This window comes from Netta rufina, assembly GCF_964035555.1.
Source record: "Netta rufina genome assembly, chromosome: 5".
Classification (NCBI taxonomy): domain Eukaryota; kingdom Metazoa; phylum Chordata; class Aves; order Anseriformes; family Anatidae; genus Netta; species Netta rufina.
The window spans coordinates 56,942,637-57,077,841 of NC_140128.1; the positions used below are offsets into that span (position 1 = coordinate 56,942,637).

The 135,205-nt window shown below is 43.2% G+C and overlaps 1 protein-coding gene across 1 annotated transcript; it reads right to left on the bottom strand.

The window, feature by feature from the left end:
- Positions 1-51,359: 51,359 nt before the first annotated feature.
- Positions 51,360-119,492, bottom strand: JAG2 (jagged canonical Notch ligand 2; the record flags this gene model as incomplete). The annotated part of the gene is made up of 26 exons (XM_084288406.1): positions 51,360-53,638; positions 56,574-56,730; positions 57,716-57,847; positions 58,298-58,543; positions 60,251-60,366; positions 60,540-60,653; positions 63,283-63,368; positions 64,382-64,409; positions 65,351-65,467; positions 65,969-66,082; positions 66,465-66,578; positions 67,897-68,010; positions 68,495-68,659; positions 68,925-69,075; positions 71,358-71,531; positions 71,797-71,843; positions 72,338-72,451; positions 73,026-73,139; positions 73,689-73,802; positions 76,058-76,177; positions 76,565-76,695; positions 86,982-87,042; positions 88,166-88,420; positions 94,932-94,986; positions 118,581-118,904; positions 119,130-119,492. The coding sequence occupies 26 exons, from the start codon at positions 119,490-119,492 to the stop codon at positions 53,166-53,168; spliced, it is 3,999 nt and encodes a 1,332-aa protein (XP_084144532.1). The 3' UTR covers positions 51,360-53,165.
- Positions 119,493-135,205: the final 15,713 nt, after the last annotated feature.

A 135,205-nucleotide genomic window follows, 5' to 3' on the forward strand; every position in this document is an offset into this window, starting at 1 on the left:
ATTTGATGGCAGTGGGGACAATGACAGGAACATTGCCTGTGGGACAGGGCGTGCTGAGCTACAAGGGGCTCCAAGGGGCTACTGCCAGGGAGTGGGGAACGGCACGTTTCTGGACCCCGGACACAGCACCAGACATGTCAGCCTGCTGCTGGATCAGGGCACACAGCTCGTAACAGAGACGTGGTCTGACAGTCCTCTTCTTTAGCAAGAGGCTGCTGTTCCAAGTATTAAATCTCACTTGAAAGTGATTTGAGCGTATTGCTCCTCTTCCCCCGGCTCAGCTGCATCTCCTACCTGCATCCAAGCACTGGTTCATGTCGCTGGCTCTTTTCAGTGCCAGCTGAACAGCTCTTGCAAACAAGAGCTAAACACGTATATATAACATGCTCAAATGATCTCAGATATCATTGTGACAAAACCTACAGCAGATTTGTTTATATTTTTATTTATACTTTTAATTTAATCATATTCTTTCTAGCATCTTAAAACTTAACCAAGAACTGCAGCAAGCCTTAGATGCATATTTAGAGGGATATTTCCTAGTCCAAGGAATTTAGGGAGAAAGTGTAGAAGAAAGGAAACACAAGCTGTAATGATAGAAATTTGAGAAATGGGAGAAATTCAGGCACTTATCGGGGTACCACAGGAAGTTATTCTGCATCGACTGCAAAAATGCATAGGCACCAGCCTGGGCCCCGACCATGCAAATATCCAACTTTCTTAAATATGCACGGAGTAAAGACAGGCTTGTGCAATGGTCAACAGATAAGGCAGAAGAAATGGAAATTCATTGCCCTATGGTAGCATGTCAGACTGCAGAAACTGACTTTGGGGGGTTATTACCTCAGGGCAGAAATGTGTAGATATTGCCAAATACTAATTTTAAAATTGCTTTACAGTGCTTAGAAAAAGTAAGAAATCTTATTCTCAGCCTTAAGCATTGCAGCAAATTCAGTCCAATGGAGTTAAACTGGCAATGTTTGCAATCCAGGATTTATATGTCAGTGCTTTATCAGATTTCCAGAGACGTATAATGTCTCTTTCTGCTGCCAATAAAACCAGATGCAGAAGTATCTCTGTGTGTTTATTTAGCACAAGGCTGTTAATGCCTGGGAGTAGCATACACTGGGGTGTGGCTTCCATGTCTTGCACACAGAAACCAGCGCTCGGAGGCCAGAATTAAAACAGACCCAAGCAGAAGTGCAACAGACTGACCTTGGAGCCAGCAGGGTGGGAAAAAAGCTTGTGAAAACCTAGACGCAGCAGCTAATTTTTACCCCTTGGAATTCAGAGGTGCTTGATATGTAGTATTAATATCAGCACAGAATCAGAGAATCACAGAATGGTTTGGGTTGGCAGGGACCTTAAAGCCAATCCAATTCCAACGCGCTGCCATGGGCAGGGATACCTCCCACTAAACCCAGTTACTCAAAGCCCCATCCAACCTAGGGGCTTGTTCTCTGCTTCCCATTTCCTTAAGGAAATGCATTCTCAGGCTGCAGGCAGTCCTTTTTGATCTCAGCTTTGCAGATGAGAAAGAAAATCCTGGGTTGGGCTTTTAGTGAAGAACTTTTTTTGCATAACTTCATCAAGACAAGATGCCTTTACGCATTAAAGTAAGAACTACATCTAAGGAGGAGATTGAATAAACTTCTACACAGTCCCTGCTTCAGGCATGAGCCCTGATTTTCTGGCAGGTTGGAGACACGGTCTTCTCCACTGGACCTTCATGGCTCAGCTTGCAGTGCAGCACTGGTTGTAAACCTGTCTGGCACCTGCAGCATTAACCTTGGTGCTGAGCCTTTGGTGGGAAATGTTCGTATCAGTTGTGCCACCTCATCTCCCACCCTTGCAAAGGTCTTCATCAACAAAAGGCTATGTACCTTAGCTGTGTCATGCCACACAACCCTGGGAGCATGAAGGACCACAACAGAAGGGTTGTCACATTATCTAGCCCATTTAACCTGCTTGTGTTTTGCTCTGCTCCAGTGTCAGGAAGGCAGCTATGTGCTCAGGTAAGTCTTTGGCTGGGAGAAAAGTGTGATTGTCCCTGACCACAGCTGAAAAGCAGTTCCAGCCTTGATGAAGACTGAAACAGGTTAAAGACAGCATAAATCATTGCAAAGGTGAGAGTGAGAGGGCCTGGTCCAGAGTAGGGTGAAGGCAGAAGAGCAGCTGGCCAAGGGCAGTTCTAGGGAAAAAAAAAAAAAATGTAAAAAACAGAAGTTTCTTTGCACAGAAAATGACTGTGTTCAATGAAGTCATCATAGTTTACTAAACCTGAAGTCATGTTTAAAACAAAAAAAAAAATCACTCTGCCTCTGAAGAAGCAACAGCAACCTCTGATAAGTGGGAAGGGAGGGAGAGTGTGTTACTTTCTCATGGCTCCTTGGCAAGCTCCAGCAGTGTTTGATTAACCGGGAGCAAGATTTATGTGCTATAAAGTGCTCTGGGGAGGTTGCTGATGCCAAAGCTCTGCACCTGGGTTTTGAAAGCATCTCTAAAGTGATGAGAATATCTGTATATTCTCATTTAAGAAAAGAACCCCCCTGAAAACCAGAAATGACTACTGCTTTTTGGCAGGAGAATAGGAGAGTGCGATTTCACCTAGGAGGGAGATTTGTAAAGATACCAATAACCACTAAATGTCCCAGCCCGACAGAAAATGGATGTGAGCTAGCACTTCATGGCCATCTACCCCTGGGGAGGAGTGTCCCGTTACCCCTGATTAGTTTGGATTCTTCCATACAAGGAAGATTAAAGAAATATCCCACTAAATAATTTCAGGATTGTTATTGTTTTTTGTTTGTTTGTTTTAATTTTAAATTACTGTGCTGAGTATAATCCCATGGAAGCTTGCTTCAGAAGACAAAGGAGCTTAATGTCTCTTAATGGTTAGCAGAGTCGCATTCTTGTGCGACATCTGCCTCTAATATGATTACTTGAAAATGAGTACACCAGCGGGACTAGCAATGTAACCAGGAATGTTATCAGCCTCTCAGCAGACTTGGAAATTAATTTTCATCACGTATTGTTTGAAATTGTATTGTGCTGAGCGTCGAAATTGGCCTGTGTTGCAAATAATTATGCTGCACTGATGCTGTTTTCAACCCTTTCTAGAAGCCATCAACAATCTTCAGTATCTGGGCGTTGCGCAGCCTTTGTCTGGAAATCACATCCAGTCTGCACAACTTTTGCAGGCTCTAACCAAGAGGAAGCTTTTCAAGGGGACACATCAGCACCAATTCCTACCAAGAGAGATTTCTTTCAGAAATGTGCTGCTGCCTCCCACTAATTAATGCCACTCTTGGTTGAAGTCCTCATCCAATATGATTCCTGTTTCATGACTGAGTGCAATGGTCTGTGCTCTGCAAGGGCTGTGGTGACTTCAGACCACAGCTGAATGGGATAGCAAAGGAGAAGAGGTATCTGGACTTCAACAAATGGGAGAGAAACTGCAAAATGAAAGTTTTGATGGGGGGAAGCTGAGACAAACTGGATACTCTGGCTCATCTTGTCTTTCCCATCACTAAGGCCAAGACTTGGACAGCTTTTGGAAGCTGGTAGTCTTGCAAAGAAAAAGGAAAGGGGGGTGATGACACTTTTGACAGAAAAAAGGCAGAATGTCTTCTTCTCATGATTGGGTCTGTCTCTTGTGGGTAATGAGAGGGTTCAGATACATCATTGCTCTACTGCTCCTTGCAAAGGAACTGCAACAAACAGTAAAGCCCAGAAAGTGTCAGACAATGCATCTGAAGGTCCATGGGATTTCTTTGCCCTCCCAGTCACCTCTCTGCTCTCATGCCTCCATGCCTAGGGTTCAGTGGTGTGACCGTATGATGGGATGGGGCACAGCCACGTGCTCGCAGGGAAGGCAGGGCTCACGGCACAGTCCTCATGTGCTCTGGGAGTGAGGATGGCACCACGGAGGTGGCAGCTGAATGGCAGTGTACTAGTGGGGCAGGAAGAGGGTTTGGGTGTGAAAAGATACTTAGGAAGGAGTTGAGGGTGTTTGTGCTAGAAAACAAAATTTCTTTTTCAAAATCATTCGGGGTCTCACTTCTGACCTACACTGGGGGCCCTGAAATGCCCAAGGCAACTTCTACACCATGACAACAAGTCCTGAACAGCAACTAGCACAGTGTTTGTCTTCTAGCCATTTTGTGGTAAGGTGCTGCCATTGCTGTTTATCCCCTGGGCAGAGACAGACTTTCCCTCTGAGCAGTGCCTTCTGCACTTGCCACTGCTGTAATCATGCCAAGCCTTTCACCACACAAGGTACGAGCACAAAGTGTGCGTTCAGTCTTTGAAAAAAACCCAGTAGCTCAGGGGCTTTGTATGAACCAGACCATAGACCCCTGCAGTGGGACAGGAGCTCCCTGAAAGAATACAAAAAAAAGCACTGTTTTGTCTGGCTTTGTATGAAGTCAAGAGCTATTTATCTAACTCCCACTTCACCCTTCCAATTACTCATCCTGGTTTGAGTCTAGAGAGGACCTGAGGAAAAGAGAAGCTAAGATTCTGCATGCGAGGTGAAAAGACCCTCAATTCAAACCGACTGGTATCTGACTGACAAAATCAGAGTGGTGATATGGCTGGACTGTGAACCCCCACAGTGCTTGTCCTGTTTCTGGGTGTTCAGGCTCCCTTGGAGCCTGTTCATGTGAACAATGAGTACACAAATTCTTCAAATGCCAGGCACTTCCTGGCACTTAAATGTACTGGATGACTTGTACTCACTGCTCCCTGCACAAAGATCGCTGCTTGGTGATGCTTATGCCTTTGGTAATGTTGGCAGCCATCTCCAGCATCTGATCTGAAGGCCTCATGGTCACCTCGCCTGTCATCTGCAAGGTTCTCCAGAGAGATGTGTCACCAGCATTCACAGGTAGGAGGAGAAAGGCTGTAAGTAGACTCTGGACCATTCTGACAGATAAATAGTCCATCTCATTTTGAATGCAAAATAGTTCAATGTACATATAGAAAGACTTTTCTATGTTTGCATCTTATCAGTTACTAAGTGAGAATGATCCAGTCCAATGCTGTCCCATAACCATAAAGTGTGATGGGTTAAAAGTACTTTAAGAGGAGATGGTTGATCTGGAGAAGAGACATTTCTGGTGGTGAGTTGGTGGAGCCAAAGAGTTTGCCAGTAATGCAGTATGGGCTTATGGTACTCCTCTTCTGTCAACATGCTAGCCATAAAATTGCATCTACATCCATACTTACCGATATATATATTAATTAATCTCCTAATTGGCCTGTAAGTGGGATGTTGCATCTCTCTAAAAATGAGTCATAGTGCTACTGAGGAATGCATGGATTTTATCTGGAAGCTTATTTGTAAAATGCTAACATTTAAGTTAAATTCATTTCTTACTTTTTCATCAGGTGGATCCTCAGCTGGGGGCAGATTGTAGTGGCACTGCTGATACCACTGGAGCTCCAACAGCACAGATCAGCTGAGTACCCAACCCACGAGGAACAATATGAACATCAGTTTCTCTCTGTTTTCTTGTTTCTGTGTGAATATTGGTGTGATTCCTCTGATGAAGTGGCAAAGCCATCTTCCTGGATACCAGCTGGCATGGTATAAGTAAGGCTGTACTGTGTGCTCCGTTGATGGTAATTTATGAAACTTTCACAAGAGTGGGTTTAAGCTGTGCTGGAGATCTTGATTTCTTGAAACTCAAATCAAATCTTTATGCATGCAGAGTAGGGAGGGTATAAATAATTCCCGTAGTGTTTTATAAACTATTCTAAGTAGCAAATATCATCTGTTAACTTTATTGGGATTGGTACATGCAGCTAAGGGAAACAAATGAACTGCTGCTGAATTAATTTGCAGCTCATCCAGAAACTTTTTTGCACTTTGTCTGGAAAGCTTCCAGGCAATGGAGCAGCTGGCATGCAAAAAGTGGGTGGCTTCATAGGAAAGGGGGTTGGTCTTTTTTTCTTTTTCTTTTTTTCTTTCTTTTTTTTTTTTCATTTTTATTTTTCTTTTCCTTTTTTTCTTTTTCCTTCATAATTTGTTTACAAAAATATCCACCTATGGTCAGATTGAGCTCTGCCAACCCACCTGGAGTAACCCATTTTAAAGGGAACATGTTGAGTCAGACTGGTCTTTCTCTACCACTGGTGGAGTAAGCCGGGAGCCTCCAAAAAGAAGCAGAACTTTCTTTTCAATATCCTCCTCAGGATGTGATGCCCTCCTGGAGGAGTCCACCTCTCCTCTTTGCCACAGACAGAATATAAGCGACACCCTTATCTAAGCACTTAATTTTTTCCATGGTCCCTGGGAGAGAAGGAAGATTGCATGGCACTTTGCAGGGGGGGTGTTGGTGGCTGAAGGTCAAGTTGGACTCAGTGCATCCCTCTCCCATGGGCTATTGGGCAGAGCTTTGCCAGGCTTCAAGCAGACTCTGTTTAGAGGAAAGTTTTATAAATAAACTTCCCTCTTTTCTAAGAACCCAGTTAATTCCTTGTGCCACCTGATTCACTGTGTTTGGTCTTATTTCTGAGATAAATGGGCAGAATTTGCCTAGTGAAAGTGAGAAGACAGGCAGAGCACGTGAAGGCAACAGAGAGAAACAAGAAAGGGGTTTTCTAAAACACTCCTCAAAAACACTTCTTCAAAAAATGCAGCTACCAAAATGGTTCCTTTATCTTTTCTATATAAGTTTGTTTACTTTTGCTGGCCCAGGTCAGGCCCCCCACTGTGCATGCTGCAGGATGTGGCCCTGCTTCCTTGGCCCTGAGCTGACGCTTGTTCCAGTGTTAATAACAACACTGCTAATAAGGATAATGACTGTAGCACTGTAAGAATATATCTGATGTTTTCACAAGTGATGTAACTTGTCTTGATATGGAGATACCACTCAAAACCCTTCAGCTATGTTTTTTATTACACTTCATTTTCTTTTATCCTTTTTTTTTTCTTCTTCTTTAAATACACTTCTGATTCTTGTATAAAACAGCTGACAGATATGGACAGGTTTGTACAAGCAATTATAATTTGGGGTGCAGAGACCGGTGTTCTATAAATGACATTTATTTTGAGGAAGGGAGGAAACACAATGGGAAAGAAATTGTTCTAACTTTTCAAACAACAACAGGTTTGAAGTCATTTCCTAGAAGAGAAAACAATTAAAAGCCAAATCATGCCGCTAAGTACAAAATAAATCCTTCATCAGCAATAAAAAATCAAACAAAGTATCTAGAAAACCCTGGGAGGTTAAACAGAGCAGTGCGGGGATGAACATGACACATGAGGGAAGAAGGCACACTTCCCATGCGTCATCTCCTCACGGTGCCAAGGTACACTGCAGCACTGCTGCTGAGAGTGCTCAGAAACGTGCTAGGTAAAACTGCGATCTCAGCTGCCGTGGCACAGAGCTGGAGCAGCTCAACTAACTTCATCCAGAGATGCTTCTCCAAATTTTCTTGTGCATGGGGATGGAGAGAGTTTGGTCTGTTATTTCTGCGTGTCTCTCCCCTTTCTTGCAGGAGCATGTGCTGCACTGCTGTAACAAATCACCTGCTGCCTCTAGGGAAGCAAGGGAAAAAACTGCACATGTGGATAATGCCTGTGCAGTTTTCTACCCGTTCATCACTTTTTGTGACTGCACGAATGCAAAGTTTAGTCAGGCTACTATATCTGAAATGTTTCTTCTGAGATCTTTTGCTTTCAAAAAGTGAAACAAAGCAAAATCCTTCCTCTTTCAGCTACAGAGAGGCATTCTCCTGAGGAGCTGCTGGAAGTGTAACACAGAGCAGGATCCCTTCCCACTTGAACCCTGGGCTGGTGCTGAAGTGCTGACTCTGGCACTAATGGGATGACTTCATGTTGTCTTGGAAGGAAGGAGAGCCTGCCCAAGACACAGCTGGTGCCTGCAGGAGGCACTCCAGAAAGCATGGGCACGCCAAGAGGACAGGCATGGCCCCTATGGAGGGGGCTGGGGAGGCAAACCAGGCCTGGACATGCTGCCTCCATGCCAGGCAGGGCCTCACCAGGACCACGGGGGCTGGAGGGGGAACCCTACGGGCAGCACTACAGCTTCCCACCATGCCAGAGCAAAACAACCCCACGTTCAACCACCACATTCCTATGGAGAGGGGCATGTAACAGCTTTGCACGGCGCTGTGCTGGTTCAAAGTGCCTAATTTTTCACCCATTTCTCCACCAGCAGGAATCAGGCCCAGGGAACATTGGCAGAGCTGGTGGGCACGCGCCGGGGCCCCGCCAGCGCCACAGTGCCCCTCCCCGGCACCCGGAGAGCCCGTCCCTGCCAGAGCCAAGAGCGAATACCAGAAGCATGAATCCTGCCCTAACAGCTCCACATTTGCAGAGCTTAATTAAAATGATAAAACAGCTGCAAGGCCAGGCAGGCCCACTGGCACGCGGCTGGCAGCAGTGAAGGGGTGACGGGCTCAGATGGCTTCTCACCACCCGGGGGGGGTCCTGCGTGAGGCAGAGCGGGGTTCACCTGGTGCACAGGTCCCACACATGACCCAAGATCAGCTGAACAACTGCAGGGTTTTTTCCCCCGTGTCTGTAAATGTGTCTTTGCTGGGACACCCCCACGGCTCTTCCGGAGATCCACAGGGGTCGGCACCAAGGGACACCGCTGACGTTTTGATGTGGAGTGGCAGGGTCCCTCCCTGTCCAGCCCTCAGGGAAAGAGGACATTAATCAGTACAAGCAGAGGGATTTTGAAGACTGAGATTCAAGCCTTTTATTCCCGCATTGTTTTCCCTCTGTCTCACAACAGAGAGCCTTCTCCAACCACCTTGCACCCCTCTGGCTTCTGTTGACTGCTGCCCTTTCAACCTCACCTCTGCAGTCATTGCTTAACTCCATTCCTTGAGAGATTCAACCCACCTTCCCTTGTTTTAGAACATCAAGATCCACTTCCTCCTTTCCACTGAGCCCACCTGCTGACCATTCAGAGGTCCTACCATGACACACTGTGCCTCCCATCCTCAGGAGAGACCTCTTTCCTATCCATGGCCTCCACAGCAAGGAACAGCTCCTCTGGAGTTTGGTGTATCTCCTAAATTCCCATCTGGCTGCATGCATAAATACATGTATCCACATCAAAATAGCCCCAAGGACAAGAAACCTTTCACAGATCTGGTTCCACATCACCACCAGGCCAATGTGCTCCTCTTCCACCTTTCCCACAAGAGCTCCCCTCCCCTTTGTCCATCCACACTTTTGTGGGTTTAGGAGATTAGGAGACAAGGCTGTAGGAAGTACGTTCACTGGGCCAGAATATCTGCATGAGCCATCAGTGCCTCCTCTCCTTGCTTCCTGTCTATAGGAATAAAATTCAGGTGGTTTCCAAAGAGCTTAAATTCTTACCTACTTTGTGTCTGGATCCTTTGGTGTTCCTAGAACTTGGATATCTTAACAATATCTAGACAGTCATTTGAATGTCACAGGGACCACTAAAGCTTAAGACACAAAAATTTTTGTTTCCTGGAGCTGACTGGCTCTTACAGTGCCCTCCAATATTCTCAGTACTCTTCTTCCTCAGGAGCATAGCAGAGCTGTCCAAGGACAAATATTCTAATTATAGACAAAACAGAGAGCTCTTGGAGGCAGGTGTTGAATTCTAGCTTATAGCTCCAGTGTTTCCAGTGCCTCTTTCAAGGTTTCTAGGCAGCAGATGTAATCCCCTCTGCTTCCACCCTCTGTCCGCAGTCTCACGGTGCCCTGAGAGCATGTGGTGTGGTTGTCTCCTGATAAAATGGGAAACATTAGAATAGCACCTCTGCAACATGAGAGTGGGAATGGAGACACAGCAGGCATGCAGAGCACCCCAGGTTCACAGGACGGCATGGGTGCATGCCCCAGAATCAGCCCCTGACTGAACTAAGAATATTATTGCACAGCTGTGGGCTGGGGAGAGCAAACAGGGGGTTGTTCTTTGCCCCTTCTGCTGTTAGAGGACATCCCTGAGGCACTGACCTCACTTTGCCGCAGAAGAGGGGAAAGGCTGTGAATGTGTCCATGTGTATCCACGGACTGAGCATCTCAACATCCTGAAAAACTCCCTCCCATCACGTGAAGGTCAGCAGCATGTATATTAAGTTACACCCAGCACACTAAAACTGATCTTTTTTACTAGGTTGCTTAGCACCCAGCAGAGAAGTTCTCAACTAAACACAGAAAACATGCCTGAAGGAGAGTATGTTGAAATGCAAAGGGTAGGACACTTTCTTGAAAGATCATCCCCAAACCAAGAGCATGCACAGCAATGCTAACGTGTAGTACCTCTAGCAACAGCATCTGTTTAAATTATCTCTGTTTATACTGCATTTAGGCTGACTTTTGATGCTCAGTTGTCATCTAACTTTCAAATCCATCATGCCAACACAACAGGATCTACCTAGAGCACTGCTGCAAACAATCTCCCATCTTGTGCAGGTAAACTACCATTTCTTTGTGGCAGAAGAGAGAAAATAAAAAATGGGATCAAAGACAACCAACCTGTTTTCATGGAGCAGAGGACTATGGGAACTGTTGTCTCTGAAATAACTGTTCCTGTAAATAGGCACCAAATGCAAGTCCCTATCATTTGTTGGTGACACTCTTCTGCCCTGTATTTCACTTAACCTTTTTCCATGGACAGGAATAATAGAACACCAGAACTGAGTGGCCAAAGGATCAGACAGGGAATGGGGCATCAGGACAGTCAGTCCCAGTTTTAATGCAAATCACGTCTCTGCCCCTCTGTTTATCCCTCCACACCCTCTGTCTGCCTTGTCTGTCCAGACTCCAAGTGCTCTGGGACAGACACCTTCTCTCAAAATGTGCTTGCAATAATTCCCCTTGGAGTGCACTGGAGAACATAATAATTGCTTAGTATACCATAAAAATATTTAGTAAATAACAGGCAATTGTGAGTCACTGCCCTGTAACTCCATGTCTGGTTCTTGGTATGTATTTTTATACACAGCTAAGGGATACAAGTACCTACACCCCATCTTCAAAAGAAGGAACCTAAGGGTCTTGACTCATGTGGAGTTAAAAATGCAACGGCTGAGGCAGGCAGACATCTGTTCAGCCTCCTCTGCTGTTGAGGTGGCTTGCCAGGATGGGGAACATGAAGAGAGCAGCTGGGAGCAGTCTCTGACTTTGTCTCATTTTATAGTGGCAGCCACAAGTCCCTTTGCTTGCATTGTCTCAAGGCTTTGTGTGACTTCTGAAGACTGCTTCATTTCTTGGCACTGAAGAATTTAATTGTCTCTTGGCATTAAAATGTTGTGTTTGTTTTGCCTCTGCTCTTCACTGGTCTCTGAGCAGGACTTTGTCTTGCTTCATGATTTAGAAAGGCCTGCTGAAGAACAGCTGTGAATCAGGTTTGGATTGCAATGCACTTGAGAAGGACCCAGGATGAGGGCAGCTTCATTTGTGAAAGCCTTGTAAGGGATGTGCTCCATTGCACTTTTCTTTCTATGCCTGCTGCTCAACTTTTCTTCATTCATTCAACTACCTGCTTTATTTTATTTATTTATTTACAGGATCATCTAGCTCTGCAGTACCAAAGAGCTCACACAGTGACACCAGGTTTGTTGTTTCTGCCCAAACTATTACTGCCAAGGATGTCACTCCACAGCTCCCAGCCCTTCCACCTCTGCACTCCTCTGGCTGCTGATCAACCCTTCTGATAGCCCAGTGAAAATCCTCGTACAACCCTGACAAATGAACATCACAAGAAGTTGGATGAAGTGGGGAGATGTTGGAAAGATTGTGCATGTACAACTCAGCTGTGAGTTTGATGTTCCCAAGTGTTGTTTCCATACCCGATAATGTTGACCAGTCTCTTCCACTGGCTGGTTTGGTGGTGTAAGTAGAGTTGCTGTCAGGTGAGATGGCAGGAGGTGATGTAAAGACATGAGTTTGGTTTCCTTTGGTGAACACAAAGGTCTGATGAGATAACCACAGTGGCCATATCAGCCAGATTTCTAACCACGTTAAGGCAATCAGGGGATCCTTTGAGTAGAAGAGATGAGGCACCAGCATGCTCTTTCTCTCATCAAAAAACTCCTCATGTAGCCTCACAGCTAAGGAGGCAATTTAAATTATTTCCCTGCAATACTTTTGCCTGAGCAATTAAGGCAGCCCTCAGCTTTCGGTGCCCTCCACTAGGGGCTGCGTTGAAAGGAGGATGTCCATGCAGCTGTGCTGGTGGGAGGGGAGAAGTCACTCCCCCTGCTTAGAAATGCACAGAAACATATGATGCAGCTGGTTCCAGAAGAAGGCAAGCACTTCCCAGATCAGACCCATTCCTTGCCCTCTGAATATCCATGCCATGAGGCCTTTGAGCCAGGCCAACCTGAAAAGGCAAATTTGAAAGGGAGGAAAAGGCTCCTATAAGTTAGCACCCACAACCTGGTTGTGACAGGGCTCTGCTTCGCTGTCACCCCCCCTTGCAAAAACCCTTTGCAGACAACACCAGAGCTGCAGGGCCAGCAGGTAGGTTTTATTCTGGCAGAAATGACCGGGCTGTTCATCCTGGCTCCCCGTGCATCCCTGCTCCCACTTCTCCTTTAAAGGCATCACCCACCTGGCCCGGTCACGAACACGAATGAACAGCCCTGTGCTCACCCTCACATAGCAACTGCTGGGTAGTGACAGATTTTAAGGGAATTGGTGGTTATCTGATACATAGCTGAGCAGCCATGTTCAAGGCTATAACTGATCCTTGCTCTTTCTTTTCTTTGCCACAAGCCCACCTGCTGACTGCGGCTCTTTCCATCAGGTTGTCCTCTAAAAAGAAAAAGGAAAAAAAAAAAAAAAAAGAGGATTAATTTGACAGTGAAGTTCAAATTACATAGGAGTTATTTGACAGAGAGTAATATCTGTGGGCTGAGCTAAAGAACCAGCCTGGGAGTAAAAATCACACAGGGCTGCTTTCTTCGTGTTTAAATACTAGAGGCCAGACTCAGTGTAACAGATGATACAGAGGGCAGATTTGTATTTTTTATTTTCATTTTCAAAGGGTTCTGTCCTGCTGTGCCATGAGCTCCATGCTAATACAACCTTACCTTAAACTGCTCCCTTTGGGTGAATTTAGGAGCTAGCAACTTACATGTTTATTCCAGATGCAGGCAGATTTTGTTGCACTGTGCTTTTTATCTGAAAACTAAAATCACATTGCTACAAATAAATGACATTGGCATCACTGATGTTGCAGATTACTTGCAGCTTGAGAGGTACGTAAGGTTGAAAACATACATCATTTATGAGCAGTTCAATGTGGTGGTAAAGACCTGGAAGAGAGTCATCAGACATGTCCTGAAGCTATGCTTGGTAATGTTGCTTAAATTATTCTTTCTACACAGATAAATCATTGCTTTCTTTTCTCCATTTTGTGCTTTCATGACTTTAGCATATGTTCATATTTTGCACTTCTATAATATCCCTCTTGTGTTTACGAAGGCACTTTGAGACAGAAAACAGCTTAGAAGTGAGGAAACCGCCTTGATTTACCCATGCAGAGGTGAGGAAAAAGACCTAGAGTTGGCAGTGGGGAGGGAAAAGGTTGTCAGAGGCAGTGGAGAATACCAAGAAAATCCTCAAGGGTCCAACCCAGCACGCTTTGCTGAATTGCCACATGTATCTGCTGGTCACCTGCAAGCAATCCTCAGCTCCAGCATCAGCACGAAGGGAAATACTTTGCAGGAGAAGGATCACGAAAGCATGTCCTGGGAGTAATAATTACTGTTTTACTGCCAGTTCTGACAATTTCTGATGTCAGGGCAACTCAACCAAGGGAAAATCCCTGCTGGCAGACTTTGGCTTTTGTCACAGTCTTTGGCTTGGTCCTCACACTGCCACTCCATGCCTCGGTTTCCCATCTGCAGAACTTCAATAAAGGAGTTCCTCTTTTTCCAGACTAGGTCTGAGCATCTCAGTTAATGTTCACAGGGGGCAATGAGCCTGGAATAATTGTATCCCTGGTGCATCACAAGGCTAGTGCTTTTAGAAGACAAAAATGCTTCCATTCCATGGCCTTTCTGACAAAATCACTGGCAAAAGATGTGTTTCGTGGGCAGCAGCTTGGAAACAGTAAGCCTGACCTCAGTCATGATTACACTGGTGCAGCTCCTATCACTGGAGCTCACAGCAATCAGGAAGTAAATTAAACCCCTGTGTGCAGAAGGGGCTGCACATTCATGTTGCTAGAAGCTGGGGATATACTGATTTTCCAGCCTGGGTAATTTCCAGCTGAATAAATTACTAGTAAAATGAGAAGAAAGGAGGTTGCTCTTACTTGGTGCAATTACACACTAACACCGGGGCTCAGCTGGCAAACCAGTGTGAGAGAGGTGGTGTTACATAGAACACCACTCTGGGGGACTGGTCTCCAAATTTTGAGGATTATTGCAGGTCAGATCTCCTTGGGAGATGGCAGAAAAGGGCTTGGCCTGAAAAACCCTGAAAAACACCCTGGGACTTCAAACCACCTACAGCCACATCTCACACCCACCGCAGCATCACACGGCAGGATGCGCTGAGCTCAGCCGGGTTGTCACCTCCCTGCAACTGCATTTGCAAATATCTGTGCAAAGCTGTGTTGCCCCTGGAAAGGACAGAGCGACTGGGCAGGGTGTAGGGACTGGAGCATCCCTGTGGCATCAAAATGCACCCAGCATTAATAGTAATCATTCATTAGCCAGCATTTGCAAATTATTATTATTTTTTTCCTAATCTTCCCTTGTTCTTCTTTTTTTTTTTCCCCCCAGTTTTATTAAAAAATGTGTGTATGTGTGGAGAGAGATATTTAACAGGATGCTGGAAAACAGAAGTAGAAATTTCAGGAAGGAAAAACAGCCGGAAGATTACAATTGATCTTTTAACTGAGGCAAAGAGGGAGAAATGAAGAGATGCTAAGTGATATTTTGGGACAGACAGGGAAGTGAAGATAGAAGCACTTGAAAAAATCACATGGTGAATTATACATATCTGATTTTATTTGAAAATAGTGGAACTTTCTTCAAGTTTTGGATAGTTTTATGTTAAATTTAGTACCTGAACTGGCTTGGTTTATCTTTTTTTGTTTGTTTGTTTCTAAATAAAATATGTTTCCGATCCATATGTCATGTTCCTCTGCTGTCACTGCAGCCATCTCAGCCTGCGTCAGAGTTGCCTTGCTATACAGCACACCTGCTCCGTGGCTTATGGCTCTTAATTGAATTTAATTCAGAGGTTTTGCTCTAACTTAGAGGTTGTTCTTGCTACAAATATTTCATAAAATATCCAACCACATCTTGAGGTGTTTTCAATAAATAATGTCTATAATTGTTCTAAATCTGATTTTTATTTTCTGCTTAGAATGCCCTTTTTCTCCTAAACTCTGTATTTCTAGGAAGTTTTGAGTATTTCTAAATATAATATTTCTTCAAAACAAACAAACTAACAAAAACTTCTTTCTCTGGCGGAAATTTGGTTTCACTTTGTTTTTCTTTGAGATCATTTTGTATTATTATATTTTATTCTTCCCTTTCAAGTCCCATAACAAGCTGCTATCCAGAAGTCACAGATGACAGCACTTGTCACCCTCTTTCTTCACTGTCTTAGCATTAAATGTCTAGTGAAAGCTAAGCTCTGTCTTTTGCCTCTTCCTAGAGAGCAGAGGATAAATCGCCAGCTGGATCTCTCACTGCCCACTGTAAATTTAGTGCAGAAGATTGGCTAGAGTAAGTAGATGTAACCCTCAGATGGCTAAAATTGTATCAGATGATTTGTGACCTGAAGAGAAACAAGACAGGCAAACAGAGGATTGTAAGAAAAGTGAAGAGAAAATGCAGCCTCAGCTATCAGAAAATCTATGTGACATTGAGTGACAAGTTAGGAACAAAGGGACATGGAATGACAAGTAAAAGGGGAAAAATATGGAAGAAAACTATAATTCAAGCATTTTGATATTGATATCAATATTTTTAATGACTTTTTTCCAATACAAATTTCAGTCTTTCTCATGCATCTATCTTCTTCATATAGGGACTAATTTGTAATATCTGACATCTGACTATTATTGCCAAATAAATGCAACCCCTGTATCCAGCATAACAGTTCCAGTTAGCATGGATTCCTCTGCTTCTCTGTTCCAGTTTCAGCTGTTGCTGCCTGCCTTCACACATGCTGTATGCTTGCTGCTTTTCCTTGTCTGGATGGCTGCAGAGAAGACAGTCTGCCACCACAGAGTGGGCACGGCAGGGCTTCCCCATCTGTCTATAGAAGGACAACCAGTTTTTGCCTTGCTGCTGTTGCTCAGACTGCTGTGTGATGGGAAACTCGAGGTTGAAGATCCACTGATCCTTGCATGACCTTGGACAGCTGGCAGATCTGGATAGTGGTTGTACCTGGATGTAGGTGCCATGATAGATGGGGATGGAGCAGCCCCGGAAAGGTTTCCCTGCAACACGCAGCACAAACCTTAGCGAGGTGTCCATACCACGGGTACCCCACGGTCCATCTGGGCCTCAGCTGCTTAACTCTGGCTCTTTATTTTAGAGTCATCCCTCAGGACAGCCAAGGCATGCACTATCGTGTCAGTAAGCATGTCTGATGGAGCCCGTCAAGTGAACAAATAGCCTTTCAAGGCAAACCTCTCTTCTCCAAGGCAACTGTTACGGGTTTCCCACTGTTCCATTAATTCCCACTGCTGGGTTTCCCTAAGGTTGCTGTAGATTACCAGGAAGGTACATTGTTTGAAAGGGTCACTGGTCTCAACATATACATCTATACACAAAATGGAAGACTAAGTAGAAACTAGACTTCTAGGTTCATAATGAAAACGTAAGCAAGGCAGATGTGACTTAATATTGTGCCAACAAAAAGGAAAATTCTCCATCAGCATTATGACTTGCCATCCTTCATAATACAATGAATTCGGAAGCTGAAAGAAAAATAGGGAGCTTTGGAAGTCTTTGATAGGTGTTACTGGAAGTGGTATAGCTGCAGTCAAACAAAAGATCCAGCATTATAGTGTATTTTGTCATTTTCCTGAAAGAGCCAAGACAAAGCTGTGATTTATTTTCATTTTTTGATTTTCCTTTGTTGTTTTTTCTTTCTTTTTTTTTTTTTTCTACTAGTTCTAGTGATAGCTGAAGAAGATTGGGCACGTTGGGGTGTAAATGAATAAGCATAAGTTGAAAAGCAATCCTACTGCCAAACAACTGGCAGCCCCACTGCCCCAGGGAGACTAAAGGTGGGCAGGGATTAAGAAGAAAAGCATCCAGACTGGAGTCAGGCAGTATAAAGAGATGAAAATAAAATCCAGATCTAAATGCACAGTCCCTCTGGCATACTTGATCAAATTGCCTGTTCTCTTACATTTGTAAGTGCTATAAGCCTGCCTGCCAGGAGGATCTTTATCTACCTCTTCTTCTCTTTGAAACTGATATAAAACCAAATACTGATGGCTTGGTAGCTTCTTCTGACATACCAACTGATCTGATCTGATTTGGTGCTAGCACTCGGTGTTGCCATGACTCTTCATTTTGCAAACCCTTTTCTTCTTTTCCCAAAGTCAAATATGGAAAAGCTGTGACAGCAGCATGAGCAAAAGGATATTGGAAATAATCCTCTTCATTCAGCCCGCATGCAAGATTTAGTGGTGCAGTAGCATTGCAAGGATGATTTCCATGCATCTGATAACGCTGTGACACCCTATAATAAAACGTATACCTTCTGTTTCATTTTATCCATTTAAGCCCTTTGAGCAACCAGCAGTTGTTGAGTTCCCCGCTCCTACTATTAATAGCCGGGGCAGACCACGTCTGCCTACTTAGATTTATTACATTTTAACTAATCTTGATTGAAGTCTTCGTATGTATAGGCTCCAGAGCAGTCAGTCACCAGGGTTACACACAACACACACACAGACACACACACACACGTACATGCAGAGATTTCCCTGAAATTAGCTCAGTAGATCTGAAGTGAAAGTCATTTACTGTGAGAAAAAAAAAAAAAGAAAAAAAATAAAAGAAAAGAAAAAAAAGAAAAAAAGTTTCTCCTTATGAAACCTGGAGAACTAAATGAAAGTATCACCTCTTTCTCTTTCACCGTGATGGATGAATCCTGTACTTTTACCCATGTGAAAGTCCCACTGAAGTCTGTGGGGAAGTTCCCTTGAATAGGGAAACTTGTGCAAACTCACGTCTTGCCTCTGCCACCCATAATACTGGCGGAGAATTTCTCCCTGATACTGGTGTATTTTAGTTGAATAGTTTCTATAATAGGCTTTGTGTTAAGGGACTTGTCAGCAATGTAAAAATCCGCTCAGGGGAAAATTCATGACACAGTTTCTCAGTGTGGTCTCTCACGAGTCCTGTGTATGCACCACACAGGGACAGATGATGTAAGGGGCACTGCTGTCCCCATGGCTGAGAGAAGTGGGTTTGGGGTCTGCCATGTCCTTGTGTCCTTGCTTCCTCCCACAGGACTGCACCGAAGAAGGGGGCCCAGCTAAAAAAGGCACAGAGCACTTTGCTTTGAATGCAACATTGAAATGCCTGCAAGCCAAAATATTTCATTTAATTTAGGATCGTTGAATTTAGGAAACACTCCTAGTCTGGAGAAGAGGAGGCTCAGGGGAAATCTCAGTGCTCTCTACAATTGCCTGAAAGGAATGGCAGTTGAAAGGAAGGTGTGGGGAGCTGGGGGGTCAGCCTCTTCTCACAGGTAACTAGTGATAGCACTGGAGGGAATGGCCTCAAGTTGTGCCAGGGGAGGTTCAGGTCGGAAATGAGGAGACATTTCTGCTCAGAAAGAGCAGTCAGGCGTTGGGACAGGTTGTTCAGGGAGGTGGTGGAGTCACAATCCCTGGGGGTGTTCAAGGAAAGGTTGGACATGGTGCTTAGGGACATGGGTTAGTGGGTGACATTGGTAGTAGGTGATCTCGGAGGGCTTTTCCAACCTTAATGATTCTATGATTCTACTGCAAGAACAAGATAAATCTCCTGGGGTTTTAAAGGTTCACATCAGAGGTCTTTTGGCTGGGGCTACTCAAAGCCTGCAGCTCCAGCAGGGCAGTGGGTTTGCCCTGGCTGAGGACACACAGCAGTGGGCGTGACACGGTGTGCACCACAGGCAGGGCACAGCCATGGTGTTGGCTGCACCAGGAGCCAGCACCGTGCAGGAGCTCTGAGGCCTCCAGCACACGCTGAGCTTCCTGACGAGGTGTAGATCTCCTGCACCGTGTATGCATGGCAGCTCCCAGGCATCCACAGCACGCTGAACACATTCAGCACGCACTGCACATGCAGCGTGATGGCGGCTGAAGCCAGCCTGTGGGATTTGGGGATGCCGTCAGCATGCTGCACATCCCTCTGTGAGAGTGCACGTGAGCTGCAGAGCCCTCATTTCTGGAGACCTTGGGAAGAAAGCTGGCCATCTCCATAACCCTGCATTCGAGGAGGGGCAGAGAGAGACTGATAAGAAACTGCTTTCTGGATAATCCTGCCAATATCCCAGGGGGAATGACAGCTACGGAGGGGCAGTCTGAGGCTAATGGGATATGGCTCAGCAGGGACATTTCCACCTATTAAAACCCCTCCAACTGTCTGTGCCCAGGACAGCGGTGAGAATTGTTTCCTTCTTTTCTCTTAAGAATGGAATAAAAGGGAGGTGATGAAGTCAGTGCTAGGTGTTGAAAGCTGATGTGGATACTGCTCAGACACTTGCAGGGATGTTTTCGAGAGTGTCTGGGGTGATTCAGCGGTTTTGGTCAGGAATAAGAGTGGTGTGATTGGCTTGTGACAATGGCATACGCCACACATGGCTAAAGGGACATCGCGAACCCAACTGAATCATAAACACATCAGCTGTGGGGGATTTGTATCTAATGTCTTTCTTGGCACAAACAGGACCCCTCGTCCCCAGCAACTCAACCAGCGGTTCCCTGTCTGCTTTTGCCGTAAGATGTAATGCAGGATGATCAACAAACCTCCATCAAGGAAATCTAAAAACTTCTGTAAGCAATTTAATGAGAAGATGCTCTCTGAGCCCACACGTGGCAGAAGCTGAAACGGGAGATAAAACACGGGAGAGTGATGAACCCATCCATCACCAGCAATGTAATTGGGAAATTTCAGGTCTTTTTCCGCCTCACACACCAATTGCAAAACTCTCTATCTTATCAGTTCTTCCAAACAGTGTCCAGATTTTCTCCGTAAATCATTTTTAATTTGCAGCCATCACTCTGTAGCTGTTAACGACGTTATTCACAAGGTACTGTTATAGTTACCGGCAGTTTGATATAAATGTATATACACCAGTGAAAAAATAATTGTGAGGCAGACCAAAACATGGAGATTAAAATGCAGTTTTAAGAATATGGAGGCACAAAGTGGTCAGAAAGGAGAAAGCCTTGCTGGGAGAAAAAGAAAAAACCTCAGTGGTTGCTTCAGAGCATGCCACAGCTGTATTCCTTGCTGGAGATGCCAGGCTGGGAAGAGGCTGTGCTGGTTTTGGCCACCCAGAAAACCTTCCCCATTTCCCCAGGTGTGGATTTTCCTGAAATGAGCTTTCATGCCTACAGTGTGTCCCCAAAGCATCCCCTAGGAGGCTGCAGGGAAGGTGCAAGCCCAGGAGCGGTGGTGGCCAGGTCACAACGGGCTGCCTGGGCTCGGCACCCCCAGTCCCAGCCTGTTGGGACTCGCAGCTCTGAGCCCTCTGGTGAGGGCAAAAAGCCTCCCTGGAGGCACATTCCCGGGCTGACCCCGGTGCGGAGGCTGGGCCAGATTCTGCAAATGCTGTTGCGATCCGGGAGGAAGCCAGTCAACACCTAGCAGCAGGGTTTGCTCGAGCCACGAGCTTCTTTTTCGCTGCAGCGGCCAAAAAAAAAGTCTAATTGAAAATAAATCTAATCCCATTTCAAAGAAAATAAGGGGTTTAGCAGAGCATATCAATTTGGTAATAACAGCGCTCGTAAAGCTCGCCACTCTCTGCTGGCCTCCAAAGCCTCGTGTAGTTACGAGCGATTATTTAGTGCATTTTGCTTTCCCCTGCAGGAAGCCAGCTGGGATCTGCTCCTTGGAAGAAGCTGATCTGAATCAAAGAGAAACCCTCTCGCTAAAATCTCTGCTGTGAGCCATCCCATGAGAAAGGGGAGCGCCTCAATCATCCACCCCACTTCTCCTCCTGGGAACCATTTTGGAGGAAGCCTGCATCACAAAGCCACAGCACACCACCAGCCTGGGCCCTCTCCTTTTAAACGTCACCCTTTTCCCCAGGCTCTGCAGAGGGGCCTGGTGGGCTCAGCTGAGCCTGACACGACAGGAATTTCTTTAAAAAATGATCTGCATGCCTGCCTTGAGCTCCTTGTGCTCGTGCTCCCCCCACCCCAGAGGGGCAGGAGGGCTTTGCGAAGCTGCCGTGGTCCAGGCGGACAAGAAGCAGCTCCACAGGCGTGATTGATGGGTGCTCTGGTGGTGGGAGCGCCGAAAATAATCCCAACAAATGTTTCCCAGTAGCACCTGGCAGCCAACCAGAAGAGAGCACTAGCATTTCCTAAATACTGAAAAAATGACTGTCACCGCAGATGCCTCGCTAAATATAACCCCCGTGAGGTGGCAGCCTGTGAGAGGCTGAAAAGGGGCAGCTAGCCACGACGTATGCACCGTGCTGGTCCCATCTGAGCCCTGGGCTGTCATCCCCGGGCTGCAAGATCCCCAAGACTTTACTGCACAGGCTTCGAAGCCTCAGACGTGATGGAGAAGTCTCTCGAGGAGTAGGTGCCAATGAAATACTGCAAATTGAAAACAGGGAGATATCTGAGCAGAGCAGATTCTTTCTGTCTATACACAGGAAGCATGATTTTGTGTGTTATTCCATCTCTGGGGCTCGCTGGGAGGGGCTTTACCCACACACCTGGGGCTATGGGGTGCATGGTCCTCTGGGGTGCCTTCTTAGTGCCTCTGCAGAGGGAGCCAGGCAAGCATTTTTGAGTGCTACCCAGCAGCCCCAAGAGCTGGGGCAACTTGGAATCGCAGAGTGGTTTGGGCTGGAAGGCACCTTAAAGATCATCTAATCCCACCCCCCTGCCGTGGGCAGGGACACCTCCCACCAGACCAGGTTGCCCAAAGCCCCATCCAACCTGCCCCTGGACACTTCCAGGGATGGGGCACCTACAACTTGCACACCTGAAATGTCACAGCTTTCACGGGTGGTTCACACAGCAAAGTGCAACCCAGCGGCAGGGCAGTGCAACACAGCATTCAATTTTTCATGGAGATGGGGGTTGTTCCTTGTAGCCCTCTCCCCTTTGGCCCCAGGTAATTCCCTCCAGAATTACTTTGCCAGCAGACTCCAGTGGTTCCTCGGGTGATGGCACTGGGAAGCATCAGTCCTAAGAGCATTTGCTTTAGCAGCTTGCTGGGTCACTGTATGCATCCAGACGTGATTTTGATGCTTACACATGAGTATCATTTCCCTGAGGTGGCTTTTATAGGGCAGTAGGGCTGAAGGGAAGTCTTGTGTCACTCTTGAATCTGGCTGGTCTCCATGGTGCAGTCCATGGGCATCTGTCTGCTGGCCAAAGATGTTACACCAGCATTAGATCCCACTGCTGGAGCATTTGCTGGTTCAGCAATCTTTCATTGCCTTTATAAAACCTGCCAAAATTTGAACTTCATAATGGACACCAACTTAATTTCAGCAATGCAGAAGGAGGAGCATCTGAGTGGGAGATTTATTTTCCTGCATTTGGCCTTGCCCTTCGATTCTGAGTTGCAAGAAGCTGCAAGCAACCTTTCCCCAGCTCTTATCCATGAACAGCCAGCAAAATATAAAATAAAAAGCCCAGCCTGTGATATTACTGTAAACTCTGGGCTGTCTCCTGTCTATATGTTTGCATAGTGCCTGCTACAGCAAGCCCAGGGGTCCCAGAGGCTTATCATCAGACAGGTAGCTAACAAAGGAAAGCAGCTGTACGCTTCCATTTCAAATCCATCACACAACGTGCTGGCAGGCAGGGGAATTTCGGAAATCATTATCCAAAGCTGCCATCTTCGTCAGGAAGCCCCCCATATGCTCTCTGGAAGCTCTTGCTTGTGCATTTTTTTTAAAACAATTCAGGCTTTAGCCCATCAAGATGAATGATTAACTTGCGAACCAAGGAGTGCGGGGTTTCAGCCTTGCAGGTCCTCTCTCTAGCAGGAGGTGTCGTAGGAACGGTTCCTACAGCAGAGTAGGTAAACAAACGGATATAGAACAGAGTCCTCCATAGGACAGCTGGTGAGAAAAGCTGTAAGGGCAGTAGTGTCATTTAAACAAAAATATCTAATTTGGGATCTCCTGTACAGGATGCAGGCCCTTATGCATGGCCAGTGTTTGTCCACACCAGAATCTGTGGTTATAGGTGATCCATTTTTGCCTCCAGCCTTATCTGTACCATATATGGAGCATGTGAACATTTTCATGCAAAGCTTCAAAAGAAATGGGCAAAACCAATCCCAGCAAAAGGGATGGGCAGTTCCATCAGCACTGCGTGCATTTCTTGGTTTCCTTTTTTTTCCACGTGCTTCCCTCCAGCCTGGCCGTCTGTGTCCACCTGTTGCCCCTGCTCTTATGTTTCAATTGCAAGTGCCGTGGGATAGGAAGCGTTATCCTCACTTGTGCAGGGCCTGAGCTGCTGGCCTTAATGCTCTGACGTGATACCAATGGTCTCCTACAGCGCTGGTTATCTGGCGGCTGGAGAAGTATTCTGCAAACAGGTCTGCCTCCTTCTACCACCTGTGTTTGACTCTGAGACTTCATTGCAACAAATTTAACAACCCTCAGGTTTACCTGGGAGCCCACTCACACCAGCACACTTGAGGATGCTCTCAGGTGGTTTTGGAAGAGGAACCCAGCAGCAGGATGATGGCTTCTGAGAGGCATTAGAGGGCATGAAGGAAAGTCAGTTTACCAGAGGCTTCCTAATTCCTCCTACTCATCTCCTCCAGGAAGGCCCATTGCATATCTCCCATTCCATTCAGGTATCAGCAGAACTAACAGGCACCTTAGGAGCCATTAGGATTTTAATATTCATACCGCTTCCTAATTGTTCACTTCCCAGAGCCTTCTCTTCTTGCCAGGAGATGATAATGTTCCTTGCCCAGAGCCAGATTCCTCCAGCTCCCTGACTAATTTTCCTACAAATTTTGCAGCAAAAGCAGTTGGCTGGTAAACCTGCTCCACACTTAGATGACACCTAGGGTGAAATTCATCTCCCTAGCTCCAGACACCTCCACCTAGCTGGTTACCATTTTGTCTGCTGTTGTCTCTTTAGAATCAATGGCTTCAAACAGGATTCATCTCATCCTGAAATTAATTACTACAATCAATTAGATGCATCCTTCTCTAAAATGGGTTACATGACTGTGAGGGAGCTTTGGTAAGACAGCAGCCGTGTGAAGGTCTAAAGCATCTACTCTTGTGCCCAGAACATTGTCCTCCAGTATTTAAAACTGGTTTAAAAAAGTGTGGAATTATGACAAATCTGCAGTGAAATAATCATCAAAAACCCTGATTACTTTCTAACTGCTCCAAATGAACAGTTCCTATTACTTCTTAACCCCAACCATCCACTTGAACCACCAAATCCTAATGACAGACTCCAAGAAATTTATATGAAGTTTCGGTATCACCCTTCTGGATGTATGTGCACAGTTTGTTATCTTATATGCAATGAAGTGTACTTTTTTGCGACTGAATGGCAGGTTCAGGCACTGGAAACATAGTCTTTCCCATCCTGTAGCTGTGACATCCCTGTGCATGTCCTCTGCACACCGAGACAAACACAGCCAAAGAGAGCCCTAAAAGTTCTCCTGAGCCTCCGGGTGGGGAGGACAGAAAGGCCTTGGTCTTGAATCTTGCATTTTCAGTGTTCTCCCTGCCTGTAAAACCTTCATTTCTCTGCTTGGCCTTTCATTTAGCTGGACTTTGGCACATGTCAAGAGGCAGCCACCTAGTGAACTTCCTGGCTGAACAAGGGGATGCTAAACACCACCACTGCCTTTTGAAGGGAGCATTGCCACTCATTTTAGGTCTCTGAGCAGAAGTTACACCCCTGCCGTGTGGTTGTTCAATGAACTTGAGGCTGTGAGCCTGCAGATACACACATGGGCATGCAGCTGGTTTGCAAACTATCAATTACTGCAGCAAATAAATAAATAAATAAATAAATTTATATCTCTGAGACACCCAGCTGAAGAGGAAAAAAAGAGTAATAACAGCACAGAACTGGCAAGACAACTGTCCAGAGGTAATAAGTGAAGTTTTTAAGCTCGGTTTGAAGACTAGCTGCAACTTGCCGCACAGGAAAAAACAGAAGACAAAAGCACTATTATGCTTTCTTAAAAATGTAAGAGTACAGCACACACATTCCCTGACAAGGTCATTAAACACCGGTTCAGAGACCCATGGCAGCAGATGCCCGGGCCCTGGTACAATGGGTGTTTACTCTTCGATTCAGCCAGGTGCTGGTATGCACAGGGGTTGCTGTCGCCTGCAGAGCACCGCTTTTGGCCCGGCGTGGATCGCAACCGCTCGGTATTGTTGGTGCACAGAAATGCGGCTAAACCCACCCCTTCAGATATCTAATTTGTTTGGAATGACAGGCATGTCCTGACCTAAAATTAATTCTGCCAGGTGATATAACTTGTTTGAATTTGCAGGAATTTGCCATTTGGAGAAAGGAAAAAAGAGAAACTTTTAATTAGAGAAGGAGCTAAAGCAGCTAATTTGATCTTTCATTGGGGAAAAGAATTACAGGTTAAAAATGAAGATTATACACTCCGAGTGAAGAATGCTCCCTCCTTTCAGGTATGCTTTGATGAGGCTTCTTCCCCTGCAAAGAAATGCAGTGCACGTTTCTCTCAAACCCCCTGTTCGTTGTCCTTTGGGCTCTGCCCACGGTGACCCCGTCATGGTGGGGATGTGTCAGGGGAGCTCTGCTCCTCTGGTCGGCTCTCTGTTGTCCATCAGGTGGGAATACAAAGGTGGCCACTGAGGCCAAGGTGCAGAGAGCAACCTCACCTCTCCAGGGCTTTGTTCCCCATGCCTGTCCCCTCTCCTTGCCAGGAAGGAAAGCAAAGACCCCCTGTCCTCTTCCCTGGGGCTGAGCAATCCCGCTCACCCTTGGTGTGCTATCTCACTAGGACCACATGGCACAACCCCGACAATGGTGCAGGAGGGAACTGTGTGAGCATGGTGCCACCATGCTCCGGGCTGCCCCCAGCATGACCATGAGCACTGCCCCGGGGCATCCCTGGAAGAACATCAAGCTTTGCCATGTCCCCAAAGCCACCATGACCCCCGCAGAAACCCAGGAACAATTCCCACCACCTCCAGCACTGCAGGTCTTCAGCAGCACCGGGGCTGTGTCCTGGCAGTGAAGGCTTCCAGGCTTCCTCCTCCTGGGGGAGGCTGGGGGCTTCATCCTTCCCCAAACCTCCCTGGGGACATGCAGGATGCTGTCTGGGAGAGGTGCAGCCCTGACATCGGCGTATTTCAAACTCAGGCAGGTTCAGACTTCCCCTTCCCAAAGCTGTGAGCAGAAGGTCTCAGTGCTTTCTGGAAGCAGGCTCCTCGGACAGAGCCACTTCCTGACGGAGCTCTTTGTCTTTTATCAGCAGGAGTGTAATCTGAAAAAGGCTAATTATTTACTGAAGGGTTATTATTATTATAAATTTTTTTAAATCTTTTCTCTTTTCTTATTAGTGTCCTTCCAGTTTATTACTCATTTGTGGCTTTTTTTTTTCTCCAAGTTGTCTTTCAGGTGAGGCGCAGTGAAGTGGTGTTACATTCCATGCATGTAGGGGCTTAGCTGCAGTTTCATTGTGTATTCAACCCTATAATTAAGACTCAGATGGAAGACTTTATGCCTTTAAAGCAAAGAAATTCTAGGTTTCTTGGCAAAACATTTGGCTGAGTACATAGAGAGCACCTTAAGTACTTAAATGGTCTCTACGTGAGGAAACCTGATGCCAGAAATGATGTACCTTAAAGGCAGGCTGTTGGGAAAAAGCAAACAAACCAAAGCTAAAACGCTTGATGTCTCAAGGTGCATTCTTCCTGCGCATTATTTTTTTTCTTGGAAGATGCTCTGTGAGAGGGATTGTATTCTCAAAAACGTCTCGTTGCTGGCACTCGATTGCTGTTAATGTGAGCTGCATAAGGAGTGGGAGTCAGCAAAAACCACCCAGCTGGTTTTCAATAAATGATGAGGGGCTCGGCCGTTGCCTTTAAGCAAATCAATACAGCGCTGCTGCAGCCAGGGGAGTGCGATGGGAGGGAGCCAGCGTCTTTCTGAAGGAAAACCTCTGCAGGGAGGAGGAGCAGAGCGACGGCTGTGCCCCTGCCCAGGGAGGGTCAGGGCAGCCCAGGGAGGGTTGGGGCAGGAGGAGATGCTCTGCCCCTGCCAGTAGTGCTTTTCCATCCTCTCCTCTCCTCTCCTCTCCTCTCCTCTCCTCTCCTCTCCTCTCCTCTCCTCTCCTCTCCTCTCCTCTCCTCTCCTCTCCTCTCCTCTCCTCTCCTCTCCTCTCCTCTCCTCTCCTCTCCTCTCCTCTCCTCTCCTCTCCTCTCCTCTCCTCTTCTTTCCTTCTGGAAATGGCAGGGAAGGAGGACAGACACAGTTGTTGGGCTCAGGACAAGCAACACAAGTCACAGCTCCCCACTTTTACAGGAGGACGCATTTGTGTTCAAATACCTGCATGGCACAACGTGGACCAGCAATCTCAATGACCACCACATCAGTCATAGAAGGCAAAATGAGTATTAATGCTCACAATATTGATATATCGTTCAGGCAGCAGTCTTTCCAACAGCCAATCTCAAAATACCCCAAAGAGGGATCAATAACATTTTTTTTGTAGATGAAGAAACCACGTCACAGAGCCGTGACCTTGTCACCATCATACAGCTGGCTGGCAGCGGAGCCAGCAGCAGAATTAAATTCACAACCCGTGTTTTAATCAGCCTAAAACAAACTCAGCTTTGCCATTTTGGCTCTTCATAATGCCATTCTAAAGTCTGGCAGAGAAAGGCGCATGTATCCTGCACTCACCTCCCCTGGGTTTGGGGCCTATCGAGTGTAAATGCAACGGCAGAGCGAGAGTAATAAAGATTTCTATCAATGGGGGACCTCCCACTGCACAAGGAATGTATTTAGTTTGACCTTCAAAAGTAAGCAATTTGCCAAATGTCAGCCCAAGCCTTTTAGGGGTATCTGTGCTTCTTTCAAGGAGATGGTCTGCATATGAGAGCCAGAATCTTTTGGGATGTGAAAATTACAACAGTCTCTTGTTCTTTTTTTTTTTTTTTTTTTTTTTTTTTTGTTATTAGGCATCAGAGTAAATAAGCATAAGCCCTACATGGAGCATCTTGTTGGGGCATACACTGTATATGCTCCAGGGCGCAAATATTTTACACACCCTCCCCTTTGATTTTTTTTTAATGGAATATGCAGATCGTGCATGTTTCAGCTGGGATTGTCTGCCTTTGATCTGACTGCTTTCCATCCTGGAATTTCTCGCAGCGGGGAGACCGAACCCAGGCATGCAGTGAAAGGGAATTTCACCCCGCACTTTCCCTAAACCCGTCAGGGGCCCGGCAACCTCCCTGCGAGGACTTTGGCTGATGGCAGCACTTCTGGAATACAGTCCCTAGGAAGGAAGAGCTGGAGAGCGCCTGCCTGGGGCGTGCGAAGGATAGGCAGAACAGGTTGGGTGCCTCCCTGCGAGGATTTGCCCCTGAAGGGGATGGTTAGGTGAGAGAAAGTCAAAATCTCCTTTGAACCACGGTGCCCATCCTCAGCGTGAGAGGGTGGAGGCACCGATAGCCGTGATAGATGCATTGCATGCAGCAGCATCCCTGGCAGCACCTCCTGCCTCACCCAGCACCCCTTGGCCATGCAAGGACTCAAAAATAACCCTGAATGCAAACTGGGAGCACCTTTTGTGGGCACCTCAGATGTCCCGTTAAGGCCAGGAGATGCTCCATCCCCAAGGAAGTCACAGGAAAATGGCTTTAAATAAATGCAGCAGGGGGGAAGTGGCAACGAGAGCCACCTGCAGCCAGCGAGGCTGGGGCAGGCACGGAGGAAGAGGTCAGCTGAAACAACAAGCGGTGCCTAGGCTACGCTGCCAAAACAGCTCACGCCGGGGCTTGAATTACCTCCGCCTTTGTGCAAACAGCCCGCATGGCTGCCGTGATCCGCTCCCTGTCTGCGATGAAGCAGATAGGGACTGGAGGAAAGCCGGGCGGGGAGAGAAGGCAGCATATGGTGACACGCTTGGGTTCGTGGCATGAAACGGGCTCCTGCTCCCGCTGGAGCCTCTGGCTCCAGGGACAGCAAAAGACAAATTTGGGGGACCTGAGGAGTTGTTTGTTTTTTTTTTTTTTGGCACATGGGGAAATGAGCTGTCTATCAGGCATGTATTGATGGGCAGGAACACAGCCTGTGTGCCAGGCTGTGCTGCAGCAAACCAAGCACAAGGGGAGTTTGCATATTCAGAGAGAACAATTTGAGCTGCCTGGAGAAAATCGTACCAACGCTAGGGAAACGAGGCAGGCAGGGAGGGTGTCCTGGCAGAATCTGGAAAGTATTCCTGTTTGTTTCTGCTCACCTCTGGGGGAGAGGGCAGCACAATGAATCATTCCAGCCGCACAAAGAGCAGAACTCGGAGTTTACCTGAGCGAGAAGAAAGCTTCTCCAAGGCTCATAAATGCCTACTGACTTGTCCTCTTCCATTTGTGCACCTCTACATTTCCAGGAGCACAAGCAGAAAGAAAGCAACCCTGAAAGAAGACCATCAGCAGGGCCTTTGTTTTCTACCTGTTTTCTACTCTGTTTTTTCCTACAGGCCCCTTGCCCAGTGATGGAGCCGCCTGCCTCCAGCCATGGAGTTGGTCCATCCACCACTGATGGAAGCCGGTGTACGTGGAGCCCCGGCAGACCCTGCTGTGCTCCTCGGTGCCTCTCCCCTGCACATTGCCCTTTGGGGCGAGCCCAGGACACTGCCAGGGGTCAGCTGGGGGGGAGCCAAGAGTTTGGCCGGCAGAGTTGTGGGGCTTATCAATGGGCTCTTGTTCGGCTCAGGATTCCTGAGCTCCTGAGTCACGTCTTTGCAGGTAACTATAAATCACCCTGCAGAGCCTTCTGCACAGCCCGGGGTTTTGCAACACTTGGCCCTCTGCAATTTTGCCTCCTCTGCAAATAGCAGGAGTGGCCATTTCTGCTCTGCCCGAGCCAGGCTGTCTGGTTACGGGCTCTGGGTTCACAGGGGGTTTGTTGGTCCCACTGGGCTAGTTCTGCCAAAAATATTGTATTTCATTAAATAGAAATATAGAAATACATTAAATGCTAGAAATGCTAGAAATACATTAAGGTCCTCTGTGCTCCTGTTTCTCCTTATAAGGAATTGTTGCTAGTGGGCTGGAAAGTTGGCCAAAACATCCATAAAAACATCTGCAAACAGGCTCAGGAAAAGCATAGGGGTTGAATGCCTGGTCAGGTTGGCAGCTCCAGCCCAGGATCCCACTGCTGGGTGGCATTTCCCCACAGGTGAGCTCAGGGCCATTTCCCAGTGTTGCTGTGGCAGTCAGCAGCTGGGCAGAGGCAGGAGACATCAGATCATAGAATGGCTTGGGTTGGAAGGGACCCTAAAATAATCTAGTTCCACTCCCCTGCCATCGACACATCTGGTGTCCACCTTCCTTCCCCACCCCAAATCTCATTCACCTCCACGGGTGACAGAGTCCCAGAGGACAGACCCTGCACCCACTTCATCCACTGCTAAAGAATTTCACTCCTTGCAGTTTCACGGTGCAGCAGATTGTCTGGGTGCAGGATGCACCTGCATGGCCAGATGTGGGGCACGGGTTGGCTTGAGCCGATGGCTTAGGCATGCTGTGCCCATGGTGGCTCATTCCACAGGCTCCTTCCCTTTCTAGAAAATAGCTAAAACATTGGTGTGAAAAAAAAAATGCAAAAAAAGCACATTATTGCACCAAGCCGTCAGCATGGCTGTCACGCCGTTGTCTCAAGTCCAGTCAGCTCTGCCCACGAAAGCAGCTGCTGAGGCTGTTCAGGGTTGTATTTTTGACTTTTCCAATTTTCAGGCTCACTCACCCTCTCGCTGGTGCCTTTCCCTCTCTCGGTGCTCACTTAATAATGCATGACCAGGAGCACGGTAGGGCAGCGCGTCTCCCCGGCTGGGCTCGGGTTACTGCCGCCCGGGAATTCGACAGATGGGAGCGCTGGGATTCTTTCCATGGCCCCCGGCCTCCCCAGGCTCTCAGGATAGCAGAAGATTATCAGGGGCACATCCCAGCACAGTCGCCAGCCTGGGAGAGGAGAACCTGCAGTGAGAGCTGGGGGGGTGGTAGGAGTCATTATTTTAATGAAACTATTGATGATGAGATGATAGGAAGGCAGGGCATTCATAATCGTGTGGCTAAGAGGATTGGTTTGGCTTCTTTAAACTGATTTCACTTTCATCATCATGGCCCAACTAATTACAGAGAAATGGAGTGGCTTCTCGTGAAGTGTATTCTATTTTCTGCAGTGCTACTGAGGGAAATGCAGCAAGAACTGCTAGGAACGTGGTCCCCTCGCCCCCATGTGATGCTCGTGTGTTCTCTCTCATATTTTTTCTGCTCCAAGGGAGTCAGAAGAAGATGTCAAAACAGGTGCTTCCTCTGACCCACCTCTGGGTCCAGCCAATGTACAAATACACTGGATCATTTTGCACAGCCTGAATGATGCTCACACAAAGAAGCTGGGGCAGATTATGGTGCTCAGGGTCCTGAGCACCACAAATGACAGCTCATTTGAACAGGTCTGTGTTCAGTGGCTGTTTTCTTCTTCTTAGGGCTCTGTATATTCTCTACACTGAGAAATGTGGATGAGAGCAACAGGGTCAGGAGACTCGGGGATTTCAGGCTCAGGTGTCAGCCCTCCTGGTGTGCATATAGGTGAAGCAGTCCCAAACAGTGGGCTGGGAGCCACGCTCACAGCTTCTTGTTCCAGCAAGGGCTGCCTGTGCTGTAGCAAAAACATTTGTTCATTTTTGGGTATGAAATCTTGCCAAAGTTGAAGCTGGCTATACCTAACAGGTATGGCAGAGCAAGGTGGAGGAGTCTCACAGAAAATGGCATTGTTGTCAGAAATGATTGCCTAGAATATGAAAACATTGGTCTGGCCAAAATTGTGGAGTTTTGGGGACCCCTTTCATGCCTCTACAGCTGCTTTGCATGGAGAATACATCAAATAGGAACCTAATAGCTAATGCCAGCTAACATCATCGTGCACACAGAAACCCACAGCAGTGCCCTGCACATCTGCCCCCAGAGATGGGGCGGCTCAGAAAGGGAGGTGGCTACATCATGGAGCATCAGGCAGGTGTCTTTATCCCTTGGTGAGGCCGCTCTGCAGGCTCTGTCAATCCCGGGTGACAAGATGCCTAGATGGAAGCCAGCATTTGCTGCCTGTCTCAGTTTGCCTGCTCCAGCCTTGCATGGAAGCTTAAAGCACCATGAGACAGCTCCCGCACCAAAGTATGTCCCTCCTTGGCTGACGCAATCCAGGCCAGAGACAAGGGGACTTAAGACAGCTCATGAAAAAAATGCCATTAGGCTCACCTTTAAACCTTGCCTTCAGGCTCTCAGGCTTAAAAATAACACCCACCATTGGCCATGTATGTTTAGCTCACTGGGGGCTTTCTTTCCTGTAGGAATGCAAGGATTAGATGGTCTTCTCCGTTTGTGCGGTGACTCCACCAGCGCCCTGCAAAGCGATCATGTTCTCCTCTCCTAAAGCCTGGGCTGGATTGGCAGCAGCGGTGCAACAGCAGATGCATGAATGAGATTCCAGTGTGTGCGTCCTGTCCGGGCGGGAAGAAGGGGACAGCTCCGCAGGACAGGCTCCCTGTGAGCAGGAGCAGGACCTTTGAGCTGTGGGGACCCCCCAAAAAAACAACCACCAAGTTCCTTGGCTGCTGTTAGCTCCTCCTGGTCTCTCTGGTGTACACCTCTGGGCCTGGAGAGATGTTTTTACCCAGGACTTTGAAAAGAAAGAAAGGATGTTTCCTGATCTCACTGGTACTTTTTTTTTTTTTTTTTTTTTTAAGAGTTAAGCAGCTTTTTGGCCAAGCAAGAATTCAAGGGCAGTGGGTACAATAGGAACAAAAAAGAACTTTACTAAATCAAACCTAGGAACAAAAAAGAACTTTACTAAATCAAACCTAGAATTAGTATCTGCAGTCAATAAACCTGAAATGTAGGCTTTGCATCACTGCAGAAGACAGGCAGAAAGCCTCATGTCTTCACCCCTCAGGGGAAGGATGAGGGATGGAGCAGTCCTCCAGAGCAAGCCTGCTATATCCAGAGACTCTCTTACAGATAAAGGGAGACAAACCTTGTTCAGAAGGAATTTCCTTAGCAGGATCAGTGATGTTGGACTGGGTATTGCTGAGCATTTGCTCTGCATTGCAAGTCCTCTGCCCTGCTGCAGGAGCAGCCTGGCTGGCCCGACAGAGGGATGCGGCAGCAGACAGCACTGGGCTCCGGTCTGTGTGCCTCAGGATATGATTCACAGAGGCGCTGGGCTTCCCCAGAGCTGGGGAAGTGGTTTCAGCCCAGATAATGCAACACCTCCTCATCCGTCACAGCACCTCGGGATGTCTGAGAGCTGTGGTGCCTGCCAGAGGCTGCGGGGATTGCCATGACTTTCCCCTTCAGACAGCCTCCAGCTTTCCTGGTGCCTCCTCCTCAAGTCACTTCACCTGTTTCAGGGTGCATTGAGATAGGGGATCTTCCTCCAAAGCTGCTTCAGCTTTTTATGATCTTTACAGAGAAATTTGTTAAGTGTAGGACGTAGTACAGGACATCGGGGCAGTGGCCCTTAAAATATTCCTGTTAGAGAAGGAGCATTTGCAAAGGTGAACTTAAAGTAAGATGAACGTTTAGCTCAGATGCTAAATGTTATACTGAAAAAGTGTTTGGTGATGAAATAAAAGTGGGCAAACGCTCTTGTGATGGCTGGTTTAAGAAAGGGAATATTGCCTTTGGTCTACCTGTAAAAATGTGGAGCAGCCAAAGACACATTGTGCTGCTGGGAGAGAAAAGTGGTGGGTGATCATTCACACCAATCTAGTAATCCTGGAAATAATTTGAACCAAAGTAGCAGAGGAAAACAGAGTCCAAAAAATAAAGGTAGCAATGAGCCTGTAGATATCTCTGATATTTATTGTCCCATATGAGCAGAAATACTGCAGTGATGGGGATCAGGAGATGAGAGAACAGATTCCTTAGGGAACCAGAAATCAGTACCAATGTCTGAGTGTATCGTTAATGGGTTTTATTTCCATGCACCTCTCATCTCCTGGGTCTGATCTGGCCAAATGACACATCATTTTCTTGCCTGCTGCTCTGCAGCACTGATGTCCAACCACCGCAGCTCAGGTGCAAATGCCCGAGATGCTCACCAGAGCAGTTTCTCTCCGGGTGAGGCACGCTCTCTGCCTTGTGGGTTAGAAACTAGCCTGAAGAAATTATAGTAAAGCCTCCTGGTGATCCCATTTGATTTAAGCAAATGAACTCTTAACTGGAGAAAAAAAAATATGTGTTTTTTTTTTTTTTTTTTCTGATGAACTCTGATTTGCACTAGAGTTCTAGCCAGTGGTACGTATTGAAATGTCTCTAGGGAGATGCTGGGGTGGCACTGAGAAGCTGTTGGAGAACAAACTGGCTCTCTCAATGCAAATGAACCCTCAGAGATAGCTGGGAAGTCCTTTCTTGTGGCCTTTGCTAAACACCGTGGTGGAACAGGCCTTTATTTGCCCCTTTGTGCTGACTGTACACACTGCATGCATGCCCCAGGGTGATGTTATGCCCTTTGTCCAGGCTGCAGGTTAGGCACTACAATTAAATGAGCACAGAAGCAGTGAGCTTGCAAAAACAAGAGGTTCGGCTGCTGGCCAGGGATATCAGGCAAGGGGGCTGCAGGAACCCCTCCTGCTGTGGTGTCCCTGGGCATCCATGGTGGAGCTGGGACAAGCTGGTGGAGCAGAGGACATCCCCCTTGCTGGGAGCCTCCACTCCCCTGTAGCATCCAACTGCAAATTGCAGCTGGGCAAAGAGACGCTGTTCCTCTATACCCTTTTTGTCATATTTCCAGCACTGGTTCACATCCCGTTCCCTTTTCACTGCACCTTTGCACTCCCCCCTGCCCACCCCTCCAAGCCTGATGCAGTCAGGGTTCTCTGCCCCACCAGGGCAGATTTCCTGAGGAAATCTCTCAGCTCGAGCCCCTGAGCCAGCCCCTGGCAGGGAACAAGGTTGCACAGGGATGTTTATTTCCCCAGGGCAGCAGCGCTTGCGGCGCTGTTTTGCTCCTGCTTGTCCGTGCATTCCCGCCAGGGATAACAGTATTGTCTCAAGGAGCGGCAGGCGTAGGTACGGGATCAGGAAACTTGTTTGGTCATGCCAGGATCGCAGCAGGAGCTCTCTTATCTGCCCTTATCGCACAGTGCTGCAGCACAACTCCCCTACCACGGCCCTACACAAGACCCCAAAAGCATGGGGCCAGAGGCTCAGGTGCAGCTGCGCTACCCTGGCCACTCTCCCTGCAGTGCCGCCAGCCATACAAGGCTTCCTCAGGGACCCCAAAAAAGTGTGGAGGGAGGGGAGAGAGTGCGAAGGGAAACCTGCCCATCGGTGCATTTGTTCTGACTTTCTCCCTGGTTGACCTTGGCTGGGGCCAGCTTCTCTCTCTCAAGCAGCATTAGTGCAGCCAGCCACGTCGCAAACCCCAATAAAAAGGATTTTGGCTACCCATAAGCCTGTAAAGAGAGCATAGATGGCAGTCTGTTTTAGTCAATGGCATCTAGGAGAAAATAATTAGCCTAGACTTATTAGCCTAGACTTATTTGAATGAATTGCTGTGCAAGACAGAAGCACGCTGGGCTGGTTAATGCACACGCTGCTTAGCAGTTGCTCATCTCCTGGTGCTCCTGAATGGCCGGAGCTCGGATGCATCCCCTGCTCCAGAGGGGTTTCTTCAATACCAAGGAGATGTGAAAATGTATGCACTGCGACGTGCCCTGAGCCAGCCTGCTGCCCAAGTCTGTTAAATGTTAAAAAAATCTGGAGAGCCCAAAAATACAGACCTTGGAAAGCTTTGGGACAGGTCCCATTCTGGGCATACGGACCCTGGGCTGTTGCTGCCATAGCACCAGTGCTCTCTTCCTCACTTCGGTGCCCTGGGGGCTGCTCTGGCCAAGAGTATTTTTACCAATTCCCCCAAATCCAAGAACAAACAGAGCTTTTCCCTCAAACACTGCTGTGATTTATTGCAGAATAACGTACTGACAGGGGTGGAGGAATGGGACAGTGTGGGGGTCACTGTGTGCTGGGACCAGAGGCATCAGTGCAGAGCCAGGGCATTGACATGGCACAGATGCAAGGTGTAAGCTTCAGCACTGCAGGCTGCTGACTTTAGGGAATTATTTGGGCTGTAGGATTTAACCCAGTGCAATCAAAATATTGCAGAGAAAGGGGCAAAGACAATCATGGAAAAGCAAGCACTGCTTGCTTGGTTTTCCTTAGTGCAGGGTGAGGAGCTTGATTAGCCAAGCAGCATCTCACAGGCGTCACCCGCATGCAGGGCAGCACCGGCACCTACAGAGACTTCTTGTATATGATTTCATAATAAATCACAACAGATCTCACCCCGATGGAAACACTCTGTTTGTTTTTGGATTTAGGGGGAGGCACGCCGGGGGCTGGAGGGGCCGGGACTGAATGTGTTTGCACATTCCCTGCCCGTGTGGGATTGAACCCCTGTCAGCCCGGTGATGGATGCACTGCTGAGCCAGTGTATCTGATCACCACAATCATTAACCAAATTGTTCGAGGGTCAGGGGTCGGGGGGCCAAACACCGCTTCTGCTCCCGGTTTTACAACGTCCCTTTGTCGCATTGTACATGAGCGTAAGCCCAGTGCCCACAGAGCCTGGCCAGCATGACCACGCCACTGGGGGACGCGGTGAGCAAATGACAAGAACGAGGATGGGGAAAGAAAAGGAAAAAAAAGCACAGACATGGACTTTTTTTCCCATGCAGATGTCTAAAAGTGTTAAAAAAAAATAATCAGTTGCATGTTGGGATGCTCCTGTTCATCTTGAAAGGCAAACCACAGCAGAAAGGAAAGGATGTGTCCAACCCCTGGCTCTCACCGAGGGTCTTCTGCTTGCCGTGCTGTTGAACCATGTTTGATGCATCACTGATGCATCTAAGAGGGGATTTAGGGACTTAAAAATTTGCCTGGGGGCATCAACACATGTTTTGTGGACTGCGATCCCTGAGGAGGTATCAGGCTGTCAAAAAGAAGGAAGGAGGAATCAGCTCATGTTGGGGCAGAGGGGAGGGAACAGGCTGCAACTGCAGCAGGAGGTTTGGATGGGGAGCAAAAGCTCTGGGATGAAATTCCCAAGCAGAGACGTGTACTGCCCAGCAGCTTTGGGAAAGGCACCGAAGGAAGCACAGGGAGAAAACGTGTGATACGAAGTACGTTCGCTTCAGTGACCGAAAATACTTCTGCTCATTCTTCAGTGTCACAAGAAGACATTTTTGACATAGCTTATTTAGACAGCTGCTTGCGAATATTCAGGTTGAGTCCTTTCCTGTCAGAAGAAGAACGTGAAAAAGAAAAAGAAAGTGCTGTTGTTTCAAAAAATCGAAACTTTCTGTGGGAACATATAGCTTTCAGCCAAAAGTCACTTTGCAAGAGGCTACACTGGCACTCTCCTGCCAAGGGCAAGATATTCTCTTGGCCTTTTCTAAGAGCCTGTATGACTTCTTTTTTTTTTTTTTCTTTCCCAAAACAACTTGTCATTAATTTTTAATGCATATTCTATTACAAAGAGCACTGTGGTTTCAAAGGCACTGAGACTAGAATGGGGAACATTGATTTTACTGATGAAGAATGCTCTTCTGACTTCCAATATCCCCCTTGATCCTTTGGAAGGAGATTTCAAACTTTTTTTTTTTTTCTTCTTATTTATTTATTTACTTATTTATTTTCTATTTGGAACCAATATCTCAAACTCAGAGAAGTTTTGAAATCACATAAATCCCCCCTCAAAGGAAATCCTCATCCCATGCAGCTTTACTCATTTCCCCTGCAGACCTGAGTAATAAACGAAGGAGGAGGCTCTCTGCAGAGGGGACAGCAGCCCAGGAGCTGTGCAGGCCCTGCACGCAGTGCAGTTCAGATTAGAGGGGACCCAAATTCCTGGGCTGTTGAGCACTTCCTGAACACGTTCTTTCAACCTGCACAACCAAAATTTGAGGGCTGTGGACACAGTGGTCTCTCCCCATGGCTGGCTACAGCCCCAAATGTGAGCCCAGACCTTAGGAGCAAGCCTGGGGGCACCCAAGCAGGTGCTCTCAGAAGGTCTCATTGACTCTCCAGCAGGTATCTCAGCTGGACACAGACAGAAGGAAGAAGATGCACTAAAGAATGGCCTCATGCAGTAGATGCAGTAGATTTTTTTTGTAAATTTTCCTTCTTCTTGGATGAGATCCTGCACGAAGAACCTTTTGGGTTGGTTTACTCGATGGAAGATTTACAGCTGGATGGTGTCCCAGTCCCATTGCAGATGTGTGGGCTCCAGACACTCTGCACCTGACTCCCCATTTGGGAAAACACCTTGAGGTCACTTGGGAAATTTGGCTTCTCAAGGTTTCCAAATGGTGGCTGACTCAGGGGTGCACAGAAGCTGCTGCCATAAACTTGGTTTGCAAGACGACTGCACACATCAACTCCAACACAAGAGCTGATTAATGCCTTCTAGGCCATTGCTGGAGTGTTTGCTGAATCACTGCGCTCCTCTGCCTCAAATGGTTCTCTTTTATTATTAATCAGTCATAAGGAAGACAAGTGTCTTGTGTTTGCAAGCCATGGGCTGCACTGAGGTATTCAATTAGCATTGCAAGAGGAGGCTGCATCACTTGGTCTCCTGCCCAGATCAAAAGCAACAAGTACCAAATATTCCTTCTCCTGAGGACTGAATGATTTACAGCAGGGTAGCAGGAAGGTGGGAGTAGTCCTGGGGTATGTGAGGACTTCACGTTTTGAAGGGGAATTTTGTTGATAACCAAACAGACCCCATGTTGGGGCTCCTTTTAGTGATATTATTGTGTAGATAGGTGGATGAAATGGCAAATTGCTCATCTCTGGAGTCAGCCAGCTGTAGGCAAATGATTCTTAAATTGTCATCTGAGATGCAACACTGCACAGAGGGCAAGAAAATGCTTACTTCCAGCCGAGCTAATAATTCCCAGCAAGGAATTTTTGTCTGGTGAACTTGAGCGAGGTCTTTGTGAGTGGTTTGTGAATTCCTTGGAATTATTGATGGCTTGGGGGTTTCTCTGCAGGCTGTGGGTGGGGTGTTTTTTGGGGGGTGGATTTTGCTCATGGTAGGAATTTCAGGTGATTTTTGATGGGAAATGCAAAGAAGTGGCATTTGTTTCTGCCAATGTGAGATTCTGTTCCTGCTTTGCCCTGGGAGGGAAGGAGAATGGTGACCATCTGTGTTGCAGGCTTCATGGAGAGGGAAGGTTGCACAGGAGGCTTTATTTGGATGCTGAGCTAAAGAAAGTGCTGTGAAAAGGAAATCGCTTTCTCCAGTGAGCTGCTCTGGCGAAGTCCTACCTCCTGAGCTTCTTTACTCCAGACTTAGCCCTTGGAGACAGCTCCAGAGCAGTCGTTTTGCTGTGGTTTAAGCCCTACTAGTCAGCAAAGCACTGCAAAAGGCTCCTTTTCAGCCATAGCTCTCCCCTGTGCTCACAGCTGGGCATGGACTCAAGGTCACTGCTGAGTGAGGGTGGGCTGAGCACTTCCCCACATACTTTGGAGCCTAAAAAATAAGCCTGTCATGAATTGTCCAAATTTCAGATGTTGCCCCATTTTTTCCATGTGGGCTTTGTGGGTGTTTTTCTCCTTTTCCTTTTTAAGGGTGTCTAAAAAGCCACTGTGCTAAAGACGGGAGCCTGCATTTGAGTCAGTGTGCTCCTCCAGCACATGGCACACCTCGTGTCCCTGACTGCTCCTGGTAGTGCTACCACCAGAAGTGTCCCAGCTGGCCAGGGATGCAGGTCAGGAGGAATGCCAGCCCCCATCCCCATGGTGGACCAGGCCCTGAGCTCTTTCTCTGCCCCCATGCTGTGTTTTCATCACCTTTATCAAGACGTGCCATCTCTGAACACCATTTGGATATTTTTTCAGGCTTCACGTCAATAGGAGGTTGTTTTTTCCATCTTCCTAATGTTTTCTGATGTTGAGTACCAGGGATATACTCTACCCAGCATGGATGTAAGAAGCACAGCAGTAATACAAGGAGGAGGAGGAAGGGTCACCTCAGAGGCAGTTTGTTAAGAAGCTGAGCCTCTCTTTAATTTCAATAAGGACTGAGAGATAACTTGATTATGCCATACACATTAGTGCTAATAGGATCTTTAACATTAGCAAAGGCATATGTGGTCCGAGACCACTTAAGGGTCAAGCCTCTTTGAACCAGAAGGAAAGAACAAACCTGAACAATGATGGCAACCAGTTATCATCGCAAAGAGGAGTAGGTACTCCATCTCCTCGTCTGCCAAACAATTTGATCCCTAGTGAAACAACCTCTGGAACTCAAGTTATTGAGCTGAGTGATCAAATATCTGGGCTAATCCAGATTTAGCAATTCCTTCTGGCCATTAAAGTTATGACCCTCCTGGTTCTCACAGTCTGCCGGTGGGAAAGGGTTGAATTTGGTAAACTCAGACAAGAATGCGGTGTGCTATATTTATACAAATCAGCACAGCATTTGCCTTGTACGGAGCAGCCCTGTCCTGTGGGGCAGCAGTCACTCATCGAAGGGCAGCAGCAGGTCTGGGTTGGGCTGGAAGCCATCCACAGCCATCCCAGGGCAGCACCCACATTGCTGTGAGCAGCTCTGATGATGGTCTGCTTCATCCTACATTAATGTAGAAGTGGCTTTCTGAACATCCAGGGACCTGTGAGCTTTATCAGCCAACCGCCATAACAACAACAACAACAAAATAATAAAATAATAAAAACAAACAAGCAAACAAATAAAAGAGGTTAAAATGCTACGAGAAATGTAAGCTTTGTAACTCCCCAGACTTTCCTTCCAGGGTTTGGATAGTGCAAGCCAGAGCACAATTTCCAGCTTTTGCCTTGGAGACAGTTTCACAGAACCCCCGGCCACCACCACTCTGTTCCCTCCTGCAGCGCTGTCAGGGAAGCAGAACCCCAAAGCTGACTTGGGCACTTGTTTCTTGCAGGGCTTGTGGTCTTAACCAGGGCTGCTATGAAAGGATTTTGAGCACGGACCCTTAGGTGGGGAGCAGCATGAAGCCCATCAGGAACAGCCAGAGCAGCAGCATCACTATGGCAATGGAGATAAGGAGCAGCCCTCACACCACAGCTGATGAGTGAAATGTTTTCTGGCCCTTTCAATACCTTGAAGTGTTTTCCTTCTTGACTCAAATTAGAAGTAGCACAACTTAAAAACAATTAATGTCCCCTTGGAAAAAAAAATAAAAAGTGATTTTTCCTTCTATTTTTAAGCCTCGCTTCACCACAATGGCTCCAATATTTCACTCCTGACTCAAAGGCGAAGGCAGAGTGAGCAGGATATGCTGTAGGGTATCTCTCTTGCCACACCATTCGTGTTATTCCTCAGTTCCTCTCCGCCGGGTTGATCTTGGCAGCAGATCACACGCCGGTGCAGCACAATGTAAACTGCAGCCATTGTTGCTCCATCCCGCGCTCCTCATCGCTGCGACAACATTTCCCCAAACGCCTCCCGGTGAATTGTTGCCGTGCCCCGTCCCATTTCCCACCCCCCCAAGCCCATTAGGCTGTCACAGCTCAGCTATTCATCGAGCCCCCCTCGGAGGCACCGCAATACGGCAGTTTCCCTTTGTGGGCCGACATTAGCAGGGCTTTGACAAATGGCCTCAGTGCCAGCAGTTGCTGCAGGGCCACCCGAATGCTTCATGTCTTGTGTGGGCAGAAAAGGCTTGTGGGGAAGCGACCAAAGTGGCTTCAAGCTGCCTTGTGCCCTCCTGTCACACGGTGAGGGCCCGGCGGCAGGCCCGGCCGAGGCCCCTGGGGAGGTGATCTCTATACATATAATGTACTGAACGTGTGTGTGGGCTCACTCCTTCGACAACACAGAGCCAAAGGATGTGCCAGCCGTGCTGAACCTGAGCTAAGCCACCTGGCTTCCTGTGGGTGGCTGCCACCATGGATAAGCAGAAGGATGCCCCAGCACATGCCAGCCTGGGCCAGACCACGGGCAGAGCCAGCCCTGTCCCCACAGAAGTCCCCTGGCCATGCTCAGCCAGGCCGGGTCCTGGTGGTGGCGAAGGACGCTGCCCAAGATGGGCTGGGAGCGGTGATAAAAGTGACATCCGTGGGAGTTCGCCGCTGGCTTCAGTGAAAGGGGATCAAGCCTTCTGTCACTTGGCAACCCACTTTATCGACGTGAACTTGTATCTCTCTCTGGTGCTGTTTTTCCAAGGGCTATTCATGGTTCAAAGCCGTAGACAATGCCGCTCCTTTCTTCACTCACCGCCACCTAGTTATCTCTGGCAGAGTGTGACTCTGGAGAGAGGCAATTTGAGAGAGGAAATACACTGGTGATGGAAATAGTACGGAAGATACAACAAGGACTTGGCTTTCTTGTTTATATCTTACTCGAGATTATGTTTCCTGACTGCACCCCCAAATTCATTTAAATTGTTCTAAAATTCTTCTGAAAGGCACAACAACAAAAAATTACACACATTGCATAAAATCATGAATGATTCTGGTGATTTCCAAGGTGTGAAAGCAGGAAAGGGGGTCAGCGCTTGGCCCTTGGCTAAAGTATGAAATGCAGGGAAAGTCCAGGAGTATGGGAGAAAGAGACACCTACGTGGGAAAACTTTTATCAGCATTCCAGCTCATAGCCATTGGAAAAAACATTTTGATCTCTGCAAACTCTGAATGTCATAAAAATGCAGTGTATGGACAGACAAATATTACTATGGGAAATACTACAGATAAGATTGTGGTAGGATGCACTTAGTAAGGAGAAGTGCAGGTGTGGGTGTGCTCCTCCTCCCTGGAAGTCTGCTGGGTCAGTTCACCTTTATGGCAAGGAAGTTTGGTCATCCTGGGCTTACCTGGTGTTTTCTAAGTAAATCTGATTGTCCAATTGACCCAATTTTCTGAAAAGTGTGCACATAGAGATCAAGTACTATACTTGTAATGAAAAAGAAAAAAAAGAGTATCAAAGAACAACAACAACAACAACAAAAAGAATAGAAATAAAACAACCGGAAAGTTATAAAAACAATAAACTTAGGAAACAAACAAATGAAACAAATAAGATTTTTCCCCAGTTGGCTGACCTGCAACTGTTCAGGACACTGACCACAAAGTGGCACTGGGATGCCAGCTTCTCCCCTCTGCAGGTCTGGGGCTGCACGGTAGAGATAGCACCTCTGAAGAGTGCTATCTCAGTTTGGGTATTCCACTACTGAAATACCCAAACTGAAACTTTCTATCAACTTCGATACACCCCAGCTTGATCACAAAACATTTTCCTGTGTGATTTATGAGAAATAAACAGCTGCAGCTTAAATAAACGCTTGCAGGCCTCTGGCTATACTAACAGGAAAAAACAAAAACAAACAAAAAAAAAGCCTGACAGCAAATATTAGCAACAGATTTTTAACAGGTGGGGGGAATTATCATATGTATCTCAGAAAAAACAAAGCAGGCACTCCTAAATCACCAGCGCTGACTTAAACACAAAATTTTAAATACATACAGTATGTGAGCAGCAAATGGTTTCTAATTGATGAAAGCTTGTAAACAAGCAGCAGCTTTCATCTGCAGCATCATGCACAGTACGCGCTCTGTGCTGGGGGCTGGATCCTGCTGCTAAAGCCCAGGCCTGGGAATGGAGACATCTCCTTAACAAATCTCAAGGCAGAAGCATCCTGGAGCAAGGAAGAAAAGCAAACACGGACCCACACTTTGGAGGGTCTGAATGAGATATGAGAGCAGTGCCAAGCCAAGGAGCCAGGCACATGGGGATCCTGGGGTTTCCCACCAAGAGAACTAGAGCCATGTGGTCCAGAGGCAGCTTTGGAGCAGTTAACCTGCAGGGAGAGAGTGGCTTTGTAAAACCATCTTCAAGAGATGTCATTTGCCCTGAAGCAAGAAAGTTGATGGCCCTTTCCAGCTCCTGCGTGTGGGCATCTCATCATCCTTGTCTCTCTTCATCTCCTGCTTTGGGAGAAGACTTGCCTCAACATCCAGCCTCTATCAAGCACCGTGAAGAAGTATCTGAGGAGCAATCTGGGCAAGTGGGAGTAGCAGAAAGGAGGGAATGTGGCTGGAAACAAGCCTCTGAAAGATAGGCAGGGGCATGGTCAGGACAGAAAGGTCTGTTGCAGCAAAGCATGCAAAGTTACTGCTCAACTTGTGATGCAAGAGCAGAGGAGATAGAGCATGTCCGGAAATGTCTCAGTAGTGCAGATACAATCAGGGCTGAAACACACAGACCATGCCAAGGAAGTAACCTTGAATGTCTGCTGGTATTTTTCTCTGGAAAGCAACAACAGGATATTACAAAGGGACCAAATTTTGGACATGCTTCTCAGTGCTTACCTAGGTTCACAAATTACTTGACCTGGAATGGAGCACAAGAGGCAGAAATATGCCCTGTTCCAGATAAGGGATCCTTAAGAGGTGGTGTCCTGTGGGGCTGTCACAGCTGCCTGGGCACCTGGACAATGGGATGGTGGCTCTCAGAGCACATTCTCAGCGTTTGCACTGCTCCCCTTGCACCCAGGTCTGTGGTGGCTGAGCATGAAGAGCATCTCCCTGCTTGAGAGAGTGGCTGCAGTGGCAGAGCTGTGCACACATCGAGCACCTGCCACTTGCGAAAAGTAGCCTGTCCTCATTCAGTTTTTATTTCCAGAAGTTTTCATTGCTCTCTGCTCCAATACATAATTAATCACTCAGATAAGCTGAACCAAAAGCCAGGAAATCAAAGCAGCCCAAGTTTTGAAAACACTTTGCCCACAAACCCCAGTTTAGCACCATACCCTACAGCAGGAGAAACACAAACCCCAGCAGAATATAGCACCCCGCAGCTCCCAACCCAAGTACCCAAATTTAGGCATGTAGATGGAGCAGCTTAGCTCTGAGGATTGCTGGGACCCATATAGACCACCAGAGAGTCAATGGGAGCAGCAGGTGCTTGGAAACACTGCAAATCAAAGCGCTCATTTAGGGGACTAAATATAGAGGAAAATTTAAACACCCGGGCTGGAAAATGTTGGCCATGTCATCCCTCTGCTGCATTTCACCGCGGGACCCGCGCACGCAGGCTGCTCCCACGCGATGCCCCTAGAAGGTGCTGGGTCTCCATTCCCACTGCGGGGCTGCTCATTAGCAGGTTTTTATCCACGGTGACACAGTGCAAAGGAGGTTCTCCTCCCGGCTTTTCTAGAGGATATGGCTGCACTTGAGATAACCTCGCGGGTTTATCGGTACTGAAAGTGATGTCAGCGGGCTGTCAGAGCACCTCCCAGCCAAGCGTCCCTGGCGCCTCGGGGCTGCATGCAAACACTGTCCCTGTGCCACCACGTTTGCAGCCAGGAACCCTGCAGCTGCCCTCCGGGGTGCAGGAAGACCAGGCCCTCACCGTTCAATTCACCCAAACATTTCCAGCAAGGTCTTATTCCGCCTCCCATCAAAATGCTACTGCACCTCTCCGTTTGCCTTTTGGGGAGTGGGGGTTTGATGGTGCTGCAGTGGTTGAGCTCTTGGTGTCGTACAAAGAGGTCAGCCCTGCCCAGGGGTCTTTCAGCCAGGACATCACCTTGGCCAGAGCAAAGGCTGGCCGGCACATCTCCTGTGTAGTCTGGCTTGGTGTTTCTGCACGAAATGGCCCTTTCTCATGCCCCCTTATACCGCTTCATAAGTAATGCATGGAGGATTTGGGACTGTAGCCCAGCCACGTAGACATACATCAGCAAAGGGACCACCAAAGAGAGAAGAGCTAGATAAATCACATGGCAAAAGGAGAAATGGATGCAAACTGTCCCACAATTTTCTAATCCATGGCGAGGTCAGTTCTGGGACTGCTTCTAACATGGGTACAAAAGGATGGATGATCCCCCCTCTCTCCAACAGCTATCACATACTACTTAAAAAGATTTATAGCATCGTGTTTCTGCCCAGGGTGGGGCATGTGGCAACAGCCACCCACCCCTTCTTCCTTCTCACTGAGATCATGCATTTCGCCCCTCCTAGAACAGCAAACCACAAAGGCAGTTGGTGCAGCACGGTGCCATGTGAATGGGGACACTTTGGGCATGTGGTGGTGAATGTGGGGCTGTAGACACCCCACTTTTCAGGAATGCTTTATTGGCTGTTTAAATGTTGAATGAATAAACCAATGCCATGCTCTGCCTTTCCAGCATGGAGATTTTCCTCTACTTCCACTGTCTCATTTCTGTGCTAATTCTGCCAGTGCAAAGGACTGTAGTGACTGGCCTCACGCAAGTACTGCATCTTTGTTCAGCTGCTGGGAGCCTTTTTTGCTTTCCCACTCCATCACATGCGAGGAAGCTGGGGAAAGCTGTGCAGATGCAAGAAGCAGAGTGGAGACAAGGAAATGCAGATTGCTAGTAAGGGAAATCAACAAATTGCTGAGCTCTGAAAACATCATCTGCGTTGTCAGGGGAGGCCAAAAAGTAAATACCTGTGATTTTTAAGAAAAGTTTTGAATAACGTGTGGAACAGCACTGATCTGCTATGGCTGTTGCTGTTCAGTTTGGTCATCCCAACTCAAGTGGCAGAGCACAACTAAGAACAGAGCTTTCAGAGGACAGGAGGTTGGAGATGTGGAACAGCATCTCTGCATGTGGAGACCGAAAAGGCTGGGACTCTGAATCCCAAGACGTAGGAAGATAAGGGTGTCTGCATTGTAAACCCCAAATGTTGTGGAGACTGCGGGGAAGGGATCAACTGCTTGCTAGATTCACAGCACCTTACAGGGGAACAAGTCCACAATAAGCAGAATTTGCTCTGAGTTCACACTGCCACTGTGGAACACATTGCTGCCACAGGATGTTGTGGAGGCCTAGAGCATAGAAGGGATGAGATGATGCCATGGAGAAGAAATGACTATTAAACACCTCTGCCCCAGGAAGCCTCTAAATCACCGATTGCCAGAAACTGGTTGGGTATGAGAAAGACTCACATTGTATTTGCTGATTTTTCGTGCTTTCCCTAAGCATCTTCCGCTGGCCACTGCAGGAAACGGGACACTAGACTAGATGGACCTTTGATCTGAGCCTGTACAGCTGTTCATTGACTCTACTTCCACCCACAGATAGCGTTCTGTTAATTAGTAGGTGGGGTTACACCCATCGTTATGCTTCCAGCCAGGTGGCCTAGCCTTCAAAGGGTCTTACACATGCCGCTGCCACAGCAGTTTCCAAACCTGCTCCACAGCTCCCTGCTCAGCCTTCTTTAATACACAGCCTATCAGCACAGCAAATCTGCCGCAGGGAGAAGTCCCCTCCAACCCGAGACTCCTTCAGATGGGTGGGAGAACAGATAGGGTAGCAGCTGAGACAGATCTACAAGTTAACGAGTCTCTCCCCACCCAACAGAGCAAATGGATTTGCATTGGGTTGGGTTTGTGGGTTTAGTTTTTTGGACAGAACGTTTGAAAGCAATATTCTCTCCAGAAAGCAGAGCACGACTCCCTGGCTCTGGTCTTGCATCCTTACAGGATTGTCACATTTACACCAGTCACCCTCCTGCCTTGTCCAGCACAGAGGGAAAGCTTAGTTTGGATTTCAGAAACACCGATATTCTTTGTATCTATTTGTGGTCATAAAGAACAATATAAATGGAATATCATTAATATGAACAAAAATATAAAGCCTCCTAGACACTATTTAAGGTTTCCATGACTTTTTTTTCCCCCACACAGAAACTTTTACAACAGTTTTTGTTTTGTTGTTCAGATCACACTAGGGAAGAAACAAGTTCCTCACTTGAATTTCTAGAGACCTGATAATTTTTCCTTCTGACTAGCTGACACGCATACTCCTTTCATGAAGATATTGCAAAGTATCTGTTGAGAAGGATGTGATACACTCCCCATAGTTATAGGACCAGGTTGTTCGTATGAACCATGGGTCGTTTGTTACTAGCTACAGGAGACATCAAACAGCATTGTTCAGTCTTTGGGAAATTACACACTCTGTGCAAACCGTGCTGATTCTCTGCAAACAACTGAGTCCTTCCCTCTTACCCCCAGATTTTACTGAGCACTGCAAGTGAAAAACTTACCCATTAGATCATGAAGTTAGCAATGCTTGTAGAAACAGATACCCTAGATAAGGATATTACTTACGTTATTTATGAGCATTTGATTGTAGGCAGATGTTTACAATCAAGTGTTTGAAGAGATTTTTTGCACTTAGTTTAAGTCCCTGTCGTGATGAAAACAATCACTTGTAAACAGACATCTGCATAGAGATGCTGTGTGTAAGCATGGGCGCTAGAAAAGGCATGAGCATTGAAAGTGTTTAGTCTTAACTCATTCTGAAGAGGACCTTTCGTTCCTTTACTGTTTTACATGTCTGTTCTTTATTCAAAGGCACGATAAATTAAATAACAAGAGGCTATATAGGAAGAGAGTGCTGTAAAGCACCAAACAGAATGAGTGCAAGATTCACAGAATTTTTCCAAACCCATATTCCTACTAGGAGTGATCCCAATGTCAACTTTACCACTGGCTTTGCTATTTTTCCTTTCTCAACCACCATCCTCCTCCCACACAGTAAATCCCACGAAGGTCACAGCTAGCATCCCCACATCAGGCAGTCCAGCTACCCAGGAGGGTTCACATGTTGCTGCCATGCTACTGCACGTCTGAGAACTCTTCTACAGGCTCATCCTATCTCTGTTGCATCCCAAGGACAATAGTCCATTAGCACCCAAAACCAATGAGACAGACTGCACCTGTAACCTCATTGAATCAAACTCAATGCCCACAGAAGTTAAGTCCACGCTGCCCCTAGCCCCTTATCCAGCACTACAACTAACACTCTCTGCAGCTTTCAAGGAAGCAACTAAAATGCCTTTCAGCTTCTAGGTTTTTCCTGAAAAGCATATGGGGGAAGCGCTGAGTTATTTTGCTATACAAGTTAACTTTCCATCCAAGCACAGTTTGATCCCAAGAGGACTAATTACATGGTCCAGCGAAGAAGAAAAAAACAGCCAAAAGGATCAAACTCACCAAGTGTTTCAGATTAGCATCAGAGAGCATTGAAAAAGCAAAGTTAGCCTGGAACTACTCATAAGTTTAGAAAAAAAATCTCAAATGTGCCTGTTTCTAAGTTGTTCTCATTACTTAGTTCTTGCAACACCCCTTTCAGGAGTAATGCAATGCTTAGCACACCTGAGAAGACCTGCACCAGCAAGAAGTTGAGATGCACAAGTTTAACACTTTATGTAAAAAGTCAAAAAGAAACAAAGTTACAGAGTAAGCGTGTATAAGGCATGGGGAGAAGGCATGCAATTAATGTAAGAGCAGCATAGAAATAAAATCTGTAAAAAATCTTGGTAAACTCTACAAATCGGTTTACTTTTTGTTCATCCTCTTCATCATCTTATTTTATTCACCCCATGCTACATAGCTTGTGCTGGTCACCATATGAGGGTAGCATGAAATAACTCTTGGTTTTGGCAGGTAAACAAGTAATACTGATATTCATGCTAGTTTCACAAAGCCATGTGAGAGCAAGGGTCAGGATCTGGAACCTTCGTGAGGGCTGATACCAACCATCAGGGACACTCGGAGCCTTTGGTTAGAATGGTTGATGAGCCAACTGCAGGTCTGACATCAAACTGTCACCCAGTTACTTTATTTACCAATTCAATAATATATTAAAAAACAGAGCTAACATCTTCAGGATCAGTGAGCCAGCTCGCTCCTGCACAACAGCCTTACTATACATATTTTGATCCGTTATTTCTCCATTTCCATACGGCAGTAACACCCACCACATTTATCCACATTCATGTAAAAACCTCCTGACAAGAAGCATTCTCTCTATCTTCAGTACATGGCATCAAAGACTCCTCTCTGCAGGAGGTACTCACAAATACTGCAGCCTCAGCTAATCTTATAGAACAATGAATTTCATCGCTCCCACTATTGCTAGGGAGCTAATGACAATCACTAGTTTTTTTCCCCAAATCGATTTTAGAAAGTAATAGCTGAGAAAATGTTGGTTCCTTGCCTCATCTTTGGATTTCCACAGCCCCATGAGCCCTTCTTCAACAACAGGAGACATGTTTGAATATTTGAAGCTTGGAAATCAAAAGGTAATTCAAAAAGTAATGAAAGAATTTGATTTTGAGAACTGACTTTGTAGCCAGGAACTTAAAAACAGCTCTCAGAGCTTAGAGACAGTTCTCACTCATCAAGATAAAGACAAGCCAATGCCCTAAGGAAAAACCCTAGGGAAAATAATGAAATAGCTATGGTGACTGGAATTCTAGTCTCTAGGATGCTGTTTCTGAGGTTGGTAGCTGATAGAAAGAAAAAAAAATAAATCAGTATTTATATTCCATATCTCCTTGTACAAAAGTTCAGCTTTCATGTAGGTTTTTGTCATAAAAGTCATTTAAATCACCATAAGAAACAGACACAGACCTACTTAATTAAAATTGGAGCATGAGAAGACTAGAGCTTGAACAGTTACAGAACATAGAAAGGAGTTAGTTAAAAAAATCCAAATCACTTTGGCAAGAGTGTTCCAAGCTGTTTCGTGCTTGACAGCCCTCTTATCACCCAAGGAAGCTAAACTGATACCACTAGACAAGCCTCTGCTCAGCAGCTGGGAGGAGAGCCATTTCTAGAAAGGCACATGGGCAATAGCTGCCAGCAAAACCAGCCGCTGTACTCTGCAAGGGGCAGCACAGAGAATCCCAGTTTAAGTAGTAGAAGGTATCTGTGCCTCTAGACCACCTCCTGCACAAAGGGCTACTTGTGTAGTAGTGGGCAAAGGACAACGCTGCCAAGTTGACTCAGGAAATACCAACACGAACAAAGGCCATAAGCGAAGGTTAGAGGAAGTACCAGGTATTAAATCAGGACTTTCACTCCTCATTCATTTTGCCTCATCAGATCAGAGCTTCAAGTAACCAAAGCAAACACAATGTGAAGTATCTTACACACAATGAGGGAATCATTTTATTAGATTATGGAAGACAGCAGCATTACAGTACAAAAAGTTACAAGAGTAGCAGAAAAAAAGTGTTTTTGGTTTAAATACTCAGGATTATACTGGGGAACATGAGAAGGATAGTACCCTTTTCTAAACTAACTCCTAAACCAGGTTATCAAAATAAGTTTTGAATATTCAGCACAAGTAAAAAAGTTACAACAAACATCATTATAAAATGCTTTAATAAATAGTTTCTTTTCTGAAAGTTTTTTTTTTTTTTTAAGAACATGTCAAACAAAAATGTACTAAAACAGAAGATCCTGCAAAGCAAATCGTGTGTTCCTGTATAAAATAACTGATTTCAAAACATTCATGTTTACATTGTTCATGGGCCAGAGTTTACACTCAAACATCCGCTCCTCTCACTGGTAGGGTAACTAGGTGTATGTAGTGTTATGCTTCTTCAGTAATTAAAATAAATGTACAGTTTGCCCAGTAATAGCAGTAATAAAGCCTAAAAAAAAAATGCACAAGTCTTCCATTACAAATAACCATTTCTAACGAGGTATTCCCATCTTCTGAGCTTGCCAGCCTTTTTTTTTTTTTTTTTTCTTTAGAGCAAAAGATGAATAAAGCACAACAGAAACAAGATTGAGGAAAATATTGTTCCCTTCATTAGGCCTGTATTTAAACGCAAAAAAGTAATACCACATGTAATTAACATATTCACAAAAGAAAAAACAATGCCTCACTATGTTGGTACTGTACAGTAGATGCACCCGTTAGTGTTCTTGAGATGGGCTGAACATGGGGATAAACAAACATTTCTGGATCTATTTACATGTAAGTGGTTATGTTCCTATGTAAATACAAATGACCAACAGATTCCTAACATTGATTGTATTAACATCATTTTCTAATCTGGACATAATACCAAAAAAAGTCTTATAAACTGCCATAAAACCTCCTTTTCTGTAACATAAATTAAAAGGAATGACATGTAAAAAAAGACCAAAATATTTAAGTTATTAAATCAAATATACAGAGTGATTCATTTAATATGTACATATTTACAAAAAAAGCACTTTCACTATTAGAAAATAAACTGTGTCAGTTGGGGAACCTAGAGTTCTCACAATTTTACTATATTGATATGGCAGTCTTTGACAGTTGCTATAGAAAAAGTTTAATCTCAAGGCACTTGTCACATGCTTCAATACTGCAATTCTAAAGGAATTCAACAGAAATAAAAAGGCCACTTTTAAACCACAGTTGAAAGATCTCTATAATTTTTTTGTTCCTATTACAAAGTGTGTAAGGCAAATTTGGAAAAAATCTTACAGAAGCTACTAACGTAACAAGTGCAGTGAGCTGCCATTAATAGAGATTCAAAGTCAAGAAAGCAGTTTAAAGTTCACAATTTCCTCAACCAGGAGGTTTTAAAGCCACCATTAAATTAGAGCAAGTAATAAAAAGAAATACATTCTGTAAACAGTGTACAGTCTTTTGTAATAAACTTTACACATATTGAAAATACAACCTCTCCTCTGCCACACAGCGAGTGTATTATAAGTAAACTTTACAAAAATAGCAACTATCAAAGATTACTCATTTTTTCATCTGACAGTCATTGAATAATTTATACAAGGCTAAAGAAACAAAATAAATTTTATTTATTATTATTTTTATTTATTTTTTTTACGCAAAATAAAGAAACTATGAACATTTGACTCCAGATATTTTTAGTCCTTGATGCAAAGTGGAGATGTCAATTTTTCCCCTCCCCAGTAAGCGTAGGCGCAGTCTGCCTACATTCCAAATACAGATTAGTCTCTACTGCCTTCAAAGTTTGATGCATTCACATTTTTTACAGATCTGTTGTCCATTTTGCCTATTTGATGGGATTTCTTTACTGGACTGCTCTCTGATGTATCAGATGCCTTTGTTGGCAAAGGCTTTGCAAGTTTGTGAGAGAGGAATTTGTCCATTTCCTCATCTCTTTCCTCCTCTTCATCCTCCTCTTCCTCATACTCTACATACTCCTCTACTGCATCACAAGTTCTTTTTTGAGGAGATATGAAGTTTTTGCATTCATAACGAATGTCTTTGTTACTGTAAGATCTGTCTATAGGATTTCTTATGGGATTCAAAGGCGCCCACTGGTTATTGGCACCCTCTTCTCGGGGAGGACGACTTCTTTCTCTCTCTTTTCTTCTCTTCCGAGTCCACCACACACAGATGATTATACAGGTCAGCCATACAATGCTAAATACCGCACAAAGAATTGGAACCAAATAATCTAGAGGGCAAATAAAAAAAAGCAAAGTCTTGAGTTAATGGAACTAGTTATACAGCACTGAGCAACTGCAAGAGAAATATCCATACAAAGCTCTAGATTAGTCCTAGAAAGATTTTTTAGTAACTCTGTTAGGTCCTAGAAAGATTTTGAAGAAAGGAGGATGTCATTGCTGCACAACAGCATATATCTGAATACACTAGATTGTCAAGAAAGACTCTTTACAAAAATAGTGAAGTTAGACTTTGCCCTGCTTAATGATGGGGGAACACCTGAGATGTTTTTCCCCTCGAAAGGACAAGCTTCCTATATAAACACTATCTTCATTCAAGTACCCAAGCCAAGTTGGCCCAGAAAACCTCAGTAATGACTCTGAAAAGAAACAAACTGTTTTTGTAGGAAGGAAGCAGAATGAAGAATATCATCCCTCTAATTTGCCCCTGAAATAGCATATTTCTGATGCAAATGCCAGTGCTAGGTATCCTATCAGTAGATTTCCTTATCATCAAGTCCTCCTGTATTCATGTGCTACCTAGCTCTTACCTGAATGTTTTTGTTTGTTTTTGTGTTTTTTTTTTTGTTGTTTTGTTTTGTTTTGTTTTTTGTTTTTTAAATATTTAACCAAATCAGTCAGGCAGTCTTTAGGATGGTCCACCAGTTTTACTTCCCTGTAAAATTCTTACTTCAATTTCTCCTACAAATATGGTATATACCATAATGTTGTCACTAGATACGAGAACATTCACTGCTCAATGAGTAAGCAAAAGGAGTTGATGCAACTGCTTTTCCCCCAGTTCCCCTATCACAAATCCCATTAGTGTTGTCCAAGCCACACAGATGGATTATTCTTCTGGGAAACAATTTCTGAAGATCTGACAGTTATTTGTCTTTTTCAAGGGCTTTATTACTAGAACAGAATATCTTTTCTGCTAAGCAAGAATTCATGCATTGTAAGTAGTAAGACATCAGGTGCTTTGCTTTTATAAAGACAGGATGGCTCAACAGCTCTGCAGACACACACAGTCCGAACTACAATTTCGGCCTCTAGTCTAAATACAAGTTTTCTGCAGTTTTGAGACAGTTACTTACAGAATAACCTGCAAGTTGCTGTACAGGCAGCTGCTGCAATGCCATGGTCATTCATTCCAACTTTAAAATGTCTTCTGAACATATTCTAGTGTGAAAGATGATGGTATGCATGATCTGACATGCTCAAACATTTCCTTCTTGTACAGGAAGATGAATAACCAGGAAAGGGGTTTGCCTCATGAGATTTAAAGTCATAGTTTAGCATGCTAGTGAAAGACTGTACTCTTAATAATAACTGTTATTCTCTCTCCATTTTCCATAAGCAGTCTAAACCATGAATGTGGTGGTGGGAATAACTTAAGAAAAGGAGCTCTTCATACCAGCTTCAAGTAAAAAAAGATTCTTATGCAAAGAATAGTCTCCGTAAGATCCAAATGAAGATTTTTTTTTATTTACTTTTTTTTTTTTTTTAAAACCAGAGGAAATTAATGAAGTATTTAAATAATCATCTCCATCTGGACACTCGAGCATCCCACAGAAATCAGTCTTAAAGATATAGGGCTTTGCACCAATGTTTTGTGGTAGGTTTATACCTGCCACACCTAATTAAAGGTGTCTAATTAGAGGGTAAAAATAAAACAAACCAAAGACCACGAGAGACCAGGCTATAGTTTACTTCTTCATGAGTCCAGTTAAAGAACTGGGGTCCACTGGTCAATATAGAGCATCCACAGTGAAATGAGTCTAGAAACATCTTACAGCTAGTGCTTGAGAATAAAGTCAAAGACTTCACACTTTCTCAGAGAATCTTTGGATTTCATTGATGCAGAAGTAAAACAATCCCAACTCTTTCCCCAGAATTTAATGCACAATCAGAACAGAGAAGCTGAAGTATTTCAGAATTACAGCTCAGTTATCATCTATGACATGACATTCATGACAAAAACAAAGCTAGTAGCCTCCCAGCCTCCCTCAGAAGAGCTAAGGAAATACTACATTTGCCAAGGCTTTAACAGATGAAAGGCATTCCCCTAAAGGGAAAACATAAAGGAAATGGAACCAGGCAATTTACTCATTGTTTTGACTATGGTTGGAAGATCTTCCAGAAGATTATCTGGGGAGGTCTAAGAAAGTTGGGAGGGTCTCCAACATTTGTAAGATTTCCACTCTGAAGCTCTTTAATCAAACTGCAGCCCACCAGGGGTCCTTCAGAAAACCTTCTCCTGCCTCCCCCAGACAGGAAAAGGACAAGGAACACAGGCACGCAAAACTTCAACTGTTCATTTTGGCACATCTCGTGGACAGACAATACTGAGAGATGAAGGTATCTCCAATCACACCATACCCTTGTTAAGGGGAATGTATGTTACAGTTTAAACCAGCTGTGCACTACTGATAAACATGAAGGAGAACAAAGTTTTGTATTACCATTGTCAAGTACTGAAAGATCCTAGACATCTAACTCCTGCTAAGGTAATACATAAGCACTTCAGAAGAGACTTGGTATCACACTATATCCACCCCTGTTCCCATGTTTTCAGTACCTCACATCTTCAGTTTCTATAGTGCAGCAGCACCAAGGTCTGAGGTTTGGTTAAGGTTAATGTAGGAAAATCAGAAAAGATATGAAAACAAGAACTCCTGATCTGGTGGAAGGTATGCTTAGGATAGAAAATGGGGTTAGAAATAGCGGCAATAGCAGGTAGGGACATAATCCATAACATGGTATCAAGTTTAACCTAGCACACAAGCACAGACTCTTGATCTTAAAGCCACTTTCCTCTTCAGTTAGCAATAGCAATTGAAGAAACAACCTGGTCTACCATTTTCCCACACAGAGACAAGACACTGACAGCAAGGAATAGAAAACACTTGAACACACACAGGATGAGTGCATTGGGAACCTTACCTGATGATGAATTCCCAACAACTATGGTCTCTACTTTAACTTCAGTTACTGCCAACATAACAGTGCTGTTCTGCCGCTTGGTGATGGCATTTACTATTGTATTAGCAGCATTCTGTATGAGACTATTATCTTGTTCATCTCGATGTGGGACAAAAGACTAAAAGGCAGGGAAGGTGAAAAAACAATTACTGCAGTCACCTAGACAAAACATTGCAATTTTTAAATTTAACTCTATCTTATTTGAGTTCTGTGGCTTGAGTTTACCTGACAGAAGTTAGAAACGTTTAAATATTCTGTATCAATATCATGGATGTCTTTATTTGAACTGCAGATGCAGTGTCAGGCTTGGTTGGTAACATGCCTACTTGCTAATCCAGCATATCTCAAAATGCAGCTGACTTCCATGTCACTTACACCACTGAGCTAAACTTAGTTATACTTTGAAGCACTTCAAGACGTGTGGATTATCTAGATAGAAGCCTGGACTAATAACAGTCTGCTCTATTTATACCGTACCGTTTACTTCTTGCATCATGGCTCAGCATGTTCTTTACAATACTGGCAGAGACAGTCCAGCTTCTGCCTTAACAAACACTTTAATATGAAAATTAATTCTTTATTTGGAAACTACTCAATAGAGAAGCATTGAGTGACTGAGCTATAAATGCCTCTAAAGCACATCTTTAGCTCAGTATGGCAACAATCACTCGCACCTACTTAACTTGCATCTTCTTCAACTTAACACTTATGCTTAGTGAACATCCTGAAGCAGTCATACTAGATGGCAAGTACCAACTTCTTTACACTGCAAAGATCAAATCCAACCACCTGCAACTATCTTCCCACTGAGAAGGTCAAAAGCCCAAGATTTGATAGAGCAGGTAGGCACCTGTTCACTAATTTAGGCTGAATTAGTCCTCAGAATGACTTTATCAGCAGATTGTGATCACCTTCTGTCATTAATGAAGCTTGTAATCCAGATATCTAGCAGTATAGGAAATTCCATGAGATCACAAAATCACAGTACAGTCAGCCTAGGCCACAGATTGCAACATCTATATTGAAGTGAAACAAGCTTAAACAACCTCTTCCCCTGCTCAAACTAATGACAACACATATACACACACACATCTCATACTTACAATAGCAACTTCCACCGCATTTTCTGTGGAGTATGACAGATCACATAGTATTATCAAAGTTCTGTCCCTAGAAACAGTCCTAGTAGCTGGTAAATATCGAATTTCAGAACAGATATTTTCAGTTGTAGTGCCCTGTTAGAAGCAATGGAGATCACATGACTTTAGTTCAAGTCAGAATTAGCACAAAATAAACACCTCCACAGTTTCTGCAGTTACTGAGACCTGATGAAGGGGACAAATAAGGCAGGCAAGAAACGGCAGAAAAGTGAGGAACAGTTTTTGAATGAAGGGAAGAAGCTGAGCTTATATGACTATCCTAGTACAGTCTAAACCCAGCTTGTACTGTAAGAAGTAATTTATTTCTTTGAAATTAAAATATATATATATATTCAGTAAAAACCCTAACTTTACCTTGCCCTTTAGGCAAAGCAAAATTTATAACTGAAGTCTAAGAATAAAATTTGCAAGTTGATGACAGCAAGTTGTGCTATAAATATTAATCTTCTATTCCCCAACACGGAAGATATATTAAATATAGAAATGTATAAAACATTCCCATACTTGATTAATAATTATTCTCACCTGGGGGACTTTGTTTCCATTAAAAATTAAAGTAATCCTAGCACAGTCATTGTCCAAGTATCCTGAATTAGGTAGACACTTGATATTGGCAGGCAGAGGTTCAGAGGCACTGCATTCTCCCCAGTCAGTACATGGTGGCTGAAAACATTTCATATACTTCTCCTGGCATTCTTGACCCATGGGACACTGGGTATTTGAATTATCCCAGTGTTTGTGTAACAGACAAGGTTTTTTCCCACACCACACCTAGAAATTCAGAACAAAAAAAGTACTGTTACAGTTAATTGGTCTTATGCATCAAAATCAAATAAGCTATTCACTAAGATTGTCACGATCTACTACTAATTGCAAAGTACTTATTTTGATATTACTATAGTCTTAGTAGAAGATGGAGTTGCTCTTCCAGAAAGAGTGGATGTTTTGTATTGACTAAAGAGTAAACTGAGCAAAGATTACCCAAGATACTGGTGACACCGAGGGGCTTCCAGATTAATCCCACATAATTTCAAACCATATGGAAGTTCAGACTTTTTTTTTAAGCTAGTCATCTAGGCTTTTTATTTCTAGAATATAAAAACCTCCCTAAGGTTTCATTTCCCTTCAATTTTTATACTAAGATCCTTGCTACAGAATGCTGAAGACATTAAGGAATGACAGATCAGTAATAACCACTGACATTTCGACCACTCTTCCAAGAAAATAGTATGCCAGCACCCCCAACTTACTGAGGGACAGCAAGCTTCCAAACACCACTCCACTTTATGATGCACCTTTGTGAAGCATATAAAATGCTATACAGCTATTCATTTATTAATGTATGGATTTCTTAAAGCACCATTAACAGCAAGAGAACATTCATTTCACTACACATGAAAGAACCAAACAATATGAGTAACTTGTAATCACTGCACCATTTATTTGCCTCAAAGCTGTGTGCTGCCACCCTATACGCATCCTTAAGTCTCCTTCCACAACAGGAAGCATATTTCTGCAGTTGTAGTTGCCATCACATACTGTTCCCCTTTGAAGGCATCTCAAACTTCAAACTCACAACACCATAAAGACTAAAAATAGTATTTTTAAATTATTACATGCAAGATAGTTATTTCCTAGCCTACAGGGCATACCTACCTAATAAAAAACCATGAAGGCTGAACAGATCAGCAAGATCCAGGCTTTTAAACTGGTGCTTCCAATGAAACACCTGGGAGACTGCCAGGTGAGGCAGTGTCATAAGTACTGTTAGTGCTCATCTCAAACCACCCACCTAGCCTTACAACTTGTAAGCAGCACCGATCTTGTTTTTCTCCAACTGTGATGTAAAGCTGCACAGGCACCACAAATCCACTGAGATATCACAGCATGGCTGAAAGGTCTGCAGCACATACACTAACGTGTTCTATCTGAATTTAGGCTAGTCATATGGCTTCTAAGTCACAACCACAAACATATAGTCCATAATAAATATACAAAGATTACAATTAGTCAATTCATAAGTCTACTGAAGGACAACACAAAGGCAAAGATTGCCCACTGAAGAAACTGTTTTTCTTCCTCCACATCCTTTACCTTGGAATTAAGGTTTCTTGGAATTAAGTCTAATACCATGTTTGCAAAGCTTTGGCAGAGATTATTTTTTTTCTAAAATCATTTCAAGGATCATTATTCCATTCCCATTAATATTTACTTTTCTGAAAAAAAAAAAAGTGCCTGTCTGCTTCTAGAGAGCTTGTTCTAGCAGGTAGAGGGTAGGACAATAGCTTATCATTGTAAAGCCAATCCCGTTGGTGTTTTTACGGGAAGTCCTTGCAGACAGAAAAGGACATTCTGTGGGTGTGCTATGCAAGAGTCTTGATGGAAAAGAGAGACTAATTTGTGCATGAAGAAATACTAACTTGTACATGAAGTATGTTTCAGCCAGAAGGATTTAAGAAAGCAGGTCAAAATAACTACCTTGGTGCAGTCAATACGGCCATCCAAGCAGTGACAGTTGTTGCATTCTTGATCCCACCTGCTGCCATGAGGAAACGTCATTCCTTTAAGCCAGCAAGGCTTTCCAATTCCAATCACTACAGAAAGAAACAGGCACTTAACTCAATCACTGAAACTATAAATATTTAAATAATAAAAAAACCTTGCTGCTTATTCAGACCATTGCATATAAACTCTATACTAACTACAATTGTAAATTGTACCCAATTGTTTTTTGGGGGCAGAGGTTGATACGTAGATATAGAAATACCTTCTTGGCACCTAGGACCAACTCTTCCAGGGGGACAAGTGCATCGGTATCCATTGATTTCATCTATACAAGTGGCACCATATCCACAAGGGGAAGACTGGCATTCATCAATATCTAGAGAGAAAATAGGAAAACTCAACAGCAAGAACATAAAGCATTGTAATCAAACATTTACTGGGATGTAATCTGACAATACCTGCTTTTCTAACACGCAAGAGTTTGGCTTCAGAATTAATCATCTTAATTGGAATTATTCTTATAATTCCATCCTAATTGAAACTTTGGTAATCAAAGCAGCAATCTTATGCTGACTCATCTTACAGAGCAGAGGTGTTGGACAGCTGTAGGTGCTAATGTCTTCTCCACACACAGCTAATGTCAGAACAGGATGTGGGACTGTAGTCCTAGTGTCTGCCATTTAGACTTAGAAAATCACATGCTTTCAGGAGGTTATCATAGTGCAAGAAACAAACAATAAATTGGCTCAACAGTGTCCCCCCAAAAAATTACAAAGAAGTTTCTTACAGCAATACAATCTACCACGAAGAGGAAAAATATAGTTTGTTACAGACATTTGATACAACTTCCCAATAACTATGAAATAGCAAGTAGATTCATTTAGTACACAGATACTTAGCACAACAGCATCTCAAACAGCCTTCGAAGATTCACAGACTTACAGAAATCTAATGAAAAAAGGCAGAATCATAGAATTATGCAGGTTGGAAAAGACCTTTAAGATCATCTAACTCAACTTTTAATCTAGTACTAAAGTCCACTACTCAATCATGCTGCTAAGTCCTAAGCCTACACATTTCCTGAAGATCTCCAGGGATGGTGACTCAACCATTTCCTTGGGCAGCATGTTCCAACACTGCACAACCCTTTCAGTAAAGGAATTTCTCTTCTCCTAATATCCAAACCTAACTTCCCCCGACACAATTTGAGGCCACTTCCCTTAATCTCATCACTTGATGCTTGGGAGAAGAGCCCGACCCCCACCTTACTATTGCCTCCTTTAAGTAACTGCATAGCACAATTTGCACCCACCCCCAACTCCTTTTCTCTAGGAGAAATAACCTCAGATCCCTCAGCCACTTCTCCTAGGACTTGTGAAGCAAGAAGCATTGCCCGTTCAGATGCACAAAGTATTTGTCATCCTGGATAAGTGAATAACACTAATTTATGCAAAAGTCTACCAATAGAAGTAAAAAAAACAACCTGCCAATTTGCAAGCTACAGCCAGCTGCTTCAGTTTTGACCTTAACCGTTCTCTCCCAAGACATATATCAAAAGTTTAATAGATTCATTTAGGTTGGAAAACACCCAACCATCAACTAACACTACAAGTCCACCACCAAACCACATCTCTAAGCACCATGCCCACGTGTCTCAAGTATCTCCATGGAAGGTGACTTCACTGCTTCCCTGGACAGCTAGTTCCAATGCCTAACCCCCTCTTGAAATCCCACTCCAATCCCACAGAAAAATTATTTAAACACTAATTCTTAGCTGATACAGGCTATCAGCTCATCTTCTGTGTTTACAGGACTAGAGTTAGTCTCATTATTACCACCACAATTGCTGTTACCTGTATAGGCAACAGAAACAACAACACATAAAAGAACATGAGCCAAAGAGCTTTTGGTTCTATTCTAGCTCCCTTCAGAACCACTCCATGACAAAGTACCAGCAAAATTCAGAAGCATCTAAACTACAGCGTTTGATTACTCCTTCCTCCTCTATTCAAGCTATGTTAAAGACTACCTAAATGGCTGTTAATTCTTACTGTTATCAGCATCCCATAATAGGTATTTGTTAGAGCTACTTCCTTTGTTTACAACTTTCTAAACAAGGAAAAAGCAGTCAGCAACCCCATTACAAATACACAGCATTTGTCTTTGACCACAAGTAGTCCTCTCTGCATTTCACATCTGGAAAAAGGACAGTTCAACATCCCTGAGTGTCTGCATGTAATTATACATACATAATTATCTGCCCTCTCTGGTTCTACATCCAGAGATCGCTAACTACAGTAGATGTAATAGCCTCAAAGTCCGATCTACCCAAAGTAAAATTATATAAAAATAGAGTAAATATATTTAGATCAAAATAGTAGTATTCAGAAGTATTTAATTAAAAACACAAAAAGACATACACACATCCACAACATTTAAATGTAGTCTTCAAGTCCTTTGTTTCCTCCTTTTTTTCAGCCTCTAGTGAAAATTGCCATGTAACAGGTTAGTTTTATAGCTTTGAAAGAGCCTTTATCATATTTCTTGCAAAATGCTGTGCTCCACTACCTGTATTCATGTCCTCCTCATATTTTGTTTTCATTTGAGATATCCAAGTGGATTTTAGTTTCTAATTTTTTAGTTTCTAATGTTAAATGGTACACTTAATGCGTCATCTTTAATGATGAATTGCTTATCAAGAGAAATACTAGATCATAATAAACTCCTATAAAACCAACACTCCAGACCCTTCAGAAATGCCTGACAAAAAGCAGCGACAAAGTACAATTTAAGCCAAGTCACTTTGGTTGCATTTAATGAAATAAAGAAAGGAACAGGAACTGCCATTGTTTGCAAGGTGAGTACCAGTGCCTGACTGACCCAGTTGGCTTCTTTATTTGGAATTCAGCTGACCTAATGCAAAGAGGATTTAAGGGTTCTTTCTGATTTGTGTGCTGGAATGGTGCAACCTTTCAGGTCATTATTCATATAGGTACTTTACTTACTAATTCTGCAGTCAGGACCAGCAAATCCAGGTGCGCATTCGCATCGAAACCAATTCACACCATCGACACAGATACCTCCGTTGTAACTGTAAAAAAAATAAACATAACTACACCAGTTGTTCTCAGGCTACATTCACAAGTCTAAAGATGAATGAAAAACATAGGTTCCTCACACTGCCTGTTCAAATGCAAATTTCTATCGTCTTTATTCATGGGACTTTCTCACTATTCAAAGAATTACAAAGTCCCTAATTCATAATACTAGTCTAGACTCAAGCTATTGTTTCAGTGGTCTCTAATTAAAGCTTTGTTAATTAAACCTGCTGCTGCTGTTCAGGGGAACAACTTATTTCATCATTTGAAAAAGCATACTGTTAGATAAAACTGCTTTGTAAGTTACCTGTTGAACCAACAACATCTACAAAAGCATGCATGGGGAAGAACATCAACAGATCTCAAGGAAATAAAGCAGCCCTAAAAAGCTAATACAGAGCCAGAACTTCTGGAATTTATTTGAAATGCAATAACCCCTACTGAATGCATCAGAGGTTGACAACAGGGAAAGATAAGGTAGATAGTTTGCTTAATCCACGTGTCAGTATTTTTCCTCTTAAGCCATAAACAAGCTTCTATGTTTAACACTCCTAATATATCTCCCCCCCAAAAATTACTATTTTAAAAACTCATTTATACAGAGTATTTGATCTAACTGTAAGTTTTTTTTATATTTGTTTAAAACTATTTGCTGCAGATTAACAAGTTTTGATTATTTTTCAATTCTTATTCTAAAACTCAGTTGTAGATACTTGAGATGTTATCAAGTCTGATTCATTTCACACTATAGTAAGTCACCAGTCAGTTCTGGCATGAAAACTACACTCTGAAATACTTTGTTCATATATGAATCAGCTCAAGATCATTCTGTGGTCTTTGCTGTTGTGAAGAAATAGATAAGGCACAACTAAGAACTGTTTTAAGACTTACAAAGGCTGGCTTCAATTATTTTAGGGTAGAATTTGTTCTAATCTAGAATAGAAATCCATATTACTGTGCTGTCTTATTTTCACAATAGGTATAGAATTGTAATTCTCATACTTACCATGGATGAGGGTTGCAGTCATTGGTATCTATAAAAAAGAAAATAGACTAACATCAGACTAACATAACTGACATTTTCTAGCATACAATATTATAATTTAAAAGACAATGAAAGCAAAAAGTTCAAAAAGATTCCTTCTACACACACGCTTGCAAAAAAAGTTCAATTAGACCTAAGAGACTTAAGAAATACCTTACATTTTCATTTTAGTCATAAAGTCTTACAATTTCTGCATATTCAACACCATGGACTGGTAAGTAGAATGATGGCAACGTAACAGGAATAAAACACATTATTGCAGTAGTAGTTCCTAGCTCACACAGCCTCTAAAAGCTTTTTAAAGGATTCTTATTACTTTAGCAATTCATACATATGTATGCAACAGTCAGATTTCTTAAGCAAATCTTTCACATTATAAATAATTCTGAATTATTTGTTAGCAGTTACACTGGTACTGTAACTTTTAAAACAGCTCATTAGGGCATACATCAGTACAACAGCAATTTCAGGGTAAACTTAAAGTGAAAACAGATCTCAGATGTAGACTTCTTCTGTTATGCCTTGAAACAAAAAAGAAGAGCTGCAAGCTTTGTTCCACCTAACTAATTCATTGTGTTGACAAGTCAAAGCAATTAATAACTATCCTCAAAGAAAGTAGCTGTATATGATGGAATATGCACCACCACCTTACTTTCCAGATACTTTTCATTATTAAATATACAGAGCAAAACAATCCCAGAGATAGTTGATCCCGAAGATTATTTTTCTCTAAGAGGCTGGATGTCATATTTTGGCAGAGAATAGTGGCAAAAAGAAACACGGCAAATTCTTCATTCATTAGTCAAGCATCATATTTACTGTGAGTGATTCAGATATTTTGGCAGCTAAACACAATAAACTTGCTTTGTTTCAGTTAACAACTCTGCTAGACACTCTGAGTATCACAGAGCAAAGAAGAAAAAGCCTTACTCTGTGTGCATGTACGTCCTTCCCATCCTTCTTTGCAGATGCAAGAAAAGGAGTCTCCGCTGCCAACACATGTTCCACCATTCATACAAGGGTTTGGAATACAACTGCTGTTTTTAGCTTTGAAAACAGAAAAGGTATCTACTTAGCACAACAAATATATCCGTCATCTGGATATATCAAGATCACTAACCTGAATAGCACTTATGTCAGCACTGCAAGACTTACAAGAAGGTGAAAAGATTCTAAGAAGAGCCACATGCACAGTCATCTCTTACCTACCTTCACGATCACAAATCAAATGCTTAATTGAATCAAGATAAATTATCTATTTTTCCCCCAGGTAAGGTAAGCATTCCTCAAATACTGCTAAATTCCTACTCTGGTAGTATCCCACATCAGCTGGGATACACAGCCTGCACAGGATGTGAACACTGGTTGGTGCTTATGACTAGAAATTTTTCTAGAAAAGGGAATAAACTACCCTGAACTCAGTCATGATCCAACTGGAAAGGCATTGACAGTCAACTAGAATACAGCTTTCCCCATTTACGAAATGATTAAGTATTATTTAAGTTGTTCTCTGCTTCTGCCTTTGTCCATAGACAATTTAGAGCTTACCAATGTTGCAAGTGCTTCCAATCCATTCTGGAGGACACGAACAGCGGAATGTATCTCCATCGTCATAGCACGTTCCACCATTGCTACAAGTATTTGCATCACATTGGTACTCACCTACATGTTTACAATAAAAACAATTAAAAATAATCATGTCCAGGCTAATGGAAATTAGAAGGCCAGGTATTTTTTACTCACAAGTTTACTTTTTTTTTTTAGAGAGACTTTACATTTAAATGCAACGGTACTAGAAATGCATAGTTCTACTTGCTGTATTAGAGTAAGCAAGCCAAAAATAGTGGAATCTAAGGGCCTCTCTTAAGACTATTCCACTACAGTTTGTGAAAGAGTAGGTTCTTTAAAAATTCCATTTTGTTGCTGGGAAACTGGAAGAGGTAATGAAAATACGACTATTATTTCACTGAGATTGTTTTAAGTTTCAGGAACTCTAGTCTCATGCAAAGAAAGAAAACTAAAGATAAAAGAAAAGAACACTTACGTGAATGGCAAGTTTTGCCTTTCCAGTCATTCTTACATTCACAATAGAAGTCATTTACCAAATCAATGCATCGGCCACCGTTATGACATGGGTTAGGAGAACAGTCATTGAAATCTAGAAAGAGTTATTCAAATTAGCTGATCTAGCCTAGCCAGGGCCATGACAAAGAACACAAAATGTTTCTTTATAAAGGAAATAATCTGCATAGCATTTATGAAAACAGCATTCCTAATTGTTAAGCAGTTATCTTTATATAAGCAAGGAAAATCTATTTTTAATAAACACGAATTACAAAACACTTTGACAACATAAGACAAAAGTATCTTTTAGAAATCAGCAGTATGACTAAGTAGAGAGCCACCATAGTTTCTTTTTCCAGCAAATGTCTGCATTTTGAACTTTAGAACTTTCTACTATGCAACTTAAGAGTAGAAACCACAATATCCTGAAAAGAAGCCCTAACTCAGGCCATCCACAAGACAAGGCTCGCTTCTCCATGTGTACATGTATATACACACAAATATACAGAAGTTCTAGAGAGAATGCTTTCTACTCAAGACAAGTTTCAATACTTAAAACAATTATTCCAAAACAACCTTCAACTAAACCACACAAATTCTTGAAAGTGATAGCTATCAAAAGCTTCTCAGCCTTTATTTCACATCTGAATTGACAGACATCCTGTAGTAAGTCTCAACAAATCCTTGTCCTCATGTTTTAGAAGGAACTTCATTCAGAGTAGATATCACATTTAATAAAGAATCAGCTGCAGTTTCCTCTGAGTTAACATCCATAAACTTGATCTAGTACACTTCATTAGCCAAAGCCCAAGAAGTCTCAGCCAAGGTAACAAGAGTAAAGGCCTGCTCCCACTGAGCCCAGAATACAAAGCACTTAAGTTGCAATATTCATCGAGTAAAACTTCAGACTTCAGCAGTTCTTTTCTTACCAAAGGACTAGAATGTTAGATTTGTGATTCTTTCAGTAAGGTGGAAGCACGTTATAACTTACACGGGTTTAAAGCTAAAAAGCTTTCCAAGTTTGGAAACTGATGCATATTAACTGATTTGATAAAGGACAGACTTATGTACATTAAGTACACTAAGAGGCAAATATGCTTATAGCAATAAGAGGAATGAGTCTTTTTTAGCATGTTCTCTATTCACTTTTGCTTCTCCTCAGAAGAACTTTTTTTCTCCTGAGGTATGTCCCATGCTATAACCAAAGCATCAGATTATAGTTACATCAAAAGAACAGAATCTTTTAGAGCTGCTGCTATAAAATCTTGAAAATGCTTCACCAAACAACACTGAGTAGGCTGTCTGTTACCATAGAACAGAGAAACTACTGCAGGATTAGCTATATCCTAAATGTCACTAATTGTTACAACATAACTGTAGTATTTAACAGGGGAATGCATAGCAATACTCACTTGTGTCACACAACTCTCCTTCCCAGCCACTTGAGCAGAAACACCTAAATGAATCAACTTCATCGATGCACGTCCCACCATTCTTGCAAGGTTTCCCAAGACAATCATTGATGTCTATGACAAAGAGTCAACAATTATTGCTCAAGACTTTCTTCATACACAAAAACAAACTAGGTTGAATGATTTCTAGGCATTTTCTAAGAAAAAAACGCTATTCTCCATTTTGACATGCACAAGAACAGCTCATAGCATCTGTTTTCAAGCCTGGTAAAAATTCTAGATGTGTTCTCTCTCTCACGTATCAAGACAAACCAGAGCATTAAGTTCCCCTGGAAAAAAAACGTTCAAAAATACCTAAGTAGTAGGTACAGACACATTCGCATTAAGATCAGTTTTCATTCACAGAGGAAAGCACAAACCACTACAAAAGACAGTTTTTTACCAGAAGAGATTGGACTTGAAGCAATACACTGGAAACAACACTCTGCAACTCTTAAAATCCTCATGTTTTACTTTATGTTGTAGAGCTTCAAAGCAAAAACAAACTTTAAGGAGGTTTAGATCAAAAACATATATTTTAAAAGAAACTCCCACTTACTTTCATGACAGTATATTCCAGTAAAACCTCTTTCACAGGCACAGGTAAAATTCCCTCCTGGCTGACTAATACACCGTCCATGAGGCCCACAAACATTAGATGAAATGAAACGGATTCCTTCTTGGGTAGTATTAGTGAAGACTTCTATTGTGCAGCTGTCTATTACTAAGAAAGAGAAGAACACCATCAGACCATAAGAATCCGTATCACTTTAAGTTATCCAAAAATTAAGACCTTAAGACCAGTTAACTTTTAAAAACAATTATGTTACTTCTCTACCGCTTTATAAACGAGCACTGCTACAAGCACTTTCTTCTCACTATTTCACCAGGTCCATGTACAATAAAATAATTCTGCATTATGCTATTCTCAGAAATACTACTTTTCTATGTACCACCATTAAGACAAATTTCTGGACAGGAGCAGGTACCTTTACAAGAATTGTTCTTGCAGTGGTCCTTGAGATGAGAACAATTCTTTCCATCATAGTCATCAGGGCAGGCACAATAATAATCTCCTCCCAGATCATAGCATTTAGCCCCATTCTGGCAAGGGTTAGGTTCACAGAAGTCAATATCCATCTGTAAGAGAGACCAGTTAGCAGCAGCAGCTTCATTTCCCAGAAATAAACAGCTTTAAGTACGTTGCTGGAGACAGATGAAGCTGATTTACAGAGAACCTCAAGTTTATGGATTTTCTACACTGCATATACAGAAGGAAACTTCAGTTGTTTTTTTTTTTTTTTCAACTTTAATGAAGGGCTTTTACAAAGGGCTTCTGATTCTCCAATTAAAGATATCCCTTTGCATGAGGCTGAATAAGCATATTCACAATAACTTAGCAAAGAATGTGTCATTAAGAGATCGCAGTGTGACTACTCTAGATCATTATCCATCATTTCTCTGCCCTTCACACCCACATGCTATGTGCTGTAACTCAAGTTAGATAGCAGCTCACTTAACTTGCCTCTACAAGACACTTAAAATGCACAGCACCTTCCAAAAATGTATTCTCTAGAGCAATTCAGTTCCCCTCCCACCTTAACTAACACATAATTTGTTATTGAACCACACAACTTTGAAGAAACCTCTGGAGATAGCTACTCCCACCTCCTGTGCAAAAAGCCTCGTTAGACTAAGTTGGCCAGGGCCTTATCCTTACAAATATCTAGCATGCTGATTTGCACACAGAAATGCAAGGTGCATTTTGAACACTTCTTAGAATTTGCTTTTTGAACTTAACACTAAACCCAGTGTTCATAACATAACCTTTAACAGACTCATCCTTTTAGGAAAACAATTCTGCTTCTACATCTTAGACTGCCATAGAAGACCACCACTGGTCACACCCCAAACTAGCTTTTGAGGCTGCATTGATGACTGAGACTATATTGTTATATCAGTTTCTTTCCCCCAAACTGTTCTTACAGACTGCACTCCTGCCCTCGAGTCAGTCTTTTCCTCTTCACATCTTGTGAGAAAGGAAAACTCAATCTTACAGAAGTCTGATCAAGTCCCATAGCATATTTGGCCACTCTCTTTCTTTTAAACTGCAGAGTTTTTTTTAAATAAATTCAAACCTAAATAAAACAGAAGGAACCCCAGATGTCTAAGCATTAATTCAGCACAGCATGTACAATTCCAGCTGCCATTGAGAGATTTTCAGCCACCTATTTAGCACTCATATAAAACATTTAAAGCAGACTATAAAATTAGGAGATCTGAGAATCTTTCTCAGACCTAACTATCATACATTTCCATTTGTTTCCTTCCATTAGTATAAATTTCCCCTTCCCAATGCAAGTCAGTAGCTGGTACTTTAGCATCTGGAATCAATGGTAGATATTCCCTGCAGCACACACGGCAAGAAGCCAATTCTTCCTCTATTATTTGAACAGATCTACTAAAACTTTAATTACATATTATGGTATGAACCAGCAAGAAGTAGAGCACCCAAGATACAATCCTTACGTAGAAAAGGCATGAGTTATTAGGTACTACACCAGTTTTATTAAACTGGTCAGTATCTGTAACCCTTTTTAATTTTGAATAAAAGGAAGACAGTACAGATACATTACAATAAACATTCTTCAGCATGTAGCAGAAATCACTCCAATGTCCTCCATTAAAAATTCTGGAAGAAATCCAACAAGCTTCTAATACAATGCTTTCAGTAGATGCTGTCTTCCAACTATGTTTATTTGGTTTTTTAGGAAAGCCAGAAAGTACATACTTAGGCAATATAATTTCATATTGAGAAAAAAAACTAGCATCCTCCCTAGGAAGAAGTAGATCTTCATTATCATTAAGTATTTTCATTAGGAGTTATCAACAGCATTCAGTATTTAAGATCTGAGTACTTAATGTGTAATAGCACTGCACATTCCCACAGTGATGTAGAACTGAGAGCCAATACTTATGTATCTACCTGCCTGTGGTTATTCCTGCCAACAGTAATAGGATCACTTGAAAAGTACATCAGCTTTATACTTCAGAGTTAGTAGGACAAAGGTCTAAACCATTTAATGTAACAAGAGGACACAGCTCCTGAAGATTTGAAAATTTCTAAAAGCATTTCAAGCTTAAGGAATACTTACAGCTTTAAAACAAAGGAATACTTACAGTTTTAAAACATTTAGGAGATTCAACACCTATATGCACCAATTTAGTTTATCAAGCTGCACCTTCAAGTTTCATAAGTACTGTGACAGCACTGAACAAGTTTGCTTATTGAGAGTGTCAAGTATCACCTATATCACACAGTAACACCTTAGGCCTTGCATTACTCTTATTTAAACCTGGAGTTACGTTTCTTTCAATTCAATCCATGGAGACTACTGCAGTAGTGTCACCACTGGCCTCACCTCACAGAAGACTCCCGAGAAGCCCTGTGCACACAGGCAAGTGAACCCATTCACTAGGTCTTTGCAGCGGCCTCCGTTTTGGCATGGATTGCTTTCACACTCATTTGTTTCTGTCTCACAGTTTTTTCCTGTGAAACCACGAGGGCATAAGCAACGGTAACCATTCACTTCATCCTACAAGGAGGAGAAATGAACAAGAAGTGGGAAGACTTGTTTATTGATAAAACTTACACAGAAGAATTCAAGTTGTTTCTACATTCTGAATTTGTGAACAGCATTAACACCACAAAAATCATTTTGTTAAAATTTTGTGGACAGAGTCTGCAAGCTTTCAACATATCTTACCTTGCAGCCTCATTTAGCCCATCTACAGTTGGAACTACAGAATAACTAGTCAGAACAAAATTTATTTTCAACATGGTATGTAATCAAGAGTTACCTTACAAGTCCCTCCATGTTGACATTGTCCATGACAGTCATTAATATCTATGGATAAAATAAGCAAGGTATTAGAATTTATAAGACTAAGCCCTAAAATAGAAGTCTAGAATAAAAAAGCAGAACAAATTATTTTCAAAAAATGTTTAAATGTAAAGCAAGGACGCTCGACATCTTAAGATAGTCTTATTTTAAAGAATTTAGAATTCTGTAATAGAAGTTAAATCAACCGGTATCAGCTAATCTCATATCTGAAGTTTCAGCTAAAAAGTATTCAAAAGTGAACATGATATTCAGAATCAGGGGTGAGTAGTCTTGCTCTAGGAAGACAATTAGAGTTACATAAATTTAGATTCGTTTAGAAAACACCTGTTACATTTCTAGATCTAATGGTACTTTCAATTTACTTCATTAGAAGTTAAGAAAATCCAGACAACGATTATTTTCCCCTTGTGTAAGTATCTATACTATTATTATTAGGCCTCATTTAAAAAGAGAATGAAACATCCTATATACAACATAAATACTAAAGAAATACTAACTGATATGACAATTTACTCCTGTCCATCCTGGAATGCAGTCACAGTAATATCCACCAATGAGATTTTTGCAAGAGTAAGCATTAACACAGGGTTTTCCCTCACACTCATTAGCATCTGTGAAAGAAGATAAAAGAAAGAAGAGAATAAAGAACAAACCCAGAAACAGATTACCGCAGCACCAAGCAGTTTCCATGCAATCCAAGCATCAGCAGCTCATCTTAAATACACTGATAGGGCACTAAAGCTATTTACATACCCTAGGTTTTTAATGCACGCTCATCTATAATAGCACATGCATGTTATCTTACTTTTCCCTTTGCCTAAACTCAAAAAAGTAACATGTTAGTCAGGGCAAATTCCACCCTTGCCTCCATAAGCTGGCATAAGCACTTTCTGCCACCATTAAGTAGGAGCTACCATCACCAATGCTGTATTTTGAGACAGAGAAGTTATTGGGCATTCTAGAACTATTATAAACAAGCTTAATCTGGGATTTTTATAGTTACAGGTTCACTTGAAACTTGTTTTTTTTTTGTTGTTGTTTGTTTTTAAAGACCTAAAGAAGATCTAAGATATCAATAACAGCACACATCTTCGGTGCTTATTTCAATAACAATCATATCAGAAACAGAGCTGCTCATTATTTAATACTCTTCAGTGGCCTTCACTATAGAAGGTAGTTACTTACCTAGTTGACACGTCGCTCCAATCCACTGTTGTGGACATATACACTCAAATGCATTAATACCATCAATACAGGTCCCTCCTTGAGCACAAGGGTTAGATGCGCATTCATCAATATCTGTGAAGTCAGAGCATGCCTTCCATTACTTGGTTTAAAATTCAGCTTAACTTGGGTTTAAGTTATTTTGCAAGGGGAGTGGGGATGGTGTACAAAAGCTTGGGAAGAGACTAACAGCTCCGACCTAATTTTTTACTTGAACTTATCTTACTTTAAGAAGATGAGAATCTTTCGTGTCCATGTTTATATATCATAAAATGAATCCATTTTATTTTGCTTTAGTCTAGCTAAACAATTAGAAGTTGTCCTAGAACCTTTGGCAACAGAGCATTTCTTCATATACATTAAAAAAATCTACAAGTCCATAATATGATCTAGCAATGCTTTTGCCAACTTGCACTTCTAAACTGCAACAAATACATATTGATTTTAATAGTGCAGGCCACACAGTACTTTTAATCTTTACTGAGTCTCCCAATGCACAGCTGTTAAAAGCCAGGGAAGTCAAAAGGCTACCACCAAATTCCATACCTGCATAGCACAATTACTAAGCAAGCTTCATCAGCCCTTCCAACCCAAGGGGTCAGCCACCAGTAAATGCATACCCACCAATAGCACATGTTGGTCCACTCCACCCCGACGGGCAGTGACACTTGAAGCCTGATGAAATTTCATGACAAATTCCACCATTAGCACAGGGATTAGATACACAAGCATGCTCCGCTGGGAAGAAAGGGAAAAAAATTGCTAAATACTCTTCCAATATCAAACAGGGAACTTACATGTTTCAAAAGTAAAGTTTGGAGCCTTCGTCTCCCACATACAGGAAGACTGACAGATTTACAGAATGAGACTTGAACATGATTTTACTGAGGGTACATCATATTTTAAGACTTAGAAAGCCTAAGGGTAGACAGGTCACCCATACCTCTATATCAAGCAGCTGGAGAATTCCCCATTAATCTACTGCTTCCAGCCACATACTTCTTTCTACCTCCAGAGTGCTTCAGCACCTTTTTTTTTTTTTTTTTTTTTAAAGCTTCAGTGAGACAAAACAGATATGTTGCATGCAAGTCTGAACAGTAGTTTAAGTATCAAAAGGTCTGTTTAGCTTCATTCTAATATCCTTCATTGGAAACTGCAAAGAAGAGAGCTACTTGCTCTCTGTAGGCCATGCTGCCTGCTGTTACTTCACGTAGGGCTGCCTAACACTTGCAGAAGCTGCAGCAAGTATCAATCGAGTTGAGAAAAGACAAGTATGCTATCACCTGATACTAATTCCTCTCAGAAGCCAAAGAAAAGCTTTTGGAAAGTAGAAAGCAATCCTTTTTTAGGTGAGACTTTCTTATTTTGATAGTAGTTATGTTTTAAAAAGGCCTTTTTTTTGGTGTATTATCTAACTCAAAATGAATTCATTTTGTCTTGGCTGTTACGTACTAGTGCCTAAAACAACTCAATCCAATCTACTGCTAATAATTAGTATAGAACTTGTGAAATGTATCCCCACTTTATCACCACCCCCTCATCCAGAGAGCCAAGTTTCTTCTCTACAGCTTTCAGGGCAAGCTAAGACAGTATTTCATCTATCTTAGCCAAAAATTTGCAGTGTTCCACCAGCTGAATCAAAATTCACATCTTGATAGCATCATAAATATCACGTAGCAGTTTGAAGAAGTTCAAATAAGATCTATATCCTGAGAAATGTGAAAGCCTTCTGTGAATTTAGTGAATTTAAAACCCAAACAGGTTAAGTGGAAGAAAAATTGTGTTCTTCCCATCTACACTAGTAATTAACAATAAAATTCACATGAGAAAACTAATACCGCATTTTAAAAATAAAAAATAAAGGATTTAACAATCCATTGCAGCAAGAAAAATGTCACTGTAGAACATCCAACTGAATACTGCGAGAGGACAAAAAGACTACCCAAAATTTTTCATTCTTCTCCAAACATGAAACCTTTGAGTAAAATTAGAAATATAAAGTTACAGTATTGCACACTTGTCCCTTTATCCAATCAAATACAGAGAAATCAAAGAAAAGTCTCCAAATATCAGAACAGTCTACAGCACATAAAAACATTGGGTTTTGCATGGAACACACACACAGGTGTGCATGAAAAAAGACAATGAGCTATCTTTGTAGCATCATGAGACAGGATGCAGTTTCACATTGGCAAAGTATCTGTTGGATTGTAGTCAAGAAGGCAGGCTTCATCAGAAGTACAGTTGAAATGTTTAAATTTGTTCTCCCACTTTGGCAGTGGATACAGGGAAGACACTTATCCATTCGTTTAGACTATGCTCAAGGTGACTCTACAGAAGGGCTCAAGCATATTTCCACAGTGGTTAACAACTGCATTGCTAATCCAAGTGTCAGAATTCTTTTAACATGGGACATCTAACATGAAGTTTCAGTTAATCAAAAATCACAGTCAACACATTCAGATAACTAAAAATTTGGCCAAAAACCCCACCAGACCATCGTTAAAACTGAAATGCCTATGACTACTACTTCCCTCAGTCTGCAACTTGTATAAGATGCAGGTTTGCAAGCAAGTCAAAAGACAAGAAAAATGTAGCAAGAAGGCAAGTGACAGAAAAAAAAATACACCTCTAACCCATGTTCAGAAGACCACAGATCAATTTCATGTTTGGATTAAGTGAAGAAGCCAAGGGGAAGGAAACATTCTGGGTCTTTTTTAAATCCAACAGACACCATGGCAGAATTTGTCATTTCCAGCAGGCTTTTTTATTTTTGAATAGCCAGACAAAGACAAGATAGAGTTGGCATACAAGTTGCATGCCCTCGTATTCCACATATCCCCCTTTGGAAATAAAGCTAATTTTTGGAAGAGACCTCAGTCTCTCCACTCCACAAAAAGCACAACAATGAACATAAAAGAATACCATCAGGCTGACTAGAGCATAGCTCTGAATAAAAACTGTTTCAGAACACGTGCAATATCCAGAATTACCAATTTCGCAGTTCTTTCCAGAGTAACCATCTGGGCAAGCACAGCGATATTCATCTGGTTCAGTATTCATGCAGGTTCCACCGTTCAGGCAGGGATGGTGATTTCCACAATAATTCAGATCTGGACAGAGAAAAGCATCAATTAATAGGGTGACATAGATCTCAATATTATCATTTTAGTCCCTAGTCAGGTGTACGGATGCCCTTCTAGCTTGAATATCATTCACCCATATCAGCCCCATATTCCATTAGCTAGGCTGTCAGTTCATCACTAACAGGGAAGGATGAGCAGAAGAGAACTGCATAAGTTAGAGGACTCCAGATCATTCCAAGACTTTTGTCTTGAGCTTCCTATACTTACAACGCTTAGGTAACATCTGCCATAAAAGAATTAGGGACAGAAACACTCAGGTTGTGGCACACTAGCAGGAAAGAAATGGTTAATGAGTTATCAGTTAATCATGCAACTTTACTTTTTTTTTTTTTTTTGTAAATTAATGTTAAGTACCTTTGTTACAGAGCAGGCCACCCCAGTTGGTTTCACAATTACACTGCCATGGTTCATTACAGCTCCCATGAGCACAGCCTGGGTAGCGGACACACTCATCACAGAACTGTCCTTGCCAACCATAATGACACCTAAGATGTAAGTTCACATGTTAAAAGTTAGCAACATGATGCTTAATTATCAGCATTACAGGTATTTAGAACGCTACACTTACCATCCTCAAAAACAAAATCAGCTGTTGAATGCACAACAGATCATTTAATTTCTGCCATTTAGAAGGTACGTACTAGTCCTGTTGAAAACCTTTACTGGAACTCATCTTGCTCAACCACATTACACACCATGGCAACAAACCACAGCAGGCACTATGCGTGCTGAGAGCTACACATAGATCTGTATGTCCTTTCACAGGAATCCCATGTTCTGAGTCATCTCACGCTGGGATAGAACCAGTGATCAGCGTATAAAGAAGAAGGATACAACTACTTCTCAAAAAGCAGACTGCAGGCTTACTGAACCGCATTAGATTATGTTGTCTGTAGCAGTGCCCAGAATTATGCTAACAAAGCAACTGTTTATACTACAGGGTAAGTATTAAAAGCCTAGGTCTTTTAAAAAAAAAAAAAATCAGTCTTTTTTTCCCCCCCAAGTATGTTTCACACACATTCTAACCAAACAGAAATAGTAAGTTCACTCTGTTGGGTTAAAAGAAATATTTCTGCCTGTTCATAAAAAAGTATTTCTTATAAGCAGTTCAAGAGCTATATTAGCAACAAAAAGATGCATAAAAACACTTTAAATGGGAGCTGGGCACACGCATGCCAGTGGAGATATGCCTGTCAGGGGAAAAGCATTAGAAACCTTTTTTCTTAAAAATAGCTCACCTTTCTATTACCACCATGCCTTGAGAACCATAAAAAGCAGACAAGTTCTTACGTCTTTTGGGAATAAGGAAGGAAAAGAGGAATAACTAAGTCTTGCTTCCTTGTGAATCATTCCACCATTTCAGTAAGCAGTATCAATCCCCAGAGGGATAGACCAGACTCTGCTGACAGCAGATAAAATTTCTGCTATTTACATAGGCAGAAGGAATCCCACTGCAGATCTTTGCAAGACAATTATTTTATTGCATAAACCTCTAGAACTACTTTGAATTCTCACTCCTGACATCTCCTCCTCATTCACAACCCCAGAGTTGCAGGATCCATACAGGACAGCCTCAATCATCCATGCAGTCCAGAGGCAGCTGATTGCCTCTTTACATTAAGCTGTCAGGAGAACATGCCTGGAAAACACACATACTTTAGAAGCGGTTTTCTTCTGTTGTATTAGCAGTAAGAGGAAACAAATACTGCTCCTGCTAAATCTGATCTCTTCCTTCCTTCTCAGGGACAGAAACGTCTTTTCAGGGGCTGGTAATAAACAATAAAAAAAGCACTAACTCACTTTACTGGCCCCAGCCCAAATCTGCATCCATGCCAAACCTGGCACTACTGCCAGTGATTCACCATGACTATCCCAGCCTGAGCCAACTCCCCACCCACATGTAACAAGCATTTTCAAGGGCTGAAAATCTGCATCACACAGCAGATAATCATAATAACTCCATTTGTTTTCTATATCCAATAGATAACATTTCTTTGTTTAACACTGCACTGAAGATTAGGAGCGCAAAGAAAAACAGAGCCACCTTCTTCAAACTTGAGAGCATTTTAAACACCTCCTTGAATTTGCAGGTATGTTTGACTCAACATTAGAATTGGTTCATCAGGAAAGGATTGCTGCTTTTTCATGATATTCAACATGAAGAATATGAAGTTTGCTGTTGAAGTTACCACCGAGCCCGAGGGAAATCATTTCTACAGGCTGAAGGCAGTCCAATCAAAGGAACACAATGTTTACAAGTCAAAAGGTTACTATGTGGTAAGCTGATCAGCCTTCGGTTTACAAGGAAGAATAAATTAGGATTTCCTCTTGAACAGGAAGTCTGGTCGCATCCTACACTAGCAGGTGCTAGAACAGCTTTAATTTCACTTCCTTCTAATAAGATAACGTTTAATAAATCTCATCTCACTCAAAGCAAGATGGGATCAATAAAACAAAACCAATACAGAAGTGGGCACACTGCAATATGAGACAAAGATCAAAGTCAAAACACAGCAGAGAAATAGAAGCACAAAAGGTACAGATGTAAAAGTAACAATATCTATCAAAAAAACAGAATTCCTTGTCAAGTAATGACCACTTGTATTAAAAAAAAAAAAAAAAAGGAAACTACTAGCACAGCTAATGGCAGGCTGAAGTTACCTCTTCCGCAGCCATCTACCGGTCCCTCTCCCATCCCCTACCCCTGTTGAGAGTAACTTGTTGTAAGCTTATGCAATCCTATATTTTACACGTCTGAATAGATAATAAAGCCAAATTTAGAGAACTTAAAGATCCCCATTGTACAATGGACAAAGAAAATCCTTACTGGAATCAAGATTCTACTTCCTTCGTCCTTCCCCTCTGCTGACTTCATCTGCTCCAACTCCTCTCCACAACCAAACGCAAAACAAAATCAGAGACTGCTTACTTAATCTTAGCCTTTGCTGGCCATTAGCAGTACAAAAGCAGCTACCATAAATAGACTGCTACAGTTTAGTTACTTCCTGATGGAAGGCTGAAGCACAGGCATCTGCTCCCAGACCAAAGCCTTCCTTCAGGTCAGGATTAGCACGGAGTGCAACAGGAATAAGAGAAGAGTTGCTAGTCATCTTGAAACTGAGAACTTGCAGAAAAGATCCTGATAATTCTACAAATGTGCTTCATGGCTTCCATTTTCCTTAAATGAATGTCTGGTGGCAACAGAAAACAAGAATTTAAGTACAAGGCTGGGGACAGGGAGGTGGCAGAAGCTAACATTAGCAAGGCTTTGAGATAACATTTCAGTCTTCAGATTAGACAAACTGCAACTGCACAGGAAAAAGCAGTTTTTCTTGACAATTAGATAAAGCCACAGTAATTCAACTCATAGTATATGCTTAGTTAAAAATAAGCAAGTGGGGCTTCAAATAGCTAAATTCCAGGATGAAGAAGGATCTTCTACAGTGCTTGTAAAGCAGTAAAAATTTATTATCAAGAAATCCCACAAAAACACCTGTCACTATGCACAGTTCAATGATGTGTACTCATAGGCTAAGAAAAATATATATATTTTTTTCCCTGGGGCTGTTAAGAAGCGAAACTGGTAAAATAGTAATCCCATAAAATAGGAATTGTCCTTACAGAAATACGCTTGTTCTATGTTCTTCTAAAAACACTTATAATTAAGGAAAGAACTGATACTGGTCCTTCTCTGAAGACATCTGTGTTAATTATACAGTGAGAGCTAGATTAAAATTGAGCATTTCTGAATCAGATGCCACAAGGTGTTCAAAAGATTCCATATTGCTGTATGCAAGCCAGCATTAACAGTATTTATGAGCAACCTGGTCTAATCAGACCTACTTCGGGCAGAAGGTGGGATTAGAGGACTCCAGAGGTTCTTTCTGCTCTCCACAGTTTCATGATAATCCTCCAAGGGCAGTTACGGAAGTGATATGGAAAGGTGAAGCGATGTACCCAGACCTTGCAAGTCCAAAAAACAGTCCCTCAACACCTTGTATGATTCAACTCTTTATCCAAAAAGAAGTCTGTTAAGTACCAAGAAGCCACAGTGCTCTCAACAGCCAACTTTATTTGTTCAGCTGTTTTACACCACCTTGGTGCATGGTCTGTTCTCCTAGTTCAATCATTTCTATTATTTGAGAGTCTTGAACTTCCTGCATGATGTTCACTTGAAAAATTGCATATCCAAGGTTTCATTCAATCACTAACCTACTCCAGTTAACCTTTTAAAAAAAGCTTGTGATACTTAAGAGTATACCTAAATAAATTCTGTTCTACATCTAGCTACAGGGAGCTTAGTTGGCAACTGATGTGTAAGTAGACCTACACCACCAACAGCACAAAAAGAAATCAAAACTACTTCTGAAGTCTAGGTCAAAGTACATAGCCCAAAAATAATAATAAATCCTCGGGAGGATATCCACAAAGTGGTACAAAGCCTTTAATTACCACTTCACCGGTATCTTGCATATCCTATAAATATAGGAGGAAAAATCATTGTGACGTGATTTACACGTGTTATTTTTTTTTAAAGCAGGCTTTTTGCAGGGAGCTTCTCCCACACAGATTTTAGAATCTGTGGCCAAAAACTGAACACAGGAAAATGAAGCAAAACAGTGACATTAAGAACAGAAGCAAAACGCATCATTTGGGGTGGGGGAAAAATAACCCTCTTAAATGGAAAACCACTGAATTTTCTGATGACGTGAACAGGATGGTGTTGCATAGGCCAGAACAATAGCTTTATATTAGTTATTTACTTAAAATAACTATAAGAAAGTCTGTTTAATGCTTCAAGAGACCGTTGCATAGCATGGAGCAATATGGTCTGTTAGATGATCCTACAACTATGAGCATCCAGATTCGGTATTATAGCTAGCACGGTACTCACTAGGATTTGGTAACATCACAGAAATGCATTCTCCCCCTTTCCTACTTTTGAAATAGACATGATAGCAGTTCTGTGACTCGGAAAAGATGCTCATTAGTATACTCAAATCCTTCAGTTACCCAAAAGCTCGACTACTTTTACTCTCATTCCCAGAGCTCTTACTGGATGAAAAATGCAAACCTTTCCCTACAAACTTGTTTCTCCTATAATAAAACCACTGAAAGCTAACATTCTTGCTCCAATACCTTACTTAGTTTTGTGAAGATGATGGAGGGGATGGTTCAACATTGTTTACCCGGAACACATGGGGAAGGCTGCTCAGTCAACTTGCAGTAAGTGGATCTAAGGGTGTGTCTACATTTGTGCTAGTTCCTATCACGAACATGCTTTTCAGTGAACTGCCTGATCATTCCTGTTGATGGTGTGTTGGTTCACATCAGAGCTGTTTTGGAACAAAGGAACTGGATTCCTTTCAGGTTAAGCTAAGGTAACATAAGACAGAGTATGCCAGGAGCACACCTCATGTCTTCCAGCTGCAAACATGCATTCAGTCCTGGAACAGACTAGAGTTAGCCTAAAAGCAAAACTGAAGTGGTTTTAGCATGGATATCAGGTTCTCAACAATAAAGCTTTTAATCTACTGTTCTAATTTGTCTGCACCACCTACTACCAGATAGGTTAAGATTGTACATGTTCATATTCCCTGCTCTCACTTGCGTTCTACTGGCAAGTAGTACCCAGAATATATTCTGTGCCTTTCTATCCACTACCCATTTAATGCACAGTGCAGAATGTGCCTCAGTTCCTTGACCAATTAAGACAAATATTAATTCCATACTTTGTTTCTAACTTAATATGCTTTTTTTTTTTTTTTTTTTTTTTTAAATATTTGCCAGCACCCCCAGGAAGCTTACCACTAGGACACGAGATGTGTAGTACAATCATACTGGTTATGGTAACAGGCATTTATATGATGAGAGCAGCAACAGTAATAATTTCGCAAACCCTTTGAAACTGGAAACCAAGATAAAGTATCTTGGTGTGAAAGAGGAGATGGGAGCAGATGTTCAAGTACCAAGCCCACTCCTGCAGGAACAAGCAACAGCCACCAGCACTTTAAGGATCACAGTCAGTCCAACACTGCAGAAACTGAAAAGGTCAGATGGTGTGGCAGCTAGTGCACGGCTCACACAAGACTTCTAGCTCAGCTTAGGAGATTTCTCACCAATGAATATCATGTTGTGGAGCCACTGTGGAAGGAAGCCACGTTGTTTCAGATTCGCTCTTGACAAGTCCTGGTTATTCAGGAATTCATCATCTGTGAGCATTTTCTAGGTGTTTGGAAGTGGTAGAATTTTGAATCTGAGCTAACTAGCATTGAAGTTCATGCTCTTACTTCCTCCCCACCTTTAGAAGCAGGCTTTTTTTTTTTTTTTTTTTAAAGTCCTGTAAGATCTCTTGCTAGCTCTCCACAGAGTGCTTCAATAATGACCTGCTTCAAACTGCCTCACCAGACCTCTGTAACCAAGCATGAATTTACTAGAATCCATTTTTTCTTTCTGTAGCTTAAGCAGAGCTCCCCAGTACCGATGCTAACAGCATCATCCATCCAACTGTTATGAAAACACAAGCAAGAGATTAGTGATATCAGTTGGCCTCCTACTCAAAAGGAAGGGAAGACTGTGAAAGCCTCAAACAATTAACAAAGGATCTCCAGAACACTATTATTCCCAACACCTCAGGTAGTAGTAGCTCATTTCGCAACTCGGGATTTTGTCCCTGCATGTCTTGAAGGAAAACACCGAAAGATAGTTGAGCCTGTTCTGGCCCTTACAGCAACAGATTAAGTGCACACAAACACTTGGGATGAGGTCCACAGCACCTGCAGGCACCTCTGGACACAGTAACACAAAGTTGAAGGACTAAAGTTGAATACAAGACTACAGAAGGCATGGTGTGAGCTGGGACAGCAAGTTTGAGAAGTCTTACATTTGCCCTACTGAAACAAGTACATGATTCCATATAAACTAATAAATCACACTAGCATTGTAAAGCCAAATTTTTACCACAATTAGTTCAAAAGCAATTCTACAGTAAGCCTGAAGTACAGAAGTTAATTAATTAATTTGCTTCAGAAGTTGTACACATCGTCTGCTGGCTTTGCTCAGCTTGCACGAATTCATGTTAGAGGACTATCAACAACCTCAGTTCTCGTTCATTTCAGTTAGCCTATATATTCTGAAGAAGCTTTTGCATCACAGTTGCATGGAAAAAATCCAGGACATAACCTAGGGCCTACCATAGTTCCAGAGATGCAGCTGAGCACAAGCAGAGCAGTATTTGAGATCTGACCCCTTTTTGCTTCAAAAAGACATTTGAGCATTCAAAGACAAAAAGGAAAAGGAGAGAGGCATCAGAAAACACACCATCCCAGCAGGAATATGACAACGTAGACCAGACATGAGGCATAACTGAACGTCTGCCAAGCCCATACCACTCTAGATCACAAGGAAGTAAAAGATTAAGCTGTTAAGCAGCCTACTGACAGTTTAAGAGTGGTACCAGTCAGCAGTTTTAATCAAGGAAAGAGATTGTCAATTTGTGGTTTCTCTATGTTCACTTTGGTAATTTCCTAACATGATTGAGCCTAACCCAGTTATAAGTCATTAGATAACTACATTCTTCTTTACCTAGTTTAATGCAGCACCTAAAATGATGCAAAAACATACTTAAAGCATCAATTCTTACAGCTTGGCAGTGTTGCTTCAGCAGTCTTTCCTAGTGCTTTCGTTTGGTGAAGTCAATCAACCAACAAGACCATTTGGCCTCCCACTGCAGGCCAGAAAGTTCACAGCTGTCAAATATGGAACATGGATATGGATAAAGTTCATGGTTTTTTTGTTTTAAAATGACTGTTTTCCTATGTTTGAAAGATTCACTTAAGTTACTTTCCTCAAGGATGTCGTTTTGTTCGCTTTTCATCAAGTTACTTCCGAGCTGCCTTCAGAATAACCCAAAGCCTATCACCTAGACTCAGTGATACCACAAAACAATTTCCTATACTAAGTTGTAATAAGGCCTGCTATTTTTAATTTATTTGATGAAAATGCAAAGAAATAGCCAACTTCACCATAACCTCTTCAAAACAATGGGTACCTGAACTTGTTCAACTGATGAGATCCCATTTCAGCTAATTGCCTATCAGCTATTAGCAGTCTGCAGTCATTTAGCTATATTAAATATTTGTTTTTGCTAGAACATTTAATCCAAGAACAGCTCTAAATTACTTTGGAAAAATCAAAGCACAGAGGGTAGAGCCTGGCTACGAGAGTTAGGCTGATGCCTCAGAGCCACTGCTTAAGTTATTTGCATGTTCATACAAGATGAAGATGGAAATCGTTTTCCAACTCTATTTATAAATGCCATTGCACACTCTGGCAACAAAGGAGCTATTGGCACCAGTAGATTTCCATACATCTCACACCCATGTTTTTCTCACATTTTCATTTTCCTTCTGAATTAAAAAAAGGACATTGTTTTCACCTGTTAAATGACAGTGGCAACTGTCCAAAAACCAGGAAGGAGCAATCTAGATTATGATTCAATAGCACCAAACTTTTTTTTTTTTTTTTTAAATAACAGCTTCCTTTGTACTGCTGAAGATAAAGGTCACGTCTCTAAGCCTTACTTATTTTTAGTTCAGAATCATTTTTTCTATAGGAAGTATTATCCATTTGGGTTAGAAGTTCCACTTTTAACATAGCCTAGTAACCACTACAAAATGCAAACTAGAGATATCTGTGGGACAGAGCTCCAGCAAACAAATCACTTTTAAAGAGAGATGAGTCTTCTGCAATAGTGGAAATACAGTGGCCATATATAGAAAAATCAGTATTCTCCTTCAACATGCTGACCACCAGTCTATTGCTTCAGCAGACCTGTGTTAAGAAGCAAGGAAAATAAACAGCATACAACCCATCTGGACCAGTAAGTCCCTTATTCTTCCCCCCAGTACTTTTTTCAGATAAAATCCATCCAACGAAGTAGTGAGATTTTTGGTCAAAGTCCTTCTGCAGAAGCTTCTATAAGCTTTGGTCATCTGGGCTGATTAGAAAAAGCACCTAGACTTACACCACTAGATGCTTTTTCATGTATGTCAGTGAGACTCTGTAAGGGAAGGCTTTGCTCATGAGACTCCTTATTCAGACACCTTAAAAAAAGGTATCACAAGAACCCAGATTTCATCTTCAAGGGCTTTTTATTCCACTCTTGAAACCTTCCTCCACCTTTCCAACTTCTGTCCTTCCTGATACATGCAGTACCACTGAGAGAAGTGAAAGTTCACAATGAAATTGCACTCCAAACCACAACTTTTTACATTTAAGCTGGTTCATCTTCATTCAAAGGCTGTTTGCATTTCAGAAGCAAACATTCACAGGCTCCTAAGACTCAGAGAGGCACAGGGCTCCCAAAAACCCTACATAAAGCAGAGTTCAGCATAGATTCAAGGTTCCTGGAAAGCTCAAAAAAAAAGGAATACTTAAGTAAAGATCACCAAGAGGTAGAGGGACTCATAATACTTAAAACCACAAGCAAAATTTTTAACACGGAGAGATTCTAAATACCATTAAAAATACTCTTACAAAAACACAACCATAATTTAGATAAATATCTGCCTTGAATAATCTTTTTAAAGGAGATTTCTTAGCTCTTCAGAAGTAAAACACCATATGCACAACACCAATGTACTTCACATACTGGTATTAGCACAGAATTTGCAGTCAGGTTCAAGACCTACAACACAATCTTCCACAAATCAGCAGCATCTGACTGAAATTTCAGGGCAGTATAAAACCACTCCAATGCAATGATTTAGAATTGTTATCTGCCATACCCTACTGTCAGAAACTTCCAGTTCTCCAGCAGAATGGGACTTGTTCTCATCAGCTGTCACAGCTCACACACCAGCACTTCAAACCCTGCAAACAAAGCTAGGCTACACCTGCATCCAACTTCTGCCACTTCCCTGATGGCCACTGTTTGCTAGGAGGAGGATCAATCATCATCGCCTTAAACTATCAGAGCTTGACTCAATGATATTTGTCAGCTCTCAGGGGTTCTGACAGACATTAGTTTTATATCATCCCAAGCAAAGACTCGATATAACTTTACCTCTGGTCAGTTTTAAGCTAAGAACTAACAAAGAATCACCAATTTGCAAGCAGACCAGTCTCATTTCTTCAATACCCAGCATAAAAATAGCACCTGTTTCTCCATGACCTACTGTATTAGATGCAACTTCAACAATGAAACAATCAGCGCTTCTCTGCTATTATAGTCTACTTAATCACAAAGTTGCACAAACATTTCAGACACCATTCTCTCATATCCAGGGACCAAGAACATTCAATTAGAGTATAAAGTTTAGGTTGACGCTTCAGTTGCTACTATAACATTACTACCCAACAAAGCTTCTTTGAGAAAAAGTCTATTATATTTTGGTGATGATGTACACATTGAGTGTTCTAGTACTGGGAGCATTTCGTAGTTGTAATAGCCATTCTTAAAGAGCAAGTCACCCTTTTAAAAGGAAAAGAAACCTTATATCAAGATCTAAGTTCCTAAGGATTTTGAAAAAAGGATGGTTCTCATTTGATAAATGCAGGAAGCATATCTGTTCAAGTCCTATAAGCACAGAAATAGAACAGCATTGCAGAACAGTATCTTACATGTGATGTCTACTTCATATCTAGTAGCATCCATGCTTTTGTACAGACCCTTCAATTTTAAAGTAAGCCCTTTAAGAGTAGCAGCGTACACGGAAAAAAATAGAAATATCAGTACTTGGAAGTAAAATATTCAAGCATGCAGACTTACTTGCATTCCCCAGGTGTACTGCAACCCCCATGGAGCAAATTACATCCTTGTTTACATACAGCTGCAAACAAAAAAAAGTTTTAGTCTTCAGTTAGTCTGGGTAGCCAGATATCCCCTGGTATAGCAGCAATCCAGAACTGTTCAGCTAGGGCTTTTGTGGTGTAACTTACTTGTTGCTTATGCAAAGCATTTCTTCCCTAGGCATGTTCCAATACACCTACCTTCTAGCTAGCTATTTCATAAAACACCACCACAGCAGCTTTGTGAAAAATAACTCAGGGTATCTCACTGAAAAAGTTGCTACCGAATTAAATAGGTTTGCAACAAGAGCATCAGAATTGACATTTATCAAATAGTGTTTTTTTTTTTTTTTTAAATCAATTTAATATTATGCTAGAAATCCCAAGCTTCAGAACACATACATGTGTCTTGACTAAATCCTAAAGATGGTCTCCCCCTCATTAACAGCTTTTTACTAGAGAGGAAAAGAAACAAAACAAAAACAAGAAGCCCTCAACAGAAAGGTAAGTATGACAAGTAATTTTAGCACTAATTACTCACTGAGAGACTACAGACAAAACAAAAATTTGATAGAAGATTAGTGGTCCATTAAGATTATTACACTTGAATTTCTGTTCATATTAAGAGCTATCAAAAAGCTTTCAGCTGTGCATATATTAAATTTTAAACTTTTTCATTTGTGAAGATGTTACGGGAATTTTTACAAGACTAAAAGTCTACAGTATTACTGTTACCATCATTGTTTAAAAAACCTCATGTTTACAAACAGTACATTTTGCTTTGTTACAAGCATGGTACATTTTGTTTTTAAGAAACATCACCTCTGAAGAGAGTTGGTTAGCATAAGGTTGTTTCAGTGTTTTGAATTCTAAATACGTTGTGTACCCCCAACAGCACACACTGCAAACACTGTACCCTGCCCTGGGCTTCACTACTCAAAGGATGAGTTTTTCCTATTTTAACACCATCTTTCAAACTGATTTCAAGAGGAAGTAACAAGAAAAAGTTATGCTTTGAAAAAGACTTGTATTCAAAGGACAACATCTGTATGTGTTAAAATTAATATGCAACAGCACTGATACTACATGTATCAACTACTGCAAGGGTTTCTATTATATTAACAATACAACTAATCTAAAACAAAGTAAAAAAAAAAATACTACCTTGTTTACATTCTTCTCCCATCCAACCTTCCATGCAGGCTTTGTTTCCATTTTGATCACATGTGTAGTGACCAACAAAATCATCTCTAGGGCCACAAAATTTATTGCACAGAGCACTGTAGTAATTTTCATCACACTTCACTCTTATTTGAACTTCAAAATGGGCAACAGGACCATTAAACTGTAGTGTCTTCCACCGATCTTCTGGGTTGATCATGCCAGCATGCGCCACTCGTTCTATTAACAAGTCTTCACCTATTTTTATTTTTTTTTAAAAAAAAAAAAGGTAAATTCAACAGGTGATGATTTTGATAGCATACAAATGTGTAAATTCAAATCCAAAGTACTAAATTGGTTAAGAGAAAGCCTAGTAAAGAAAAATGTTAAGTGATAAAGATCTACTGTGTAACTGAATTTTCCTTTGCCTTGCAAAGTTCATTACAGGAAGGCCAATTTTAAAAAAGTGTCCCAAAGGAAATATTAAAAAAACTGGAACATAATCCATAGGAAATAACTTATTTTTCAAGGCAGCCAAACATACCACACCCACATACTGACAACCAACAGCTTTATCTTGATCTGAGACTCTTTTTGCCTCCTTTCTGTTCCTCTTAAATCACAAAATCTGCATAATCTAGTAGCTGAGATAATACTGTAAACATTCTCTGGTGCCAGAGTAGTTTTTTAAAAAAAATAGTATACTGTTAATTTACTGTAAAATTAAGCCTACCAGAGCATTGACTATTACACACATCAACCAACTTGTTCCCATTTCATCATTTTCTATAAAGAAGGCAAAACATCTTTAACAAGCATTTCATAGAATACTTTGTCTAGCTACTACGTGGCTTTTTTGAAGAAACATACACGTGAACCAAGGACTACCAAGGGACCGTTCTCTTTGTATCCTGCTTATCCTTATCCCCTGTGGAACTACAGATAATTATGACCACTGCTGCAATACACTCTCACAAGCATCCTGCCCTGCCCACACAGACAGCAGCAGCACTGCTACTGCCAGCCTGTTAGCTGAGACCACACATGCACAAAGTATTTAGCAGTTGCATGGGACAAATAGATTCTAAAATGTAAGATTATGGAACCACCAACCCCAAATATTGTCATTTTTACGAATATCAACTTTGTATTTATGTATTTTAATCTTGATACAATGGCTTCAGTACTAGGAGATGAGGCAGTTGTGTGAGTAAATATTGAGAGTAAGCAAAGACAGCAAGTGACCTCAGTGATGAGAGATCTCATTTGGAAGCTCTCAAGCCACTATTTGAGTCTGGTAACATCCTACTATTTTTTCTAGGTGACCACAAGCTGCAGCTGAAAACTCCAAGCACTATTCAGGGCAAGAAAGGGACACAAAGTCCACTACTGTACATGAATTTCATACCCATTTATGAAGTTACTATAATATTGCTAGTTCAGCACTTTGGTGTCCATTTTCTTTAACGGATGAAGATTCTTTAAAAAACACACTAAAAGAAACAGAGAACCAAGAACTGTACATGCAGAAAGACTAATGATAGTGAGATAGGGTCTCAACTTCAGATTATTAATGATATAAAACAGGCCAAGGAGATAGCAAGCAATATTGAACTCTCATATTCATCTAGTGCATTCTACATACTTACTGCTCAGTAACACATCAGGCATAGAAAACAATGCCAAGAAAGTGACTTTCTCACCTGGGAAGCTACTGAGAGCACAGAAGTATCCTGTACATCTGCCACCAAAGCTGTACTTAGAGAACTCAACTAACAATTTTTCAGTCATTCCACCGTTAAACCAAAACGTAATGAAGTAGTGGGCTCTGCTTTTGTTACCTTGACATCTTTTTTCAAGCTTGCTGCTACCATAAAAATCTTTCCTCTTAAAGAATACTGAAGTAAAAGGTAAAAGCTATGTTTTAATTAAGCACTGAAAGGTTCTCCAATTAAGCCAAAGCATCTCTCTGCTTTAATATTACAAGTGGTAAAAGCCATGTATAGGCTATAATTCATGCTTGCCTAGACTAGTCTGCATAAAACATTTTATGGCTAGACAAACACATTGAAGTCTGTTTTTAACTCTTTGACTCTCAAATTCCTATATGCAAAGTCCTCTGTCACCCAGCAGCACAAAGTCAGTGGCAGACTGAACAAGCCTGCAAGCCAGAGAAAGCTGCTTGCAACTGAGCAGGGTATCTAAAATACCACCAACCACCTTTAAAAGCTTCATGATTACGTTCAATATCCTTTCATAATATGATTCTTCTTTAATGACTATTGATCTAAAAGCCTTGACAAAAAGTGCCGAGTCACTGGATGGTCAAGGAATTCGACTAAAGAGCAAGTATGCATTATAAACCTATTTTCCAGCTATCAGCAACACAGGCTCATTGAAATGACTGCAACAGCCACAGCCATACACCCCAAAAAGGGTTTTATCAAAGTGCATCAGATGGACTGAAAAACACATCCTGCAATTACAGGAGTGACTAATAAAAATCTTATCAAACATCTTTAAGTTAAAGAAGATTCATCAAACCCAGTTAAACTGGAATAAGCATTACAGCTATTGGCAAATACACCTATGCAGAACATTCATCTTAATACCTGGGGTAAAGAAATGGGGAAATGAAATAGGCAAAATTATTTTTTTAATAAAAACATTAAGCTCCACCTTCACAAACTCCTCTGAAGAGAACATAGTCTCGATAGCTTTTCCTTTGGTTTGTATCAGTAAAAGAGCTCAATGGCCTAAATAAGCAAGTGAAATAATTCACCGAATAAAAGGTACCAGGGAAAACAGCTCCAAGCCATCTAGTTTTAATACTATATTCGTAAGTAATATAGTAAAATTTGAGAATAAAGAGATTCTGCTTTACTTCAGACTTCATAGTGAATCCAAGTAGTGTGAAACATGTTTATCAGGGTTTCTCCTTCCTCCCCCACAATGCCAAAGTGATTCTGAAGATATTCTCTCCTACATGTCACTACTGTGGTGAGGCAGGTTTGCTCCCTGCATCTGGTTTACCATTAAAACTCACCTTACAACACAACCCCACAGTACTTTTAGCCCTCACTAAGGCAATAAGCCACATAGCTGAATCCAGTTACTGGTCAAAGAACTGATATAACCTCCCCTTCATACTCCTCAGAAACAAGAGGATTCTTTTCCTTGATGAAAGAAGTTTCCTGCACACTTCTCTAGAAAATCAGACGGCAGAACAAGGACTTGCACAAAAGGAGGTGATGGCTCAAAGTTCCCACTTAATTAACATTCACAAAGCATCTGATTTTTGGAAGTGGAACTCTTATCTTAAGAGTATTTAATTGCACCCTTGCTATCAGGAGCCATGAGTACACTTAATTAAGAAATTCACTCATCAACACGCTGACTTTTAGCAGAGGTCAGACATTCCCAACAAGGCACTTACAGGGCAATACAAGAGGCAGTGTTGGTAGCTGTTTGCAAAGGGACGAACACAGTAGCATATGTACTTTGTGCCTAAATGAACAGGAGGTACCATCTTAGGAGGTACAGTCTTCGGCATCTTTCAAGCAAAGGTTTTAAAGCTGTAAGGACAGATCAGTTTCCTACAGACTAAGATGAAAGAGGAAGGCAATCTGCATCCCAGCAGCAGACAAGCACTCGAATGGAAAGTTACTTCACGTGTGAAGATGCCAGCTTGCTTCATACCAGCAGCACTGGGTTAAGCATTGCCCAGACCTCTGCTGTACAACTAGACAGCTGCCAAGTCAGTGACTTACCTGGAAAGTAGCGAGAACTGCTGTGACAGAGGACAGAAAACAGGCCCTTCACAGTGATTCTGTATCTAAGCCAGTTTCCTCTCCCCCTCCTTCACCCTCACAAAGCAAACAAGTGGTAACACTACACTGCCACAAGCTTCACTCCCAGTCCATAGCTTGGTGGTGTCCTGCCAATACTGCTGCACAGAGGAGGAAGGAAGCACAGGAAAAGTTTGGGAATCTATGTTTTAAAGCCCCTCTTACAGTCTGCACTTTAAGGTAAGTACCAGGGGATAAATATACCCTGACCGAGTTGTTGAGATGCATGCTTCACAGATCTACTATACGCTACTATAATACTACTATAAGCAATCCTGCATTTGATGTTTGCAAGGAAGAATACAGGATACCGGTACATATAGAGGGGAAAAAGAACTATTCTGAAACCTTTTTTTTGTAATAATACCTTATCAAAAGTTCAAATGGGAACAGAGGACTTGCAATCAACTTTCAGCCTTGCTCATCCCCTTAAAGGGAAGTAAAACCTGACTTTGGCACCATCAATCAGTTCAGAGAGAGACTGGAACTTTAAGCTTTCTCACACTGGCAACAGAAGACATAAAACCTGAGCCTGAGGTTTACTCAGCATTCAGTACACATCAGGGAATTCAGCTTTCCACAGATATTCCTCCCCTCTCCCACCAGGATGCAGACATTGTCCCTTTTTTCACTGGAGATGTTGTGTTCCTCTTTTAATCCCTTAGGTGTGCATTCTTACTGATCTGTCCCGTTTGGCAGCATACAGAAACACAAGGAGCAGTCCCTGCATCTTGTCAGATTCACAGGGGAAAACCTACTGGAGCATCGCCTGCCAAGACTGCTCTTGGAGAGAGAAAGAAAAAGCCAACAGATCTCTTTCATGAGACTGGTAAACAGACTACTGAAACATTTAACCTCAAGACATGTGTTTAGCTAGTCCTCTGTCAAATTATAGGCTAAAAAAGCACAACAAAATTCACATGACAAGCCTCTCTCAGTTTCAGATGCAATGCAAGTTAACAGCACCTCTCTGGCAGCCTACATTAAAGGGAACTTCACCTTTCACTGGCAGTTTCTCAGGAGACCTAGACTGTAATTTGAGACACTTGGACTTCTGTAGTTCATTGAAACCATTCTTTAAAGGAGATGGCCCACTGGAACTCCTAAAGACATTATACATTAGGTTGTTTTGAAGTTCGGGAAAAAGCTGACATCAGTGGAAGTACACAGCTTTGTTAAAGCACGTTAAAGAAATCTGAAAGGCATAAAAAGGAAAAACAACACAAGCCTAAAGTAATTATCCCCTTATCAAGAATATTTTAAAAGTTTCTCTTAAAACTGGGGTTTGAAAGCTACAGATTCGCTAGAGGATTCTGCAGATTCAAGGACAAACATAAAAAGTTTGGAGACCGTTCATTATTAAGTTTATTAAAAAGAAATCAGCTTTTAAATGCACCCACTTCATGCTTTGCAGGATAGGGTCCTCACACTCACTCCTTTCTACACAATTTCCTGAATTGATAAGCCACCTAGAAATAGGGGGAGAGCAAATACTCAATACTCACTGTACTAGCTGCCCCTAGGTAAACTATTCCCAAGCTGGAAGCTATCTGAATAAAGGAACTTCATGTAGTACTTCTTCAAAAAAACATCCAAATAAGATGACTCCAATCTGTTCCTACGTAGGATATCTAAACTTATTCAAGACTTAGGCTTACTCTGCTCAGCACACAAGATCTCATTTAAATACCATGTCCAGCTTGGTAAACTGCCATTCAGCAGGCTGTGGACCAACTGAAGGGTTGCAGCAACATGAATTACCAGAGATCTAAAGAAAACATACCCATTAGAAAAGGCTGAAGCTGTTAGACAGGACAAAAATTACTTAATTTTAACAGAGGGAAGACTGAGGAACAAACTACAAACTCAATTACTTCATCACTAGACACAGACTATGTTAGGAAAACCTAAGTTAAGAAAGTCTGCCAGGAAAACGCAAGTGGAACTGGTCCCAGTCTTCAAGAGGGCCTTCAAACTCTAACATAGCCTCAGTATTATTTTAGCTTTGCCTTTTTTGTGTGCACTTGGTGCATCTTGCTTTATAAGGATGGTCAGTGAAGCAGCAGAGAATAGAACCTATAGTTAGGAAATGACGACAATCTGGGGCACAAATCTTCGCTATCTCAATGCCTGAACACTTATCTTTCTCTGTAACAGTCCCAGACAAGATTAAATAGTCCATTATCAGCAACAAGTTTGATGTTCACTTAGCACTTGCAGCTACACATTTTTTATTTTGAGAGACAAGTTCATAAAACATTACCAAAGATCAGAGAGCTCTACTTCAGCAACAACATAGCAACCAACACCTCCAAATTATTTCTGAAGTATTTAAACACTAAGCTTGCTTTTCCTTCAGATTAATAGCCATGCTCTGATAACAAGGATTAGTATTTACAGACAAGAAACAAGGTAACTTCCAGTACTAGGAAAGAAACAACTGGAGAATGAATCATACCATCATGACTTGGAATACTGTCAATGATATCCAGCTTTTTTAATTTACAGGCAGCAAGAATGCTTTATTTGCTTGCCTGATCATGGAAGTTACCACAGAAGACAGTGAAGGGTGAGCACAGGAGCATTTAAAAGTGAAAATCTACAGCACAGATCATTTTCCTTAAGGGAAAAAAAATGGCTTACCATAATTTTTAAACTTTCTGAAACTGAAAGGATTATGCATTACAATCTTCACTTGCTATGGTCCTTTCTCTCTCTTATCACTAGTGTTTTTTTGGTAATTCCTAATACAGTCCCCTCTCTGCCGGGATTTGTACATACCCTTTACTTAGACTGCATCCTCCCATTGCTTTGGAAGGATGGCTAATTGCAACAGCATACCATGCTCCCATCTCCCCACACGATCTGTGCACATACAGCACAAAGTAAGCGAAACCTGACAGTTTTACATAAATACTCACCACCTTTTGTATCATTATCCCAATCCCATGCTTCTAATACTAATGTGAACGATCTCTGAAAAGAAAAAAAAGAAGACACCAGTTAGATAAAAAGCACTGTTACAGGCCACACAAACAGTGATTTGGAATAAGCAGATATTGCTGCAATGAAGCCAACAGAAAGCAGTTTAAATTTTCACCACTTTACTGTCATGTGAAAGCCCTTGAAGGCATCTTCTCAAAAGCATGAAATATAACAGCATTAAAAACTGTGGGGCAAAGCAGGCTAACAGCAAAACAACAACATCTTCCCCCACACACCAAGGACTGAATTATTATTTTTCTCCTCCCACTATATTTATTTCTCAGCTTTCTTAGCCACAGAAATCCTTCTCAGAAGCAGCTCTAAAAGGTTTCAACAAAGTGAAGGGTCCTGAACTTTGGGAAATTGATAGGATATTTAAGACAAGTGAATGAAGATTGAAAATAAGATCAGGGTCATCTTTTTAGAAAGTGCCCCAAATACAAGTCTATAGAACAAGTCAGTTAACATATATTTTTTTCTAGGAAAAAAAATCCACACTTCATCCATTAAAAATTTAGGCTTATTTCTCATGAAAGGGGAGCTGTGAAGAATGGACCTGAAAAAGACACAGCAGAAACATGATTTTTAGAGAAAGCATGTTTGGTAGTAGATTTTCCTCAGAGGAAAAAATAAAAGCATCATTTCAGACAAATTGAAAACTATTTCAAAAGAAACACAAGCTTTACTTCACTAAAGCAAGACTTCAGTAGTTTCCTTTGGTTTTATGACCAAATATGTAGGATAGATGTTGACATTTAAATACTAAGGTTACTTAGGGGAAAAAATGCAAATACAGCTTTATGCATAGATGTGATGTTTACCTGTTTTAAGTTTAACAAAAGCAGCTGTCAAACACCTTGACTTTGATAGTTTCCAACCCATCCAAGTTAAAATAAAGTTTCTCACATACATTCAAAACCAGTAACAAAAACAGTTATTGCACCACTATCCTAAAACCCTCTTATATACATCTTTGTGCTTAGAGGCAAGCCACACCAAAAAACTGAAACTCATTAAATACAGCAGAGCCAAAATTTCATGTGTGCTGAATTCACAGGCTAACAACAACCTATGAATTCACATGAACCTGGGGATTTTCAGTTGAGGCATGAAGAACACCCTCTTAGGAAGAGGATAATGTAAGAATTCATCTATATTTCATAGCTATTTCAGACTCCTACATCAAGAGACGAACATTTTTACTGTGATAGTTCATTAAGTGCTTAGCACACCCACACTTCCCACCAAGGAAGGTTGATTATAACACTGAAATCTTCCTATTTTACAACCCAAAAAAATCCATGCAGCAGCATTATTAGGGCTCTTTGCTAGACATCCCTCATGACTACAGCAAAGGACCAGTCTACTCAGTGAAGTCCTTAATAGGGTGCCTATTCTATCACTTAGTTGCATTAACATATACATGTAAACCACAAACTATGCCTTTGGAAAAAAGTTTCTTCTGAACTTTCAGCTTCAGACATTAGGAAAAAGTGATTTACCGTGACTGGAATGTAAGGAAAATAAAACTTCAGTGTTAAATAGTTATATTACACTCAAGGAAGCTCAGCAGTGACTACACTGGACAGAGGCATTCTTGTCCTCTTCCAAAGGCAGTTCTGGCTCAAAGGATAAAGATCAATTGATAAGAAGCCACTAGTTTTGAGGGATGACAATATGCACAATTCCCTATTATTATTTATTAGGGAAAACAAACAGTAGTGCAGCATTTCCTCCAACTCCCCACTTTATAACCCCACCTGAACATTCAGGGAGGCAAGACAGGATCCTACTGTAGTCTGAAAATGCTACTTGGCACCCTTGTAAACTGTTACCTGAGAAATAAATGTAAAGTGAATAATATCAGAAAGTAAGTACTGTACAGTAGTGGCCCTAATGTTTTTTTTGGCAGTTCTAAGTCTGCTTATTTTGGGGATGAAATAAGTATAACCTAGGCAGAATTCTGCAAGTGGCTGCATGATACCAAGTTCTTTACCCACTTCCCCTGCTTTTAACAACTGATTTTGTAACCCATCCCTCATTTTTCTTGTGCTCCACTGATTTCTATCAGAAGTACAAAACAGTGCTCAAGTGCTTCCAGATGTCCACTTATTTATCTAAGGGCTGGTCTTTCCTACTGCAAATTAGCCATTGCATCTAACTGCCCACACAGGCTAAGGCAGCAACACACTATAGTCTTGGTCAGCTATGCCTTCCCATTGTTCCACTTGAAAGCAGATCTGGATCTCTACCTAGGATGCTAGGAAGTTTTTGTGGGAAAGGGAGCTGCACGCAGCACACTGTTTCAACATGCATGCACTGAAAGGTGTGAATCAATGGGCATCCTACTGATTAAAAGATGCTTAAAATCAGGAGCCCTATAGCTCCGGTGGCAAATCTGACCAAACAAGCTAGCATACACTCTAGAGCTGAAAGCATTCCTGCAACACCTTATAGAAACATACTACATTACAAAGGAGTTATGACTAACCCACAACCCTTCTTCTAACATGCAGAAGAATGGGGTTTCTGGCCACACAACCAGACCCCAGAGCCTGTGCTGCTGCCTGGCAGGACATGGACAGCACCCTGCAAGCCACGGGTCCAACAGGCCAAATTCAATCATTTGCTTTTCCCCTCCTAACTAAGGGCAATCAAGAGCTATACAGCCATCTACAAAAAGCCTAAAGGGAGCACATGCAATAGAGACTCAGAACATTAAACCCTTTTGCTTACTGGCACCCCATGTCCCTGCTTTCCTCACATCTACCTCTGGGCTCAAAAGCTCAAAATGGCATCAGGTGGCCATTTACACATGGACAAACACATGGAGTGCAATGTTTTAGGAGGTCTTACAAGCGTGACTACAAGCTAGAGATGTTATTCAAGTCACAGTAAATGGAACTGATAGACGAATGCTCATTTACTTGAAAAACCCATGTCAGCTCTGACAGCTCACTTGTGCAACTTCCTGCTTTCTGTGATGCTCACACTTACACACTTCCAGAAGGGCCTGACAGACCTAAGAACAGATCCAGAAAAGAAGCTGATTAAAGGGCTGCTCTCCCTCTAATAGACCAACCCAACTTGTGATGCCTTCCTCACATCCTGCTAGGCAGTAGCTTTAAGGAACTCCTCTGCCATAGGGTGATGAGTGGTCATATTCCAGTTTATGGCCCCTCAACACAGGAAACAGATCCCTAACCTTCCAGTTCAAAAAACCTCCTCTTCCCCACTAAAGCATCAAGTCTCACATTAGATCTGCTTTAATTCTTTCAAATTTTCCACTTTGTTTTAAAAGCACCAAAAGCATAAAGATGCATCCATGTTACTACCTTCATTATATGCTGCACCGAGAGCTTTCCAATTACAGCTCAACTATCAAAACCATTACTGAAAACTAATACCCACATACTCATCCATGCTGTAACCCTACCTGACTGCCAAAGTAAGAGCTACAGGCTGATTAAGGCTAATGGATATAAGTGCCAAATAGTACTTTCAGCTTAAATAGACATACTCAGTTTATAAGAGCTCTACCATTGGCTTGCATTAGGCATATCTCTACCTAGTGGATGGTCAGTCAGCACAAGATGCAAACACCTTTCCTGTAGCACAAGCCAACTTTCCTTTCAAATTGTGCTTTCAGAAACCAGTGAAAGAATTTGCATTAATTAGCTCTTCTCCAGAGTGGAAGGTCTACCCATACTTAATCTAAATACCTGACATCATCAAGCTCTTCAGAGTATCATTAGAAACATACTAGCTTAAAAGTTAAAGACTGTGTGGAGAACTTACCTAATTATACAGGTGTTTGCGTTCCTTCACAAATTAATCAAAAAGCTTGTTTACTAGTGAGCATCCTAAGAATGCCCCAAACTCATATTTTATAGCATTTCATGGGTATATTATATACACACATACCACCACACCAGCTTATTTTGTGACTTGCACACTACTCAGACTTGAAGCTTATGACTAACACCTCACTAACAGGACATGCACATTCCAGTCTGTTCTTACATATGAAAAAACTTTATAAGAAGTAGCATTTGTTCATTTGTTCAACTAGTATCTTCTAAATATTTTGCTAATACTTTAGAAGTGGCCATGGCACAGATTGGAGGGGGGTGGGGAAGGCGAGGGGAGAGCACATACTGCACTGAAAGCAGTTCACCTCCTTTAATTAAAGGCAATACAGCATTTGTGCTTACCAGAAACCACAACATACTAAAGGCTACTGCTCAGAGAAGAACATCAGCACAGTTCTGCAGAAAAATCACAGCTTAGCAGAAGAACCGTTTCACAGGAGATACCTAAACAGATATGCTAACCTGTTGGGAAAGATACAACTTAAGCCTGTTTAACCATCTTGGCAATGCTGCTTCAGTTGTGTTTTTCCTAGGACCAGTGTTGACAAAAAACAACTTCAAAGCATTATTCCACTGCTTACACTAAACAAAACACTCCCGTTACTATCCCAACGACCTCCTCTCTGGGAGGGGGGGGGACAAGACCTGTAATATTGGTTTGGCAGTGTCTTTTCATGAACTATTACTATTACCTTGACTTCTGCAAATCAACACTCAAAAGGTGTTTTTGGAAAAACAGCCTTGTCAGATTTTTAATCCCAGGTAGGATGACCAACCTCCTGACTGCACTTTCTAGTTGGGTACAGAATTTATATTCTACAACACAAAACCTCCCCAAAACTCACAAAATGCTTAGAAAATGTTATGGTTGAGCTGAAAATGAGTATTTGTCATTTTCTGCATTGATTTTTACAAGAAGCTATTGTGTATTAAAATATTTATTCTAAGAATGATTCCTCAGTTTCACCTGAAATTTTCTAATAGGTGCATGTTGACTGGAGTTTCTACAGATAGGCAAAAACCCCAGAAGAAGCCAGAAAGCTGCTACAGATTAGAAAAAAGCACAGCTCCTAAACAAACCCAGGGCCCACACTACCATCCCATTCTGCTGAGTACTACACTGTGAACACAGGATCTCATCACCAGTCAGGGCCTTTTCCGTTCAAGCCTCACTCAAGAACAAACAACTTAACAGATTTAATGCAAAAATAGATCAAGCAACAGCCTCATATCTCTACTCACTCCAGAAGTTAAAAAAGTTAGACCATTAGTTAAGTCATCACCCATATCTCTTGCAACCAAGTCCCTAACGTCAATCAGCACAGCCAACTCTCAGATTCTTTTCTTAACTCCTAGAAAAACAAGGCAAATAGAGGTCCAGGGATTTTTTTCTTCTTCTTTTTCTCCCTGCTCTTTCAAGAGCCTGTCCCCCTCCTCCAAGCAGCCTGCTTGCCTGGAAAAAGCTGACTTAAAGGCACACATGTTCCATTTCCTTCCCCAGGAGCTCTGCAAGTCTTTACAACTTCCTCATGCACAAGCCAGAGCTGCAGAGGAAGGAAGAAGTGAAGAACGCTTCAGTGAAGGTCCAAGGCTGATATCTCTGCCACAGGTTTAAGGGCAGACAGACAGAACAAGAATGCAGGTTGATCTTGACATTATGAAGACCTCTACAGAAGGAGCAGGTGTTCCTCACTCACCCAGGTTGTGTTTCTGAGGGGAGGGAGAGGGAAGGCAGAAGGGGCTGCTTTTCAAAACTTCAAGGAAATTTCAGCCCTGCTTGCATGCAAGAACTTGTCTGCTGCAAGCAAAAGCTATTCCAGCATGTAAAATTATAAAAGCACCCCTCCTATAAGCCCTCATTTTTCATTTGAGAAGTACCATTGGCATGGTGAGTCCTAAACAAAAGCCTTCCCTTTGGAAACCAGGGCCAAACAATCCCATTTTGTCAGGAGCGTTGCGCGGAAGGCTGGGCTGGAGTACTGCAAACATGGGCAGCACAGAACAGAAGCAGTTGAGCAACTTTAAGCCTCCTATTTGAGAGCAATTACTGAAGTTATACTCCTCTTGGCCAAGTCACAAAAGCAGGATGATGTTTACAAGCTTTGGAGCCTGACTGCTCTTTGAGGGGAGCAGTTTATGGGTTGCCCCACCTCACAGTCTTTAGGAAGTCTGCAAAATGTGGGGAGGTGGGGAAGGGTGAGAGGGGGTGTATTTTCTGCCATGGTTAACAGCCTGACATCTCCACCTACATGTGCTTAAACACCTCATTCCTCTCCTCCCCCAAACCAGCAAAGTCAAAACTGGAGGGGTGTGTACACGTGTGTGTGCATATGGGGGTGGCAGGGAGAAATCAAGATGTCTAGACTATTAAGACATTTCATTGGAAAAGGAGCACAAATAAAAACAACAACAGTAAGTTAGAAATGAGTAAGTTAGAAATGGTCTCAGAGTTAATACTTAACACCCAGGTAGGGACTCACCACCTTCAGCTAAAGAAAATTACCCAGCAACTGGGTGGAAGAATCCTACCACCAACCAGCTGTATGCATCTATATGAATGCAAAGATATAAACAACTTCAAGGAGGAACTCAAAGGGATATTATAACATCTATTTGGCAGCACACAGGGCTTTGTGAAACAGAAGAATAGCGTGCTTCTCTCCCAAGTATATCAAACTACCAGATCATGATGTACGTTACCAGATGATACGTCTATAGAAAAATCTTCAAGTGAAGGTTTGGAGGTACTTGGATCCTGCTGCAGTGGCAGAACACAACCTCAGAGACAGTCTTGATATATCACAGGACAGCAAATTGTTCATCTGTGCAGAAAAACTACCAGAAAAACCTACAAGGTTCTGGTAACTTAGTACCTTTGGCAGAAACTCAAAGAACATCTCAGCTGATTTAACTTTGTGACAAGTCTCAGACACAGTATTTGTTCCCATCACCTTAGTACTGAACTTAAACCCTGAACTTCCATAGCACCCTCCACCAGAGAACTGCTGCATACAGAGCATCCTTCTCCTCCACTAAGTAGGAAGCATGCACCTCGTTTTTACAGTGCCAGAAGCAAGTCACTAGCTTCTTATTTAGAAAAGCTGCAGGAGATCTGTCCAGCCAGTAGTCCTGCAAAGATTTGCATGAAGAAAAGCTGCTAGCTACTACTCTTACCTTCACAGGACACTGCAGAGGTTCTAGAAGAGCCCGTTCCTATTCTAAACCAGTGCCTTTTACTATTGCATGTGTAGCAGTAATGCTAGTCTTGCAGAATAGAAGCTATAAAAAGCATGGACAGGAGTTGCTATCTGTTATTCATGCCCACCCTAGTCCATCCTTCATTCCCTGAATCCATCATATACAAGTCTCCTGAAGTACAGCAGAGATTAAGTTCCACCTCTGAAATCTAAGCAGTCATTTGCAGTCACTTAAATTTGAACAAATGCCACATGATTAGCTTCCAAACCATTTATTTCCCTTATAGTTTCAGAATTAAGCAAAAATAAATCAGCGAATACTTAACGACTCAAGCACAAATGGTCCTGCAATACCTTGCTATTGCCAAGGTTTTCCAGAAAAAAATGCACATTAATTTTTAATGCCAATCCAATCCCACTGATTGGTTTTGCTGAAACACTTCTATCTCACTGCAAGTGCCTTCTGCCTGTGTCACCTCTAGACACCTCCTGTATATAAGCCCTTGTATTTGTTTATAAAACTAAATGCATCAAGAGTAACATAGAAAAAGCATAGAAAAAACAATTTAATCTTAGGTGAATGATCAGTAACTCCCATGCAAGCAATGACAGTGTTAGTCAGAACTCCTCAGCCTGGAAGAAAAGAGGACTGAAGTATGTAGCTCTGTAGACTTCTGCTACAAAAGGCCCAGGATTTGGTTAGCAATAGACTGTCTATTTTCTTGTCAATGACGAGACAACAAGACCTGCAGGTCCAGTTAAACTAACATAAGCCATGCTCAGAAACAGAGAAGTGAGACAAGATGGCACTTCATGCAAAGCCTGGCAACATTACATAGGTTGCCTAGGGATGAAGCAGGTGTAAGCTTTGTGGGTCAAAGGAGAAACTGCCACAAGCACTTCAGAGAGACCAGTCACGACTAGTCAACGATTCCTGTTTGGAAAAAAAAAAAAAAAGGCTTAATAGAATTTAAAGAAAATTTTATATATCTTTGCACTGTCCTTATCTTACATAAGTATTTGCTTACATTCCCTGAAATCTAGTTTCAACCAGTAGATGTGTTGTTCCAAAACAAGTATTCCACTTTTTCTGATGGCTGACATTAAAGCAAGAGACTATTAAAGAAGCCTTTACAATGTAAAATTGTGCAGGCCTGCCTAAGTCATCAGTGTCTATCCTAAGGTAATCAAAATCATGACCAAGGAACAGTTGAGGAAAAAATGACAGGAAAAAAAAACAGAAAACAGTTCTAATTAGATTTACAATTACACCTCAAAACTCCTCTTTGAAAGCTATAACATCTGAGAGGTAGTAATTAAAAAATCTAATCAAGATTCTCCTTTCTGCAATACTGAAATGCCACATCAAATTAGGACTATTCCAGAAGTCAAACCATGTACACAGCACATCCGTAACAAGCTGTATGACATGTTGCAACATACACTGAAATGCTACTCAGAAAAAATGATGCGCTGAGCTACAGCTACTAACAGGGAGATAGCAATATCTGGGAAACTTTTCCTGGGGAAAAAAGTAATCTAGATAGTCTTTTAAGAACAATTAAGTGCAGCCTGGGTGGTACAAAGCAGAACATACTATCATCCAACACAAGGTAAAAGAAATGCACAAACGAAACAAGCACTTATTAGCTAGCTGACAATTGACAAGTGTCAAGTGAAATACTAAGCTTACTGACTTCATAGCAGTTTTTGACATAAAACTGTCAACATATAGGATAAAAACCCTGTTTTAACTATGGAAGACCCAGGATATTTCTGGGGGAATGCCACAGTGAGAAACACAAAAACCTTCACGCAGAAGCATACCTTCAATAATTAGGCAATCAATCTTCAAACTTCAAGTATTGTATTTGCCCCGGTCAGAAACAATTCCCTCCTGGTTTCCATGTAACACAGGCAAAGGCTTGTGCCATTTCTAGTCACTAACTCCACAGTGACTGAAGCAGCAAGTGCCACCTACATTACAAGCTGGGCCTACCAGTCTCTCAACAACCACTCTAAGCAATAACACTGCCCTCAAAACCACCACCTGTATTTGAGGTATGGGCACAGAAGAAAGGGTGAAGATTAAGTTCACATGACTGGCAAGAGAGCTGTGAAGGCAAAAGCACCTGTGACAGTCTAGAAATACCAGCTAACTAAAGAATTAGAACTTTAAAGCTGGAAAGGAAAAGAAAGTCAGAGACCTGCTGCAGAAGTTTCCCTAACGAGGTGGTTCCCTCTGATGCATCTGCAAGGCCCTCTGGACCTGCCCCAGCAGCATCAGTCACTGTAAGCTCAGTCCAAGGCTGGGACTTCAGAGCCATAACTTGAGCCAAAAGTAAGAAAATTTTCAGTGACCTGAGGAAACACATAAGTCAAGCAGAACAGAGGGTGGGGAAGTAGGAATTAGGGCATCCCAGGCCTGTCAGAGCCTTACCTGTAGAGATCTTATTTCACAATTTGATTTAAACCTTTGCACACTGCCCAGTAATGAAAAAATACCCTGAACAACAATATTTTGATCAGTACCCACAGAAAGTCTCCAGAGACTTCCAGAACTCAACACCATTCAGTAGCTCAGTAAAACTGCTTTTCTTCCACATGAAGGAAGCCCGCCCCACCACACGCTTTCCAATCTGCAACAAAAGCTTAACAGATTTTTTGCTTTCATCTATTATCACCTCCAAAGAGGTGATCCTAAGACCCACTGGAGAGTGGACTTGTGTCCAACAAAAAGCTTCGGGGATGGGAAAAAACAAGTCTCAAAAAGAGACAATTTCTCCCAATTGTTCTCTCTTCTGCAGATGCCATAGCACTGCAAAGCTTTGCTTGTGAATAGCAGCTGTGGAAGCACAATCTACACTACCAAGAAGCACATGTACAAAGTAAAATTCTCCTCAAAACAATGTAGTATTAAAACCATCCCACTGTTGTTTAGCTTTAATTCTGATGATCTGTTGAAACAATGATGAGCACAGGGCACGAAGGAGCTAATGCAACCAGTAACTGCATACCAGGGCTCAGCAGAGGCACTAGCCACCCTTACTACTGCCATTCTGCCAGTTAATTTACTTAACACACTTAACCTTTGGGGAATCTGATTAAAAGTCAACCAATATATGTGCACAATTTGCATTGGCACCTGCCTCTCAAACAAGAGAGCCCAGTGTAAACTCCCCAGATTTCATGTCTTTGTGATGCTCTAGAGAGCAGGAAAAAAAAACACAAGGAAAATGAAACGTACTCCACTGGGAATCAACCCAGCAAACCTGCTAGAACCTCAAGCCATAGCCTTCCCTTCCATCCTACTTAAGGAGAACACAAGGTGTTTATTTTCAATTGAGATTAGAAACAGTTTAAATCAGAAATTATACACCAAAGAGAATGTTTCACAGCAAATGGTTCTCCACTAGTACCTGAATTTAGTGGACAAAAAAAATAAGTCTTTGACTTGGCAGAAAACACTGTTTTAGAAATAGGGGCACAGGACTATGTTCCAATATACATTTGCCTTTTATGTAAAAACTATTTTTTAAATACTTTCAAACGTCACAGCTATTAAGATATAGCCCTCTGTACCACAGCCAAAGCCAGCACTGGGAGTTTCCAGAAATTCACTGAGTTAATCCAATAGCAAAGAACAGAAGGAAGTATTGATGAAATTAGAGAATGGAGAAAAAAGCCTTTTAGAAAGAGACGTGCGCAAACACAACACACTGCAGTCAGGTATCCTCTTAACAGCATTTTATTAGATTTAAGTTGAGGCTTTCAGCCTCACTACCACCTTTGAAGGTGGCAAACTTGATATTAACCAAGTATCCATGACCTACTCCTTCCTTAAAGTTCTGGAAGAAGTCCAAGATAAATTAAGCCCCATTATATGTACACTTTCTTGTTGCATTAATGAAAACGTACCTAGATTGTCTCTTTTGAAGTGTATGCATCAACTATGAAGACCCATTAATGGCTGGTGCAAGCCTTGTTTTATGCTAATATTTAGAATTCAAGAGATGAACTAGTAATTAATACTGCTCTTCCCCTCCCCTCTGCACTCCATGTGGCATGGATATTAGTGTCCTCTGGGCACTTCAAGCCATACATCATTACAATTTCAACTTGAAGTCAAGAGGGAATTAAACTAACTATGTAATAACATACTTTAATTATTGTTCTAAACACAGAACACCTGCATGCACTCTTTTGTATTGCAAATACACATACTAAGAAGGTAGGCAAATACAGGAAAGATAGATATGCCCCCAAGTTCTACGTATGCAAAGTTCCTAGGAATAAAGAGTATTTTAATCTTAACCCTTTTAAATAACATTAGCTGCTGGTAGCACTGCAGTCTTCTTCATTTATGAAAAGGCAAGTGCCCACAAAACCAATTCAAGCTAATGAGACAGGATGTCTTGCCCTAGGAAGAGGAGAGGCCCATGCTCAACCTCTGCTCCGTTCCTAAGGGAGCACAGAGATTAGGGCACCGTTTTTTTTTTTTTTTTTTTTTTTAAAAAAAAGTTCTCTTCAACTCCTACCAATCTTACCCAACCAAATCCTATTAATTCTAGAGCTAGCTGTGCAGTACCAGCCACGTTTGAAAGACACATGGACAAAGGCTTAGCTGGCCCCCAGTGATGGCAACAAGTGACTGACCAAGCATTCATACAACTCCAAACAAGATGCATGATTGTCCTCCAACAGTATTTGCTCTGAGTTCAGATCTAGCCATAGGCCTCTTCACTGAAAGGAAGAAACATCCAGGTCTTATTGTGTAGCTGACATAGCAATACATCAGGTCACTTTGAACTTCCATTTGATTGTAGAGTTCCTCACTGACAGTTTCAGGAATTCTGGCAGACGGCATAACATGCTTGTGCTTTCCTTCATTTCAGCCTCAAACTGAACACCAGCTCACATTTGAATTTCTATGCATGCTAAGAAAGCTGGCTGAGAACATGAAACACCTTGATTTCAACACCATAGGTAGCTGCTCACCTTGCCTTACATCCTTCTCAATTATTTGCACCAGGACACTGCATACATAACCGAAGCTCTATCCATATCCCACTGTTCTCCATATGAAAGTAGTCTGACCAGACAAGTAAGAGTTCCCACTACAAGAGGGCACAAATTCTTTCAGAGATCAACCCACAGGATTTGAAGGAAGGATTAAACAGGGATTCTTCACTCAGACACGCACATGTAGTTATGCATGCACAGGAACACTAGTGTCTAGTTTATAAACATGTTCCTGAAACAAACGCTTGATTCACATTCCAGTAGCAGCACTGAATCTTATGAACACTATTTTGTAGCTACAGTAAATCTTAATCACACTCTCGGCACCAACCACACTATGCTGTATTTAGATACTATTAAAAAACATCTGCTTACAGCAGCAGATAGATAGAGCATACAACAGTATAGTAAGTCTACAATTCAAGGTACTTATTTGAATATATAGCATCCTGAAGTCCATCAACCCCACTAACAAAAAAGCACCAGAACTCCAATATCTTATCATATTTTTCAAGTTAAGGTATAGTGGAGTAGATTTGATATAGCTTTGTTATTACAGATCACCAAAAACACAAATTGGCAGTCCTTTGGAAGGAGAGCTTTGAGCACATGGAACTCATGAAAGCAGGCACTTGTTAATTAAGAGTGCTTCCCCATTTTTTTCCTTCTCCCCTCCCCAACACAGATCTGGAAGCTATGAAAGGGAGATCATCTCAGCAAGTCCTCAAATTCATTTCATTGTTGACCCCTAATTACTTCTCTGGGGTAGCAATGTTACAGCTTTCTTCGTAAGGACGAATATCCACAGAGAAAAGAACAAGGCAACATAAAGACAATCAAAATTAAAAGAACTATTTAAATATAATATTAAGTTTATTTTGCTAGTCCAAACCAGGATTCCTAACTCAAGAATGCATACAAATGAATAATTCTCAGCTTCTTTAGCAGTTTCACTTGTCACCAGTTCCTCTGCCGTTCTGTCCAAATCCCTTGGCAAGCCAAAGTTTTGCAGACTTCCATGTCTTGAAAGTCCATCCCAAGGTCTTGGGGACATACATACTATCGCTGATAGCAGGCTGCCACAAGTCAGACAGTCTCCTGCCAGTTAAAGCTTATTTTATTTACCTTCCAGTTGCAGCAATCTGGGAGCAGATATGAACAGCTACTGATATTCACCATCATGTTCTTCTCTTAAAGCCTGGTGACAGTAATATTCCAACAGTCCACAGCTATGTAAGTCCTGTGTACTTTTTCCTAAGTGCTGTGTACTTAGGAAAAAGAGGTATTTGAATTCTGGGAATTACCTCTTAAGAGCTGCCACCAGCTACATTTGAGCAACCATTTTACCTTTTATCTTGGAAAGCAAGAGGAGATGTTAAGTAACTAAAAGCTACACAACCCTGAAGTTTGTCATTAAGCTGTGGTGACATCAGAACACACCTGAGGAGCACTAAGTCACTGAAAGCCAACATTCAGCATGCAAGTCTGAACATTACAGTTTCTCTACTTATTAGAAAGTGGGGAAGCGAAAGAGAAATTGCTGGTCTCTGTGGATCAACCAGGGAAACAATATTCAGTTCAAAGGTCTTAAATACAACACTACAACACTTTGGGCCTAATTGTAAATATATGGTTTAAACAACAACTTATAAACAGAAGAGATGGTATCCACTTCTTGTGTAGAACAAGAGTCACTAGCAGAGGCTTGTAGATGGCTATGCTTGGTCTTAGCAGCCCAAGCGAACATGGTCTGATTTGGAGACTTTGCTGATTGCATGCAGCCAGTTACAGTAAACTCCATGACATATGATAAGGAAAATCACATTGTTTTTAAACATAAAAAAAATTAGAACTATCAAAACCACAACAACAACAAAGTCTTTGTGCAAGGTGCAACAGCATGGAACTGCCACTGAAATCTCTAAAGCAGTAGCACAGGTTACCAAAACGGTACTATTCAAATTGTCTTTAGCCATTGGAAAGAACAGCAAATGGTACCCAAAATTGCACACTGTTAACTTCTACTTCAGTCTTTATTAGAATACATCAATAATTAAGCTTCTTATGTATTTAACTTACTGCCTGCCTAAAGCACATGCCAGTCAAGCCTTCCAAGCATCAACAAGCTCTGTAATTAGAATTTAAGTTCTCCAGCTAGCAGCTAGGACTTTTAACTTTTAAAATGTAGGCTGTTTTAAGATAAGACATTTCAACTTTACAGAATTATAAACAGAATTACACATACTCAGAAAAAAAAAGACCAAAATGATTACACTTTGTGTTTTAAGTTAACAGCCAGCTCATCCAGTATTTCATTACAATTTGCATGTAGTGCTTCAGGAGTACCAAAAGCTAGCATTTTCTACTAATTGTATGATACTGCATCAATATTAATACTGCCTACTCATCGAAAACCTGGAAATGTTAAGTTTATCCAATTTTAACTTTAGATGCTTCTTTACTTAAGCTGGTATGTTCAGAGTACTAGAAAGCACACAGACTAGAGAACTAGTGGACCATCTGGAAGTAGAAGCAGCACTGCAAGAAGCATTTAAGTGTAGTAATAATCAAATAATAATGTACTGAACAAAAAACATCAGAAGACATCCTGCTGGGAACAAGATATATACAATCAGGACTTTCAAGCCCGAAGCAGGATGTAAACAGATTGCAGTTTATGTACTAATACTCTAGTCTTATCTCAGATTTAAAAAAACTTCAGAGAACGAGCACCTGTGCATCTGTCCAAGGGGCATATAATTGGTTACTCAAGGACTATTAGGCTGTTCCTTAGCAACCTCTGCAAGCTCTAATCAAGTAAGACTAAGATTGTCATTTAGCCTTCAAATGCCATGCCCCTTCCATCTAATATAGCATTTTAACTACTGCTGAGGAGCACACAGTGATTTGAACTACAGATAAAATCCACGCTATGTTTTTCAGCTGAGAGTTACCAGGAAATCTTAATTTAAAATTTGCTGTTTTGGATACTAAGTTAAAAAGCATTCGATAAAATACATCAATTTTCATCCTCTCTATACGCAGTAATAGCTAACTACAATTCTCAAAAATCACCTTGGAGATAAAGTTTAGTAAATGGGCGCAAGCTGTAGCTCAACTACCAAGCAGTGGTTTATAATGATAAACCATTCCCCGAATATAATTACAAGAGAAGAGTTTAATATCTAAAGCAGCAGTAGACACATTTCAGGTAAATAGTGAGCATTTATCTCTCAGAGAGAGGTGGTATTTAAGTCTTTGGAGACGCAGAAATGCATCTATTGTGCTGCATACAAAGGATTTCTCCAAACATCACTGAACAGAACTCTAGCTACCAGAGCCAAAGGAATCTGAATAACTAGGAAAATAAGAGTAACTTAACTGTTCAGTCCTGGACCAGCTTCATTGTTCTTCCTTATCCACACACATACTATAGTTTCCACTCAAGATTACTTGTAAAGTTTTATATACAATTTTTCCTTAGATAGTAAGCAAAGGCACCAAGCATCCATGACTGATCCAGTAAGAGCCACTCCTCCCTGGCTCAAGGTGATGCACCAGGGAGCCACTGTAAACCCTACAGCCACGTGTGTTCCTTCAGCTCTCCCTGGGTGTACAGCAGAGGAAGGCAGTGGCTCCAGTGCACCATACTGGTGGAAGTTCAGCAGGTGCCCAACACAGCTAGCACAGATGGACCTAGTCATCCACACAGGTTCACTCCCCAGCCTTGGGGACAGCAAGGGAGGGTGATGGGGTGCTCAGATTACACGGCAACCCGCCACTCGCATGACAGCGAAGCACACCGTACAAGAGCCACCAACATGACAGCACTGCTGATGATCACCTCCAGCCAAAGGCTGACCAAGTTTAGATACCTACTGACCCAGAGCCGGAGCAGCTTTCTGGCATGAAGCCCAACGAAGGCGTATCAGAGTGCTGCAGAGGAAGAGAATGGCAGCGTTACTGCCAGGAGCCACAGCAACCACCTTTGAGTATCTGGATAAACATGAAGAGGCCAGAAGCAGTGTCAGTATACCCTTATCCCTCACTCTTTGGGCTAGCTCCTCTCCTTTCAAAGCACTTTTCACAAGCTTCTTCCAGCTCAGAGGATTACTAGCAGCTGGAAGCAGAGTGGCCCACAGGACAGAAAATCGATGTGCTAGCAGGAGAGCAGCACACCCTGCCCTTCTCAGCCTCCTCTCTAGGCCGAGCAGCCCCGAACCACAGAAAGCAACACAAATAGGACCCACACAGAGTTGACAAAACATCAGCCTTGTTTTCAGAAGAGAAGGGAGGGAAGCTTCTGGGCACAGAGTAATCTAAACCTTCTGCAGATGACTAAGTGCATGATGTGATTATAGCTGCTTTATGAACTTAATAGTTTCTAAAGTATGTTCATTGCATGTATTTCAGAGCCCACACTCGCACAAACCATCACATAGAGGAAAAACAAGTGAAGGAGTCAGACTACACAGAGAGGGTGAGTTGCATTCATCTCACCTACGCAGTGACTATGGTGTTGCTCAAAAAGAGGGGCCAGAGAGCCACCAGCCTTCAGGGACACCACCAAGTGAGACAACTCATCCACCTTACATCTGTCTTTAACACAATCCCTCCCATTCAAGAAAGACTTTGAGGCAAGTCATTAATAACTAACACATTAAAAATGCACTAAACCATTTTTGGCACTTTTTACATCCAGAAAATGTAGGTGTTTCACATTTACGGTTTGACAGAAGCTTAATTTTTCACTGCTGCTGTGCTGGCAGCCACTGAACTCTAGCAGCATTATCTCAAATTGAGCTGGACTCGTGCAGGGAATACAGGCAGTAGCATCAGACCCAGAAGTTAGGTTTTTACAAAACAAGGCTTCTCGACACCTAAACCAACAGATTTCCTTGAACTTCACTGGATCTCTCAGAAAGTCTACAATATGATGGGGCTGCAGCTCAAATAGGCCCAATATCACAAGTCTGATATAAACACACTAACTACAGTTTCACCCCCAGCCACTTATGTTAAAGACAAACCAGATCACTGAAGACTAAAGCTACAAATATTCGTGTCTATAGCAGACCTTTCATATAGTCTTTTTTTTTTTTTTTTTTTTTTTTTGAGAAAACAGGAGTTGGAACATCTTCAAACAGCCAGAGCTATAAAGCCCCCATCATGTTGTGGTGAATGAAACACACACCGTTTCTACCTCACCCTCTTCTCCACCTCGCATCCTCTAGCAAGGGGTAATCCTGACTCCTTTAACACCTATTCCATTTTCAGTGGAAGCTGTAATGCCCACATGGGCCGTGTGCTGGGGAGAGCAGCGTTTCACCCAGAGGCTGGTCAGAGCACCTTCCGGAATGAAGATCAGAGAGCTGACAAGAGGTGTCTAAGCACAGCTCTCAGCGTCTGGGAGGGAAGGTTATTTGTCTGCAAGTTTTGAATTCAGCCTCAGTGTTCCTTATAAATAAGCAAGTGTTTATCTAAGGAAGCTTTCAATGGGTATAAATAGAAGTGTTCTTTTTTCTATCTGGCCATCTCTGTGACATTCAAAAAAAAAAAAAAAAACAACCCAGAACTTTAAGGCATACAGGCTTAAGCAGTTACCAGAATATCACCCTCCAGGGCACATTTATTTCAAAGACATAAGAAATTCTAGATTCAGTAACATCAATGCATGAAAGATTAAGAGTGCAAAGAACATTTCTGCTTAAAAGTAGAAGACAGATTTTCTATAGTTACATGAAACTTAAGTCTTTAGGCTTTCTATTCTGGGCAAGCTGCAAATAGTTGCTGGCACACGCAGCACGCCAATAATAAATCCCTTTTTCAAAGAGTGGTTCTGAAGTGCTCACCATTAAGGCACTGATTCTTTTTTAGAGGTGACACCTGCAGCTGCTATTGAAGTCAACTGGAGTTGTCACTACTCAGCATTGCTACAGCCAGTCTCTAAAACACCGCCCAATTATATCTTCATTTAAGACAGAGCACTGCAAAACCTGCAAGCTACTCTTTGCATTGGCATAGCCCAAACCTGAAGGCATATTGTTATATAATAAATCATCCCCTCATTATACTTTTATTTCCAATCAAAAAAGCTTAAGTCAAATACAGTACTGAGCAGCTGAAAGCATATGATTCCCTGACCTGCTTCAAGACTGAGGAAATAAATATGGATTCAGAAAGTCTGCATTTTCTGATCCACAGCATTATTTGTCCCTGGGTCACACAAGGCAGGTAATGGCTTCGCACACACAAGCACTGCAGGTGCTTCTGTTAGCACAAGGAACAGTTTGCCACGCCAGTTACTACAGCAGTCCCAGAACCTATCGACAAGCCAATCTGGCAGTGAGTAACCAAGCAGCAAGTTCAGGGAGGGAAAAAAAAAAGGGGGGTAGATATAAAAAAATAAATTTGTGCTATCAGCACAGACTTCCATTTAGGAAAAGAGCTAGGCTACTGGCAAATAAGACATTAATAATTCATGTAATTCGTCAATACATATAGCTTTCTACTACATTATTTTTCCATGCTGACTTCCTCTGTTAATGAGGGGTTATAATGCACTTGCATCCCACATCATTGTACCAGATGGATTTTACATTTTGGCACAAGGTGATGCTCTCACTTTTATTCCCTGCCTTCAATTCTTGCTTGGGACTGTGCTTGCATGTGCTTATTAAAAAAAAAAAAAAAAAAGTTTCAACAGAGCAAAGAGCAATTATTTAGAGGCAAAGGCTGCTGAGTATCACTTGATACTTTATTTGTGAAATGCTGATCATTTTCATGAAGTGTGTTACGTTTCTTTGGTGCAACTTCATCTAAGTACCTTTCTGAATTGCAAACGGTCTAATTTTAACCCGCCTAATTTGAGCACATCTGTCACGATGGGTCATCATTCAAGGCGACAGAGTGCACATCTACCCTACCAGGGAGCATGGAGTAACCTAATCCAGGATGTTTTCATTACGAAGCCTCGAGATCCTGATCTTGGGTAGTGATGTCTCTGTTAAGACAGAAGGTAGACCAAGTGTAACACTACCAGCCAAACAGAAACATACAAGCACATTTCCTACAGTCAGACTACCTAGCTCCCTGCAGGCATCAAGGATCTAGATAACATGCTTCAAGGCTAAATGCCTCCCAGGGCCTCACTACTTCCAAAATATACACAAGTTTTCAAATTAGGAATGACAGTACTTGATGCAGAAGATCATACTCAAGTAGACACCATCTAAAAATGCCAAACAGAGCACTGGACCCATTAAGCAATAAAAGCTGCAAGGTCAAATATTCTTGCTTGGGTTTTGGCAGGGGAGGGGGAGCGGTTGCTTTCTAAGAAATCCAACATTTACTGCTGCAGCCAAGTTATCCTTTCAGCAGCTTTACATATTCAATGGTTCGTACTCCAGTTTATGTTTCAGCTCAAGACTGAACACTTCCAAGCATTTGGATGAGACTCACATGTGGACTGCATGTGGATGAAATCCATGCAGACTGGATATTAAATTTAAACACTTTCGTGTATTTTTAACTACCTGAAAGTTAACAGTGCTTTATAAATGTACAGCTACGTGTTAATAATCACACTCTAAGTAGGAAAAATTTAATATCAGCACTTACAAAAACAAAAAATGAACTAAATTCCAGTAGGGAAGGCAGAGTTACCAGAGCAAGTTGTGAGGACCCCCTGAACCTCCAGTACCCCTTCCTCAGATAGGTAAAGGGTCTTAACTAAGCACCTGTTGAGCGTCAAGAAGAAATAAAACTGCTGTTTTTTTCCAGATACTTATCTCCAAGTCCCTGAACTCTGAAGTTCACCTGTGGAGTTCAGACAGAGCACAGAGTACTTGTGCACCGACTGTCAGTCACACCAGACTAGCAAGAACAGGGGGGCTGAGGGGAGATAATTATGCATATCGTTGTACATGATTTCAACATCCACGACTAGTCAGAACAATTCTTCTATATGACTAATTAACTGAAGTAATGAATGCCATACCAGTATTTATGGTGCAGGAAAAGCTGTGAATTCCCTGAGGGAACGAACAGGGTGGAGAAAAAAACCACACACACACAACTCCATTTCATGCCATCTTGAAAAGATGTATTAAAAATGGTTCCACATAATGCACCCAACACAATGCCTACACCTTTAAAACATCATCTTCAGGAGCTGTCTAATTTCATTTATTTATCCAAAATTTAAATTTTGGTAATATCCTGTTACTGATAACTACTGCTATGTTAGGTGTTTCTAATTTGGTCAAAAGGAAGCACTTGAAGGTGCAGTGTCCGAACAAATGGTGTCTGAATTTCTTGCCATAAAAAATGCTTTATAATGAACCTAAGCTGTGTAAGCGATCTGAATTTATTTTTCAAAGCTATTTGAACCCTTCTGTCTTCTTTCTTTTAAAATTACACACACTTTAATTGCATCATTTGTTTGTTAACAATCTCAAAAGAGCATTAAGCTGCAAGTTTTACAGCAGGAGGCAAAGAAAAAAATGTGAGGTAGGTGGGTGAAGACGACAGCTGTATTGTTCTAGCTGTTCCTCAACCTCTCCCACTGCCAGATTTCTGTGGATGATGTATCCCAAGGTAGCAATTTTAAGAACTTTTTGGCAATATCCCAAGCTCCTCTTGCAAATCAGAGATCAGACTAATGATATTAAAAAGAGACAGGAAATAGGAATAAGCTGGATAACCTTCTCTGTATCAAACCAGAGAAGTCACTGAACTCTGGTACTGCAGCTTTACAGAAGAAACACTTGTCTTTTAAAGTAAAATGCTTTACATTTTTCCCATGTTTAATTGGAAAAAAAAAAAAGGCAAAAAACAGATATTTAAGATAGCCAATGCATTACAGATACAGTTAGTTTAGGACAATGTCCTATCAAACAGACATCAAGAAAACCTCCCTCAAGTGATTTGCACATTACTATATGAGCATCCTTAAGTGAAGGAGCTACCACCCAGGCGAGTTTCATAAGAAGTTCACATATACTAATGCTGCTTTTCACTGGGGCGGGATTCTTCAGTATTAGAAAAAAATACATTAAGTCCTTTGGCTACTGTGCACCAAAGCTAATTTGTTTCACAAGAGAAGAACACACTTCTATGAAAAGACTACATCCATACTGCTGTCTCATTTGGGTACAAAGAGATAATTTTGAAATTGCCCCAGTAGTTGAAATATAACCCAGGAACCCCATCTACTTTAAAAAAGCAAGTTGTTAAACTAACATTACTGTTAAGCCTCTTCTTGCAGACTCTATATGGCTTATGTACAATTGTGACAAAGATGCTGCATTCCCCATCAGACTGAACATCCACAATTCAAGAAACTACAACCTATAGGATGGACTTCTTTCCCTAAGTGCCTCTGCAGAGCGCGATACACGGACTGCTTTTAAAAGTACAGCTACTCCACAGCTTATTTTTAGAATCAAGGGTGGGCAGGGAGAGTATTCAGTAAACCTTCCAGAAATCAGCCAGCCACCCACTAGACTGCAGTGGCACTGTTTAAATAAATTACAGGCTGGTTTGCAACAGCTGCAAAGACACGGCAGAACAACAGTCAGAGACTTCAACTCCTGTAAAACGCTGGGGGCAATAATACCAGAAACAACGGCAGGCATGGTATTGTAAGCTAGAGACACTGTGGTAATCTACCTGCAAGAGGGAGGTCAAACAGGCCTTTTTTAGGACTCGATGAGCACAGAACAACAATATCCGGCAGCTGCAAGGTAGGAATGTGCTTATTCCAACAGAGTAAAAAACAAAGACGGCTGGGCTTAGGGACCTGCACTGTAAGGATTATCCAACTCTCCTCCTGTTTCAAGTAGCAATGCTAGAAACCAGCAAATTATAAGTGTGACTTCAGCTGCCTCTACTTCCTCGTGCAGATAACATGTAAAGTTTGAGGTGCTAATGTTACTGAAATCTCCTACTTAAAAGAGGAGTTTATGATTTCACCAAGCCCATATTACACGGTCAACAAAGGAGAAAGAATTTTAATTTTCCCTTTGATCTTATAACTTAAGAGCAGAGTTCCAAACACCCTGTTTTCTTTATGGTATTGACTATACCTGTTAACAGCAACCTTTCTTATTTCAACAGGCCTCTGGACAAACAAAGGCAATGAAAACACTCCAACTTGGCAATGAGAACACAGAGCATCTGTGCAGAGAAATTAATAGTTTGTGCAAATTTATTCGCCACCTAATTTGAGCAAAACCCCAACCTCTGCATGGGGTGGTTAATGTGAGGTGCATGAGCATCAGGACAGAGGGTCCCTGGTAGCACAGCAAGTTTTAAGTGTCTGTAGTGAAGCGGTTTCCTTTCCAAAATGAAACAAGCGAGCATTTTCCCCACCCGGACAGTTCCTAGCAGCAATTTCCAAGATAACAAAGCTTCTGCAGCCTGCCCACCTCCACAGATCACTGCAGGCCATCCCGTTTATTAGCCACCAGGTGCTCAATGCAACCTGTGGGTACCAGGGCCAGCATAACTCACCCTGATAACCCTGATATCACCGTGATAACTTATCTCCCTGCCCAGCTGGGGCACCTGGCCATCCATCCCCACACCTCAGCACTCCACCACCTGCCTGCTCAGAATGGCTACGGGCAGCAGCTGTGCTGCCCCGGGGGCCACCTACGAGCCTGGGGGGGTTGCCATACAAGCCCTAGGGGGTGTCCCTAAACACCCGAGGCAGGGGGGCACACAGCCAGGACCTGAGGGGTCCCCCCATGCCATGCCCACGCGTGGGGGCGCAGGGGGCTGAGCCCCGTGAGGAAATGGCGGGCGGGGAGCGCACCGGGACCCCCCTCAGCGCTGAGGAGAGGGGTGGCTCTCACCCTCCCCTCCTTCCCCAGCGCTCCGTACGGCGGCTGCCAGCCCCCATCCCTGAGGGGACAGCCGCTGTGTGTCCCCCCCCCCCCACACACACACCCCGGGGCGGCGCCTCCCGCCCCTCCCAGCCCCGCTCGAACGGCCGCCGCGGGGGCGGGCGCGGCTCCAGCAGCACGGCCGCGAGCAGCGGCAGCAGCAGTGCCAGCAGTGCGCGCAGTACCAGCAGCAGCAGTGCCAGCAGTGCGCGCAGTACCAGCAGGAGCAGTGCCAGCAGTACCAGCACTGCCCCGGGAGGGGCGGCCGCTCGCGCGCCCTTCGCGAGCCGCGGCACGCGCCCCGCGCCCCCACCTGCGCCGCCCTCCGGCGCCCCCTGCCGGGGGCAGCCCCGCGCTCCGACCCGCCGGGATCGTTACCATGATTATCTTATTTTTTAATTAATTTTTTCGTGCTGTCCGCCCCCACCACCACCACCGCGCTTTCTCGGGGATCCCGTCAAGCGGGACACGCGGTGCCTACTCCCCACCCTCTCTGCCTCGGGTTGCGTCCCGCAACCTGCCGCCCCCGAGCCGCACAGCAATCATAATAATAAAAAAATAAATTAATAATAATTAAAGCAGAGGGGGGAGAGGCGGCGACCTACCGGCCACGCGAACTGGAAGGGGATAACGATCCTGCCCGTCTCGGGGGTCCTGCCTTGATGGGAGTACTTGTTGCCGTTCAAATAAAAAATATTTCCACCGAGCACGGGGGTAGATCCGAATCCGTAGTTGCAGGGTCCGACGGGGGTGATCTTGGCCTGGTATTCCTTGAGGCAGACCTTCACGTAAGTGTCGCACTCGTCCCGGGCGCAGCCCTGGTTCTGGGGGCTCTTCTCGCCGTCGCAGCACTCCCCGTTGAGCAACTCTCCGTTTACATTCCGCACCGAGTTAAGCTGCAGCTCGAAATAGCCCGTGCAGCGGGACACCTAAAAATAAAAACCGAAAAAAAAAATATAATAATAATAATTAAAAATAAATAAATAAAAAATAAGGGAGGGGGGAGACGGGCACCTGAAGGGAAGGGAATAAAAAAAAAAAAAAAAAAAAAAAAAAAGGGGGTGCAACAGCTCTGCGAGCAGCACCGCGCAGCAGGACGAGAAGGGGGCGCGGAGCCCAAACACCCCCCCCACCCCTCCCCAGCACCCCCGTACCTGCAGGCAGGCGGCGAGGAGCAGCGCCAGGCCGAGAGCAGGGGCCGGGGGCCGGCGGCCGGCGCCCCCCATGCCTGCAGCTCCGCGGGGCCGCCTCAGAGGAGCCCGCCGAGCCCACCGGCCACGGAGCCGGACCCGCACCCGGACCGGCGGCCGCTCGCGGCATGGGCGGCGGGGGAGCCGCCCGCAGCGCGCCGGGGGGCGCAGGGCATGGGCTGCCGGCGGGGCCGCCCGGAGCGCTCCGCTGCCTCCTCCTCCTCGTCTTCTTCTTCTTCTGCCGCCGCTGCTCCGCTCGCCCTCTGTGCGCCTCGGCTCCGCGGACACCCAACAAGTAGGTGCCGGAGTGACAGCTTCATTACCCATTCGCCGCCGCGGCCGCCGCCTTCATATTAATGAGGGGGACGGGCCCGGCCCCGCGGCCGGCGGGTGGGGCCAGCGCCGCTCCCCGGGCGGCTCTTAAAGGGCGGTGGGGGGCAGCCGCCCCTCCCTATAACGCTGTGCCCTATAGCGCCGTGCTCTGCCCCGCCGCCAGCGGGGGCTGCACGCGTGTGTGCGCACCCACGGGGGGCGTGTGTAGTCATGGGGGGGTCGCTTGTGGGGTATATGCAGTTATAGGGGGGTATGCATAGGGTATGTGCACCCCCAGCCCTGTGGGAGCGTGCACACGCAGGCAGCGAGGAGGTGTGTGCAATGGGTGATCGGGGTGGGAGCACGATGTAGGGGTATGCACGATGCGGGGTCACCCGTGGGATGCTGCGTGCCCACAGCCATGTGTAGGAGCGCTTGGTGCATGGGGGTGCCGTGGTGGAGGAGCTCATGGGGTGGGATTGCCTACAGCTGTGGAGGAGTGCATGGGGTGGGAGCACCTGTGGCTGCACGGAGGAGCAGGCACAGCCACGGAGGAGCACATGTGGTGCCTGCACCCACAGCTGTGGAGGGGTGCATGTGCCCGCGCTCGTGTAGAAACCCAAAGGGTGTGCAGGAGCACTTGTAGAGCCCCCTGTGACATGTGCAGTACGCAGAGCAGATGGCCAAGTGGTGGGATCATGTCCTCCTCCTCCTCCAGTGGTGGCTCGAGCAGCTAGGAGAGTAAGCGAGCAGAGATTTCTCCTTTAGTTTAAGCACCCTGTGATTTTGATCCCTGCTGACAACTATGAAAGCTATACATCCAGACAACTGCATGCTATGGATACGCTATCAAAGCCCAGATCCCCATTTAGGACCTCGGGTTTTTCTTCTGTTCCTCTCCCTCCCCCCCTCTCCCTGTTCCAACTCCTTAGCACCGATCATCCACTGGGGCGGACAATCGGAGAACAAACAGCTCAGAAATCAAAGGGCTGTCATGTTCCCCTGCGCGGAAAACCTTTCACGGAGCCTCCCCCTGCCTTTTCAGCGCCCCGGCTGCCCCCCGTCCCTCCAGCAGCCAGCCGGCACGCTGCTCCTCTGCTATTCATGGCCAGCGTGCAGCTGCAGCTACTCTCCTAGGCTGACACAGCAGCAGCTGCTATGTGTGTGCCAGCTGGCTAGCCGCTCACCGAAATCCTCTTGTCCGCCCCGCTCCCCTTGCTTTCCTGCTTCCCCACCTACGGACCTGCGTCTCCTTTCCCACCCACGTCTCCGCTCGCCACAAGCTGCTGCAGTTTCCTATCACCCCCCTGTCCTGAGCCTACCCCCCGGCCGTCCTTACTCACCTCGCTTGCTCTCCGGGAAGCATCCTCTACTTTCCCTCTTATCCCTCCTGAACTCAAACAGGAGCTCTCTGAAGTGGAGCGGCAAACATTGCTTCTAATTATTTTGTGTGTCCTCTCTTTGAAACTGTGCCTCCCAACACAACTGCGTTCAAGCATTTTTTTGGTTAAGATCACCTCTGGGATAACCACCTTTGGAAGAGGGCAAGGGGAGCTGAGGGAGGGCCAGCGTGCTGGTTTGATGGGATATGTTAAAGTTGCTTCGTTTTGCTAATCAGAAACTCTGCTGGGCCCTTACCATGCCCAGCTGCACCGTTTACTGGCTTGCAAATGGACAGGCAAATGCTATTTAGTTTTAATTACTTTTTCTGGTGGCTGAAGGGAAGGAGTTTCTTAGATTCGCTTTCTGCCTAATGATTATTTTGCGATGGATGGCAGCCAAAATATTTTGCAAGACAGGTATTTTGTTTGCATGTATCATCATAAACAAACATAAAACCTCATAATCTGCGTTCAGCATTATGCGGTCAATATGCCTCTGGAGGAAGACATATTTTTATCACCAAGCTAAGCAAATGTAATACAGAAGAAAGATGATCCAGGAGTTAGAGCATATGCTCAGGCTCTACGGAGCCAAGCTCGGTTACCTGCTATATCACAGAATTTCTTTGTTACCTCGAGCACACTGCATGGTCTTTTTGTCCTTTGGTTGTGCCTTTGTAAATATTCTATGGTTCTCAAAAACTGCGCTGCCATTTTTTATTATTTATTTTTTCTCTTGCAAGAACCTGACTTCAGAGGAGCAGAGAGGAGGGTGCAGCGATTTCCAGGCACTCTTTCTGCTTAGGGAAACATTCATTTCATCCTCCTTGCTGCTGCAGCCCCATTTTCAGCCTGAACTCCTTAGCTCTCTGCTGGGGTTATCGTTATGTCTTGAGTACCGTGTACTTCAGCAGGTATACAAAGCTTTTTCATTACAGTTATGCACAGATAGCGATGGTTTTAAGGAAATGCAGCAAAAACATTTCTTAATATGAGAACTTTGAGCTCGTAGATGAGGCCAGCTGCCAGATCAGGAGGTGAGCTCTGAGTGGGGCTGGGAGTCGTCCCCTGTAGTGGGGTATCCCCTGATGCCTACCTCCTGCCCGCTGCTCCATGCAGGTCAATGCATTTCAAGGCTCTTTTCTTTCCCCCCCTCCCCACCAAAACAAGGGTTACCGAGATCCAGCTCAAAAACTATCCGTATCTTCCCACTGCTCTTCCCTCGCCTCCTCCTTCTGCCGCTCCTTCTCCTTTCTCCTGCAACCCCTGCCGATGGTCGCCAGTGGGAATTAGGGGCTGTGCACAGGGGAGGAGCGGAGAAAGGGCCGAGGAAACCGGTGCCTGACTTTAACGGGGGCTTGAGCCTGCTGTCAGCTGTTACTCATCCTGCACAGGGGACACGACTGGAGAACATCGGTCCCTCTGGCAGGGGAGGGACGCGCTCGCCGCCGGTCCCGGGCAGGGTGGAGTTCCTGCATCCCGCACCTCCTCGTTCCCAGCCCTCTGGGCCAGCATTTTTGCTTTTGCGCTCTCCCTGCACGCCTGCGTTAAGTTTGTGCCTCTATGCAAATCCTTTGCAAGTATGCTCATTAAATCATTTGCATAAAATATCCCTGGAGGATCACGGCAGCTAGGAAGAGGCAGGGTTTCTCCACTTGCCTTAGAGACTTTCAGAGGTGTGGGGACGTAGTTTGTCAGCACACATGTGGATATGGATATAGACGTATATATCACATTTACCCAGGCCAGAATGTGTCCGCTTGGGAAAGTTAAAGGCAAGAAGATCGTTTTGGATGTTCTCCATCTGAAACTTGGCAGGGTAGGAGTTAATCCTCCCTTTCTGGCCAGAAAGGCTACAGCTGCCTGTCCTGAGAGCAAGGCATTGCAGGACAGAACCAGCTGTGAAGAATTAATTTCTCTTCCTTCTTCCTCTATGAGATGCTGGTGTGGGCTGGGGCTAATAACACAAGTGGAGAAGGCTCCTCTGGAAGAGAGCTAGAGGGTAACCAGAGGAGAAGGATTTTTCTTTCTCTCTTCTTTGTAGAACTTGGCTGGAGTAAGGTATTTTGAGCTTTGCTGTGGACTTGGCAGGGCAAAGACATGTCTTCTCCTTTGACCGATTAGGGTCCTGATGGATTTGGATGGTTCAAGTGATGTGTTTAACAAGCGTGTACATGCATACGCGTGCTCTTCATGGAAGCAAGCAGATGAACTGCAAGGATGTTGTTTTAAGATGTCTTCCAACAGAGACCTGGGGGCGGTTTCCCTTCATGAGGATTGAGCTGTTAGTACAGTCCAAGAGAAGATGAGGTGGAGAAGGTATAAGGTGCTGCTTGCATCTGTCTTCCTTCTGGCCTCCTGCTAGGAAAGTCAAGCTATGCCTGATGGAACTTGCACCAGGAAAGGAGCAGAGATCTTGGCGCTACCTCCTCCTGTGTCAGTGGTTGCCCAGCTCTGAGCTGGCTCTGCTCTTTGGGGGCTCCAGAGCAGGAAGAAGGTGGCTTCCTAATGCTTCAGCTTTGCTGCCTGGATTGTTTTCTGCTTTTGGGGCCTGGTCTTCTGCTAGCAGAAGCATGTGCTGCATCTAGCTGGAGGAGCCAATTGGTTTTGGTTTGTAGAGCTTGGTTTGAAAGGCTGACAATATTAATAAAATGAGGGAAATGTAGCAAAGAGTCTTTCTGAGTTCCTTCCATGTGCCAAAGCTTTGCTTTACCCCCTTTAAGATTTGTGTGGTTGTGGGTGTGTTAATGGGTCATAGGGAGGAAAAAAAAAAAAAAAAACAACACAGAAAAGCCACCTCAGCTGATCTGCCTTCTGAAGCTCAATGCACCCCATTAGAAGTGAGGTTCTTGCTCTCCTAGTGGCCTAGTGGCTCTCCTTTGTGGATTTTCAGGAAAAACATTAGTTTTGAGAAGGCTTCTCAAGTGACTGAATGGTGCTGTATCCACTCTCCAAAGGCTACCCTTCACTCTTAAAGTTCATTGTAGTCATCCTCAAAAAAAAAAAAATAATAAAAAAGCAAGAAATCTCTACCTGTGACTTTCCTGGTACATGAATCACAGAAAATAAGGTCAGAAGGGATATCCAGAGATTATCTAGTTTATCCCATTCCACAGGGCAGAACAAACAGTGCCCACTTCTTGCATAACAGATGGGTATCCGACCTCTTCTTAAAACATTCCCAGATAGAAATTCTCAGCTGAGATAACCTGTTCTAGTAGCTAACCAGCAGAAAGTGTATGGTGCTGAATTGCTGCTCTTTGATCCCACTTCTTGACCTATTTGCAAAGGACGTGGAGCACAGCATAGTCCCTTCCCATCTACCACTACCCTTTACGTACTTGAAGACCACTACTGTGCCCCTGTCTGTTGCATCTTCTTTGTAATGAAAAAATAATATTTTGGTCTTATGAAGGTAGATCATATTTTTTTTTTATATGTACTCCTGATTGTTCTTGTGGCCCTACTGTGGTCTCTCTGCAATTGTTCCTCAATTTTCTTAAGCCCAGCGTGCAGAACTGGACACAGAGTTCCAGTGAGATTGCAGCAGTGCTGGGTGAGGTGAGACATCACAGACCAGGCAGGAGCCACTCCTGGCCATACATGCAAGCATGATGCTTGCTTTAATGCACTTTTTTTTTTTTTTTTTTTTTTTTTTGAGGAGGAGGAGGAGGAGGCAGGGCTTGGGGTTTTGTCTGTCTGTTTTTTGCAATGATATTGTTGACTTCAATTTGGTTTGCCATCCACTGAGCAGTTGTGTTTTTGTGTTTGTTTTTTTTTTTCTTCCCTTTGGGCTTTTGAGTGTGTCTTATAGTTATAAGAATGTCCTATGAGAGTCAAAATGCCTAATAAAGGATGGGTTTATTGCATCTACTGGTTCTTGCATACCCTGCTGCCCCAGTGAAAGGAAAAATAACATCTGGGTGATTTAACAAATGCATGTTAGCTGTTACTCACCTCCTTGTTGCTTTCCAGATGTTTATAGAGTATTTATTTGTTCCACCTTTCTCTGGGAATTCAAACCAAGTTGGCTTGAGTATTATTCTTCAGCTCCTCCCCTTTCTGAAAAGAGTTTATGTCTCCCTTTTCCAGTCTTCTGACACTTTGCTGGTTCTCTGAGGTCTCAGAGCTGCTGACCACTGAGACTGCTTCAACAAGCAGTCTAAGCATATCGTAATATGTAATCCAACTAAGTGCTCTTCACTTAGTCTTTCTAGACTGAACTCTTTCTTTGTCATCATTCAGCACTGTGGTAATCATTTGGGAGCAAGTGGTCTTTCTACTAAAAGCTGAAGTAAAGCAGGTAAATACTTCCAGTGTCTTCACATCATTTATTCCTTACCTTTTGGGTAGTTCTCATGGCCTTCGTGTCACTGCTAATGTGCTTTAAGTTTTCTTGACTTCTTGTTGCATTGATTCTCTGTTTATATCTTGACTTTTCTTTTTTAGTCCATGCATCTTCAGGCTATTCATTTACATTCATATGCAAGTGAATCTGTGAATCTAGTTTCCATTTTCTAAATGCACTATTTCTTGTGTTAGAGGTCAATGAAGTGGTCATGATTTAAGCGTCTTGCAGAAGTTGCTTTCCCTCCTCTGCTGGGATTGTTTGAATTGATGTCCTCACCATTGTTTCTTTAAGCTGCTGCTAACTTTCCTGAACTCCCTTTTCTCTGAAACTTGTTTCTCATGATTATCAGTTCTATGAGGTTTTTGAAATATGCTTTCTGGAAGTCCATTGTATTTATTTTGCTGTTCTCCTTCCTTCCTTTCTGACGACTTGTGAACTCTGTTGTTTCATGGTCATTCTCACCCAAGCTGCATTCCTCTCGCATGTTATAAGCGGTTCATTCTCTTTGGTTAGAGTCAAATTCAATTCTCATTTTGATTTTGTATCAAGATTTTAATCTCTTCTTATTTATTCCTTATCCTCTTGTGCATTATTTCATCAGGTGATCTCCTGTCCTCTTCAGCATCCCTCCAATGATTTTCGTATGAGTAATGGTATTTCCCCTAGTTTATATGCCTCTGCCCAAGTACTTGATGCTTGTATTTACCTGTTTGCTTTTGAAACCAGTCCTTGCAGATCCTAGCTGCATTAATTCAGCAGGTCAGGGCACAGAGATGCTCTTCATGCTTTGTGCATTGAATGCTAGCTCTGATCACCAGTCCTTTTTCTTGGAATATCCACCCAAGTTCAAGCAAGTCAGAACCTTTCTGGTGACACCACCTGCACAGCCATTCATTCATTTCTAAGAAAAGAGTTCTAAGTAACCGATGCCACTCATGACTGAAATAGCCAGTGCCTTATTCATGGAAGGAATTTTCCCTTCCTCCTTTCATACATGAGCTGGTCTGACCAAGGCTAAGAAAACCCATCCTGGGTATCTCTGTTCTAACCAGCTGCCAACGCATTGCTAATTTCCAAGGAAAATTCATAGGGAAATTATCCAAGATGCAGTTAGAAGTTTGTCTAATTGAAACCCAATGGGCTCAGACTAAGACACTGACATTAATGGTATCTTGGATAGCCTGTTGACAGAGGATGGAGCCCTGACATCCCTCTCCTGCACCTGGACCACTCAGCAGAACAGGCACTGGTCTTGACCTGGAGATGCTGTTGTCCTGGTAAGGGGAGGTGGCAGAACTCATGAAAATGCAATAAAATATCCATGCCTGTAGAAGGAACATATCTGATGAGTCAGGAGGAGAGTAGTCATGCATCTATTTGATGAACTGATTAAAAAAAAAAATAATAAAATTGCAGTACATCAAACACGCATACGTAAATAGAATTATATATTTCTCTTCATACATAAACACTCCTTTCAATGCATTAGCCACATGGTTGACCTTGACCAGCTTACAGCTTGTTAAAGTTAAATGTGTGTAAGGTGGAGAGTATGGTAGATGGCAGAGATAAAAATGTGAGGTGTACAAAGCTACCATCCCATCTTGTTCGGCTGAAAGCATCCTACCACTACCACTCTGTTAATGGAGTAGTGTTCACGTGTTCCTCACCTACAGGGTCCTACATGGGAACATTCTCACCCAACGTCGTCTGCTGTTTCTCACCTGAAAGACATCCCAACGCTGGAGGAAGAGGGATTGATCTTTGTGCTCCTCTACCTCTCAGAAACCACTGTAAAGCAATGTGCTTGAAAGTAAGGGAGTCCTTGGGGACATACAGATTTGTATGTGGTACACTGGTGATGTCCAAGGGCAAGCACCATGCCAGTCGAGGCGCACAAAAGAAGCTCTTTCAGCACAAAGGCCCAGTAATATCCTTACACAGTGACAGTGATTAAAATTAAATAATAATTTTAAAAGACCAGTAGCCATGACGCTCCTATAGATGTTTTCCGGTTACTAAAATGCATTTATTTGAATTTCTGTTTGCATAATTTGATCTGATGCGCGTGTTTATGAAATCTTTCTTCTGCTTCACCGATACCTCCAGCCTCTTACACTTTGATAAATAAAACTGGATCTCTTTCTAAAAAAAAACTTTTTCTTTGGAATTTTGTGTAGTTGAGGTTATTGGAGAAGTGATCATTCACTGCAGAGCTCTTGAACTAAAATACTTCTGCCCCCTGTCACCTGGATCTCAGCCAGTCTTTGGCCTTCCTTTCAACTGGTGCCTTCCAGTGCGTTCTGTAAGGAGGTGATGCACAGGAACAGACCTCTCGCTTGCAGAAGACAGCTCAATTCATTTGAGAGAAGTGACTCAGAGCCAGGACCATGCTATCCATTGTGCTGGATCACAGTCACATTCACAATTCATGTTTATGCCCTGATTAACCATTCAAATAAAATTTTTATCACCCCTAGTTAAAAGCAGGCATAAATGAGAGCTTCCTCTTCTGAACAAGGGACTGTACTCCAAAACAGAAGTCTTTCTTTCTGGAGCCAGGCAAAATAACCAAGAGGGGTGACAGATGATTCATCTGCCAGTGCTCTCCCATCAAAAACTGTAGATAAAACAAGATTACCAAGAAGAAGAGTGCTATTAAAGGAGGAAACTGCTTCTATAATTTTGTTAAGGAACAAGAGATTATTTAAAAGCCTTTTTAAAAGTGTGTTTGTTCCGGGAGAGGAGGGGTGAGGGAGGATTTTAGAGGAAGAGAGAAGCGAGAGAAATCATTAGTCTTTCTTTCCTATAAAGATTCATGCTGCTTTCTTTGCCCTAGCCAGCAAGGGTAGCTATTTCAGGAGCCATTGTAAGTCATTGCTCCAGTCCTAATGAATAGGACACAACCTGCACCTTAGCTTTGCAGGGGCTGAATGCATGAAACAACCATCGAGGGGTGTAGAGGATTTGGTGCACCATACTGCATGTAATTGCAGGTTCAGATTTTTCCACCGACGAGCAAGCCTCAAAGCATGCACCTTGCTTCACTTGCTGGTAGCTAGCTTTGCACCAAGCTGCTTGGTGCATGAAACAGGCAGTGAAAGAGGCTACCGGCGCTTTCAGCAGGCTCCCTGTATCCTAATCACCGCGAGTTATGCAGCAAAAAGGTGTTAGTGCAGTGACCCCATAGGAAGCGGTGCAGAGACTCAAATAGATATTAGTGCAGTGACCCCACAGGAAGAGGTTCAGAGACCTACAGTGCCGAATCCCAGACCTGGGAGGAGCAGGGATTTGGGTAAGCCTGCCGGGACGGATCCAGCACTGGCTGCAGACATCAGCAGGGGGCTGCTGCTGGATTTCATCTGCCCCAGCGCGACGAGGTCCCCCGCAGAGCCCAGCTTGCACAGCTGCTCACCAGGATCAAGGGCAGAGCGCTCGCCTGGAAAGCTGGAGATCCTATTCTGCTGCTGAAAGTGGCTTCTTCACATACCAGCTGGACGCATTGTATGGATACTGAGGGAGACATAAAGGGGATTTGCGCCCTGCAGACGCAGACCACTGGCCAGGAGTTACGTGTAGCTGCTCCAAATGTGATTCTGCACAGCAAAGGCTGGGGAACCGAAGGGATCCATTAAACCAGACGCTTTGGGCATTCAGAAAGCATTTTGTGTACAGTGTCAACTCTCAGCTAGAGCTGTGCATTTTGATCAGATTTTCAAGGTCAGGCAAAAACCTGACGGTGATCCAGTCTGACCCCAGCTGGTTTTCTGGCTCTCGCTCAGTTTGCTGTTTGCTCTGGATCAAGGCTCCCTGGGTTTGTGCAGGAAGGGCCACACTGGGCAGGATTTGGCCTGGGGGCCACATATTAGAGAGGAGGATATGCTGCTGAGCAGCAGAGAAGAAGCATCAGGAATGGGTATGGGTTTGTCTGTGCCTTTCCCCTGGACAAAGAGTGCTCTGGCATGGTGCAGATGCCTGTTTGTTAACAGGGTGTTGAAGCTGCACTGTTAGCCCAAATAAGGGATGTGTTTTAAATGCAGAGATCTGCTGAACTGAATATTATAGAAATTTGGCTTTGTATTGGGGTGGAATGGGGAATTCAGTCGAACTTCTGCCGTTCGGGAATTAAAAACTTATATGAAGGAGCCTGGAAGTTGAAAAAGGTTCAAATAATGAATGATTCTGAATAAAAAGAGTGAATTCAAGTTGGAAAAAAAAAAAAAAAAAAAAAAAAAGCTCAGGATGTGGCTTGTTTTTTGTAGTTAATCCCTTCTAAATATTTAAGGGAAAAAGAAGAGAGGGGATGGAAATGGTGCTTTGTTTAAAAATGGGATCTAGGTTCTACTAAACACATGAAGAAATCCCACAGATTCCTGTACACTTGAGCCTCAGACAGGCTCATCCCACTTGATGCAGCCTATAAGGAGCCAAAAAATGAGTATGAATTCAAAAAATGCACACCTCGGATTTGGTAGCCTCCAAATACACTTCACTTTTAGTCCTCAAAGCATGTGTTCAAGGTGTAGGTTGCACACAAGCCTTTCCTACATGTCCGTGGGCGCAGGAGAACGGACCCGCTCTTGCTTTTGAGTACAGAAATACCCTGGCACACGCAGTCCCCTCACTGCTGCCCATACACAACCTCCCTCGGCAGACAAGCAGCATGCCTGGGGCCCCCCAAACCCTGGATCCATCCTATATGGACCAAGACCCACGGAGCTGGCTGTGCGCCCACCTGCAGGGCTCCGTGGGTGTATTGTGTACTTGCATTTATTTCCAGGCAAAGCATATTACACCTAGCTTCCAATGCCAAAGTTTTCCAATTATGAAAGAGCAGTAATTCACAAAGGAGCAAGTATTCCTTCAATTTCCTTTGCTTGGAAATGATACCGAGAATCTGTTCTGAATGGAGGCAGACGAAAAATGCTACATGTTAATGCACTCTCTGGGTTAGCTGTCTTTGTTAAATGAGAATGAATGCTGCTCATTTCCCATCTGGTCCTCTTTGACATTACTTCCAGAATATATTCACAGCTCTTATTTGTACAGTACAAATGGCTGGCTGTAGTACCAACTTTACCTTTTATAGGCTGCTAAAATGTGGGTGCCAGATCGCAAAATAACATTCTACTTCTAGGAAGCATCTGTGGACTTTACTTGCTCCAACAGCTTTCTTTTTTCCCTCCTCTTATTTTCTTTAAATGTAACCATATATGTGAAGTGAGTTTGTTGTCAAACCGAGTGCAAGTTGACGGTTTGACAGCCCTGGAGCCTGCAGCCCTCCTCGCGCGGCGAGGATGCAGCAGGCAGATCAAGCGATGCGCTATCAGCCTCCTCATCTCTTCTGCACAGCCTTCCCCGAGGGCCGAGAGAGCAGATAGGTCCCCATCTGCAGCGGCTCCTCAGTGCCTTTGCTGCCTGCTGTGCCGTGGGATTGTGCTCTGGATCCGTTGGGTCACCCTGAAAATACCAATGCAGCAGAAAAGCGAGCAGCACTCAGCCAGCACCCAGTCCGCTGCTGCCCACCGGAGCTGGCTTGCTAAATCCCAAATTCCTCCTGTTTGCAAGTGTTTGTTTCTGGCGGTTTCCTTAGCAGGCTCTCGGCAGCCTCCGCCCCTGCCCTCCGATGCGTTTCAGACCTACCTGGGTAAACACGGGCTCGTGAGCCGAAACACCCGCGCTCGTCGGCGTGCAGTGACCGAGCTTTGCAGCGCCGCACGGGAATTCTCACCATAGCAACTGCCCGCATTGACAGAATTTGGGGCTTATTAAATAGGCTGTTTGTTTACCTCTCGGGCTGAGCGAGCGGAATAAAACCTGCGAGCTGAACAATGCTGGGCTGCTGCTGGTGTCTTCCCATGCAAAACATACAATTATTGCGTTCCGTAAGTGAAACAGATACGGGAAGTCTGTGTGGGGTAGGAGTAGAAGGAGAAGAAGATGTAGGGTGACACGCTGTTATTAATGGAAGATCAGCAAGCACACTACCTGCTAGGCGATCTTGAGGGATCATGCAGGTCACACCTCAACAGACAACCTAAATGACCACGTTCTCAGAGGTCAGTTCATGGGCTTAGCAAGCAGCAAATGCATGGGGAAAAGAGAATAAAATATTGTTACCCTAGCAGGAAACAAGCAGGCATGCATGTAGAAGCTTCCAACCTCCCAGGGACCAAACATATGGAAGTGGTTTTTATGATATCTGTCAATGCCCAACATGCAGAGTCCTGTAACAGTGAAGAAGTGATTGCCACGAAGCTCCTCCTCTCGGCTGAGAAGCTGTCCCAGCTCCTGCTCTCTGTGCAGCTGTTCTGCAAGGGGCACAGGTGACAAAGATGGGACAGACCAGGAAGCATGCAAGATCAGGTTTGCGATGCAAAGACCCCTTCTGCACCATACGAACTTATTGAGGCCCTAGCATAGCCACAGAAAAGGGGCACATGGCCAGAGCACACCACAAACCAGAAGAATTGAGCACCCTGAAACATGCAGCTGCACTTTCTGTCCAGCACCCAAACACACTGCCTGCTCCTGCACATCCCCTGCAAGCTCGCAATCCCAGTGGGGATTTTGGCTTGCTTTAGCACTGTGAGCTGCCTTGCCTGCCTGCTGCCAGAGCCCCAGCGAGGCTTAGGGTTATCAGCAATGAGCAGCCCAATCCAAACAGCAGCCTGAAAAAGGAGCAAGGAGCCACAATGCACAGCCCATGCCTGGCATCCCACTGAAAGGGGCTGGGGCTTTGTTTGCCAGCACTGGGGGGGATGCCTAGGATTTCGTGCAGGCAGGTGCATGTAGGAAGGCAGGGTGAAGGACAGAAATGCCTCCGTGATGAACATGAGCCTGGAAACTGAAGTTCTTAGCACTGCTGATTGCAAAAAGCCAAGGACTCAACAGGCTTTTATTAACATTTTACCTTGAGCTACCCTCTCTCCCTTCCTTAGGCAGTAATTATTCTTTTTTTTTTTTTTTTTCTTCCCAACCTTATCACTTGCTCATTATTCTCTCTTTTGTGCAGGTGCTAACCCTTCTTTTCACTTACCTTGTTGAAGTAATTAACAAAATTAAACCCAAGGAATTGTGCTCAAATACCCTTAGACTGGAACTGCTGCTCTTTTATGCCTGAAAACCTGCCTGTTTTCTTCAGCCATGCGAGCTTGTCTGATGAGAGGCATTACTTCTCCATACAAACCTGTCCTTGCCATTACAAAGAGCCTGTGCTCTTGTCCCCTGCTGCCCCAGCACTTTCTGCATCTGTTTAATTTTAAATGCAGAGCTCTCTCCTTGGGAGTGCCCTGAGCAGGAGGAGATGTTTCTGCTCCTTCTCTCCTGGCAAATGAGAGCCTCCATTATTTTTGATTCAGCATCAATGGGAGGAGGGATGGAGAATGTCTTTGTAGCCCAGCCAAGCGCAGGTACGCTCCCGGGGGATTTCCACCGATTTGGCTCCTTGTCTTGATGTACCTGTGTGGCAACCAGAGGGTCTGGTCCCCATAGCTGTGGTCCTCTCTACTCAGCAGTGAGGAGATGCCCCAGAAGGCAGCAGAGCAATGGTTTCAGCTGTCAGGATCTTGGGAGGGCTGGGGAGGGCCACCACAGCTTTGTTGCCACCTCACCAGGCATGAGGTACAGCTGGTCTCACCCAGACCCACACCTGGATGTGTGGGGCAGTATTTTGGTCCGCTCAGATACCACAGCTCCTCACAACATTGGTATCCTCCAGTTCTGGGTGCTTGACTTCAGATGGCAAGGATTTCATTTTCCAAGGTGCTGGACTCGCCTCGCTCTTGCTGAAATCAGGACAAAACACAACAGCAGCTCCAAATCAAAGCCTCCAGTTTGGTCAGAGTGGGGGTATCAGCATACCTGGAGGGGAGAGGTGATTGCTTTCCCTTTGAAAGGACAAGGATGGAGTATCATGAAGGAATGAGGATTAAGCAAATGTTCATGGTGAACATGTAAAGGTGATCAGATTAGAGGGAGAGCTGCAGGCCGTGACATGTGGGGACAAGCAGAGTTATCTGGGGCAGCCATGGGCCATGGGGCTCTTGCTTTGTGCTGCTTGTGCCTCTCAGAGAGGTGCTGCTGTGCTTTGTTTTCAGCTGGGTTGTGGCATGTTAGTTCTTCTCACTCCACCCTTCCCAATTGTTATGACCAGGCACATTCCACCTTTTGAGGTATTTTTTGCTGACTGTTATATGATCAGGAGTATGACCCAAAATGCAGCCTTGACTACTTCAGAGTGACCATATGAAAGATCTTCAAAGCTAAAACTTCTGCAGTGTCAGACATTTGGTGATGCTAGAAGATATGGAGATGTTAAAAGATGGTTTCTTGCCATTCAAGTCCACAAGGAGAGTGGCAATGGCATTTTTTGTGCCCCTCAGCCTCCTGGTGGAGAAGCAATTCCACACATACCTGAAGGACCTTTTGGTCAGCCTTGTATGGGACTTACTATGTCCAGGATAAAATCATGTCCCTTGGAAAGTCAACACGAGTTCCCATGGACAAAAGGATGCTTAGGAAGCCTGTCTTTGCTGAAGAAGTAAGCACTGTGCAGAATCAATTACATGTGACAGGAAAAATATATATTTGTATGCGAATTTTGATGAATTAGCTAGGTAATTGGAAATGTGTTTTCTCACTGGGTTATTTATTTTTACTTTCCTTTGCCTGTGATTTTTAAGTAGAGCAGACACAGAAAGCATGGACTTGACTGCAAAACAACAAGAAAACCGGCCCATTTTTCTCAGTTCATGTGGAGGCCCCAACCTGAGTCTATCACTGACCTCACACCCTCCCTGGACACCAGCAATTATTTCTGGTCACCGCTTTGGAGGAACACCAGGGAGCTGCTCATGGGGACTTCTGTGCCTCTGTAGGTGCAGGATTTACCCGCAGGGAGGAAAGGGCCCAGCTGGTGTGCGCAGGCCCTGCCATTCCTCTCCTCTCCTTCCTGCCCCTGCCCAGCCCTCCCTGACATCTCCCACCCTGCTCTAAAAGAGCTCCTGCCCACTGCGAGGCCATGCGCCCAACATTTGGGGCTGAATCGGAGCCGGATTTCAGGCACAGCTGAGCCTCCCCCAGACCTGAACCCCAAATTTACCCTGGTTCGAATACCTGGGCGCTGATTGCTAGGAGTCAGACAATAATCCCTTTGTTTCCCGTTTCTGACTAGCCCCCTTTCGCTGCCTCACGTTTCCAGCAAGGAACGAGACCAACTGCCAGTTCGGAGAATTATTTTTGTGGCAGAGCGTGCCTGATGGGAGAGACACCCATTGCTATCCATTTCCATTAGCAGGCTGTCAATAGAAATTAAATTACATGAATAAGGCACTACGAGTGCCAAAATCACTGCAGGAAAACATTAATTAATCCTCATTTACATTAGTCAGTGCTACCATCAAATAGACTCTTCTGTTGCTACAAAAGACATTTCCACAAATGATTGTTGCTGTCTGATAAACAGATTCACAGAGCCTCACTGACTCACTTGTTGGTAGCTCGCCATCGCACTCGGGGTCTGAACGAAGCAAATGCTTTGTGTGATCCTGTTCAAAGCCCAGGTTGAACGCTGGGCCTCTGCGTCCTATTCAAGCCAACCCGGACATCGGAGAGGTGGGGCTTCGGGCTGCAAAGAAAATAAATCAGCTCCCCAATTAACTTACAACAGTCAAAGCAAATTTATTTTTCTAAGGACTTTGTGATGTGCCTGTCACCATTATATCTAAACATCATGAAAGGTCTAATGATCTTTCAGAGGGTGCTATACAATCGGAGGAAAACAGAGAGGGCAGATCCTTCCCTTCTTGCTCAAGAAGGAATGATTAAGAGCTAAACTCTCTCCTGAACGAACATTTAAGACATGCTCTATTTAAATCACGTCTTTGCTTTGTGACTTTTGAGTCCTGCTGAGGTCCAGGTTTGCAAATTGTAGACCAAATTGAGCTCGTACATCCAAACACTGCTGCCCTGAGAGGGTGTCTGAGGGTGTGCAG